Source organism: Pseudophryne corroboree, chromosome 10 (assembly GCF_028390025.1).
Source record: "Pseudophryne corroboree isolate aPseCor3 chromosome 10, aPseCor3.hap2, whole genome shotgun sequence".
NCBI lineage: Eukaryota > Metazoa > Chordata > Amphibia > Anura > Myobatrachidae > Pseudophryne > Pseudophryne corroboree.
Window position 1 is genome coordinate 284,023,444 of NC_086453.1, and position 144,179 is coordinate 284,167,622.

Below are 144,179 nucleotides of genomic sequence, written 5' to 3' on the forward strand. Positions count from 1 at the left end.
AAAGGCAGTGGGTGATAGGGAGAGGGTGACACCAGGGAGAGGATGAGAGCAGTGGGTGACATCAGGGAGAGGGTGACTGAGAAATGCCAGGGAGAGGCAGAGGGTGATGCCATGGAGAGGGTGATAGCGAGAGGGTGACGCCAATGAGTGGGTGATAGCAGAGGGTGATGCCTGGGACCTGGTGACAGGAAAAGTGTGACAGGGAGAAGGTGACAGCAGTGTGTGACGCCAGGGTGAGGGTGATGCCAGGGAGCTGGTGACAGGAAGAGGTGACAGGGAGCTGGTGACAGGAAGAAGGTGACAGGGAGAAAGTGACAGCAGTGAGTGATGCCAGGGTGAGTGTGATGCCAGGGAGCTGGTTACAGGAAGAGGGTGATAGGGAGCTGGTGACAGGAAGAGAGTGACAGCAGTGGGTGACGGCAGGGTGAGGGTGATGCCGGGGGCTGGTGACTGGGAAGGTGACAGCAGTTGGTGCCAGATGTGGGTGACAGAGAGAGGGTGACGCCTGGGAGATGGTGACAGCAGTAGGTGACAGGAAGAGGGTGATGCCAGGGAGAGAGTGACAGCAGTGGGTGACAGTAGAGTGTGATGCCAGGGAGAGAGTGACAGCTGTGGGTGACAGTAGAGGGTGAAAGGGAGAGGGTGATGCCAGGGAAAGAGTGACAGCAGTGGATGACATAGAGGGTGACAGGGAGAGGGTGATACTAGGGAGAGTCCATTCTGCCGGCGTGATCAGTATGAGATCCCGCCGGACAGGATCCCAGCGATCGGAATACCGACACTGGGATCCCGACAGGGGGGCGAGCGCAACGCAGGCCCTTGCGGGCTCACTGCGCTTGCCTCGCTACGCTCGGCACACTAATTTATTCTCCCTCAATGGGTGTCGTGGACACCCACAGAGGGAGAATATGTCGGGATTGTGCTGGTAGGGATCCCGGTGTCGGTATTCTGACCGCTGGGATTCCGTCCGGCGGGATCATGATTGCATCTCCTGCCGGCTGTACAGTATACAACATATGCAGTACAGCCCTGAGCCTTGGGTCCCTTGAATACAGCATGGGCGAGCTCAGTCCATTACAAAGTACCCCCGGCCCCCCTCCCAAATCCCGGCCAGCAGCAGCAGCAGCAACCCAACCCCCCCTTCCCCTCCAGCAGGCCGGGCAGCATTTGCACCCTGGTAGCCATCAGGAGGTATTGCTGATAGCCCTCACACTAATGATGCACAAAGTCCTCACCAGTAAAACATTGCCCTTGCCTGGTTGCAAACTGAAAAGCTGATCATGGTGTAGGGCGGAACATCTCTCATACAATCTGTCCAGAGCTGTAACACTTAATTAGGATTTATTTATTTATTAGGATTTATTAGGACTTAATTAGGATTTATTTATTTTTTCCCCCCCTGTAAATCCCGGCCAGCAGCCGCCGCAAACCGCCCCCCCCCCCCCCCCCCCCGCAACCGATAACTAAGGATTTAGCAAACCTGCTCCATGTGGTGGTTTTTGGCTCAGCCTCATGTGTACAGGGATGCACTGCAGTGTGTCCGAAAGTCAGTGCACCGCAGCGTGTCAGGAAGCCAGAACTTACAGAGGTGAGTGGATCGCCGCCCCTCCTTCCCCGCTGACTGGCCTGCGTTACTGGGGGACAGGCGGGGCAGGGGGTAGTGGGCGGAGGCATATGTAAATAAAAAGAATTAAGAAAAAAATCCTACATGTCGGAGGGTGTCTCCCCCTCCTGAATCTGCCCAATCACATCAGTGTTAGTAACATGGGCGTGCTTTTATACGGGCTCAAAGCAAACCCCTGTCAAAAAGGCACTTCTGGTAAGTGCCGCTTTTGTGTTTTTTTTAATGGGCTTTCACTGCCCAATTCTTGGCTCCGCCTCCCGCTTCCAGTCCTTTAACATAGACAGCGGGAGGTACCGAGAGCGGTGCCTCCGACACACATTTAAAACAGTTTTTATAATGTAAAAATTATTAAAACAATATATAGGCTAAAGAAGATACTTATGACACAGAATATGTGTCATAAGTATCTTCTTAGTATTATAGTAATCATTAATGACAGGGGACTGCACGTTCCTGTTATACACATTGTACCAGGTAGTCCATTAAACATGTTGCACCAGGTAGCCCATTATACACATTGCACCAGGTAGCCCATTATACACATTGTACCAGGTAGCCCCTTTTACACACTGCACCAGGTAGCCCTGGAGAGTGTGAGAGAGACAGAGTGTGAGTGAATGTGTGAGTGTGTGTGTGAGTGTGTGTTTCACTCACCACTATCAGCGCCGGCTCCAGTTTGTCCCTCTGGCTCCATGCTGTGTCGCTGTATTTACTTCTGCCCAGTATGAAGCAAGGTGGAAGTGTGTAGCAACAGTGTTGCGGAAGACTGCCGGGGGTGGGCCAGCGTGGTATGGAGAGTGGGTAGCAGCTGGGGAGGTGCTGCCCAGCATGGTGTGAGGTACAGGAGGCGGCCAGGAGGGGTGCCGGCCAACACGTGTGGATGCGGAGGTAGTGCGGCCGTTGCATTGTGGAGTCGGGTGCCCATGCAGTGCTTCTCCCACCTCCACATCAGCAGCACTAAAGTCTTGGGGGTAAGAGCTGATAGTAGAGGGGAGAGTAGCTCCTCCTCCTGTTCTGGCCGGGATTTACAGACTGGGAGCCGGTGCACTGTCTGGCGGTGGCATACAATGAATCAGTGTGACTCATTGTAATGCCAGCGGTAAGTGGGCCTCTTCACTGAGGCGGCCTGTGGGCTTGGAAATCCGGCCCTGCAATGCCGTTGCTCCAATGTAAGTGGGGGACTGCCTTGCCACCCCCAGCAGGTGCCGCCCGTAAGCACATGCCTAGTGACAAATCCAGCATTGATTACTGTATTTCTAAATTATGTCTTTAAGCTGCAGTGTAGAGTTCTCTGTGATTTATGTTTCCTACACTAGGGGGCGCTGTACTGCAATATTCACACCCTCTGCTGCAGTGTGATTATAAGGAAAATGTACTTTTAAGCCAAGAGTAATTTTCTTCCTACACATACAGTTGTAAAATACCAATGTCACAGTCTTTTATTTCACATACTTCATATGTCTTTATATATTGCTGTATAAGTAATTTATACACCGATCACTTACTGTAATCACTTCAAATCACAAATTATGAAACACTAGGTGCTGTGGGTGAGGGTCCAGAGCAGCCATGGGCGGTTGGGGGGGGGGGGGGAGGTGCCACGGATGGGGCCCAGAGGTACTGCGAGTGGGGTAGGGGTAGGTAATGCTTCTCCTGATTATCCTCCTGGAAACAGCTATGCTGCTGTCCTCCCTTTGGCAGTGGCTCTCCTGGAGACTCGCATAGCAGCCAAGCAGCCAGTCACTGTTGTTAGTGCTGGTGTTCCAACGCGCTGCATTATTAGGAAGAAGATGCACATAATAAACTACAGCTCCCAGCAGCCCTTAGCGCCGGAATTCTTTGGCGTTAAGGGCTGCTGTGAGGTGTAGTTTATTTAGTGCTTCTATTTCCCTGTAATGCTGCGCGTTTGGACACTGGCGCTAACAATAGTGACTGGCTGGCAGAACTGACTGACTGGCTGAATCAATGCAAAAGGTGAGAGTGCTGTGCAGTGTCAGTGACACTGCACACCCACTGCACTGCACAGTACTGTCACCTTTTACATTGATTCAGCATCCAGACATTACCCTCCGCGATATCACCCATTCTATCCATTACATTAGCCATCTCGGGGCTTCCAGTCAGGGCCTCTGGGGATCTGAGCGCGGCTGTGGCGGGGAGGCACTTCTGTGACATCACGCGCAGAGGAGTCTCCGGGGCTCAGAGAGTATGCGGCGTAGGAAGGGCTATGAAAGCCTTCCGCTGCGCTGCTTTCATACACATCTATGCTGGTGGCTGCAGCAGCTTTTGTTCCACCTGCACCGCGGCTAGGGAGTGGGGATTGTTGATGCCGGAGGGGGCAGGCGGACTGGCAGCAGGACATAGGGGGTCATTCCGACCCGTTCGTACGCTGCTATTTTTCGTAACAGTGCGAACGGGTCAATTCTGCGCATGCGTGGCGGCCGCAATGTGCAGGCGCATCGTTGCACAGCGATGGCCGTCGCTGGGCAACAACAAGAAGAACAAAGAAAGCGATCGCTACCGCAATCGCAAGAAGATTGACAGGAAAAAGGCGCTCTGGGGTGTAAACTGACCGTTTTCTGGGAGTGGTGCGGTAAACGCAGGCGTGTCCAGGCGTTTGCAGGTTGAGTGTCTGACGTCAATTCCGGGACCTGACAGGCTGAAGACTTCGCAGCGGGTAAGTAACTCCAGAGCTACTCAGAAACTACACAAAATGTTTTTGCATAGCTCGGCTGCACAAGCGTTCGCAGCCTTGCTATGAAAAAAAAACCTCCCCCATAGGCGGCATCTAGTTGATCGCATGGGCAGCAAAAAGTTGCTATGTGCTATCAACTTGGAATGACCACCATAGGACGCTGCAGTATAAGGATTTTTTGTTTTCCCTATCTACAGCATAGAGACTTGCTGCAGATACAGTGGCATACCCTCCAGCTGTACCTTTTTGGCAGGTACCGTACTTTTGTTTTATGGTCAGAACCGATTTTTGGCTCTCCAAACTTCCATTGGAAGTATAGGAAAGGGGGCATGGCCACGCCACTGTACCTTTGGCCACGCCCCCTATTTGCATTTGTAGCTATTTTTATGTGTAAATTGTTGGAGGGTATGGGGGTCATTCCGAGTTGATCGCTCGCTAGCAGTTTTTAGCAGCCGTGCAAACGCATTGTCGCCGCCCACTGGGGAGTGTATTTTTGCTATGCAGAAGTGCGAACGCTTGTGCAGCAGAGCGCCTGCAAAATCTTGTTGTGCAAAACAAGACCAGCCCTGTAGTTACTCTTTGTGTGCATTGATTCTAACGACGGAGGGACGGCTTTTGACGTCACACACCCGCCCAGTGAACGCCCAGCCACGCCTGCGTTTTTTCTGCCACGCTTGCGTTTTTCTAAGCACTCCCTGAAAACGGTCAGTTGACACCCAGAAACGCCCACTTCATGTCAATCTTCCTGCGTTCGGCCGTGCGACTGGAATGTTCGTTACACTCTGTGCAAACCCACGATGCTCATTGTACCCGTACGACACGCCTGCAGATTGCGGTGCATATGCATGCGCAGAAATGCCGATTTTTAGCCTGATCGCTGCGCTGTGAACAACAGCAACTAGCGATCAACTCGGAATGACCCCCCTTATGTTGCTGCAGGTGCAGTGGGCCTATTTAGGGGTGTGGACCTGAAGCTGCAGCTCCATCAGAATCAGAATCAGCTTTATTGGCCAGGTGCACTCACGTACACTAGGAATTCTTTGTGGTACAATGCATCGCCAAGCAGCAACATGAAGGGGGAATACATAGCATACGAAGGGGGAAGAACATAGCATACATTACACACATTACACGTATGAGTTGATACTGCACATTGCAACTGTACAATAGACTCAACATATTAGACATATTATACACGTAGGACTAAACACAAAGGCTGCTTGGCAGAGCAGCACCGAGGCAGCCATCCGCGGCGCCAACTAGAACTCAAACAATGCACATAATACAGAAGATTTAAGTATTACATCAAAAGATAAACCACACAGACAATAAAGACAGAAAGCATAATGCACGGTTAGTGTAAGCATTTTGGGTAATAACCTCCAGGGGTTGTGTATTCCACCCTCACAAGGTACCAGGTGCGGCAGCCATCTTAGGCGCTCTGCGTAGGATTACCCAGGGTGGAATAGTCCACCCCATCAGCCCCATTGTTAATCCTACTCTGTGAACATACAGCAGCCAAAGGGCTGAACCTCCCATTGGATGTAACCTGTGTGGGAGGGCGTTTCTCACCCAATCAGCTGTGGACTGGGTGTGATAGACCTGATGCTAAGCCAATGAGATCTCCTAGCCACACCCAGCGTTATCCACACAGTCACAGAGTGACAGATCTGGGCTATTATATAGGAGATAATACAAAACGCTGCTGCCTGGATTCTGCTGTCAATGTGGAAGACCCATTCAGGTAATTAGGAAAAACTCATAAAATGTGACTTTAGCCATTTTACCTATTAAATGTGAAACCTGTAAATAGATTTGTTTGGAAAGTGAGAGGGACACAATTTATATCTGATATACTGCAGTATATATAAATGAGGAGAGCAAATCGTAGTTAAACTGTTTATTAAGAAAACATATATAACATCACATTAGCAAGATATTTGTTCCAGACAGGAGTATAAAAATATACAAAGACCCTGATGTATGTAACAGTCCCATAATGGTATCAGGAGGAGATGGCCCCAGTATCCGAGTCTCCCATCCCTTGGCTGCTCTGGGTCACTGAGGGGACGTCTTGTCCTTCTCCTGGGGTCTGGGTCACAGTGATGGGAACAGGTCTCCCTTCTGCAGCTGGCAGTGCCAGACGAGGAGCCTGGAAGTGGAGCTGCCCATCCTTGGAGAGAGAGCACAGCACGGCCTCAGGTATCACATCCTCTGGGAGCTCAGCTTCTCTCCTCCACTCTCTGTACTCATGGAAGTAGCCATCGGTCTCACTATCCTGTTTCTTGTCCCGTTTCCCTGTCACAATCAGTCTCCGTCCTTCTGTTGTCACTGTCAGCTCCTCAGGAGAAAAGGGCCTCACGTCCAGGGTGAGCTCAAAGTTTCCCTTCCCCTCTTTGCCTGTCCTGGGAGAGGTGATCTCAGTGCCTGCAGAGTGTGTGCTCTGAGCTGCTCTTCTCATGTCCATGTCCTGAGTCAGGAGCTGACAAGCCTGGCTGACACGCTGCGCTCTCCTCTCCATCTCCTTCCTCAGGCTCAGCATGTCATCTTCCAGCTGGCTATAGATGAGGCGTGTAGCTGGCCAGAGGGTGAGTGCAGGCTCTCTGCAGGGACACAAGTGGTTGTGCGAGGACTGGAGGAGGCTGAGAGGAAACATCTTCTGCTGATTTTCCTGGAGCTTCTGGTCACAGATCAGCTGGAGATAATCTGCCTGTGTCTCAGTGTCGGCTTTCTTGCTGCTCAGTGCTGCAGCCAGTCCCAGCTCCGGCTCCTTTATACTCACTCCCCCAAGTACTGGTCTCTTCCTGATGCTTCCATGTGTGCTCTGTATATGGTGTGAGGGGAGGGGCCTGTGTGTGCACACTGAATAATACATGAGGAGGCGGGAGAGGAGGTGCTAGTAACTTCTGGCATGTACTGGGGAGGTGACATCACAGGGGGCGGGGCCAGGTGTCTGCTGGAGATTACTAGAGGGTTCTCAGCTGTGATTATTATTGCACAAGCTTAGTCACTGTAGAAAATAACTCCAGCAGTGTTACTATATAGTATACTATTGTAGACTATTCATCTTAATGTCAATATTTCTGAATTTAATCTTTTTCTGTGTATGTTTAAAATGTTTGACTGGTTTACTTTAGGAAAATACATATAAATTATATTTGAATGTTTTGCATTTGACAAAAAGCCATCAACAACTATACAAGACGGTTGATCAGGATTTCATAAGCACATAATGTATTTTTAATAGTTGGAATGATAAAAATTACTAAAATATTTTTACATTTACAGATTACTTATTTCTATCAATGACCACACAGCCGTCTACCGGTAGTATACTTCTTTATAATATGGTATATTCATGTAGGATATACCCAGGGCCATAACTAGGGGTGTGCTAGCAGTGCCAATGTACGGGCCATAAGGGGGATGCAGTCAATTTACCTACAATCAAAATCTCAATGGTCAAAATACTGACAATTATTGACCGACGGTCAAAATCCCAACAAGGTCAAAATACCGACAAGGTTCAAATTCCGACACCTAAAATGTTGACAGGTCAAAAAGTTGACATGAGTTTTTAATTGAATCGACTTGTTCATACTTTACCATCCCAGTGGACCTGGAGGGGGAATATAATAGTGTGCCGAGCGCAGCGAGCCATGCGAGTGACGCGGTGCAATTATACGGCGTCCATAAACATTTTAAAAAGTTGTTATGACTTTTTGACCTGTTGATATTTTGAATGTTGGTATTTTGACATTGTCGGGATTTTGACCCATGGTCAATTGTTGTCGGTATTTTGACTGTCGGGATTTTGATTGTAGGTATTTCATACCAAACGCGCATAAGGTCCTAGAGGTGCCACCATTGCTGCCTCACAGCACCTGCATGTGGCTTGCAGAGTGACTACAGTGGCACCTTGCAGCCAGAAGTGCTGCTGTAGAGCCACCCGGAGCATGCAAGGGACAATCCTGGCAGACACCCTGCAGCCTGTGGAGTTACCTGGAGCATCCTTAGGTCTCTCCAGGCTGAGTTCTACTATCAGAGCTGGCAGACCTGCCCACTAGGTGTGACATCATCATGTCACAGGTATAGGGAGCGGGACGGCACAGGGTGCACTGCTGCCCTGTTGCTGCCCCGAATATCCCTTCATCAAAATTGTTATTTGAAAAGAATCAACACAGAACTAAATTGTGCAAATGGCGGCTGTCACCTAATAATGATGTCACCTTCTCCTAGCCCTCATTCCCAAATCCCAGCACTTCCTAACACTCTTCTATGCTCCCAGCACCTTCATCCCTTATCTGCACCCCACCTTTACTTTAAATCCTCTTTTTTGTGGACTCATGACGCCACCCTACATACATGAATGCAGGGCTTAAAGTGGTCCTGGAGAGGTGGTGGAACTCATTTACCCCACCACCTACCCCACCCAATCCTCACATTAAGCGGAGCCAGGGCCAGTGCTAGTGCTTTCAGAACCCCCTGCAAACTAAAAATTAGTAGTGCCCTACTTCCCATACTTTATAAAGGGACATTGGTATCACTAAGAAGCAGCATGGTCACAGTACCCCCCAATTCAAATTACTTGTCTTCAAGATACACAGAGCCTGCTCCTCTTCATGGCTCCTCTTCACTTCAGCAGCAGTGACAGACTCAGTATGACATCACATACGCCGTACCGGAAAAGGAAGCCACTAGGACCTGAGGAGAGGATGAATGCTGTCCAACAGACACAGTGTGTGTGAGTACCAGGAGAAGAGGGCTGTGTAAATATAGTAACATAGGAACACAGTTAATGAGGTTGAAAAGAGGCAAAAAGCCCATCGGGTTCAACCTGTATTCTGTATTAAGCAGTGCACATTATAATGCACCAGCTGAAATAATGGTTTCGTACCTACTGACACCTATATTTCATATCACTCCCATATACATAATGTCAATATATTAAATGCTACAGCCTTGAATACTTTTTTCAGCTATAAAACTGTCCAATTAATTTTTAAGTGCATTTACAGAGTCCGCCATTAGTATCTTCTCCAGCAGGGAGGGAGTTCCAAATCCTTATTGCCCTTACGGTGAAGAACCCTTTCCTACGTTTTGTAGGGAATGGAGGAGGACCATTGAGCCACCAGGACCTGAGGAAGGGGTAGGTGGCTGCAGTTCATCAGTAATACTAGCGCTACCTGTATCATCTATTGATGTAGGCGATGGGGCAGATTTTTCTGTTGGAATTACTGTGCAAGTCAATGGAGGTGGTGGAACTAGTTCCCCCTACCATTACAGGTGGTGGAACTCAGTTCCACCTCGTTCCCCCCACTTTAACCCCTGCATGAATGTACTCGCTGCATCCCACCTCTTCCTCCCAAACATCCTCTGACATGGCGCTGCTGCTCCTCCCTGCAGCACCATCACCTGACTCTTTCCTACAATTACACATCAGCTGGATCAGTACAAAGTCAAATGTTCAGCTCAGTTCAGGGTCACATCGCCCAGTGCCATAGCTGGTGACTGTCAGGACCGGATTAACAATGGAGCGGATGGAGCTGCAGCTCCAGGACCCCCATCATAATAGGCTTACACAGGATCTGCTGTGTACTGCTGGAGACAGGAAACATGTATTTCCAGCCTGCCAGCAGCCCCCTAAGGACCTGCCCATTCACACCGCATTCCCCCCCCACTAGCCGCGACTCACACCGCATCTTCCACCAGCTGCCACTCACACTGCATCTCCCACCCCCTGCCAGACGGTCAGAGGTGGCGCAGGGTTCCAGTGTCGGGAATAATACTGTTATAAATGGTGGCAGTTTCCTGGTGCGGCGGCGCCTCCTCTGCAGTGCGATGTCATGCTGTCTAACGTTACACAAGTGCCAGCGGGCGGCCAGCGGGATTTGTGACAGGACTATGATGCTGCTGTCTGCTGCTGCTTATCAGAAACGACCACCCGGCTTCTGCTGCTGCTGCTGATCGGGGATGCGGTCCATGTCCTGTAGCTTCAGACTATTAGTGCAGTGCCTCTGAAAAAGTTATGAGTGCAACTGCCACTGACTAAAGACTATGAAGTTTATAATTCTTCATTTGTGATATATGTATATCTGTGCTGTATATATATATATATATATATATATATATACTCAGAAGCAAGTACGGGCGGCACTCAGAAGACTTGTAACGAATCCTTTATTGAAGACAGTTCATCCAACAATTGTTTTGGGCGTCAGCCCGTCGTCAGGGATGTACCTCACATCAAACATATACAGGATATATACACACATATACCCTTCCCCATTGTCAATGTCCGCAACTCACCTCACCTGTGACGAAGCCTCCAGCTCAATCTACCACACAGACCGTGGTTATCCATTACTGGAGACCACTCGGTGCAGCGGGTGACGTCATCTAAAAGCGCCCACAGGGAGACAACGGCACAGCCCATGTGACAATTACCTAGGAAACCAAAATAACACACCACATAAACAAACATTATACAGACATAGTTATACATATAAAATCGATATTACATCCAAAACAATACATTACATACACATAATTACAGGTCAAATATAAAAAACACATGGGAATATATCAATATCTATCCCAAATATCTTGCTTACTGTGTAACCATTATAGCCCCCACAATACATCAGTCTTGTGGACTGGAAATCTATTGCGGTTATCAAAAAGCACAAATAATCAGTGGAGTTGACTACAACAAACAATGTAATCCACTTTGCTCATTTAGTGCCCTATGTGCTAGAGATGAGCGGGTTCGGTTTCTCTGAATCCGAACCCGCCAGAACTTCATGTTTTTTTTCACGGGTCCGAGCGACTCGGATCTTCCCGCCTTGCTCGGTTAACCCGAGCGCGCCCGAACGTCATCATGACGCTGTCGGATTCTCGCGAGGCTCGGATTCTATCGCGAGACTCGGATTCTATATAAGGAGCCGCGCGTCGCCGCCATTTTCACACGTGCATTGAGATTGATAGGGAGAGGACGTGGCTGGCGTCCTCTCCGTTTAGAATAGATTAGAGAGACACTTGATTTACTAATTTTGGGGAGCATTAGGAGTACTCAGTACAGTGCAGAGTTTTGCTGATAGTGACCACACCAGTTTTATTTATAATCCGTTCTCTGCCTGAAAAAAGCGATACACAGCACACAGTGACTCAGTCACATACCATATCTGTGTGCACTGCTCAGGCTCAGGCCAGTGTGCTGCATCATCTATTATCTATATATAATATTATATATATCTGTCTGACTGCTCAGCTCACACAGCTTATAATTGTGGGGGAGACTGGGGAGCACTACTGCAGTGCCAGTTATAGGTTATAGCAGGAGCCAGGAGTACATAATATATTATATAGTGAGTGACCACCAGACACACAGTGCAGTTTATTTAATATATCCGTTCTCTGCCTGAAAAAAGCGATACACACAGTGACTCAGTCAGTCACATACCATATCTGTGTGCACTGCTCAGGCTCAGGCCAGTGTGCTGCATCATCTATATATATTATATATCTGTCTGACTGCTCAGCTCACACAGCTTATAATTGTGGGGGAGACTGGGGAGCACTACTGCAGTGCCAGTTATAGGTTATAGCAGGAGCCAGGAGTACATAATATTATATTAAAATTAAACAGTGCACACTTTTGCTGCAGGAGTGCCACTGCCAGTGTGACTAGTGACCAGTGACCTGACCACCAGTATATATAATATTAGTAGTATACTATCTCTTTATCAACCAGTCTATATTAGCAGCAGACACAGTACAGTGCGGTAGTTCACGGCTGTGGCTACCTCTGTGTCGGCACTCGGCAGCCCGTCCATAATTGTATATACCACCTAACCGTGGGTTTTTTTTCTTTCTTTATACATACATACTAGTTACGAGTATACTATCTCTTTATCAACCAGTCTATATTAGCAGCAGACACAGTACAGTGCGGAAGTTCACGGCTGTGGCTACCTCTGTGTCGGCACTCGGCAGCCCGTCCATAATTGTATATACCACCTAACCGTGGTTTTTTTTTCTTTCTTTATACATACATACTAGTTACGAGTATACTATCTCTTTATCAACCAGTCTATATATTAGCAGCAGACACAGTACAGTGCGGTAGTTCACGGCTGTGGCTACCTCTGTGTCGGCACTCGGCAGCCCGTCCATAATTGTATATACCACCTAACCGTGGTTTTTTTTTCTTTCTTTATACATACATACTAGTTACGAGTATACTATCTCTTTATCAACCAGTCTATATATTAGCAGCAGACACAGTACAGTGCGGTAGTTCACGGCTGTGGCTACCTCTGTGTCGGCACTCGGCAGCCCGTCCATAATTGTATATACCACCTAACCGTGGTTTTTTTTTCTTTCTTTATACATACATACTAGTTACGAGTATACTATCTCTTTATCAACCAGTCTATATATTAGCAGCAGACACAGTACAGTGCGGTAGTTCACGGCTGTGGCTACCTCTGTGTCGGCACTCGGCAGCCCGTCCATAATTGTATATACCACCTAACCGTGGTTTTTTTTTCTTTCTTTATACATACATACTAGTTACGAGTATACTATCTCTTTATCAACCAGTCTATATATTAGCAGCAGACACAGTACAGTGCGGTAGTTCACGGCTGTGGCTACCTCTGTGTCGGCACTCGGCAGCCCGTCCATAATTGTATATACCACCTAACCGTGGTTTTTTTTTCTTTCTTTATACATACATACTAGTTACGAGTATACTATCTCTTTATCAACCAGTCTATATATTAGCAGCAGACACAGTACAGTGCGGTAGTTCACGGCTGTGGCTACCTCTGTGTCGGCACTCGGCAGCCCGTCCATAATTGTATATACCACCTAACCGTGGTTTTTTTTTCTTTCTTTATACATACATACTAGTTACGAGTATACTATCTCTTTATCAACCAGTCTATATATTAGCAGCAGACACAGTACAGTGCGGTAGTTCACGGCTGTGGCTACCTCTGTGTCGGCACTCGGCAGCCCGTCCATAATTGTATATACCACCTAACCGTGGTTTTTTTTTCTTTCTTTATACATACATACTAGTTACGAGTATACTATCTCTTTATCAACCAGTCTATATATTAGCAGCAGACACAGTACAGTGCGGTAGTTCACGGCTGTGGCTACCTCTGTGTCGGCACTCGGCAGCCCGTCCATAATTGTATATACCACCTAACCGTGGTTTTTTTTTCTTTCTTTATACATACATACTAGTTACGAGTATACTATCTCTTTATCAACCAGTCTATATATTAGCAGCAGACACAGTACAGTGCGGTAGTTCACGGCTGTGGCTACCTCTGTGTCGGCACTCGGCAGCCCGTCCATAATTGTATACTAGTATCCAATCCATCCATCTCCATTGTTTACCTGAGGTGCCTTTTAGTTGTGCCTATTAAAATATGGAGAACAAAAATGTTGAGGTTCCAAAATTAGGGAAAGATCAAGATCCACTTCCACCTCGTGCTGAAGCTGCTGCCACTAGTCATGGCCGAGACGATGAAATGCCAGCAACGTCGTCTGCCAAGGCCGATGCCCAATGTCATAGTACAGAGCATGTCAAATCCAAAACACAAAATATCAGTAAAAAAAGGACTCCAAAACCTAAAATAAAATTGTCGGAGGAGAAGCGTAAACTTGCCAATATGCCATTTACCACACGGAGTGGCAAGGAACGGCTGAGGCCCTGGCCTATGTTCATGGCTAGTGGTTCAGCTTCACATGAGGATGGAAGCACTCAGCCTCTCGCTAGAAAAATGAAAAGACTCAAGCTGGCAAATGCAGCACAGCAAAGAACTGTGCATTCTTCGAAATCCCAAATCCACAAGGAGAGTCCAATTGTGTCGGTTGCGAAGCCAGACCTTCCCAACACTGGACGTGAAGAGCATGCGCCTTCCACCATTTGCACGCCCCCTGCAAGTGCTGGAAGGAGCACCCGCAGTCCAGTCCCTGATAGTCAGATTGAAGATGTCAGTGTTGAAGTACACCAGGATGAGGAGGATATGGGTGTTGCTGGCGCTGGGGAGGAAATTGACCAGGAGGATTCTGATGGTGAGGTGGTTTGTTTAAGTCAGGCACCCGGGGAGACACCTGTTGTCCGTGGGAGGAATATGGCCGTTGACATGCCAGGTGAAAATACCAAAAAAATCAGCTCTTCGGTGTGGAGGTATTTCACCAGAAATGCGGACAACAGGTGTCAAGCCGTGTGTTCCCTTTGTCAAGCTGTAATAAGTAGGGGTAAGGACGTTAACCACCTCGGAACATCCTCCCTTATACGTCACCTGCAGCGCATTCATAATAAGTCAGTGACAAGTTCAAAAACTTTGGGTGACAGCGGAAGCAGTCCACTGACCAGTAAATCCCTTCCTCTTGTAACCAAGCTCACGCAAACCACCCCACCAACTCCCTCAGTGTCAATTTCCTCCTTCCCCAGGAATGCCAATAGTCCTGCAGGCCATGTCACTGGCAATTCTGACGAGTCCTCTCCTGCCTGGGATTCCTCCGATGCATCCTTGCGTGTAACGCCTACTGCTGCTGGCGCTGCTGTTGTTGCCGCTGGGAGTCGATGGTCATCCCAGAGGGGAAGTCGTAAGCCCACTTGTACTACTTCCAGTAAGCAATTGACTGTTCAACAGTCCTTTGCGAGGAAGATGAAATATCACAGCAGTCATCCTACTGCAAAGCGGATAACTGAGTCCTTGACAACTATGTTGGTGTTAGACGTGCGTCCGGTATCCGCCGTTAGTTCACAGGGAACTAGACAATTTATTGAGGCAGTGTGCCCCCGTTACCAAATACCATCTAGGTTCCACTTCTCTAGGCAGGCGATACAGAGAATGTACACGGACGTCAGAAAAAGACTCACCAGTGTCCTAAAAAATGCAGTTGTACCCAATGTCCACTTAACCACGGACATGTGGACAAGTGGAGCAGGGCAGGGTCAGGACTATATGACTGTGACAGCCCACTGGGTAGATGTATGGACTCCCGCCGCAAGAACAGCAGCGGCGGCACCAGTAGCAGCATCTCGCAAACGCCAACTCTTTCCTAGGCAGGCTACGCTTTGTATCACCGCTTTCCAGAATACGCACACAGCTGAAAACCTCTTACGGCAACTGAGGAAGATCATTGCGGAATGGCTTACCCCAATTGGACTCTCCTGTGGATTTGTGGCATCGGACAACGCCAGCAATATTGTGTGTGCATTAAATATGGGCAAATTCCAGCACGTCCCATGTTTTGCACATACCTTGAATTTGGTGGTGCAGAATTTTTTTAAAAACGACAGGGGCGTGCAAGAGATGCTGTCGGTGGCCAGAAAAATTGCGGGACACTTTCGGCGTACAGGCACCACGTACAGAAGACTGGAGCACCACCAAAAACTACTGAACCTGCCCTGCCATCATCTGAAGCAAGAAGTGGTAACGAGGTGGAATTCAACCCTCTATATGCTTCAGAGGTTGGAGGAGCAGCAAAAGGCCATTCAAGCCTATACAATTGAGCACGATATAGTAGGTGGAATGCACCTGTCTCAAGTGCAGTGGAGAATGATTTCAACGTTGTGCAAGGTTCTGATGCCCTTTGAACTTGCCACACGTGAAGTCAGTTCAGACACTGCCAGCCTGAGTCAGGTCATTCCCCTCATCAGGCTTTTGCAGAAGAAGCTGGAGGCATTGAAGAAGGAGCTAAAAGGGAGCGATTCCGCTAGGCATGTGGGACTTGTGGATGCAGCCCTTAATTCGCTTAACAAGGATTCACGGGTGGTCAATCTGTTGAAATCAGAGCACTACATTTTGGCCACCGTGCTCGATCCTAGATTTAAAGCCTACCTTGGATCTCTCTTTCCGGCAGACACAGGTCTGCTGGGGTTGCAAGACCTGCTGGTGACAAAATTGTCAAGTCAAGCGGAACGCGACCTGTCAACATCTCCTCCTTCACATTCTCCCGCAACTGGGGGTGCGAGGAAAAGGCTCAGAATTCCGAGCCCACCCGCTGGCGGTGATGCAGGGCAGTCTGGAGCGACTGCTGATGCTGACATCTGGTCCGGACTGAAGGACCTGACAACGATTACGGACATGTCGTCTACTGTCACTGCATATGATTCTCTCAACATTGATAGAATGGTGGAGGATTATATGAGTGACCGCATCCAAGTAGGCACGTCACACAGTCCGTACTTATACTGGCAGGAAAAAGAGGCAATTTGGAGGCCCTTGCACAAACTGGCTTTATTCTACCTAAGTTGCCCTCCCACAAGTGTGTACTCCGAAAGAGTGTTTAGTGCCGCCGCTCACCTTGTCAGCAATCGGCGTACGAGGTTACATCCAGAAAATGTGGAGAAGATGATGTTCATTAAAATGAATTATAATCAATTCCTCCGCGGAGACATTGACCAGCAGCAATTGCCTCCACAAAGTACACAGGGAGCTGAGATGGTGGATTCCAGTGGGGACGAATTGATAATCTGTGAGGAGGGGGATGTACACGGTGATATATCGGAGGGTGAAGATGAGGTGGACATCTTGCCTCTGTAGAGCCAGTTTGTGCAAGGAGAGATTAATTGCTTCTTTTTTGGGGGGGGTCCAAACCAACCCGTCATATCAGTCACAGTCGTGTGGCAGACCCTGTCACTGAAATGATGGGTTGGTTAAAGTGTGCATGTCCTGTTTTGTTTATACAACATAAGGGTGGGTGGGAGGGCCCAAGGACAATTCCATCTTGCACCTCTTTTTTCTTTTCTTTTTCTTTGCATCATGTGCTGATTGGGGAGGGTTTTTTGGAAGGGACATCCTGCGTGACACTGCAGTGCCACTCCTAGATGGGCCCGGTGTTTGTGTCGGCCACTAGGGTCGCTAATCTTACTCACACAGTCAGCTACCTCATTGCGCCTCTTTTTTTCTTTGCGTCATGTGCTGTTTGGGGAGGGTTTTTTGGAAGGGACATCCTGCGTGACACTGCAGTGCCACTCCTAGATGGGCCCGGTGTTTGTGTCGGCCACTAGGGTCGCTAATCTTACTCACACAGCTACCTCATTGCGCCTCTTTTTTTCTTTGCGTCATGTGCTGTTTGGGGAGGGTTTTTTGGAAGGGACATCCTGCGTGACACTGCAGTGCCACTCCTAGATGGGCCCGGTGTTTGTGTCGGCCACTAGGGTCGCTTATCTTACTCACACAGCGACCTCGGTGCAAATTTTAGGACTAAAAATAATATTGTGAGGTGTGAGGTATTCAGAATAGACTGAAAATGAGTGTAAATTATGGTTTTTGAGGTTAATAATACTTTGGGATCAAAATGACCCCCAAATTCTATGATTTAAGCTGTTTTTTAGTGTTTTTTGAAAAAAACACCCGAATCCAAAACACACCCGAATCCGACAAAAAAAATTCGGTGAGGTTTTGCCAAAACGCGTTCGAACCCAAAACACGGCCGCGGAACCGAACCCAAAACCAAAACACAAAACCCGAAAAATTTCAGGCGCTCATCTCTACTATGTGCCAGCTTATCTAATTTGAATATCCAGCGACATTACAACTGGAGCAATCTCTTTCCCCGATTCCGACCACGAATGGAAGCCGGGACATGATCAATAAGTTTGCTTCTGATGCTGGCAATACTATGTGACCTCTGTGCACAGTGGCGTGCCATCGTCTGGTCACTTGTACCAGATTCCAAGGCCGCTCTGATAGCCGACCTATGGTTAGCCATTCTTTCTTTAAACTGACATTATGTCTTGCCCACATAGTGAAGACCACATGGGCAAGACAGAACGTAAAAACAAAATGCGAGGTACATGTCAACGGAAAATTAATGGTAAATTTCTTTCCAGACCTGGGGTGACTAATTGGTGTCACCAACCAACATGGATCTACATGTGACGCACCCAATGCATCGAAAACATCCATGCCTTCTGGAAAGAAAGTGCTGAACTGGTTTAGGTTTAGTCAATTCTGTGACGTCCAATTTCATAAGCATATCCTTTACATTTTTACCCCTAGAGTATGCTGGCATAATTCTTGTATTAAATAAACCAGGGAGAACTTTATCTGAATTAATAATGGGCCAAATTTTCTTAATTTCTTTATTAGTTGTAATACTACTACTGGTGTATTTATTTACCCAGGGAATCCTTACTTGCGAATCCACAACCGTAGTTTTAGTTCTCAATAGAGTATCTCTGGGAATCTGGCTCACTTTAGATTTAGTAGCAGCTGGTAATTTCCTATCATAGCCCCTCTCACTAAATTTAGATAGGAATACTGTCCTTAAATTTGACAGTTTCCATCCGCTTCCTTTGAGGCATGGTCTCCCCTACTCTCAGATGCTCAGGGTAATACGCATAACCAGTGACCCTCAACAGGTTGATCGGGCATTGGATAGCATGGTGTCTAAATTTAGTGCCGCGTTTTGTCTCATAAGACTTCTTCATACACACACACACCAATCTCTAATATCTATCTATCTATCTATCTATCTATCTATCTATCTGATATACTGTATATATATATATATATATATATATATATATTAGAGATGAGCGGGTTCGGTTCGTCAAGATCCGAACCCCCCCGAACTTCACCCATTTTACACGGTTCCGAGGCAGCCTTGGATCTTCCCGCCTTGCTCGGTTTTCCCGAACGCGCCCGAACGTCATCATCCCGCTGTCAGGTTCTCGCGAGATTCGTATTCTATATAAAGAGACGCGCGTCGCCGCCATTTTCACTCGTGCATTGGAGATTGAACGGAGAGGACGTGGCTACGTTCTCTCCCTGAAAAGCTCCATATCTGTGCTCACTGTGCTGCAAATATCTGTGCTCAGTGTGCTGCAAATATCTGTGCTCAGTGTGCTTTATTGTGGGGACTGGGGACCACCAGTATATAATTATACTTATAGTAGTAGAGTACAGTAGGCCATTGCTGTATCTTGCAGCTCTGTGTCACTGCAAGCATCCATTCCATATCTGTGCAGCATTTTTGTGAGCAGTATATATATATAGTATTACAGTGCAGCATTTTGGTGACCCAACAGTATATAGTTGTGTACAGTAGGCCATTGCTGTATCTTGCAGCTCTGTGTCACTGCAAGTATCCATTCCATATCTGTGCTGCATTTTTGTGAGCAGTATATAAAGTATTACAGTGCAGCATTTTGGTGACCCAACAGTATATAGTTGTGTACAGTAGGCCATTGCTGTATCTTGCAGCTCTGTGTCACTGCAAGTATCCATTCCATATCTGTGCAGCATTTTTGTGAGCGGTATATATATATATATATATATATATATATATATAGTATTACAACAGCAGGATGCTGGCCGCAGTCACACTCTGCAGCCGGATGGCGGCAGGAGCTGGAGACCTGGGTGCAGGCTTGGATCAAGACGTCGGCCACAGTCACAGCAGTAGGATGCCGGCCGAAGTCACATTCAGGACGGGCGGAGGAGCTGGAGATCCAGGTGCAGGCAGAGAGCAGGACGCCGGCAGCACTCACAGCAGCAGGACGCGGACTGGACAGGGGGGGACTTCAGCGCAGTCTAGCAACAGGACTGCACCATCTCCCCCCGTACTGCAGGGGCCGCCGCCGCGGAGATTGGAGCATCCCATTTTCCCCTTCAGTGTGCTGCACTATCAATGAAAAAAAAAATCTTCTTCTAAACGACAGGGGGGGCACGTGCCTTGGTGCCCCCCCCTGGATCCGCCACTGATAATGGCTAAAGTGACCATTTCCTGGTGATTAGTGCATGCACACTAGGAATGTCCCCTGGAATAAGGCATGGTTGCCATGTTCCTGGAGACCTGTACATGCGCAGTGGACTCTAGCACAATGTGAGATTCTACTGCACCTCTAGAGAGGAGTGGGCCTATGTGCAGGCTCCAATCTGACCCCCTCCTCTATTTAATCACCTCTGCTCTAAGCGCAGGGCCACCTGTGCTCCTTTCCCCTCTGCTGGCCATTCACTTTCCAGAGATACTTTCATTAAATGGGCTTGACACTTTGGCGGTGATTCAAATGTTTTTTTGGGGCACCAAAAGTAATGGGCACCCATCAGAGCAATTCATTTGTTGGTCTGATTGGGCGCCTATTGCTTTATACGTGCCCAAATAGACAGGGTTTAACCACATGTAGCTGCTATTCCCGTCTAATGTCCTGGTTTGGGCGCCCAATCTTCTGTTTTGGAGCCTAATCCACAGGCTTTGCACACATTTCTTCTAGCACCTCAGGAGGCTGTGAGAAGTAATGTCTTCCCCATGGCTGAAAGACATCTAAACTGAGCAACAAGTGAATTGCTCCGCTTGTATTGTAGCAGAAGCTGGTGTTTGATCCATTTCTAGTGTCATCACATGATCATCTGTGACTCTACTAATTAACAATCAGCCTTTATTTCACTGGGGCTGGTTCAATCTGTCCCTGTCTGCTATAGGTGATGTCTTGGCTATAATAAGGGGTGTGTGATCAGTACTGCTGCCCAGGGAACAGAGCTGACAGGGGAGCATGGTTGTTACCCTGAAGGCACTGCACCACTGCCTTACCTTGCAGGGTACCTGGAGGAGCAGCCTGTTAAAAGCAAAGTCAGCAGCCACATTCCTGTTCCCACTGGTGCATGTGGTGTGAGATCATGACGGGACGGCGCAGTGGTGTCAGGTATGGGCACACAGTCACCAGCTATGGCACTGGGCGATGTGACCCTGATCTGAGCTGAACATTTGACTTTGTACTGATCCAGCTGATGTGTAATAGTAGGAAAGAGTCAGGTGATGGTGCTGCAGGGAGGAGCAGCAGCGCCATGTCAGATACCAAGTATCTATATGCAGAATACGGGCTAATATGAGAAGGGTATGCCTGTTTAAAAACTTCTGTTAAGACTGCTCTGTTGCCGTGCATAGCAGTGTCCATAAGTGTGTGTCACCATGGAAACAGATCATCAAAGCAATGGAGGACGGGAGTGACACGCACCAAGGTATGCGCGAACACAACCCGGAGTATCCCCATAGCAACGGCAGGCGGAAGTGACGTTCCGTCAATACACGCGGCGGAAGCAGTCACGGCTGAGGGCGGAAGAACTCACTGGTGTAATGACCAGAGATGTTTCCTCCCAGAGACGGAAGCATAGGGAATGCTGGGTACACGTGGAGACACGTTGCCACGGCAACCCGCATTTTAGATAGGACGTTTTAATTGTTTCAATTTCCTGTTTGTCACCTTAAATAAGGTTATCTTGTGAGCACTCTTGTTCCTTGACAAAGACCCGCTAAAGGGGAGAAACGCGTTGGAAGAGTATTCACAGGCATATCCTTCATGTATTTCCCATTCCATTACTTGATGCAATAACATCAGGCAGTAAATTGCTGTGAGTGGCCACCGGCATTATCTGTTTAGAACAGCATCTTGTACAGTCTGGGATAATTATGTATGGATTTTGTCTTTTTTAAAATAAAACCTTTTATTATATATACCATTCTGCTCATCATTGAGGAGATTTTGAAGCACATAAAGAAACCTTGATACGAGGGTTCCCACTTGTGGAGAAGTGAGTATGGTACGATATACTTGAATTACCATCATATGAAAGATACCTTTATGAGTGGATTAACATCACATTTATTGTGAGTGGGGTACGCATTGGATCCCTGCTTTTTGTTGGTTGGCATCTGAATAGAGAGTTTCTGACATACTACACCATGATATTGTATTGTTTTTCTTTGCATATCATCATGAGCCATTTTTGAAGACATTTATCACTTCTTGGGAGAATATTTCCAGAGGATCACTAGATGGGATTCTGCTACCCACTGGACTGTTTTGACAATTTGGACATTAAGTATCGCAATACATTTTCCTTTTTTTGTTAGATGTGAAACGGCACTGAGCGCTTTTTTCCTGTGTTTTTCTCTACATATATTTGCATACAGGGGTTTAGTGGCCCTTTTCACCACAGGTAGCTGCATAGGTGTTTTGCGCCTTGGGTAATTCATCACTCTATTTTCTGTATTCGCCATGTCAGAGGATGTTTGGGAGGAAGAGGTGGGATGCAGCGAGTACATTCATGTATGTAGGGTGGCGTCATGAGTCCACAAAAAAGAGAATTGAAAGTAAAGGAGGGGTGCAGATAAGGGATGAAGGTGCTGGGAGCATAGAAGGGTGTTAGGAAGTGCTGGGATATGGGAATGACGGCTAGTAGAAGGTGACACCATTATTAGGTGACAGCCGCCATTTGCACAATTTAGTTCTGTGTTCATTTTTTTTAAATAACAATTTTGATGAAGGGATATTCGGGGCAGCAACAGGGCAGCAGTGCACCCTGTGCCATCCCGCTCCCTATACCTGTGACATGATGATGTCACACCTAGCGAGTAGGGCTGCTAGCTCTGATAGTAGAACTCAGCCTGGAGGGACCTAAGGATGCTCCAGGTAACTCCACAGGCTGCAGGGTGTCTGCCAGGATTGTCCCTTGCATGCTCCGGGTGGCTCTACAGTAGCCCTTCTGGCTGCAAGGTGCCACTGTAGTCACTCTGCAAGCCACATGCAGGTGCTGTGAGGCAGCAATGGTGGCACCTCTAGGACCTTATGCGCGTTTGGTATGAAATACCTACAATCAAAATCCCGACGGTCAAAATACCGACAACAATTGACCGACGGTCAAAATCCCGACAAGCTCAAAATACCAACATTTAAAATACAGACAAGGTCAAAATACCGACATTCAAAATGTCAACAGGTCAAGAAGTCGACACAACTTTTTAAAATGTTTTTGTATGTCGACACAGGTCGACATGGACACCGTATAATTGTATTTCGTCACTCGCATGGCTCGCTGCGCTCGGCACACTATTATATTCCCCCTCCAGGTCCACTGGGATGGTAAAGTATGAACAAGTCGATTTCAATGAAAAACTAATGTCAACTTTTTGACCTGTCAACATTTTAGATGTCGGAATTTGGACCTTGTCGGTATTTTGACCTTGGAGGTCATTCCGAGTTGTTCGCTCGCAAGGCGATTTTAGCAGTATTGCACACGCTAAGCCGCCGCCTACTGGGAGTGAATCTTAGCATCTTAAAATTGCGAACGAAGTAATCGCAATATTGCGATTACACACCTCGTAGCAGTTTCTGAGTAGCTTCAGACTTACTCGGCATCTGCGATCAGTTCAGTGCTTGTCGTTCCTGGTTTGACGTCACAAACACTCCCAGCGTTCGCCCAGACACTCCCCCGTTTCTCCGGCCACTCCTGCGTTTTTTCCGGAAACGGTAGCGTTTTTTCCCACACGCCCATAAAACGGCCTGTTTCCGCCCAGTAACACCCATTTCCTGTCAATCACATTACGATCGCCAGACCGATGAAAAAGCCGTGAGTAAAATTACTAAGTGCATAGCAAATTTACTTGGCGCAGTCGCAGTGCGGACATTGCGCATGCGCATTAAGCGGAAAATCGCTGCGATGCGAAGATTTTTACCGAGCGAACAACTCGGAATGAGGGCCCTTGTTGGGATTTTGACCGTTGGTCAATAATTGTCAGTATTTTGACCATTGAGATTTTGATTGTAGGTAAATTGGCTGCATCCCCCTTATGGCCCGTACATTGGCACTGCTAGCACACCCCTAGTTATGGCCCTGGGTATATCCTATATACCGCATACCCTCCAACATTTTACACTTAAAACCGGTACAAATAAGGAAAGGGGGCGTGGCCGCGGGTAAAGGGGGCGTGGCCACGTCCCCTTTCCTATACTTTCAATGGAGATGCAGTAAATCAAAAATCGGTACAAAGCCCTTTTTGGCCGGTACAGACCTTAAAAAAACGGTACTGTACCGGCCAAAAAGGTACAGTTGGAGGGTATGTATACCGTACTATAAAGAAGTATACTACCGGTAGAGGGCTGTGTGGTCATTGATAGAAATAAGTAATCTGTAAATGTAAAAATATTTTTGCAATTTTTATAATTTCAATTATTAAAAATACATTATATGCTTATGAAATCCTGATCAACCGTCTTATATAGTTACTGATGGCTTTTTGTCAAATGCAAAACATTCAAATATAATTTACATGTATTTTCCTAAAGTAAACCAGTCAAACATTTTAAACATACACAGAAAAAGATTAAATTCAGAAATATTGACATTAAGATGAATAGTCTACAATAGTATACTATATAGTAACACTGCTGGAGTCATTTTCTACAGTGACTAAGCTTGTGCAATAATAATCACAGCTGAGAACGCTCTAGTAATCTCCAGCAGACACCTGGCCCCGCCCCCTGTGATGTCACCTCCCCAGTACATGCCAGAAGTTACTAGCACCTCCTCTCCCGCCTCCTCATGTATTATGCAGTGTGTACACACAGGCCCCTCCCCTCACACCATATACAGAGCACACATGGAAGCATCAGGAAGAGACCAGCACTTGGGGGAGTGAGGATAAAAGAGCCGGAGCTGGGACTGGCTGCAGCACTGAGCAGCAAGAAAGCCGACACTGAGACACAGGCAGATTATCTCCAGCTGATCTGTGACCAGAAGCTCCAGGAAAATCAGCGGAAGATGTTTCCTCTGAGCCTCCTCCAGTCCTCGCACAGCCCTCTGTGTCTCTGCAGTGAGCCTGCACTCACCCTCTGGCCAGCTACATGTCTCATCTATAACTATCTGGATGATGACATGCTGAGCCTGAGGAAGGAGATGGAGAGGAGAGCGCAGCGTGTCAGCCAGGCTTGTCAGCTCCTGGCTCAGGACATGGACATGAGAAGAAGAGCAGCTCAGAGCACACACTCTGCAGGCACTGAGATCACCTCTCCCAGGACAGGCAAAGAGGGGAAGGGAAACTTTGAGCTCACCCTGGACGTGAGGCCCTTTTCTCCTGAGGAGCTGACAGTAACAACAGAAGGACGGAGACTGATTGTGACAGGGAAACGGGACAAGAAACAGGATAGTGAGACCGATGGCTACTTCCATGAGTACAGAGAGTGGAGGAGAGAAGCTGAGCTCCCAGAGGATGTGATACCTGAGGCCGTGCTGTGCTCTCTCTCCAAGGATCGGCAGCTCCACTTCCAGGCTCCTCGTCTGGCACTGCCAGCTGCAGAAGGAAGACCTGTTCCCATCACTGTGACCCAGACCCCAGGAGAAGGACAAGACGTCCCCTCAGTGACCCAGAGCAGCCAAGGGATGGGAGACTCGGATACTGGGGCCATCTCCTCCTGATACCATTATGGGACTGTTACATACATCAGGGTCATTGTATATTTTTATACTCCTGTCTGGAACAATTATCTTGCTAATGTGATGTTATATATGTTTTCTTAATAAACAGTTTAACTATAATTTGCTCTCCTCATTTATATATACTGCAGTATATCAGATATAAATTGTGTCCCTCTCACTTTCCAAACAAATCTATTTACAGGTATCACATTTAATAGGTAAAATGGCTAAAGTCACATTTCCTTAATTACCTTAATGGGTCTGGCACACTGACAGCAGAATCCAGGCAGCAGCATTGAGTATTCTGTTCCATAATTTGTTATTAGAAGTGATTACAGCAAGTGATTAGTGTATAAATTACTTATACAGCAAATACATAAAGACATATAAAGTATGTGAAATAAAAGATCGTGTACACACAGTACAATGTGCTGTAAAGGGCCGACATTGGCTATTCAACGTGGCTGGAGGCCGGCCCCACCAATACAGTCAATGTTGGGCTGCCTGCACAGTCTATTTTTCCTTGCGATGCCGATCCTTCAGCACCACGCATCAGCATCACAAGGACTATACACATGGGGGGTCATTCCGAGTTGTTCGCTCGTTATTTTTTTCTCGCAACGGAGCGATTAGTCGCTAATGCGCATGCGCAATGTCCGCAGTGCGACTGCGCCAAATAAATTTGCTATGCAGTTAGGTATTTTACTCACGGCATTACAAGGTTTTTTACTTCGTTCTGGTGATCGTAATGTGATTGACAGGAAGTGGGTGTTTCTGGGCGGAAACTGGCCGTTTTATGGGTGTGTGTGAAAAAACGCTGCCGTTTCTGGGAAAAACGCGGGAGTGGCTGGAGAAACGGAGGAGTGTCTGGGCGAACGCTGGGTGTGTTTGTGACGTCAAACCAGGAACGAAACTGACTGAACTGATCGCAGTTGCCGGGTAAGTGTGGAGCTACTCAGAAACTGCTAAGAAGTGTCTTCGCAATTCTGCTAATCTTTCGTTCGCAATTTTGATAAGCTAAGATTCACTCCCAGTAGGCGGCGGCTTAGCGTGTGCAAAGCTGCTAAAAGCAGCTTGCGAGCGAACAACTCGGAATGACCCCCATGGTGCGATATGCACTGTATTTTCTTACAATTTTGACTAGTCAAAATCGTAAGAAAAATCTTACTGTGTGTACACACCTTGAGTTATACATACAGTAATGGGACTTTTATAATTGAAATTGATTAACGTTAGACATCAGTGGTTTAGTTACATATACAACAATTTATAAAATTATTTCAAGTATTCCAAATAAAATGACCACCATGACATTTGTATTAGACAACCTAAGAGGAAAGGAAGAGGTTAATGTCATGACAAGAAAGCACTTACCTTCCCTACCTGCCCTCTGGCACCACAGGGATTGTGTATTACTGTGGGGAAAATGTAACTCAGGGCAATACTGTATTTCAGAGGAACAGACAACATTTTACTTATACTATTAAATGGAGTTTGTTCAAATCAATGTATAATCTGAAGATAGGCCTGTAAAGGTGACGCAATATAGAACGTAATAGGTTGCTAGTGTTTGGCGGCATAAATTATTCTCCATAAGTCTATAGTATTTAGGACCACATGAAACATACAGTATGTTACTAATTAATACTCAATTAGGGATGGCCATTGGTGAAACCCTATACTCAATTAAGGCCCCCCCAAAAGGATAAATATATTGATAGACCATAATCATTGAACGATTGTATTGGTGGTAATGTTTAAAAAGAAACCCATGTATTTAGAAAATACCATATATTTAATTAGGGCCATATTAATGATGAAGACCAATTATATTACATACCTCCGGAACTACAAGTGCCAAGATAAATGTGCTTATCTCATTTATTCATTATTCTGGACCCAAATAATATAATGATATAATTTTCCACGTAATTTAAAATGTTTTTAAATATCATTGCCCTAATAATAAATTCATGAAGTAATGAAGTTCCATCATTATAGTAATTACTAGTAACTGGTCCCGGCATTTCCTGGGTCACGTCGGATGCCCTCGCTCTACCCCTCCCTGCCCAGCTAACCGTCATTGGTCAATGGGCAAATGTATTCTGTATGTATAGTGCACACTGTAGAGTGAGCTGATGTGTTGGCTGGAGCCTATGGGGTGTATTCAAAAAGTGTCAGAAGCTGCCGTCTTGTCAGAAAGACGGCAGCTTCCGACAGATTTAGGTCGGAAGGCGTTCCGACCTATTCAATGTCGGGTCGTGGATTGTCAGATATGCCGTGGATCCACGTGATCCACGTGTTCCGCGGCCAAATCCGACAGGTTTTGGCCCCGGTTCCGACAATGTCAATCTCACTTCTTTAAAAGTCGGAATGACATTGTCGGAACCGGGGAGATGAGACGGGGGAGCGGGTACACGTCATGATGGCGAGCATGTGACAGGGACCGAAGCGGGGATGGGTGAGCAGTGGAGTGGCCGGGGGAGGGGAGGAAACAGCAGCAGCAGCATGGCATGTGATGGGGACCGGAGCGGGGATGTGTGAGTAGAGGAGCGGCCGGGGAGGAAGGAAACAGCAGCAGCACGTCATGTGACGGGGACCGGAGCGGGGACAGGTGAGTAAAGGACCCTTCCGCAGGACGTCTGTCTCCCCAGCGTCTGCCTCCCCAGCCTCCCCGCCAGACGTCTGCCTCCCCAGCATCTGCCTCCCCAGGTACTAGTTGTGAGAGGTGTTGGGAGCGGCCAAATCTCACACTCGGATTTGACCTTTCATTGAATACTGACCTGTCGGATGCTTTCCGTCGGAAAGGATTCAACAGGTATTGAATACACCCCTATGTATTATACAGGTATAAATGACATCACTGTGGGGTAACATGGTTATAGAGGCTGACTCTGCTGTGTAACAGATGCAATATATTATACCTGATGTTACTCATGTGGGGTAATCTATTCCAGGCCTCATTGCCTCATTGCCTTTATTCCTAGAAATGTGCCTTCTCACATATCATAGTATGTACTATCGCAGTGCTTTTTTACACATATACCTTCAAACGTTACTCAAAATTCCTAGTTCCTTTTAATTTTTAGTTGTTTTTTTTTGCAATTGCAAAAATTCAACTTCACTTCAGTTCATTAAGGTAAATATAATCCAATGTGAATGTCAGATATAGAAAGATTCAGAAGTAAAATGAATTGTACTATATGGAGCCAGCTGCTACCTATAACAGTCCCCACTCCTCCTTTGATAGTCTAGGTCAGAGGTTCTCAAACTTGGTCCTCAGGACCCCACACAGTGCATGTTTTGCAGGTAACCCAGCAGGTGCACAGGTGTATTAATTACTCACTGACACATTTTAAAAGGTCCACAGGTGGAGCTAATTATTTCACTTGCGATTCTGTGAGGAGACCTGCTAAACATGCACTGTGTGGGGTCCTGAGGACCGACTTTGAGAACCTGTGGTCTAGGTGACTTCAGCTGTCCGGCGCTGACATATAGGTAAGGTAAGCCATATACATGCTAAGAAAGGCAATGTTGCACATATGTAACTGGTCCTAAAGTGAGATGCTGAGTCAATCAATTTTCAGTAAAGATTCAGGACACAATACCTGTATATTATCTGGTGAAATGTAAGCGCAGTATGGCTGATTATACAAACTGTGTTATCACTCTAAGCCACGGGCATATCTATAATGGGTGCAAGTTGAGCAGTGCACAGGGGCCCCTCACACCGCACACCCACCACCAATATAATTATACTTACCACTCAGTCGGGCCTGGCTGCAGAAATCATGGGGATAATGGCTAAAGTGACCATTTCCTGGTGATTAGTGCATGCACATTAGGAATGTCCCCTGGAATAAGGCATGGTTGCCATGTTCCTGGAGACCTGTACATGCGCAGTGGACTCTAGCACAATGTGAGATTCTACTGCACCTCTAGAGAGGAGTGGGCCTATGTGCAGGCTCCAATCTGACCCCCTCCTCTATTTAATCACCTCTGCTCTAAGCGCAGGGCCACCTTTGCTCCTTTCCCCTCTGCTGGCCATTCACTTTCCAGAGATACTTTCATTAAATGGGCTTGACACTTTGGCGGTGATTCAAATGTTTTTTTGGGGCACCAAAAGTAATGGGCACCCATCAGAGAAATTCATTTGTTGGTCTGATTGGGCGCCTATTGCTTTATACGTGCCCAAATAGACAGGGTTTAACCACATGTAGCTGCTATTCACGTCTAATGTCCTGGTTAGGGCGCCCAATCTTCTGTTTTGGAGCCTAATCCACGGGCTTTGCACACATTTCTTCTAGCACCTCAGGAGGCTGTGAGAAGTAATGTCTTCCCCATGGCTGAAAGACATCTAAACTGAGCAACAAGTGAATTGCTCCGCTTGTATTGTAGCAGAAGCTGGTGTTTGATGCATTTCTAGTGTCATCACATGATCATCTGTGACTCTACTAATTAACAATCAGCCTTTATTTCACTGGGGCTGGTTCAATCTGTCCCTGTCTGCTATAGGTGATGTCTTGGCTGTAATAAGGCGTGGGTGATCAGTACTGCTGCCCAGGGAACAAAGCTGACAGGGGAGCATGGTTGTTACCCTGAAGGCACTGCACCACTGCCTTACCTTGCAGGGTACCTGGAGGAGCAGCCTGTTAAAAGCAAAGCCAGCAGCCACATTCCTGTTCCCACTGGTGCATGTGGTGTGAGATCATGATGGGACGGGGCAGTGGTGTCAGGTATGGGCACACAGTCACCAGCTATGGCATTGGGCGATGTGACCCTGATCTGAGATGAACATTTGACTTTGTACTGATCCAGCTGATGTGTAATTGTAGGAAAGAGTCAGGCAGTGGTGTAAGTGGGCGGGTACGGGTGGGTACGGCGTACCCGTAAGAATTTAGCCGTGGGTACGCCGTACCCACACTGACGGGCCGCCGCTCCTCTTCCTTCCCTCCCTCCCTCCCCTGCTCCACGCCGCACCCGCCGTCCCCGCCGCACCGCACACGCCGTCCACGCCGCACCGCCGCTGATGTGAGGGAAGGAGAGCACAGCCTGCGCCTCTCCTTCCCCTCAGTCTCCAGTGGGTGTCTCAGTTTACTTAAGCGCCGATCCGTGAGCCAATCAGAGCTCGAACCCGCGAGCTCTGATTGGCTCACGGATCGGCGCTGAATTAAACTGAGACACCCGCCGGAGACTGAGGGGAACAAGAGGAGCAGGCTGCGCTCTCCTTCCCTCACATGACAGGCAGGACGGCGACGGCAGCGGCAGCGGTGAGTAGGGGAGGGGGGCATGTTATACCTGGCACTGGGGGGGGCATGTTATACCTGGCACTGGGGGGGCATGTATACCTGGCACTGGGGGCATAGCTGGCACAGGGGGGCATATATACCTGGCACTGGGGGATATCTGGCACAGGGGGGCAAGTTATACCTGGCACTGGGGGATATCTGGCACAGGGGGGCATGTTATACCTGGCACTGGGGGATCTCTGGCACTGGGGGGGCATGTTATACCTGGCACTGGGGGATCTCTGGCACTGGGGGGGCATGTTATACCTGGCACTGGGGGATCTCTGGCACTGGGGAGGCATGTTATATCTGGCACTGGGGGATATCTGGCACTGGGGGCATATCTGGCACAGGGGGGTATATATATACCTGGCACTGGGGGATATCTGGCACAGGGGGGCATGTATACCTGGCACTGGGGGATATCTGGCACAGGGGGGCATGTTATACCTGGCACTGGGGGATATCTGGCACTGGGGGGGCATGTATATCTGGCACTGGGGGATATCTGGCACTGGGGGCATATCTGGCACAGGGGGGCATATATACCTGGCACTGGGGGATATCTGGCACAGGGGGGCATGTATACCTGGCACAGGGGGATATCTGGCACTGGGGGCATATCTGGCACTGTAGGGGCATTTCTGTATCTGGCACGGGGGGCAATGTATATCTGACACAGTGGGGGCATTTGTGTATCTGGCACTGTGGGGCAATGTGTATCTGACACTGTGAGGCAATGTATGGCACTCTGGGGGCATTTCTGTATCTGTCACTGTGGGGCAATGTGTATCTGGCACGGTGGGGCAATGTGTATCTGGCACTCTGGGGACATTTGTGTATCTGGCACTGTGGGGCAATGTGTATCTGGCACTGTGGGGCAATGTGTATCTGGCACTGTGAGGCAATGTGTATCTGACACTCTGGGGACATTTGTGTATCTGGCACTCTGGGGACATTTGTGTATCTGGCACTGTGGGGCAATGTGTATCTGGCACTGTGGGGCAATGTGTATCTGGCACTGTGGGGCAATGTATATCTGGCACTGTGGGGCAACGTGTATCTGACACTATTGGGTCATACGTGTATCTGCCCCTTCCCCATATGTGTATCACGCCCCCATTTTCATTGGCCACGCCCCATGTGGCATTTGACCACACCCATTTTTTTGCACGCGCGCCTTCGGCGCGCGCACACAGTACCCGTAAGACATTTTTTCTACTTGCACCACTGGAGTCAGGTGATGGTGCTGCAGGGAGGAGCAGCAGCGCCATGTCAGAGGATGTTTGGGAGGAAGAGGTGGGATGCAGCGAGTACATTCATGTATGTAGGGTGGCGTCATGAGTCCACAAAAAAGAGAATTGAAAGTAAAGGAGGGGTGCAGATAAGGGATGAAGGTGCTGGGAGCATAGATGGGTGTTAGGAAGTGCTGGGATATGGGAATGACGGCTAGGAGAAGGTGACATCATTATTAGGTGACAGCCGCCATTTGCACAATTTAGTTTTGTGTTCATTTTTTTCAAATAACAATTTTGATGAAGGGATATTCAGCGCAGCAACAGGGCAGCAGTGCACCCTGTGCCATCTCGCTCCCTATACCTGTGACATCATGATGTCACACCTAGCGGGCAGGTCTGCCAGCTCTGATAGTAGAACTCAGCCTGGAGAGACCTAAGGATGCTCCAGGTAACTCCACAGGCTGCAGGGTGTCTGCCAGGATTGTCCCTTGGATGCTCCGGGTGGCTCTACGGTAGCACTTCTGGCTGCAAGGTGCCACTGTAGTCACTCTGCAAGCCACATGCAGGTGCTGTGAGGCAGCAATGGTGGCACCTCTAGGATCTTATGCGCGTTTGGTATGAAATACCTACAATCAAAATCCCGACGGTCAAAATACCGACAACAATTGACCGACGGTCAAAATCCCGACAAGCTCAAAATACCAACATTTAAAATACAGACATGGTCAAAATACCGACATTCAAAATGTCAACAGGTCAAGAAGTCGACACAACTTTTTAAAATGTTTTTTTTGTATGTCGACACAGGTCGACATGGACGCCGTATAATTGCACCGCGTCACTCGCATGGCTCGCTGCGCTCGGCACACTATTATATTCCCCCTCCAGGTCCACTGGGATGGTAAAGTATGAACAAGTCGATTTCAATGAAAAATTCATGGCAACTTTTTGACCTGTCAATATTTTAGATGTCGGAATTTGGACCTTGTTGGGATTTTGACCTTGTTGGGATTTTGACCGTTGGTCAATAATTGTCAGTATTTTGACCATTGAGATTTTGATTGTAGGTAAATTGACTGCATCCCCCTTATGGCCCGTACATTGGCACTGCTAGCACACCCCTAGTTATGGCCCTGGGTATATCCTATATACCGTACTATAAAGAAGTATACTACCGGTAGAGGGCTGTGTGGTCATTGATAGAAATAAGTAATCTGTAAATGTAAAAATATTTTAGCAATTTTTATCATTTCAATTATTAAAAATACATTCTGTGCTTATGAAATCCTGATCACCCGTCTTGTATAGTTGTTGATGGCTTTTTGTCAAATGCAAAACATTCAAATATAATTTACATGTATTTTCCTAAAGTAAACCAGTCAAACATTTTAAACATACACAGAAAAAGATTAAATTCAGAAATATTGACATTAAGATGAATAGTCTACAATAGTATACTATATAGTAACACTGCTGGAGTCTTTTTCTACAGTGACTAAGCTTGTGCAATAATAATAACAGCTGAGAACGCTCTAGTAATCTCCAGCAGACACCTGGCCCCGCCCCCTGTGATGTCACCTCCCCAGTACATGCCAGAAGTTACTAGTACCTCCTCTCCCACCTCCTCATGTATTATGCAGTGTGTACACACAGGCCCCTCCCCTCACACCATATACAGAGCACACATGGAAGCATCAGGAAGAGACCAGTACTTGGGGGAGTGAGTATAAAGGAGCCGGAGCTGGGACTGGCTGCAGCACTGAGCAGCAAGAAAGCAGACACTGAGACACAGGCAGATTATCTCCAGCTGATCTGTGACCAGAAGCTCCAGGAAAATCAGCAGAAGATGTTTCCTCTCAGCCTCCTCCAGTCCTCGCACAGCCCCCTGTGTCCCTGCAGTGAGCCTGCACTCACCCTCTGGCCAGCTACATGCCTCATCTATAGCCAGCTGGAAGATGACATGCTGAGCCTGAGGAAGGAGATGGAGAGGAGAGCGCAGCGTGTCAGCCAGGCTTGTCAGCTCCTGGCTCAGGACATGGACATGAGAAGAAGAGCAGCTCAGAGCACACACTCTGCAGGCACTGAGATCACCTCTCCCAGGACAGGCAAAGAGGGGAAGGGAAACTTTGAGCTCACCCTGGACGTGAGGCCCTTTTCTCCTGAGGAGCTGACAGTAACAACAGAAGGACGGAGACTGATTGTGACAGGGAAACGGGACAAGAAACAGGATAGTGAGACCGATGGCTACTTCCATGAGTACAGAGAGTGGAGGAGAGAAGCTGAGCTCCCAGAGGATGTGATACCTGAGGCCGTGCTGTGCTCCCTCTCCAAGGATGGGCAGCTCCACTTCCAGGCTCCTCGTCTGGCACTGCCAGCTGCAGAAGGGAGACCTGTTCCCATCACTGTGACCCAGACCCCAGGAAAAGGACAAGCCGTCCCCCCAGTGACCCAGAGCAGCCAAGGGATGGGAGACTCGGATACTGGGGCCATCTCCTCCTGATACCATTATGGGACTGTTACATACATCAGGGTCATTGTATATTTTTATAGTCCTGTCTGGAACAAATATCTTGCTAATGTGATGTTATATATGTTTTCTTAATAAAATAAATAAAGTTTAACTATAATTTGCTCTCCTCATTTATATATACTACAGTATAACAGATAGAAATTTTGTCCCTCTCACTCTCCAAACAAACCTATTTACAGGTATCACATTTAATAGGTAAAATGGCTAAAGTCACATTTTCTTAATTACCTTAATGGGTCTGGCACACTGACAGCAGAATCCAGGCAGCAGCGTTGTGTATTCTGTTCCATAATTTGTTATTAGAAGTGATTACAGCAAGTGATTAGTGTATAAATTACTTATACAGCAAATATATAAAGACATATAAAGTATGTGAAATAAAAGATCAGTGACATTGGTATTGTACAACTGTATGGGTAGGAAGAAAATTACTCTCCGCTTAAAAGTACATTTTACTTATGGACACATGGGGCAATATTTACTAATATTCGTGTTTGAGTCGGTTTGTGTAGTGTTTAAACTCATTTTTATGCAACCTTTTGAATCCATATACGCAAAGTTACGAAACAGTCGACTTTATGGTTGTCGTGTTTTCCGATGTCGATGCCAGTCATTTTTTTTGGCACATTTACGGCCGTCATTGTCGTTTGCGTACGTGTTTTTGTTGTATTTGCTGTTTTTTTTCCTAAGTTAAACGTGGCAGGGTTTTTTTTTTCCCGCGGCCGCATTTTCACTTTCAGTTTCGATTTTCATCCCCGTCCGTGATTGGTTGTGTTTTCAGATGGTAGGAGTGTCTGTGCGCAACCATATAAATACGCCCCAAACCGTCCGCACCTCGTGGGTTTAGTTATTGGTGAGGAGGAGGGAGGTTGTGCTGTGGAGGTAGGTGAATTTGTGGTTTGGTGAGGAGTGTTGGTAGCGATTTCTGAGTGTGGTAATGTGTTTGGAAGTCGTCTTGTCATTCTTGTTGTCTTGTATTTTGTGGTTTTGTCTCATTTTTAGTCCAAGTTATTTTTCTTTATAGTCCCTTGTCAGTGTGTGTGTGTGTGTGTGTGTGTGTGTGTGTGTGTGTGTGTGTGAGTTGTGTAGTGGTAGTGGAGGAGTGTGTTGTTTGTCTTTTTTTTTTTCCTTTGTTAACTGTTTAGAAACACAATTATGTGTGACTCAGAGGGGGAGGAGATTGGTCAGGTGGAGGAGGTGAGTGTTAGTGAGGTTAGTGAGGTGGAGGAGGTGGGTGAGGTTGCTGCAGCAGCCTCAAGTGATAGTGACAATCAGAGTGCTCCGCAGCCACGCACCACTACTAAGACTGGGCGGAATGTAAAGTTTAGTTTTGCTGAAAATGTGGCATTGGTGCGTGAGCTTATGAAGTATCAGAGGCAGCTATTTGGCCCTGAGTCCGCCAAGGTGCCAACACGGAGGAAGACGGTGTTGTGGGCGAAAGTTGTTGCTGCTGTCAATAGTGAGGGGGTGGTCAAGCGGACGGAGGACACGTGCCGCAAACGGTACTATGACATAAAGCGACGTGTCAAGTCCAAAATGGCCAAAGGAGGCCAAGTCGGCTCGGAAAACCGGTGGTGGGCAGCCCTATATTGCAAGTTATCTGGAGTATGAGGAGTCAATGCGGAGTGTAATCCCTCCAGAAGTTGTCTCTGCAACCCATGTCCGGGATTCAGATAGGCCCAGGAAGAATGGTGAGCATGTGTATTTGCATTTACATTCTATGTTTTTTTTTTTGTTTTTTTAAATGTGTATCATGTGACGTTGCATATTACTCCCATCTTCAAGTGTGTGTCAGCAAATACATTGTTTTGGTTAATGTTTTAGACAAAAGCCAATGTAACATCTTACTTTATTGTATGTCGTGTTTTTCTGTCAGATATTTTGCATGTGTAGTTTGGACTTGGTGTGTCTCTGAATTGTCCTGCAATAATGTTTTCCTTTTGGCCGTTTTTTCATTTTAAATTGTGACTATGTTTTATATTTAAGTGATCCATGTGCAATGTTTTAAAAACAGTGGTTGTCATGTTAGAGGCTGGAGTACTGGAAAGTGGTTTGGAAACCACTTACATGTGTAATGTCATTTTTAGATAATGTTAATTATTTAATTAAAAAAACAATATTTTTTTTTTTTTTTGCTTGTATTTGTACCGTGACACCACACTGCAGTGTAATTTTTATATAAATTGCTGCATTTTGTTTTTGCTCATATAGTGGTAATGTGTCTTTGGAGTGCCACATCACAGAGCAATTTATGTATTGCATCTGTAATATTTTTCCTTTCAATACAAAATGAAGTTGTGTGTGTTTTTATTTTATTTTTTCTTGAACTTGTGGCCTATGTCAGTGTCCTGTACATGTTTTCCTGTGTTGATGTTGCCATAGTGCATATGTGTTTTGGTCAATGTTTTTTATTTTTTTATTTCTGGTCCTTATGTTTGTTTTAAATAAAAACCAAGCATTTCTAAAAGAATAAATGTTTTTAAGCATAATGGGTGGATGTATACACAATAGCATGATTTTTTTTTTTTTTTTTTATACAGTGTTAGAAAAAACCAGTACTACTCGTCGGCCAGTAACTCCTATCACATCTGATGATGATGACGCTGCGGAAGCAGGTAAAGTGTCCATTGTAGTATAGGGTATGCTTGTAAAGGAATGGCCATAACAAAATTGCACTTTCATTAAAAGGTCCATCAAAAGAAGTATGGAGCAGCATAAGTGGCACTTCTGTAAAACATCACCACAAAAAACATGTGGCCGAAAAGAAAGCAAGGTCGTATGTCTCGGCACAAACACAGCAGGCTACCCCGCCACAAAGATTATCGTCCGTATGTTCTGTACCCCCTCTCCAAATTTTGGACACACCTCCAAGATGTCATCCACACTCCCCTCATCTTGATTGTGAGTATCAAACTGAAAAAAATGTGTAAAATGTCAGAACATAATCAAAATCTTTCATAACCGCATTAAGTCAAAACACATCAAAAACTAAAATACTTACCGCAGTAAGTAAAAGCTGAAATGGAATCCAAGCTAAATGGCCTTGTCCACATCCAGTAAAGATATGTATGTCCACTTGAGCCATACAGTATGACATTGTGTGTAAGATGCTGCAACAAAAAAGCATGTTGGTTTGTTTGTAAAAAGTAAGGTTGTGTTTCCAAATTTCACATGTGTGCTTGAGGTAACATTGCAAAATACATATAAAAACATTACTATGTTTGTTTGTTTGAACAAAGCTATAAGGTAACACATTATGTATTCCAATGTGTTTTTATGGTGGAGTATGTGTGAGCTACAATAAAACTAAAGTGTTTGCTTTCACAATTAAGTAACCAGACACATTTGCCTCAAACAGGCATATGTATGTATTTAAGCTATGAGTGATGATGTTGCTAGCCAGAATAGTTGAATGCAACAGTGAATGACATGTGTTCCATGTGTAGTGATTTGTTTACATTTCACAAACATATGGATAGCTAACGGAGATTTGTTTAACATTTCAGCTTCGAGTCCTGGGAACAGCATCCCTCCGCAACAACAGCAACACAGTGACATGGAGGAGACAAACATCTTAGAAATGCAGCCATTAATGCAAGGAATGAGCCCCCCAGCACCTGTGAGTACACCACCACAGCAAAGCACACCACCACCACAACACAGCCCAACAACACCAGGAACACAAGGCCCTGATCAAGTGTTTTGGATTATTTGGGCTAGACAGCAGGCCACTAATGAAGATTGCCTGCGTAAGCAGACCTAAATGTTTGCAAGCCTACCATCTCACCTCAGAAGAATATCAAGAAATCTGAGTAGACAAAATGAACAAACAACCAGAATAGGCAATACCATGGAACTCATGCGTACAGACATTACACAGGTCATGGGCAACTTACAGCGCATAATGGAAGAACAGCACAGACAACAGCAAAGTTATATGAGCATTTTTCAAAACAATCAAAAGATTAATGAAAGTTTATTCTGAATAGTAGACAATCAAAATGCTGCTACACGTGAACTCAATGCCACCCTCACTAACCTGAATGAAACACTCAGATGCATGCACCAACAGCAAACAAGCAGCAGTTCTGGTACGACTACTCCAAATATCACGCCAGTCTCATCACCACCAAGATGCTCCACCAGAGCACGACAACATGACCGTGCTAAAGGCAAAGGGCAGGACAAGCAGCCACCCAAAAAAACGTGAAAAAAATACAAGTTAGACAGTTGTGATAAGTAACTCAACATAGTTAGCAAGTGTATTTTTTGCTAAAAAAAATAACACTTAGCTCCTTGACACTTTTTTCTACATCATTAATTATAAGTGGTACAAACAAAAACATAAAATGTGTACGCACATTTATTCTTTACCATTTTTTTTTCGGTATTGGAGGAGGGAAATGTTGATGGAGCCACACATACATGTTAGCAGGAAGTAAACTGACCACTTGATTTTTTTTCTAATCATTACTCTTTCTAGATTCCAATCATTCTCTTTTCCTGCAGACAATCCAAATTACAATGTTATTGATACATATCTTAGCTTTCTTATCTATACAACATTACAAGAAGAATACAATTGAGTTGCGTAAAAAGCTTGTAATATGTTGGCTTTGTTTTGTTTGAAAAACATTGTCAAAATGAATGTCAGTATTGTTGGGACATGTTTGTGTGTGTTAAAAATTAGTAAGAATGTTTTTACACATGATGCTGAAACAAACAAATATGTACTTTTACAACAAAAAACAAAAAATGTGTATAATAATGTATGTGTGGCAAACTGTGTATTTACTTACACATCATCAAGTTTACAGCATCAAACATTAGGAAATAAATTATTCCTGATTACAGTAAGTTTGTGTGTCTTAAATATGATGGTGCATCACACATAGGGACACATGTATTCCTCAAGGCTAACATATTATATGTTGAGTGTTTTTTGGGAACACAGGTTCTCAAACTCGGCCCTCAGGAACCCACACAGTACATGTTTTGCAGGTCTCCTCACAGAATCACAAGTGACATAATTAGCTCCACCTGTGAACTTTTTAACATATGTCTGTGAGTAATTCATACACCTGTGCTTCTACTGGGTTACGTGAAAAACATGCACTGTGTGTGGTCCTGAGGGCCGAGTTTGTGAACCTGTGCATTAGGACGTTACACACAATGATAAAGTGAAATACTAAATGGATGATGTGGGCTTGTAAGAAATTAGCACTGCAAGTTTACGATCACTTATCCAGACTTAATGCATGGCACTCATAATCTGTTGTTTTGAGAATAAAAATACACACAATACACATGCGACATTTGTTTTTCATATAGCGAGGGTATGTTTGTATGTGTCAAGCAGACAGACACATTCTGAGTAATGGTTTTTGGGAAAAAAGGCAAAACATCTATTTATGATTACACAACAAATGAAATAAGCAAACCAAGCTTACCTTAGAAATAGCGATTGATGATCTCTTGCCTAACCTGCCTCCCTACATCAGCACTCCAAGTATCACCAGATGTCTCTAATTCCTCTGCTTGCTGGCTGCTTTCTTCCTCCTCCTCCTCCTCAACATGTGGCAGATGTTGTTGCAAACACATGTTATGAAGAAAGCAGCAGCCGTACACAATTTGAGTCACCTTGGAGGGACTATACAACAAAAGGCCACCAGACTTATCCAGACATCGAAACCTAGATTTCAGCACACCAAAACATCTTCCTATCACATTCCGTGTGAATTTATGTGCATGATTGTAATTATGTTCAGCAGGGGTATCAGGTCGGGACAATGGAGTTAGAAGCCAAGAAAAACAGCCATATCCTCCATCACCTAAAAGACAGATATAGTAACGTGATTCATGTTAAGATACAGCAACACATAAGTAACACACTGTGGGGCAGATGTATTAACCTGTAGAAGGCATAAGGAAGTGAAAAACCAGTGATATGTGCAAGGTAATAAAGGCAGCAGACAATCTGTTCCTAAATGTTCATTTACATATTGGAGCTGATTGGCTGGTGCCTTTATCACCTTGCACAGATCACTGGTTTCTCACTTCCTTATGCCTTCTACAGGTTAATACATCTGCCCCTGTATTTGGACAAAGTATACGCAGGCCTACACATATGAAATTACATACCCAGCAGCCATCCATCTGGCATTTGTCTGTCCTCAAACTTATCAAAGAGGGATGACTGACTGAGGATGAAGGAGTCATGGCAGCCCCCAGGGTAACCAGCAACAACACTCATTATTTTGAGATTTGCATCACAAACCACCTACACATTTGTGGAGTGTTCGAAATGGCAGTTTGTATATATGGGCTGCCTGCCCCTAGGTGGTCTCAGCTGAATGTGTGTGCAATCTATGGCTCCAAGCACATTGGGCATGCCAGCCAGCTCATAGAAATCTACCCTGACGGCATGCCACTGAGACTCCTGGGTAGGGAAGCAGATTGAGGCCTCGATGTGGGGCTGCAAAACAGCCAACACCTGTGTGTATATTTTAAAGAACAATAAACATGAGATTTTAGGACAGAACTGGCCACCGAGAAATTAAAACAAACACAAAACAGAAGAGGTAGTTAGGTATACATCACCTGTGTTAAGATTCTGGAAAATGAGGGCTGTGAGATTCCTATGACATCCCCAGACACAGCCTGAAAGCTGCCAGTAGCCATAAAGTGCAACACAGCCAGGAGTTTGTGCAGGCCTGAGACAGAGCGAGAGCGTGCTGTCTCAGGGTCTAGGCCCAGTTTGACAAGGTCATACAGACGGAAAATGTTGTTACGATTTAGACGGAACATCTGTATGACCTTATCATTGGACAATGCGTTCAAGTTTAAACGCCCCCTAAAAAAACGAGGCCTGCGCAGCCTCCGCGGAACCTGTACAACCTGCTGACCATGTTCAGTTTCTTGGCCCTGGTTACTTACAGGCTGATGTCTGAGTCTGAGGAATCCCACAGCACACAAAAGATCACTGGCCCACAGTCCTGCTGCCATTTCTGAGTGTAGGTGTATTGAAATGGGCCTAACATCCTTTTATAGGCATCCTAATTCAGGTGTGAGTGATTTTTTATTTGCAACACATGTAAACACGACTGAAAAAAGCAGGTCTATTTTTTTGCCGCTTTTTTTAACGAATCGCAAAAGAATACGACCGCATTTGAGCACTCAGAGACTAACACCCAAATACGAATGAATAGTGAATTCCCGTATTCTATGTAATAACAGCCGCATTTGACCGATGGTCTATTCATTTGTATTTGTGAACGTTGTCATTCAAACCATTACAAATAGTCCAAACACTGCCGAGATTTGTGCTTAGTGAATTCCCGGATTGGGACTTAGAAAAAAAAACACAAATCGGACAAACTCGGATTCTTAGTAAATACTGCCCATGGTAGCAGAGGGCGTGAATATATCAGTACATCGCCCCCTAGTGTAGGAAACAAAATCACAGCACACTCTGTTAAGGCGTGTACACACAGTACAATGTGCTGTAAAGGGCCGACATTGGCTATTTAACGTGGCTGGAGCCCGGCCCCACCAATATAGTCAATGTTGGGCTGCCTGCACAGTCTATTTTTCCTTGCGATGCCGATCCTGCGGCACCACGCATCAGCATCACAAGGACTATACACACGGTGCGATATGCACTATATTTTCTTACAAATTTGACTAGATAAAATCGTAAGAAAAATCGCACCGTGTGTACACACCTTGAGTTATACAAACAGTAATTGGACTTTTATAATTGAAAATGATTAACGTTAGACATCAGTGGTTTAGTTACATATACAACAATTTATAAAATTATTTCAAGTATTCCAAATAAAATGACCACCATGACATTTGTATTAGACAACCTAAGAGGAAAGGAAGAGGTTAATGTCATGACAAGAAAGCACTTACCTTCCCTACCTGCCCTCTGGCACCACAAGGATTGTGTATTACTGTGGGGAAAATGTAACTCAGGGCAATACTGTATTTCAGAGGAACAGACAACATTTTACTTATACTATTAAATGAAGGTTGTTCAAATCCGTGTATAATCTGAAGATAGGCCTGTAAAGGTGATGCAATATAGAACGTATTAGGTTGCTAGTGTTTGGCGGCATAAATTATTCTCCATAAGTCTATAGTATTTAGGACCACATGAAACATACAGTATTGTCACTAATTAATACTCAATTAGGGATGGCCATTGGTGAAACCCTATACTCAATTAAGGCCAAAAGGATAAATATATTGATAGACCATAATCATTGAACGATTGTATTGGTGGTAATGTTTAAAAAGAAACTCATGTATTTAGAAAATACCATATATTTAATTAGGGCCATATTAATGATGAAGACCAATTATATTACATACCTCTGGAACTACAAGTGCCAAGATAAATGTGCTTATCTCATTCATTCATTATTCTGGACCCAAATAATATAATGATATAATTTTCCACGTAATTTAAAATGTTTTTAAATATCATTGCCCTAATAATAAATTCATGAAGTTCCATCATTATAGTAATTATTAGTAGCTGGTCCCGGCATTTCCTGGGTCACGTCGGATGCCCTCGCTCTACCCCTTCCTGCCCAGCTAACCGTCATTGGTCAATGGGCAAATGTATTCTGTATGTATAGTGCACACTGTAGAGTGAGCTGATGTGTTGGCTGGAACCTATAGGGTGTATTCAAAAAGTGTCAGAAGCTGTAGTCTTGTCAGAAAGACGGCAGCTTCCGACAGATTTAGGTCGGAAGGCGTTCCGACCAATTCAATGTCGGGTCGTGGATTGTCGGATATGCCGTGGATCCACGTGTTCCGCGGCCAAATCCGACAGGTTTTGGCCCCGGTTCCGACAATGTCAATCTCACTTCTTTAAAAGTCGGAATGACATTGTCGGAACCGGGGAGATGAGACAGGGGAGCGGGTACACGTCATGATGGCGAGCATGTGACAGGGACCGAAGCGGGGATGGGTGAGCACTGGAGTGGCCGGGTGAGGGGAGGAAACAGCAGCAGCAGCATGGCATGTGATGGGGACCGGAGCGGGGATGGGTGAGTAGAGGAGCGGCCGGGTGAGGAAAGGAAACAGCAGCAGCACGTCATGTGACGGGGACCGGAGTGGGGACAGGTGAGTAAAGGACCCTTCCGCAGGACGTCTGTCTCCCCAGCGTCTGCCTCCCCAGCCTCCCCGCCAGACGTCTGCCTCCCCAGCATCTGCCTCCCCAGGTACTAGTTGTGAGAGGTGTTGGTAGCGGCCAAATCTCACACTCGGATATGACCTTTCATTGAATACTGACCTGTCGGATCCTTTCCGTCGGAAAGGATTCAACAGGTATTGAGTACACCCCTATGTATTATACAGGTATAAATGACATCACTGTGGGGTAACATGGTTATAGAGGCTGACTCTGCTGTGTAACAGATGCACTATATTATACCTGATGTTATTCATGTGGGGTAATCTATTCCAGGCCTCATTGCCTTTATTCCTAGAAATGTGCCTTCTCACATATCATAGTATGTACTATCGCAGTGCTTTTTTACACATATACCTTCAAACGTTACTCAAAATTCCTAGTTCCTTTTAATTTTTATTTTTTTTGCAATTGTAAAAATTCAACTTCACTTCAGTTCATTAAGGTAAATATAATCCAATGTGAATGTCAGATATAGAAAGATTCAGAAGTAAAATGAATTGTACTATATGGAGCCAGCTGCTACCTATAACAGTCCCCACTCCTCCTTTGATAGTCTAGGTGACTTCAGCTGTCCGGCGCTGACATATAGGTAAGGTAAGCCATATACATGCTAAGAAAGGCAATGTTGCACATATGTAACTGGTCCTAAAGGGAGATGCTGAGTCAGTCTATTTTCAGTGAAGATTCAGGACACAATACCTGTATATTATCTGGTGAAATGTAAGCGCAGTATGGCCTGATTATACAGACTGTGTTATCACTCTAAGTCACGGGCATAGCACAATGTGAGATTCTACTGCACCTCTAGAGCGGAGTGGGCCTATGTGCAGGCTCCAATCTGACCCCCTCCTCTATTTAATCACCTCTGCTCTAAGCGCAGGACCATCTGTGCTCCTTTTACCTCTGCTGGCCATTCACTTTCCAGAGATACTTTCATTAAATGGGCTTGACACTTTGGCGGTGATTCAAATGTTGTTTTGGGGCACCAAAAGTAATGGGCACCCATCAGAGAAATTCATTTGTTGGTCTGATTGGGGGCCTATTGCTTTATACGTGCCCAAATAGACAGGGTTTAACCACATGTAGCTGCTATTCCCGTCTAATGTCCTGGTTAGGGCGCCCAATCTTCTGTTTTGGAGCCTAATCCACGGGCTTTGCACACATTTCTTCTAGCACCTCTGGAGGCTGTGAGAAGTAATGTCTTCCCCATGGCTGAAAGACATCTAAACTGAGCAACAAGTGAATTGCTCCGCTTGTATTGTAGGAGAAGCTGGTGTTTGATCCATTTCTAGTGTCATCACATGATCATCTGTGACTCTACTAATTAACAATCAGCCTTTATTTCACTGGGGCTGGTTCAATCTGTCCCTGTCTGCTATAGGTGATGGCTGTAATAAGGGGTGTGTGATCAGTACAGAACAAAGCTGACAGGGGAGCATGGTTGTTACCCTGAAGGCACTGCACCACTGCCTTACCTTGCAGGGTACCTGGAGGAGCAGCCTGTTAAAAGCAAAGTCAGCAGCCACATTCCTGTTCCCACTGGTGCATGTGGTATGAGATCATGATGGGACTGCCCCAGTGGTGTCATGTATGGGCACACAGACACCAGCTATGGCACTGGGCGATGTGACCCTGATCTGAGATGAACATTTGACTTTGTACTGATCCAGCTGATGTGTAATTGTAGGAAAGAGTCAGGTGATGGTGCTGCAGGGAGGAGCAGCAGCGCCATGTCAGAGGATGGTTGGGAGGAAGAGGTGGGATGCAGCGAGTACATTCATGTATGTAGGGTGGCGTCATGAGTCCACAAAAAAGAGAATTTAAAGTAAAGGAGGGGTGCAGATAAGGGATGAAGGTGCTGGGAGCATAGAAGGGTGTTAGGAAGTGCTGGGATATGGGAATGAGGGCTAGGGGAAGGTGACACCATTATTAGGTGACAGCCGCCATTTGCACAATTTAGTTCTGTGTTCATTTTTTTCAAATAACAATTTCGATGAAGAGATATTCGGGGCAGCAACAGGGCAGCAGTGCACCCTGTGCCGTCCCGCTCCCTATACCTGTGACATGATGATGTCACACCTAGCGAGTAGGGCTGCCAGCTCTGATAGTAGAACTCAGCCTGGAGAGACCTAAGGATGCTCCAGGTAACTCCACAGGCTGCAGGGTGTCTGCCAGGATTGTCCCTTGGATGCTCCGGGTGGCTCTACAGCAGCACTTCTGGCTGCAAGGTGCCACTGTAGTCACTCTGCAAGCCACATGCAGGTGCTGTGAGGCAGCAATGGTGGCACCTCTAGGATCTTATGCGCGTTTGGTATGAAATACCTACAATCAAAATCCCGACGGTCAAAATCCCGACAACAATTGACCGACGGTCAAAATCCCGACAAGCTCAAAATACCAACATTTAAAATACAGACAAGGTCAAAATACCGACATTCAAAATGTCAACAGGTCAAGAAGTCGACACAACTTTTTAAAATGTTTTTTTTTTGTATGTCGACACAAGTCGACATGGACACCGTATAATTGTACCGCGTCACTCCCATGGCTCGCTGCGCTCGGCACACTATTATATTCCCCCTCCAGGTCCACTGGGATGGTAAAATATGAACAAGTCGATTTCAATGAAAAACTAATGTCAACTTTTTGACCTGTCAACATTTTAGATGTCGGAATTTGGACCTTGTCGGTATTTTGACTTTGTTGGGATTCTGACCGTTGGTCAATAATTGTCAGTATTTTGACCATTGAGATTTTGATTGTAGGTAAATTGACTGCATCCCCCTTATGGCCCGTACATTGGCACTGCTAGCACACCCCTAGTTATGGCCCTGGGTATATCCTACATGAATATACCGTACTATAAAGAAGTATACTACCGGTAAAGGGCTGTGTGGTCATTGATAGAAATAAGTAATCTGTAAATGTAAAAATATTTTAGCAATTTTTATCATTCCAATTATTAAAAATACATTATGTGCTTATGAAATCCTGATCACCCATCTTATATAGTTACAGGTGGCTTTTTGTCAAATGCAAAACATTAAAATATAATTTATATGTATTTTCATAAAGTAAACCAGTCAAACATTTTAAACAGAAAAAGATTAAATTCAGAAATATTGACATTAAGATGAATAGTCTACAATAGTATACTATATAGTAACACTGCTGGAGTCATTTTCTACAGTGACTAAGCTTGTGCAATAATAATCACAGCTGAGAACGCTATAGTAATCTCCAGCAGACACCTGGCCCCGCCCCCTGTGATGTCACCTCCCCAGTACATGCCAGAAGTTACTAGTACCTCCTCTCCCGCCTCCTCATGTATTATGCAGTGTGTACACACAGGCCCCTCCCCTCACACCATATACAGAGTGCACATGGAAGCATCAGGAAGAGACCAGCACTTGGGGGAGTGAGTATAAAGGAGCCGGAGCTGGGACTGGCTGCAGCACTGAGCAGCAAGAAAGCCGACACTGAGACACAGGCAGATTATCTCCAGCTGATCTGTGACCAGAAGCTCCAGGAAAATCAGCAGAAGATGTTTCCTCTCAGCCTCCTCCAGACCTCGCACAGCCCTCTGTGTCCCTGCAGTGAGCCTGCACTCACCCTCTGGCCAGCTACATGCCTCATCTATAGCCAGCTGGAAGATGACATGCTGAGGCTGAGGAAGGAGATGGAGAGGAGAGTGCAGCGTGTCAGCCAGGCTTGTCAGCTCCTGGCTCAGGACATGGACATGAGAAGAAGAGCAGCTCAGAGCACACACTCTGCAGGCACTGAGATCACCTCTCCCAGGACAGGCAAAGAGGGGAAGGGAAACTTTGAGCTCACCCTGGACGTGAGGCCCTTTTCTCCTGAGGAGCTGACAGTGACAACAGAAGGACGGAGACTGATTGTGACAGGGAAACGGGACAAGAAACAGGATAGTGAGACCGATGGCTACTTCCATGAGTACAGAGAGTGGAGGAGAGAAGCTGAGCTCACAGAGGATGTGATACCTGAGGCCGTGCTGTGCTCTCTCTCCAAGGATGGGCATCTCCACTTCCAGGCTCCTCGTCTGGCACTGCCAGCTGGGATTAGGTGAAAACCGGACCGGACCAAATTCCGGAATGCCGGACCGGATCAGCTCCCTGCAGCGACCTCTGCCGCTGGGGAGCTGTGAAAGCGCGTCCCCGTCCGGGGGGCGGGTCCGCGGACGGGCTGTCAGTGGGGAGGGAGAAATCCCTGCCGGCTCCCGCACGAAGCTGCTGCACTGCTAGGAGGCTGTCAGCCCTGCACAGTGGCGCTGTCTGTGCGCTGCTGTCACACAGGGGAACCGCTGTGCAGGGCTGACAGCCTCCCACCTACCCCGCTGGTACTACACTCGGGCAGAGGGATGGAGGGGGGAGAACGGACATAGCTGCTGGTACTGCAGCTCATCCATTTCACACAGTGGCTGCATAGGGAGGTTTTTTTTTTTTCTTTTTTAGAGCAGTATAAATATATAAATAAATAAATAATAATAAATGACCACTTGCCCATTGTTTTTGTTGGGAGGGTAGGGGGTGTAACCACGCCGCCTTTATAAAAAAATATAATTAAAACTAATATTTATGAGCAGCGCCACATGCAGTGGTGCCAAGAGGCGGGTAATCAGGTATTAATTACCCTGTCCCAGGCTGCTGGAGGGGCCCGACAGGGGATTCTAAAACTAATATTTATGAGCAGCGCCACATGCAGTGGTGCCAAGAGGCGGGTAATCAGGTATTAATTACCCTGTCCCAGGCTGCTGGAGGGGCCCGACAGGGGAGTCCACATCCCCCTTCCCAAATATACTTACGCTTGGCGGTACTGGGCAGCGTCCTGTAGTGCACATGCGTCATGTTCCCAGATGTTACTGGGCAGATGGCGCCGTCGGCCGAAGAGGAGGGACCTGCTTCCGATTAAGCAACCTGGCCCCTTTGCATAAATTGCACACAATTAATACTTTAATTAATCATATCTTTCAGAGGTGTAGATACGCACCCAATTTAGGCCACACCGCATTACATTACTGGGGCCCAGCATGGCTTTCCACGCCCCTGTGGGGTGGGGCGCCGTTATATCCATTCCGGTTGGTAGAATTGGGTACAGAACACCCAGACAAACTTATATGCTATTGGTGCCGAAATAGGACATCCTTAGATATCAGTACCAGGTCCCGGAATGGGGGGCAGACCATCTTAGATACCTGTTCCGGGTTCCGGAACAGGATGCATACCACCTTAAATAGCTGTTTCATGTGCCGGAATTGTGTGCAGGACACCCAGACAACCTTAGATAGCCTTTCAGGGAGCCAGAATAGGGCGCAGACCACCTTAGATACCTGTTCCGGGTGCCGGAACAGGGCTCAAACCATCTTAGACAACCGGTCCGGATGCCGGAACAGGAGGCAGACCACCTTAGATAGCTGTTTCAGGTACCGGAATGGTGTGCGAGACACCCAGACAAACTTATATAGCTGTTCAGGGTGCCGGAATAGGGCGCAGAACACCTTAGATACCTGTTCTGGGTGCCGGAACAGGGCTCAAACCATCTTAGACAACCGGTCCGAGTGCCAGAACAGGATGCAGACCATCTTAGATAGCGGTTTCATGTGCCGGAATGGTGTACAGAACACCCAGACAACCTTAGATACCTGTTCAGGGTGCCGGAATAGGGCGCAGACCACCTTAGATACCTGTTCCGGGCACCCGGAACAGGGCTCAAACCATCTTAGACAACCGGTCCGGGTGCCGGAACAGGATGCAGACCATCTTATATAGCGGTTTCATGTGCCGGAATGGTGTACAGAACACCCAGACAACCTTAGATACCTGTTCCGGGTGCCGGAAAAGGGCGCAGACCACCTTAGATACCTGTTCCGGGTGCCGAAACAGGGCTCAAACCATCTTAGACAACCGGTCCGGGTGCCGGAACAGTATGCAGACCATCTTAGATAGCGGTTTCAGGTGCCGGAATGGTGTACAGAACACCCAGACAACCTTAGACAGCTGTTCAGGGTACCTTGAAAGGCCGCAGACCACCTTAGATACCTGTTCCGGGTGCCAAAACAGGGCTCAAACCATCTTAGACAACCGGTCCGGGTGCCGGAACAGTATGCAGACCATCTTAGATAGCGGTTTCAGGTGCCGGAATGGTGTACAGAACACCCAGACAACCTTAGACAGCTGTTCAGGGTGCCTTGAAAGGCCGCAGACCACCTTAGATACCTGTTCCGGGTGCCAAAACAGGGCTCAAACCATCTTAGACAACCGGTCCGGGTGCCGGAACAGGATGTAGACCATCTTAGATAGCGGTTTCATGTGCCGGAATGGTGTACAGAACACCCAGACAACCTTAGATAGCTGTTCAGGGTGCCGGAATAGGGCGCAGACCACCTTAGATACCTGTTCCGGGCACCCGGAACAGGGCTCAAACCATCTTAGACAACCGGTCCGGGTGCCGGAACAGGATGCAAACCATCTTATATAGCGGTTTCATGTGCCGGAATGGTGTACAGAACACCCAGACAACCTTAGATACCTATTCCGGGTGCCGGAAAAGGGCGCAGACCACCTTAGATACCTGTTCCGGGTGCCGAAACAGGGCTCAAACCATCTTAGACAACCGGTCCGGGTGCCGGAACAGTATGCAGACCATCTTAGATAGCGGTTTCAGGTGCCGGAATGGTGTGCAGGACACCCAGACAACCGTAGATAGCTGTTCCGGGTGCCGGAATAGGGCGCAGAACACCTTAGATACCTGTTCTGGGTGCCGAAACAGGGCTCAAACCATCTTAGACAACCGGTCCGGGTGCCGGAACAGGATGCAGACCATCTTAGATAGCGGTTTCATGTGCCGGAATGGTGTACAGAACACCCAGACAACCTTAGATACCTGTTCCGGGTGCCGGAAAAGGGCGCAGACCACCTTAGATACCTGTTCCGGGTGCCGAAACAGGGCTCAAACCATCTTAGACAACCGGTCCGGGTGCCGGAACAGTATGCAGACCATCTTAGATAGCGGTTTCAGGTGCCGGAATGGTGTACAGAACACCCAGACAACCTTAGACAGCTGTTCAGGGTGCCTTGAAAGGCCGCAGACCACCTTAGATACCTGTTCCGGGTGCCGGAACAGGGCTCAAACCATCTTAGACAACCGGTCCAGGTGCCGGAACAGGATGCAGACCATCTTATATAGCGGTTTCAGGTGCAGGACACCCAGACAACCGTAGATAGCTGTTCCGGGTGCCGGAAAAGGGCGCAGACCACCTTAGATACCTGTTCTGGGTGCCGAAACAGGGCTCAAACCATCTTAGACAACCGGTCCGGGTGCCGGAACAGGATGCAGACCATCTTAGATAGCGGTTTCATGTGCCGGAATGGTGTGCAGGACACCCAGACAACCTTAGATACCTGTTCCGGGTGCCAGAAAAGGGCGCAGACCACCTTAGATACCTGTTCCGGGTGCCGAAACAGGGCTCAAACCATCTTAGACAACCGGTCCGGGTGCCGGAACAGTAGGCGGACCATTTTAGATAGCTGTTTCATGTGCCGGAATGGTGTGCAGGACACCAAGACAACCTTAGATAGCTGTTCCGGTTGCCGGAATAGGGCGCAGACCACCTTAGATACCTGTTCTGGGTGCCGGAACAGGGCTCAAACCATCTTAGACAACCGGTCCGGGTGCCGGAACAAGATGCAGACCATCTTAGATAGCGGTTTCATGTGCCGGAATGGTGTACAGAACACCCAGACAACCTTAGATACCTGTTCAGGATGCCGGAATAGGGCGCAGACCACCTTAGATACCTGTTCCGGGTGCCAAAACAGGGCTCAAACCATCTTAGACAACCGGTCCGGGTGCCGGAACAGTAGGCGGACCATTTTAGATAGCTGTTTCATGTGCCGGAATGGTGTGCAGGACACCAAGACAACCTTAGATAGCTGTTCCGGTTGCCGGAATAGGGCACAGACCACCTTAGATACCTGTTCCGGTTGCCGGAACAGGGCTCAAACCATCTTAGACAACCGGTCCGGGTGCCGGAACAGTAGGCGGACCATTTTAGATAGCTGTTTCATGTGCCGGAATGGTGTGCAGGACACCAAGACAACCTTAGATAGCTGTTCCGGTTGCCGGAATAGGGCGCAGACCACCTTAGATACCTGTTCTGGGTGCCGGAACAGGGCTCAAACCATCTTAGACAACCGGTCCGGGTGCCGGAACAGGATGCAGACCATCTTAGATAGCGGTTCCATGTGCCGGAATGGTGTACAGAACACCCAGACAACCTTAGATACCTGTTCCGGGTGCCGGAAAAGGGCGCAGACCACCTTAGATACCTGTTCCGGGTGCCGAAACAGGGCTCAAACCATCTTAGACAACCGGTCCGGGTGCCGGAACAGTATGCAGACCATCTTAGATAGTGGTTTCAGGTGCCGGAATGGTGTACAGAACACCCAGACAACCTTAGATACCTGTTTAGGATGCCGGAATAGGGCGCAGACCACCTTAGATACCTGTTCCGGGTGCCAAAACAGGGCTCAAACCATCTTAGACAACCGGTCCGGGTGCCGGAACAGTAGGCGGACCATTTTAGATAGCTGTTTCATGTGCCGGAATGGTGTGCAGGACACCAAGACAACCTTAGATAGCTGTTCCAGTTGACGGAATAGGGCGCAGACCACCTTAGATACCTGTTCTGAGTGCCGAAACAGGGCTCAAACCATCTTAGACAACCGGTCCGGGTGCCGGAACAGTAGGCGGACCATTTTAGATAGCTGTTTCATGTGCCGGAATGGTGTGCAGGACACCAAGACAACCTTAGATAGCTGTTCTGGTTGCCGGAATAGGGCGCAGATCACCTTAGATACCTGTTCTGGGTGCCGGAACAGGGCTCAAACCATCTTAGACAACCGGTCCGGGTGCCGGAACAGGATGCAGACCATCTTAGATAGCGGTTTCAGGTGCCGGAATGGTGTGCAGGACACCCAGACAACCTTAGATAGCTGTTCAGGGTGCCTTAAAAGGCCGCAGACCACCTTACATACCTGTTCCGGGTGCCGGAACAGGGCTCAAACCATCTTAGACAACCGGTCCGGGTGCCGGAACAGGATGCAGACCATCTTAGATAGCGGTTTCATGTGCCGGAATGGTGTGCAGGACACCAAGACAACCTTAGATAGCTGTTCCGGTTGCCGGAATAGGGCGCAGACCACCTTAGATACCTGTTCTGGGTGCCGGAACAGGGCTCAAACCATCTTAGACAACCGGTCCGGGTGCCGGAACAAGATGCAGACCATCTTAGATAGCGGTTTCATGTGCCGGAATGGTGTACAGAACACCCAGACAACCTTAGATACCTGTTCAGGATGCCGGAATAGGGCGCAGACCACCTTAGATACCTGTTCCGGGTGCCAAAACAGGGCTCAAACCATCTTAGACAACCGGTCCGGGTGCCGGAACAGTAGGCGGACCATTTTAGATAGCTGTTTCATGTGCCGGAATGGTGTGCAGGACACCAAGACAACCTTAGATAGCTGTTCCGGTTGCCGGAATAGGGCACAGACCACCTTAGATACCTGTTCTGGTTGCCGGAACAGGGCTCAAACCATCTTAGACAACCGGTCCGGGTGCTGGAACAGTAGGCGGACCATTTTAGATAGCTGTTTCATGTGCCGGAATGGTGTGCAGGACACCAAGACAACCTTAGATAGCTGTTCCGGTTGCCGGAATAGGGCGCAGACCACCTTAGATACCTGTTCTGGGTGCCGGAACAGGTCTCAAACCATCTTAGACAACCGGTCCGGGTGCCGGAACAGGATGCAGACCATCTTAGATAGCGGTTTCATGTGCCGGAATGGTGTGCAGAACACCCAGACAACCTTAGATAGCTGTTCCGGTTGCCGGAATAGGGCGCAGACCACCTTAGATACCTGTTCCGGGTGCCGGAATAGGGCTCATAGATGGAATAGGATGCAAACCACCTTAGATACCCATTTCTGGTTCCTGGAACGGGGCGCAGTCCACCTTAGATAGCAGTTCTGGTTGCCGGAATGGGCTGCAGACCACCTTACATAGTCGTTCTTGGTGCTGGAAGGAGGTGCATAACACCAGGACTACCTTACACAGCCAGAACGGGTGCTGGAACGGGCTGCAGACCACCTTTGATAGCCACTCCGGGTGCCTGAACAGGCAGCAGACCACCATAGATTGTCGTCCCGGAAGGGGGTGAAGAACACAGTCAGAAGGGGTGTTGGAATGGTCAGGAGATTACTGTAGATAGCCAATCCAGGTGCTGGAATGGGCCGCATACTACCATAGATAGGCATTCCTGGTGACAGAGCAGGCACAGACCACCATAGACAGCCATTCCGGGTGCCGGAATGGGGTGCAGACCACATTATATAGCCGTGTCGGTTACCGGAACGGGGTGCAGAACACCTAGACCACATTACGCAAAAAATCTGGGTGCCGGAACCAAGAGCAGATCACTCTAGATAGCCATTCCGGGTGCCGAAACAGGGTGCAGTCCACCTTAGATAGCCGTACCGGGTACCACAACAGGGTGCAGAACACCCAGACCACATTACGCAACCATTCCATGTGCCGTAATGGGCAGCAGATCAACGTAGATAGCCATTCCGTGTGCCGGAATTTGGCGCAGGCCCCCTTAGATGGTCATTCCGGGTGCAGGAAAGAGGTGTTGAAAACCCAGACCACATTACACAGCCATTGTGGTTGACGGACCAGGCAGCAGATCACCGTAGATAGCATTCCGGGTGCCGGAATGGGGCACAGTCCACCTTAGATAGCCGTTCCGAGTGCCAAAATGGGGCGCAGTCCACCTTAGATAGCCGTACCGGGTACCAGAATGGGGTGCAGAACACCCAGACCACATTAAACAGCCATTCCCGGTGCGGGATCAGGCAGCAGATCACCGTCGATAGCCATTCCGGGTGCCGGACCAGGCAGCAGATCACCGTAGATAGCCATTCCGGGTGCCAGAACGGGGCGCAGTCCACCTTAGATAGCTGTTCCGGGTTCCGGAAAAGGGCTCAAACCATCATAGACAACCGTTCCGGGTGCCGGAACGGGGTGTAGAATATCCAGACCACATTACACAGCCATTCCGGGTGCCAGAACAGGAAGCAGATCACTGTAGATAGCCATTCCGTGTGTCAGAATAGGGCGCAGGCCACCTTAGATAGCCGTTCCAGGTGCCGGAATGGTCCACAGGCCACCTTACATAGCCGCTCCGGGTGCTGGAAGGAGGTGCAAAACACAGAGACCACATTACACAGCCATTCAGGGTGCCGGTTCAGGCAGCAGATCACCATAGCTAGCCATTCCAGGTACCGGAATAGGGCGCAGGCCACCTTAGATAGCTGTGCCGGGTGCCAGAATAGGATGTAGATCCCCTTAGATACCCATTCTGGGTTCCGAAACGGGCAGCAGACCACCTTAGATACCCATTCTGGGTACCATGCTGGTGTGCAAAACACAGAGACATCTTTAGATAGCCGTGCTGGGTTTCAGAATTGAATGCAGACCACCTTAGATAATCATTCTGTGTATCGGAATGGGGTGCAGAAACACCCATACATCCTTAGATAGTCAGCACCCCCACAGCCGCGTTCCCGCCGCCGCCAGGCAACCAGGCATTGGCATGCTGCAGTGACTGCATCATTCTGTACAATCCAGTGGCGTAAGTTCGCCCCAGTCGCCCGGAGGCATGATAAATGTTGGTGCCCCCCCTACATATCGCCGGCATAACGACAGCGTGGTGAGCGCAAATGAGCCCCTTGCGGGCTCGCTACGCGCGCCACGCTATTTATTCTCCCTCCAGGGGGGGTCGTGGACCCCCACGAGGGAGAAAAACTGTCGGTATGCCGGCTGTCGGGATTCCGGCGACGGTATACTGTGCGCCGGGATCCCGACAGTTGGCAACTGAAGACCACCTATAATGCCCCTGTACAGTGCCACATACATATAAAAATGTCAAAAAATGGGTGCCTCCACACTGCCAGAAACATATGTCCCCACAGTGCCAGATACATATATGCCTCACAGTGCCAGATACACATGACCCCCAGTGCCAGATATACTTGTCCCCACAGTGCCAGATATGCCCCCAATGCCAGTGTCCCAAAAGTGCCAGCTATGCCCCTAGTGCCAGATATATATGTCCCCAAAGTGCCAGCTATGCCCCCAATGCAGTGTCCCCACAGTGCCAGATATACGTCTCCACATAGTGCCAGCTCTGCACCCAGTGTCAGATATACGTGTCCCCCCAGTGCCAGCTATGCTCCTGTGCCAGATATGCCTCCGGTGCCAGCTATGCCCCTAGTACCAGATATATATGTCCCCAAAGTGCCAGCTATGCCCCCAATGCAGTGTCCCCACAGTGCCATATATGCCCCCCAGTGCCAGATATACATGTCCCCACACAGTGCCAGCTCTGCCCCAGTGCCAGATATATATGTCCCCACAGTGCAAGCTATGCCCCTAATGCCAGTGTCCCCACAGTGCCAGATATGCCCCAGTGCCAGATATACATGTCCCCACACAGTGCCAGCTTTGCCCCCAGTGCCAGATATACGTGTCCCCCCAGTGCCAGCTCTGCCCCCAATGTCAGTGTTCCCAGTGTCAGATATGCCCCCCTGTGCCAGATATATATGTCCCCACAGTGCAAGCTATGCCCCTATTGCCAGTGTCCCCACCGTGCCAGATATGACCCCAGTGCCAGATATATATGTCCCCACAGTGCCAGCTATGCCCCCAATGCCAGTGTCCCCACAGTGCCAGATATGATCCCCAGTGCCAAGTATACAGGTCCCCACAGTGCCAGCTATGCCCCCAATGCCAGTGTCCCCACAGTGCCAGATATGACCCCCAGTGCCAGGTATACAGGTCCCCACAGTGTCAGCTATGCCCCCAATGCCAGTGTCCCCACAGTGCCAGATATGACCCCCAGTGCCAGGTATACAGGTCCCCACAGTGCCAGCTATGCCCCCAATGCCAGTGTCCCCACAGTGCCAGATATGACCCCCAGTGCCAGGTATACAGGTCCCCACAGTGCCAGCTATGCCCCCAATGCCAGTGTCCCCACAGTGCCAGATATGACCCCCAGTGCCAGGTATACAGGTCCCCACAGTGCCAGCTATGCCCCCAATGCCAGTGTCCCCACAGTGCCAGATATGACCCCCAGTGCCAGGTATACAGGTCCCCACAGTGCCAGCAATGCCCCCAGTGCCACATATAGATGACCCTCCCCCCCATCCCTTGTGCTGCTCACCGCGCTGCTGCTGCTGTCTGTGAGGGGAGGGGATCGCAGCGTGCGCCTCTCCTGCCCCTCACTCTCCGGCGGCTGTGTCCCTCTTCAATTATGCACCGGTCCATGAGCCAATCAAAGCTCGTGGACCGGCAGCCTTAGCTGCCGGTCCGCGAGCTCTGATTGGCTCACGAACCGGCGCTGAATTGAAGCGCGCCGCCGCCGGAGAGTGAGGGGCAGGGGAGGCGCACGCTGCGATCCCCTCCCCTCACAGACAGCAGCAGCAGCGCGGTGAGCGGCACTGGGGACAGTGGAGGAGATGCGCCCCCTTGAGGCCAGGAGCCCGGCGGCAGCCGACTCCACTGCCTCCCAGAGTTCCGCCCCTGGTACAATCTACGCTCTGCCCCTCCCCGAATCCCAATGTCCGCAGTAGGAGAAGAACACAGCGTGGGTGACAGGCCCATAGCCAGGTGGAAGCAGCTGCTCTGGAGGCTGAAGTAAGTATAACACACACACACACAAACCAGGGCTGTCTTAACAGCAGTGTAGGCCTCTGAGCACAGCAGTGCACTGGGGCCCCTATCCATCCTGCAGCAGTAGGGGTGGGGGATTGCTATCAGCGGGTGCTTTGATGTCCCATGGGCGGTAGGGGGTGTTCTATGGGCCCGATTCAGGTTGGATCGCAATATGCGATCAAACAGCAAAAATTACTAAAAAGATTTGGGCGCATGCGCAGGGTACGTCCTGTGCATGCGCTCGAATTTTCTGTGGGTGCCCGCAGAAATGAGACCGCCTCTGCCTGTCAATCAGGCAGAGGTGTTTGCAGGGCAGGGGGGGGGGGGGTAACGCTCCTTTTCCAAAGCAGGGATGGAGCATTGCGGGGGCGTGGCTTAGAAATGGGAGCGTGCCAGCGTGAACCGCTGGGGCGTGATCGGGGCTGCTGCGTTACAAGAGCCTGCCCTAACCAATATGATGCCCTAGGCAAGATTTTGGCTGGTGCACCCTAGCACCACCGCTAGTTCCGCCTCTGATCCTGCAACCCTTTCCCAGCACCATCACCCCTTACCCATAGCAGTCCTCATTTTGGTGCTCCTACCCACTATATTTTAAATAGGAACAGTTTGCACATTCGGCGCACAGCCCAAAGAGGGGTGTGTTCTTTCTGGGAAGGGGCATGACCACACAATAGTCCTCCCAATTCAAATTATGTCACACAGTACTGCAACTTCATTCACATTATATCATGCGATAGAGGGCCTAATTTAGATATGTTCGCTCGCAGGCTATTTTTTGCAGTGCTGCGAACAGATAGACTCTGTGTATTTTAGCTTTGCAAGTGTGCAAACGCGTGTGCAGACGCCCTGTACCAAAACAGCTTGTGCAGTTTCTGAGTAGCTCTGACCTTACTCAGCCGCTGCGATCACTTCAGCCTATTCAAGCCCGGAATGGATGTCAGACACCCACCCTGCAAACACTTTGACACGCCTGCGTTTTTCCAAACACTCCCAGAAAACGGTCAGTTGACACCCAGAAACGCCTCCTTCCTGTCAGTCTCCTTGCGAACGCCCGTGCAAATGGAATCGACACTAGAACCTGTGCAAAACATCGATGCTGTTTGTACCCGTACAGCGCACCTGTGCATTGCTGTGCATATACGCATGCACAGTAGTTACCTGTTCGCAGCGCAGCGAAAATTGCTAGACAGCGAAGAGATCTGAATTAGGCCCATTGTCTCTAATTCACGATACATCACACAGTAGTACCACTTACATTACTCCTCACAGTAGTGCCCCTTATTCACATTACACCACACCATATTGCTCTTTATTCACATTAGACCACACAGTAGTGTCACTTTATATACGTTACTCCTTACAGTAGTGCCCCTTATCCACATTACACCACACTGAATTGCTCCTTATTTTCATTATACCACACCATATTGCTCTTTATTCACATTAGACCATATGCCGCTTTCTACATGTTATGCCACACAATAGAGCACCTTATACACATATTGCCACACATTAGTAATGCCTTTATACACATTATATAACACAGTAATACCCCTTACACATAATGTGCCTAACATATTATGCCAAACTTTATTAATGCCCTTATACACATAATGTCCCTTAAACATTTGCCTCACATTATTAATGCCCTTATACACATAAGTACACACATTGGGGGCTATTCAATTGTTTGAAAAGTCATTTGGGTGTCTGTTTTTTCCTATCTAATAGACAGGAATAAACAGACAACCAACTGACTTTTCAAACATTTGAATTCCCCCATAATGTCCCTTACGCCACACATTATTAGTACCCTTATACACATAATGACAAACATAATGTCCCTTACACATATGCCACACATTATTAATGCCTTTATACACATATAATTAAACACATAACATTCCTTACACTTATACCGCACATTTTTAATGCATTTATACACATGACACACATAATGTCCCTTACACATATGCTGAACACTACTGCACAACCGACCCACCTGCACACAGCACTCACAAGGTTGCTAACACTGTGACCTCTGCCTCTGCTTGGATACAGGTGTGTCCTCCTATATCTTGCCTCAGTACGCGATGCAGCAGGAGATGCCTGGTGTGAGTCAGCTGCCAACTCAGGGCCAGCTCTGCTAACGTCGGATGCCTTGTTTTGATGAAAATGCATATTATTTGCATTACTATGTGGCTAGGATGCACAAGCAGCTTCTGCTGATTAAAATGATATGCTGCATGCCTATAGTCTGTGTGCGACTGTGGCTGTATCTGCATATGAAATGCTACGTTACACTGATTTCCAGGAATACACTGTAATGTAGCATATTGTATGCAGATACAGCTGCAGTCACACACAGAATATAGGCATGATGCATATCATTTTAATCAGCAGAAGCTGCTTGTGCCCCTAGGCATACCAAATGCCCTATGCATTTGTCTAGTTTGCCTATACCTAGGGCCGGCTCTGTGCCTTACGTCACACGCAGCCGCCATGATCAAAGAGACGGAGGCTGGACCGCTGCAGGCGCAGCCAGGCTGCACCGGCAGGAGTCTTTCTTAATTTTAGCGATCAAGCAGAAATTGTGGTGCGATCGCAATTTTTGCTTGATAAAGGGGTGGGGGGTGGAACCTGAACCAGGCCCTATGTTCTGCTCAGCATGCAGGACCTGGAGCAATGATTTCTGCTAATTACTCTTCTACTGCACAGAAGGGGCGGGGACATTGTGCTGAATGAAGGGGCCCTGGTACATGACTTCCAGGGTGGTAGGGTGTGTTTAATATGTAGCGGATGGGTGGATAGTGGAGTGGGCATAATATTCATCATTTTCTGGTGGGAGGGGAGCTTGCTTAACTGCAGATATCTCAAGTTCCTGGAAATAGAATTCTTAGCTTTGAATGGGATAAAAAAAACTAGAGATTCTCCCCCTTCAGGAGGTGCTGGGTACCTGGGCATCAGAGTTCAGGAGCCAGAGCAATCCACCAATGAATATATACAAATATATTATAATATATATTAGGCGTGTGGAGCTGGAGCCAGCTGTTAGAAGGCTGATATCTCTTGGTCTGGGCATAGTAGAGACAAGCTGCCAGTGTCCACCACATGGGGGGAAAGCCACAGCTTTTCGGGTACACCATCAGAAAAACTCAAAGTCAGACAGAGCCCGAGATATCTGGCTGGGAAAAGCAATGAATAAGCTTGGATGGGGACCACAGCTTTGAAGTCAGATCTCTCTGTTTCCCCAGGGCAGATTCTAAAAAATCTGGTACCCCTGGAAAGAGGGGACCATCAGCTATCAGACTAGGGCCCTTATACACCTGGTGCAATGTGTAAAAGGAAAGTGGGCTCTATCTGGTGCAATGTGTAAAAGGGGGCTCTAACTGGTGCAATGTGTAAAAGGAATGGGGGCTCTTCCTGGTGCAGTGTGTAAAAGGGAGCTCTACTTGGTACAGTGTGTAAGAGGGCTCTACCTGTCATTGTATAAGGGAACTGTACCTGGCATAATGTGTAAAAGGGGCTCTACCTGGTGTAGAGTATATGAAGGCTCTCCCTGGTACAATGTGTATAAGTGGGATGACTGTGTGGCGTAATTTGAATAATGGAGACTACTGTGCGGCATTATATGAATTTGTATTATTTTGAGACCATGCCACTTCCCCCTGAAGCCATGCCCCTATATTTTTACAGCGCACCTTTGTGGGGGGCACCAATTTTATTTCTGGCACCAAAATGTATAGTTGTGATTCTGGGATCCAGTATGATATGCCAGCATTCAGAATACCCATGCTGGCATCCCGATTTCTCTTACGTCCTAGAGGATGCTGGGGTCCAATTTAGTTCCATGGGGTATAGATGGGTCCACTAGGAGCCACTGGCACTTTAAGAGTTTAATAGTGTGGGCTGGCCCCTCCCTCTATGCCCCTCATACCAGACGCAGTTTAGAAAATGTGCCTGGAGGAGCCGGTCACAGCTAGGGTAGCTCCTAGGAGATTTCTTAGTTTGTGGGACTTAGTTTCTGCTTCGTGGGACTTAAGGGGGGAGTAGGAACCAACTTAATAGAGAGTTAATGGTTCTCTATCTGCGCTGACAGGACACTGAGCTCCTGAAGGTGATGATCACAAGCCCATGAGGCAACTGCTCACTCCCACAGCACGGCCGCCACCCCCTAACAAAGCCAGAAGATAGAAGAGTGGTGAGTATGGTGCCAGCATCACGGTTAGTGGGTCGCCGGCGGGTATGGTGGCACAAGGGTTGGAGCACAGCTCTGAGGGGCTGTGCTCCGGTATGGCTCAGCAACATCTCTGCATGTAGATGCTGGAGGGGAGTCCCCAGTCAGCAGGTTAACCCTACACTGGTCATAGCATTTACAGGGGCTAATCCCACTGTTAACATATAAAATCCTGAAGCCAGTTTAAATAATAAGTGCGGGAAGCCACGCACCAGGTCAGGGCGCGGGGCTTCCCCTCAGAGTGGATCCAGCATTCAACAGCGCCATTTTCTCCCTGCAGATTACACAGAACACTGACAGGGAGCGCTGCCCTCCACATAACTCCAATGCCTCACGGTACCAGGGTGGAGTGTGATAACAGTACTAACTGTTCTATTAACTAACTGTTCTGTTCTGTGTGCCAAGTGGGCTTGGCACACAGCGCAGTTGCCCTGAGGGCGCATGGCCAGCGGCATGTAATGAGTCAAATTGACTCATTACATGCCTCTGAAGTCTGCGCCGTGGCCGCGCTGTGGAGGACAGCTACAGCACCGGGCAGCAGAGAAGGAGGAGGAGGGAGGGGGAGCAGGGAGCCGCAGCAGCGCTATTTCATTGGTAGTAAGCGCCGCTGCAGCACCCCACTCTCCTTCCGTATTGGCTGCCCGGCGTTGCTGTGGATGCTGGGATGCGGTTCCTCCATCCCAGCATCCACAGCAGCGCCGGGCAGCCAATACGGAAGGAGAGGGGGATGCTGCAGCGGCGCTTACTACCAATGAAATAGCGCTGCTGCGGCTCCCTGCTCCCCCTCCCTCCTCCTCCTTCTCACCTGCCTGCACCGAGGAAGCTGCACGAGGAGCCTGTCAGCGGGGAGATGGTAAGTATCTCTCTCTCTCTCTTTTAGGAGGACACCGTCTGCCATAATGTGTAAAAAGGGGACTGGCTGCCGCAATGTGTAAAAAGGGGGACTGGCTGCCGCAATGTGTATAAAGGGGGACACCGTCTGCCGTAATGTGTAAAAACGGGGACGCTGTCTGCTGTAATGTGTAAAATGGGGACGCTGTCTACCGTAATGTTAAAAAAGGGGACGCTGTGTGCTGTAATGTGTAAAAAAGGGGACGCTGTCTGCCGCAATGTGTAAAAAGGGGGACTGGCTGCCGCAATGTGTTAAAAGGGAGACTGTATGCTGTAATGTGTAAAAAGGGGGATGCTGTCTGCTGTAATGTATAAAAGGGGCTCTACCAGGTGTAGTGGCGCTACTGTGCAGCGTAATTTGAATAATGTAGACTACTGTGCACCGTAGTATGAATTGCTATTATTTTGTGGCCACGCCCCTTCCCCATGAAGCTATGCCCCTATAATTTTTTTGCGCCCATACAACGCGCACTGCCCCTATCTTACATGGGGGGGGGGGGGGCGCCACTGTTGTTTCTTGCACACACCGCTAAAATGCCTAGTTACGGCACTGCCGGATGGTTTGGTAAGGCCAATGTTGAACCTAAAGTCATTGAACCCATACTTACAAGTGATCAAGTTCAAGATGGAGTCTCTGAGAGTGGTGGTCTCAGGTCTGGAGGAGGGGGAATTCCTGGTATCCCTGGATATCAAGGATGCGAACCTTCACATTCCGATCTGGCCGCCTCACCAGGACTATCTAAGGTTTGCGATACAGGACTGTCACTACCAGTTCCAGGCCCTGCCATTCGTCCTCTCCACAGCACCGAGGGTGTTCACAAAGGTCATTGCAGAGATGCTCCTCCTCCTCCGCAAGCAGGGAGTAAAAATTATTCCATACCTGGACGATCTACTGATAAAGGCATCTTCCAGGGAAAGGCTGTTGCAGAGTATTGTTCTCTCAATTCAACTACTCCTGGATCATGGGTGGATCCTAAATCTTCCAAAGTCACATTTAGAACCAACAAGGAGACTACCCTTCCTGGGGATGATCCTTGACACGGAGGTGCAGAGGGTGTTTCTACCAGTAGAGAAAGCGTTGGTGATCCAATCAATGGTCTGGGATGTCTTGAAGCCAGCCTGGGTGTCGGTTAATCAGTGCATTCACCTTCTGTGAAAGGTGGTAGCCTCCTACGAGGCTCTACAGTATGGCAGATTCAATGCACAGTCCTTCCAGCTGGATCTCCTGGACAAGTGGTTGGGATCGCATCTTCACATGCACCAGCGGATACGCCTATAGCCGAAAGCCAGAATTTCACTCCTCTGGTGGCTCCAAACTTCTCACCTGCTCGAGGGCCGCAGATTCGGGATTCAGAACTGGATCCTTCTAACCACGGATGCAAGTCGCAGAGGTTGGGGAGTAGTCACTCAGGTGGAAAACTTCCAAGGAAAGTGGTCCAGTCAGAAATCTCTCCTTCCAATAAATGTTCTGGAACTAAGGGCCATTTACAATGGCCTTCTACAAGTGGCATATCTTCTGCAAGCTCAAGCCATTCAGGTTCAGTCGGACAATGTCACAGCGGTGTCCTACATAAACAGGCAGGGCGGATCGAAGAGCAGAGCTGCAATGTTAGAGATAACAAAAATCCTCATCTGGGCAGAAAGACACGCGGTGGCGTTGTCGGCGATCTTCATTCCAGGAGTGGACAACTGGGAGGCAGACTCCCCCAGCAAACGCGATCTCCATTCAGGAGAATGGGGAATCCACCCAGAGGTGTTCGCAGAGGTAACAAGCCAATGGGGCATACCTCAAGTATACATGATGGCCTCTCGCCTCAACAAGAAGCTTTGGAGGTACTGTTACAGGTCACGCGACCCACAAGCAGTGGCGGTGGATGTTCTGGTAACTCTGTGGGTGTTCCAGTCGGTGTATGTGTTCCCTCCACTTCCACTCATCCCAAGGATTCTCAAACTAATAAAAAGAACAAGAGTTCAGGTGATCCTCATTGCTCCGGACTGGCTAAGAAGGGCTTGGTACGCGGATCTTCTGGAATTACTACTGGAAGATCCGAGACGTCTTCCTCTTCACGAGGACCTTCTTCAACAGGGGACGTTCGCTTATCAACACTTACAACGACTATGTTTGATGGCATGGAGGGGTATTCCGAACAATGTTATTCCCACCCTGATACAGGCTAGGAATGGAGTAACGTCTAAACATTACCATCGACTTTGGAAAAAGTACGTGTCTTGGTGTGAATTCAAGAAGTTTCCTATGGTGGAGTTTCAACTTGAGTAGATAAAGACAACCTTTCTGTCAAACTTGACAGGTGGTAACACCCCTTTCTCCTAGGCTCCACCTCCTTTAATATTAAATGATAGTGTTTTATATCGCTTTAATATAAAATTTTATATTAAATTTTATATAAATTTATAGTGTTCCATATTAAACCGTATTAAAAATTGTCGCGTAACACCAGTCACAGAGTGTCAAGCAACACCAGTCGCAGAATGTCACGCAACGCAGCGCGTCAAATCAGGCGGATGAAAGATGCATATTACACAGTGTTAAAACCAGGTAGTTTTAGCGGCATTGATAAATATTATGGGTCGGTTAAAAATAAATTTAAAAGATCCGACGTAAGAAAGTGGTTACAAGAACAAGACGCATACACGCTGCACAAGCCAGCAAGAAAAAACTATAAAAGGAACATGATTTGTGTATCGGGTATAAACCAACAGTGGCAATGCGATTTGGTCTCGCTGATAGATTTGTCAAAATACAACGATGGCGTTAAATACATATTAACAATCATCGATATATTCAGTAAGAGGGTGTGGGGTGAAAGTCTGACCGCTAAGAATGCAGCAACGGTCGCTAATGCTTTTGAAAAAATATTCCAGCGCGGTGATGTGCCGATGAAGCTACAAACCGATAATGGTAAAGAGTTTCTAAACAGAAACCTAAAAAAGGTGTTAGAAAAATACGGTATAAATCATTTCACGACCAATAACAATGTGAAAGCGGCTGTTATAGAGCGCTTCAATAGGACTTTAAAAACACGCATGTGGCGCTATTTCACGGCAAAGAATACCTACAGATATATAGACGTTTTACAAGACTTCATACGCAGCTATAATAACACATACCATAGAACGATTAAGTGCGCTCCAAACGATGTGAATGACTCTAACGCATTGAGTGTCTTCAAAACGACCTACGGTGATTACTTTAGAAGTAAGAAAGCCCCAGTATGTTTAGGAATCGGTGACCACGTCCGTATTTCTAAATATAAGGACATATTTCAGAAAGGTTACGAACAGAGCTTTTCTGAGGAGATTTTTGTTGTACATAGTGTGAACACTAAAGGGATTAAACCGCTTTATAAGTTGGCAGATCTGTATGGTGAAGTTATAACAGGTAGTTTTTACCCCGAAGAGCTTCAAAGCATACCAAAAAACTATAACAGAGTTTACAAAGTGGAAAAGATTTTAAAAAATAAGACGGTCAGAGGCCGTAAATACGCGTTAGTCAAATGGCGCGGGTACCCCGCAAAATTTAACAGTTGGGTCGCAGCATCGGTGATAAAAGACATATAAAGATCATCAGTATCTAAACAAGGCGAGCGATGGATGACAAGTCGTTCTACATAACCTTACCCAGCAACGCGTCGGCTGTTACCTTCCCGCAAAATAAGATTTCTAACTATACGACAAAGTTGGCTAAACCGATAGACTTAAATGGCGAATGGGAAGTGGCACTTACTGAGATACAATACCCGCATACGTGGAATACATTGGATTTACAAGATTGTAGACTGCAATTATCATGGGATGGAACGGCGGACCAGCCGGTGGCGAGAGTCGCGAGTTTGTGCATTAAACCCGTTTTTTATGAAACAATCGAGGCGTTACTGAACGTAATCAACGCTGAAATTGTACAACTGAAACTGGACGTTGGATTAAGACTAACGTATGATCCATTTGCACGCGTTGTAACATGTGACAGTAAACTGTTTTATCAAATCCACGCCGGTTCTAAGCTGACATGGATACTGGGTTTACAGCCTAAAACTAATATTTCTAAACCATGCGCCGACATCAAAGGAGGCCAATATACGATGTACGTGTACACAGACATTATCGAACACCAACGGGTCGGGGATAGTTATGTACCGCTACTTTGCACTGTTGAAATGAAGGGTTATAACAATGAGGTTGTCACAATACGATACGAGAAACCCGATTACGTACCATTGTGCAAAACACATTTTGACACGATAGCCATAGAGATAAAGAACGACCAAAATGTGTTTTGCACAATGGTACGTAATCGGGTTTCTCGTATCGTATTGTGACAACCTCATTGTTATAACCCTTCATTTCAACAGTGCGAAGTAGCGGTACATAACTATCCCCGACCCGTTGGTGTTCGATAATGTCTGTGTACACGTACATCGTATATTGGCCTCCTTTGATGTCGGCGCATGGTTTAGAAATATTAGTTTTAGGCTGTAAACCCAGTATCCATGTCAGCTTAGAACCGGCGTGGATTTGATACAACAGTTTACTGTCACATGTTACAACGCGTGCAAGACGTTAGTCTTAATCCAACGTCCAGTTTCAGTTGTACAATTTCAGCGTTGATTACGTTCAGTAACGCCTCGATTGTTTCATAAAAACCGGGTTTAATGCACAAACTCGCGACTCTCGCCACCGGCTGGTCCGCCGTTCCATCCCATGATAATTGCAGTCTACAATCTTGTAAATCCAATGTATTCCACGTATGCGGGTATTGTATCTCAGTAAGTGCCACTTCCCATTCGCCATTTAAGTCTATCGGTTTAGCCAACTTTGTCGTACAGTTAGAAATCTTATTTTGCGGGAAGGTAACAGCCGACGCGTTGCTGGGTAAGGTTATGTAGAACGACTTGTCATCCATCGCTCGCCTTGTTTAGATACTGATGATCTTTATATGTCTTTTATCACCGATGCTGCGACCCAACTGTTAAATTTTGCGGGGTACCCGCGCCATTTGACTAACGCGTATTTACGGCCTCTGACCGTCTTATTTTTTAAAATCTTTTCCACTTTGTAAACTCTGTTATAGTTTTTTGGTATGCTTTGAAGCTCTTCGGGGTAAAAACTACCTGTTATAACTTCACCATACAGATCTGCCAACTTATAAAGCGGTTTAATCCCTTTAGTGTTCACACTATGTACAACAAAAATCTCCTCAGAAAAGCTCTGTTCGTAACCTTTCTGAAATATGTCCTTATATTTAGAAATACGGACGTGGTCACCGATTCCTAAACAAACTGGGGCTTTCTTACTTCTAAAGTAATCACCGCAGGTCGTTTTGAAGACACTCAATGCGCTAGAGTCATTCACATCGTTTGGTGCGCACTTAATCGTTCTATGGTATGTGTTATTATAGCTGCGTATGAAGTCTTGTAAAACGTCTATATATCTGTAGGTATTCTTTGCCGTGAAATAGCGCCACATGCGTGTTTTTAAAGTCCTATTGAAGCGCTCTATAACAGCCGCTTTCACATCGTTATTGGTCGTGAAATGATTTATACCGTATTTTTCTAACACCTTTTTTAGGTTTCTGTTTAGAAACTCTTTACCATTATCGGTTTGTAGCTTCATCGGCACATCACCGCGCTGGAATATTTTTTCAAAAGCATTAGCGACCGTTGCTGCATTCTTAGCGGTCAGACTTTCACCCCACACCCTCTTACTGAATATATCGATGATTGTTAATATGTATTTAACGCCATCGTTGTATTTTGACAAATCTATCAGCGAGACCAAATCTCATTGCCACTGTTGGTTTATACCCGATACACAAATCATGTTCCTTTTATAGTTTTTTCTTGCTGGCTTGTGCAGCGTGTATGCGTCTTGTTCTTGTAACCACTTTCTTACGTCGGATCTTTTAAATTTATTTTTAACCGACCCATAATATTTATCAATGCCGCTAAAACTACCTGGTTTTAACACTGTGTAATATGCATCTTTCATCCGCCTGATTTGACGCGCTGCGTTGCGTGACATTCTGCGACTGGTGTTGCGTGACACTCTGTGACTGGTGTTACGCGACAATTTTTAATACGGTTTAATATCGAACACTATAAATTTATATAAAATTTAATATAAAATGTTATATTAAAGCGATATAAAACACTATCATTTAATATTAAAGGGGGTGGAGCCTAGGAGAAAGGGGTGTTACCACCTGTCAAGTTTGACAGAAAGGTTGTCTTTATCTACTAACTTGGACAGTTTCTCCTCTTCCTGCAAGCAGGTGTGGATATGGGTCTGCGTTTGGGATCCATAAAAGTCCAGATTTCGGCCTTATCCGTTTTCTTCCAGAAACAACTGGCTTCCCTACCTGAGATTCAGACATTCTTGAAAGGGGTTCTGCACATCCAGCCTCCCTTTGTGCCTCCTACGGCACCCTGGGATCTTAACGTGGTGTTGCAGTTCCTGGATTGGTTCAAACCTTTAAAGGAGGATGAGGTCAAGTTTCTCACATGGAAGGTTGTCACCCTGTTGGCCTTAATTTCAGCTAGGCGTGTGTCGGAATTGGGGGCTTTGTCTTGTAAAAGACCCTACTTAATCTTCCATGAATATAGAGCTGAACTCATGACACATCAGCAGTTCCTTCCAAAAGTTGTGTCAGATTTTCATATCAACCAACCTATTGTGGTGCCAGTTGCTACTGGCTCCTCAAATCCATCAAAGTCATTAGATGTTGTAAGGGCTCTGAAGATCTATGTGAAGAGGACTGCTCGTCACAGAAAGTCGGACTCTCTGTTTGTCCTGTATGATCCCAAGAAAATTGTGTGTCCTGCTTCTAAGCAGACGATCTCTCGCTGGATCAGGTTCACTATCCAGCATGCATATTCTTCGGCAGGATTGCAGTATCCAAAATCCTTTCAGGCACACTCTACTCGTAAGGTGGGTTCTCCCAGGGTGGCTGCCTGGGGTGTCTCGGCTTTTCAACTTTGCCAAGTGGCTACTTGGTCAGGGTCGAACACGTTTGCTAAGTTCTACAAGTTCGATACTTTGGCATCTGAGGACCTACAGTTTGGTCAATCTGTTCTGCAGGAGCCTCCGCGCTCTCCCTCCCGTTCTGTGAGCTTTGGTACATCCCCATGGTACTAATGTGGACCCCAGCATCCTCTAGGACGTAAAAGAAAATAGGATTTTAATCGCCTACTGGTAAATCCTTTTCTCGTAGTCCGTAGAGGATGCTGGGCGCCCGCCCAGTGCTTCGTTATCCTGCAGTAGCTATTTGTTTCAGTACTGTTTTGTTCTTGGTTAAGTACTGTGTTGTTACTTGGTTAAGTAATGTTGTTCAGATGTTGCTGAGTTTTCAAGCTCCAATATAGACAGTGGGCGCTAGTATACTGACTGTTAGACACCTATAAAAACACTTTAATAGTGACTGCAGCTTCACAATTTGGGGTGCTGAACCTCAAATAAAAATGGATATACAAACAAAAAAACAATAGGAAGCGCTGTCACCAAAAGTATCAAATTTAATAAAAGTTGTTTTTACATTATTCATAATAACTCACACAATATTATAAAACCAACTCTCCTGGTAGTTTTAAACCATTCTACTGACTCAATGCTACAGATACAATGTTACTTTAGATTTTATACAGTAACTTTTTAGTGTCCACGCTAGGAGGCTCTCTTTGATACACTGTATCAATATTGAATTGATCTTTAGTAAGATCCTCAGAGAAGTCTCTAAAATATGCAGGCTCCACGCGTGGGCTAATTAAATGAATGAGCTCACTAATGCCCTTGATTTTTATAACAATTGTAGGATGCACATTTTAGATGATTTGTGATCAATTATGCCACAGTGTTCTGTTCAGTTATACAATGAATTAAAGCATGCTACTCTTGTCACAGCTCGCCTGACTGTGTGGCCCGGAATTTAAGAGACTTTGCTAGGGTGATATTGATACAGTGTATCAAAGAGAGCCTCCTAGCGTGGACACTAAAAAGTTACTGTATAAAATCTAAAGTAACATTGTATCTGTAGCACTGAGTCAGCAGAATGGTTTAAAACTCCCAGGAGAGTTGGTTTTATAATATTGTGTGTGTTATTGTGAATAATGTAAAAACAACTTTTATTAAATTTGATACTTTTGGTGACAGCGCTTCCTATTGTTTTTTTTTTTTTTTTTTTGAGTTTTCAAGTTGGTTAGCTTGGTTTGCCTTGTATGTGTGAGCTGCTGTGAATCTCGCCACTATCTGTGTAATTCCTTCTCTCGAAGTTGTCCGTCTCCTCGGGCACAGTTTCTATACGGAGTCTGGTAGGAGGGGCATAGAGGGAGGGGCCAGCCCACACTATTAAACTCTTAAAGTGCCAGTGGCTCCCAAAGGACCCGTCTATACCCCATGGTACTAAATGGAACCCCAGCATCCTCTAGGACAGGCCTGGCCAACCTGTGGCTCTCCAGCTGTTGTAAAACTACAAGTCCCATCATGCCTTGCCAAAGTTTTGCTATTAGGGAATGCTAAAACTGTGGCAGGTTATGCTGGGATGTTTAGTTTCACAACATCTGGAGAGCCACAGGTTAGCCAGGCCTGCTCTAGGACGTAAGAGAAATAGGCTTAATAACCGTATACAATGTCAAAGTGCAGCAAAGAAGGCAAGTAAGGTGCTAGCGTGCATAAAACGGGGCATTGAGACAAGGGACGAGGATGTAATCCTGCCGCTGTACAAATCATTGTTACGTCCGCACCTGGAATATTGTGTTCAGTTTTGGGCACCACATTATAAAAAAGATATCTGTGAACTCGAAAGGGTTTAAAGGCGTGCTACTAAATTGATTAAAAGGCTAGAGGGACTGGATTACGAGGAAAGGCTTACTAGGTTGAATATGTATACACTGGAAAAGAGGCATCTAAGAGGAGACATTATTAATATCTTCAAATATGTAAAGGGAAATTACAAAGAGTTATCAGAGGAATTGCTTATTAAAAAAAAAACTTTGTATAGGACACGAGGTCACTCGCTGAGGATAGAGGAGAGAAAATTCCGTACGCAGCGGAGGAAAGGGTTCTTCACTGTTACGGCAATAAGGATTTGGAATTCCCTGTCAGGGAGGTGGTAATGGCGGAATCTGTAAATGCAGTAAATTTCTGACTGAAAAAGATATCCAAGGTTATAGAATTTAAAATATCAACTTTGATAATCTGGGATTAACATGATTTATAGTTGTTAACTAGACATAAAACATTACTTCAGCAGGGACATTATAATGAACTCGGCTTAATACAGAATACAGGTTGAAGCCGATGGGCATCTTTCAACCTCATTAACTATGCTATGTTACAGTCCCTTTATACATTGCCAGGTAGAGCCCTCTTACACACTGCACCAAGTACAGCTCCCTTTTACACACTGCGCCAGGAAGAGCCCCCATTACTGTTACACATTGCACCAGGTAGAGCCCCCTTTTACACTTTGCACCAGATAGAGCCCCCTTTCCTTTTGCACATTGCACCAGGTGTATAAGGGAGCTAGGCTGATAGCTGATGGTCCCCTCTTTCCAGGGGGTAACAGATTTTTAAAATTGGCCCTGGGGAAACTGAGATATCTGACTTCAAAGCAGTGGTCTCCATCCAAGCTTATTAATTGATTCTCCTAGCCAGATATCTCAGGTTCTGTTTGACTTTGAGTTTTTCTGACAGTGTACCCCAAAAGATGGGATTCTCCCCTTTTGGTTGACTCTGGCAGCTTGTCTCTACCATACCCAGATCCAGAGATATCAGCCTTCCAGCGGCAGGCTCCAGCTCCACATGCCTAATATATATTATAATATATTTGTATATTGTCGTTGGTGGATTGCTCTGGCTCCTGAACTCTGATCCCCATGTCCCCAGCACCTCCTGAAGGAGGAAGGGGGGGGGGGGGGGGGGGGGGGGATGGCTACTTTTTAAAATCTCATTCAAAGCTAAAAAAAAAAATCTATTTCCAGGAACTTGAGATATCTGCAGTCAAGCAAGCTGCCCTCCCAGCAGAAATTACTGCTCCAGGTCCTACATGCAGAGTGGAATATAGGGCCTGGTTCAGGTTCCACCACCCCCCTTTTCCAAGCAGAAATTGCGATCACACCGCAGGGGGCCTGCCTCCATCTTTTTGATTGCGGTGGCTGGGTGTGATGTCACGCAGCCGCCCCGATCATGCCCCTGTCATGTCCACCCCATTCATGCTGGCATGCCCCCCAATTCCAAGCCACGCCCCCGCAAAGCTAAGTCTCTGCCTTGGAAAAGGAGCGTTGCCCCACGAACACTTCATTTGCATTTTCTGCGGGCGCACACAGAAAATGCGGGCGCAGGACAGGCCCTGTGCATGCACTGCATCCTTTTAGTAATTTTTGCGTTTGGATTGCGTATTGCGATCCGTCCTGAAACACCCCCTACCACCCACGGGACACCAAAGCTGCCGCTGATAGCACCCCTTCCATTAGAGGATGGGTAGGGGCCCCAGTGCATTGCTGTGCCCAGGGGCCTACACTGCTAAGACAGCCCTGGTGTGTGTGTGTGTGTGTGTGTGTGTGTGTGTGTGTGTGTGTGTGTGTGTGTGTGTGTGTGTGTCTGTGTGTGTTATACTTACTTCAGCCTCCAGAGCAGCTGCTTCCACCTGGCTGCCAATTTGTCAACCGCGCTATGTTCTTCTCCTACTGCGGACATTGGGAATTGGGAGGGGCGGAGCGTAGGTGGTACAGGATGCTGCAGTCACTGCAGCGTGCCAATGCAGGCTGCCTGTCACTGTGTGAGCAGGAGCCGGTATAGTACAGCACTGGCGGGGCAGCAACGGAAGCACAGCTGTGGGGGTGCTGACTATCTAAGGATGTATGGGTGTTTTTGCACCCCGTTTCAACACCCAGAACGATTATCTAAGGTGGTCTGCGTCCAATTCTGGCACCCAACAAGGCTATCTAAAGATGTCTCTGTGTTCTGCACACTAGCACGGTACCCAGAATGGGTATCCAAGGTGGTCTGCTGCCCGTTTCGGAACCCAGAATGGGTATCTAAGGTGGTCTACATCCTATTCCGGCACCCGGAACAGCTATCTAAGGTGGCCTGCACCCTATTCCGGTACCCGGAATGGCTATCTAAGGGTGTCTGGGTGTTCTGCACACCATTTCGGCACATGAAACAGCAATCTAATGTGGTCTGCATCCTGTTCTGGCACCCGACACCCGACACACTTGTCTATGATGGTTTGAGCCCTGTTCTGGCATCCGGAACAGGTATCTATGGTGGTCTGCCCCCTATTCTGGCACCCTAAACAGCTATCTAAGGTTGTCTGGGTGCCCTGCACACCATTTCGGCACATGAAACAGCAATCTAATGTGGTCTGTATCCTGTTCCGGCACCCGGACCGGTTGTATAAGCTGGTCGGCACCATGTTCCGGCACCTGGAACAGGAATCTATGGTGGTCTGCCCCCTATTCTGGCACCCTGAACAGCTATCTAAGGTTGTCTGGGTGTCCTGCACACCATTCCGGCACATGAAACAGCTATCTAAAATGGTCTGCCTCCTGTTCCGGCACCCGGACCGGTTGTCTAAGATGGTTTGAGCCCTGTTCCGGCACCCAGAACAGGTATCTAAGGTGGTCTGTGCCCTATTCCGGCAACCGGAACAGCTATCTAAGGTTGTCTTGGTGTCCTGCACACCATTCCGGCACATGAAACAGCTATCTAAAATGGTCCGCCTACTGTTCCGGCACCCGGACCGGTTGTCTAAGATGGTTTGAGCCCTGTTCCGGCACCCGGAACGGGTATCTGAGGTGTTCAGCGCCCTATTCCGGCACCCTGAACAGCTATCTAAGGTTGTCTGGGTGTTCTGTACACCATTCCGGCACATGAAACCGCTATCTAAGATGGTCTGCATCCTGTTCTAGCACCCGGACCGGTTGTCTAAGATGGTTTGAGCCCTGTTCCGGCACCCATAACAGGTATCTATGGTGGTCTGCGCCCTATTCCGGCAACCGGAACAGCTATCTAAGGTTGTCTTGGTGTCCTGCACACCATTCCGGCACATGAAACAGCTATCTAAAATGGTCCGCCTACTGTTCCGGCACCCGGACCGGTTGTCTAAGATGGTTTGAGCCATGTTTCAGCACCCGGAACAGGTATCTAAGGTGGTCTGCGCCCTTTTCTGGCACCCGGAACAGGTATCTAAGGTTGTCTGGGTGTTCTGTACACCATTCCGGCATATGAAACCCCTATCCAAGATGGTCTGCATCCTGTTCCGGCACCCGGACCGGTTGTCTAAGATGGTTTGAGCCCTGTTCCGGCACCCAGAACAGGTATCTAAGGTGGTCTGCGCCCTTTTCCGGCACCCTGAACAGCTATCTAAGGTTGTCTGGGTGTCCTGCACACCATTCCGGCACATGAAACAGCTATCTAAAATGGTCCGCCTACTGTTCCGGCACCCGGACCGGTTGTCTAAGATGGTTTGAGCCCTGTTCCGGCACCTGGAACAGGTATCTAAGGTGGTCTGCGGCCTTTTAAGGCACCCTGAACAGCTATCTAAGGTTGTCTGGGTGTTCTGTACACCATTCCGGCACATGAAACCGCTATCTAAGATGGTCTGCATCCTGTTCCGGCACCCGGACCGGTTGTCTAAGATGGTTTGAGCCCTGTTTTGGCACCCGGAACAGGTATCTAAGGTGGTCTGCGGCCTTTCAAGGCACCCTGAACAGCTGTCTAAGGTTGTCTGGGTGTTCTGTACACCATTCCGGCACCTGAAACCGCTATCTAAGATGGTCTGCATCCTGTTCCGGCACCCGGACCGGTTGTCTAAGATGGTTTGAGCCCTGTTCCGGCACCCGGAACAGGTATCTAAGGTGGTCTGTGGCCTTTTAAGGCACCCTGTACAGCTATCTAAGGTTGTCTGGGTGTCCTGCACACCATTCTGGCACATGAAACAGCTATCTAAAATGGTCTGCCTCCTGTTCCGGCACCCGGACCGGTTGTCTAAGATGGTTTGAGCCCTGTTCCGGCACCCAGAACAGGTATCTAAGGTGGTCTGTGCCCTATTCCGGCAACCGGAACAGCTATCTAAGGTTGTCTTGGTGTCCTGCACACCATTCCGGCACATGAAACAGCTATCTAAAATGGTCCGCCTACTGTTCCGGCACCCGGACCGGTTGTCTAAGATGGTTTGAGCCCTGTTCCGGCACCCGGAACAGGTATCTAAGGTGGTCTGCGCCCTATTCCGGCAACCGGAACAGCTATCTAAGGTTGTCTTGGTGTCCTGCACACCATTCCGGCACATGAAACAGCTATCTAAAATGGTCCGCCTACTGTTCCGGCACCCGGACCGGTTGTCTAAGATCGTTTGAGCCCTGTTCCGGCACCCGGAACAGGTATCTAAGGTGGTCTGCGGCCTTTTAAGGCACCCTGAACAGCTATCTAAGGTTGTCTGGGTGTTCTGTACACCATTCCGGCACATGAAACCGCTATCTAAGATGGTCTGCATCCTGTTCCGGCACCCGGACCGGTTGTCTAAGATGGTTTGAGCCCTGTTTTGGCACCCGGAACAGGTATCTAAGGTGGTCTGCGGCCTTTCAAGGCACCCTGAACAGCTGTCTAAGGTTGTCTGGGTGTTCTGTACACCATTCCGGCACCTGAAACCGCTATCTAAGATGGTCTGCATCCTGTTCCGGCACCCGGACCGGTTGTCTAAGATGGTTTGAGCCCTGTTCCGGCACCCAGAACAGGTATCTAAGGTGGTCTGCGCCCTATTCCGGCAACCGGAACAGCTATCTAAGGTTGTCTTGGTGTACTGCACACCATTCCGGCACATGAAACAGCTATCTAAAATGGTCCGCCTACTGTTCCGGCACCCGGACCGGTTGTCTAAGATGGTTTGAGCCCTGTTCCGGCACCCAGAACAGGTATCTAAGGTGGTCTGCGCCCTATTCCGGCAACTGGAACAGCTATCTAAGGTTGTCTTGGTGTCCTGCACACCATTCCGGCACATGAAACAGCTATCTAAAATGGTCTGCATCCTGTTCCGGCACCCGGACCGGTTGTCTAAGATGGTTTGAGCCCTGTTCCGGCACCCGGAACAGGTATCTAAGGTGTTCTGCGCCCTATTCCGGCACCCTGAACAGCTATCTAAGGTTGTCTGGGTGTTCTGTACACCATTCCGGCACATGAAACCGCTATCTAAGATGGTCTGCATCCTGTTCCGGCACCCGGACCGGTTGTCTAAGATGGTTTGAGCCCTGTTCCGGCACCCGGAACAGGTATCTAAGGTGGTTTGCGGCCTTTTAAGGCACCCTGAACAGCTATTTAAGTTGTCTGGGTGTTCTGTACACCATTCCGGCACATGAAACCGCTATCTAAGATGGTCTGCATCCTGTTCCGGCACCCGGACCGGTTGTCTAAGATGGTTTGAGCCCTGTTCCGGCACCCGGAACAGGTATCTAAGGTGGTCTGCGGCCTTTTAAGGCACCCTGAACAGCTATTTAAGTTGTCTGGGTGTTCTGTACACCATTCCGGCACCTGAAACCGCTATCTAAGATGGTCTGCATACTGTACCTGCATCCGGACCGGTTGTCTAAGATGGTTTGAGCCCTGTTCCGGCACCCGGAACAGGTATCTAAGGTGTTCTGCTGCCTTTTAAGGCACCCTGAACAGCTATCTAAGGTTGTCTGGGTGTCCTGCACACCATTCCGGCACATGAAACAGCTATCTAAAATGGTCTGCCTCCTGTTCCGGCACCCGGACCAGTTGTCTAAGATGGTTTGAGCCCTTTTTCCGGCACCCGGAACGGCTATCTAAGGTGGACTGTGCCCCGTTCCGGCACCCGGAATGCTATCTACGGTGATCTGCTGCCTGGTCCGGCACCCGGAATGGCTGTGTAATGTGGTCTGGATGTCCTGCACCCCGTTCCGGTACACAAAATACCTATCTAATGTGGTCGGCGTTCCGTTCCGGCACCTGAATCGGCTATCTAAGGTGGACTGTGCCCCGTTCCGGTACCCGGAATGCTATCTACGGTGATCTGCTGCCTGGTCCGGCACCCGGAATGGCTGTGTAATGTGGTCTGGGTTTTCTGCACCTCCTTCCTGCACACGGAACTGCTATCTAAGGTGGCATGCTACCCATTCCGGCACCTGGTACGGGTATCTAAGGTGGTCTGTCTGCCCTATTCTGGCAACCGGAAAGTGCTCCCACTTTTCTGGATTTTTTAATAGTCCCGTCATCTCCGGTCCTTTTTTTGGTTACAGTGCCAACCCCTGTACCTCTGCCACGGACCCCTTGCCTCTATCTCTCAAAATCTTGCAGCCTTCTGTCTTCTCCCGTCTCTTTTGTCAGGCAGCATTGTGTCTTCATTATAGCAGATGCACGACGCTGCCGGGAACCAGGAATTGGCGCTGCTTTATCAGTGCTTATTTCTGCAGGGGCAACGGCAATACACCACTGGCTACTATGTGGGACATACGAGGGGACAATGTGGCCGGTGCTCAGCTCCGAACATGTAAGCAAGCCCGCCAACTGACTCCTCCGACACATACCCCGCTTGCCCCACCCTTATTACGCCCCTAATTGTTGTAGGCTGTGGGAGCTATTCAGAGTGGGTCGCAGAATTTTTTCACACACAGCAAAATCTTACATGCTGGGGGCCGCCCAGGATAGGGCAAGGCCGCCCAGCATGAGTGGCGCCAAACTGCGATGTGCTCACAATATAATTGTGAATGCATCGATTAGAGGCCGACCCCTGCTTGTGCGAGTTGGCTGTGTAGACCGGGGCACCGCAACCATTTTTCCATAAGCAGGAAATGCAGGCGACATCATAGACCTGCCCCCAAAATGTCCATGACACGTCTGCGTTTCCCGATGTCGTCTCCCGCAATGCCGCGTCGCCACCAATCACCTAACGATCGCGTTCTTCTGAGAGAAGGGTCGCGCACGCGCATTATGTCTGTTGTGCATGCGCAGACCCTATGGACGTGGCCCAGTGATCAGTCATAGCGGCCCGGGAGGGAGGAAGATGGGGCACAGCAGGAACCACATCCTGGCGACCCCCTGTGCTATAATGGAAGCAACTAACAAAACTATTTTTCCTTTCTCTAACGTCCTAAGTGGATGCTGGGGACTCCGTCAGGACCATGGGGTTTAGCGGCTCCGCAGGAGACAGGGCACAATAATAAAAGCTTTAGGATCAGGTGGTGTGCACTGGCTCCTCCCCCTATGACCCTCCTCCAAGCCTCAGTTAGATTTTTGTGCCCGGCCGAGAAGGGTGCAATCTAGGTGGCTCTCCTGAGCTGCTTAGAATAAAAGTTTAAGTTAGGTTTTTTATTTTCAGTGAGTCCTGCTGGCAACAGGCTCACTGCTACGAGGGACTTAGGGGAGAGAAGTAAACTCACCTGCGTGCAGGATGGATTTGCTTCTTAGGCTACTGGACACCATTAGCTCCAGAGGGAGTCGGAACACAGGTCTCACCCTGGGGTTCGTCCCGGAGCCGTGCCGCCGACCCCCCTTGCAGATGCCGAAGTTGAAGAGGTCCAGAGGTCCAGAAACAGGCGGCAGAAGACTTTCAGTCTTCATAAGGTAGCGCACAGCACTGCAGCTGTGCGCCATTGTTGTCAGCACACTTCATACCAGCGGTCACTGAGGGTGCAGGGCGCTGGGGGGGGCGCCCTGGGCAGCAATGTATTATACCTTTTTTATGGCTAAAATACATCACATATAGCCCTTGAGGCTATATGGATGTATTTAACCCCTGCCAGATCTCACAAACTCCGGGAGAAGAGCCCACCGTTTTAGGGGGCGGGGCCTATTCCCCTCAGCACACGGCGCCATTTTCCTGCTCAGCTCTGCTGTGAGGAAGGCTCCCAGGCTCTCCCCTGCACTGCACTACAGAAACAGGGTTAAAACAGAGAGGGGGGGCACTTATTTGGCGATATGATTACATATGTGAAAATGCTATAAGGGAAAACACTTGTATAAGGGGTTGTCCCTGTATAATTATAGCGTTTTTGGTGTGTGCTGGAAAACTCTCCCTCTGTCTCCCCAAAGGGCTAGTGGGGTCCTGTCCTCTATCAGAGCATTCCCTGTGTGTGTGCTGTGTGTCGGTACGTGTGTGTCGACATGTAGAAGGACGATGTTGGTGAGGAGGCGGAGCAAATTGCCTGTATTGGTGATGTCACTCTCTAGGGAGTCGACACCGGAATGGATGGCTTATTTAGGAATTACGTGATAATGTCAACACGATGCAAGGTCGGTTGACGACATGAGACGGCCGGCAAACAAATTAGTACCTGTCCAGGCGTCTCAGACACCGTCAGGGGATTGTAAAAACGCCCATTTACCTCAGTTGGTCGACACAGACACAGACACGGACACTGACTTCAGTGTCGACGGTGAAGAAACAAACGTATTTTCCTTTAGGGCCACACGTTACATGTTAAGGGCAATGAAGGAGGTGTTACATATTTCTGATACTACAAGTACCACAAATAAGGGTATTATGTAGGGTGGGAATAATCTACTTGTAGTTTTTCCTGAATCAGATAAATTAAAGGGTACGTGGGTTTCCTCCGATAGAAAATTATTGGAGGTATACCTTTTCCCGCCAGAAGTGAGGGCGAGTTGGGAAACACACCTTAGGGTGGATAAGGCGCTCACACGCTTATAAAAACAAGTGGCGTTACCGTCTCCAGATACGGCCGCCCTCAAGGAGCCAGCTGATAGGAAGCTGAAAAATATCCTAAAAAGTATATACACACATACTGGTGTTATACTACGACCAGCAATCGCCTCAGCCTGGATGTGCAGCGCTGGGGGGGCTTGGTCGGATTTCCTGACTGAAAATATTGATACCCTTGACAGGAACAATATTTTATTGACTATAGAGCATTTTAAGGATGCATTTCTATATATGCGAGATGCGCAGAGGGATATTTGCATTCTGACATCAAGAGTAGATGTGATGTCCATATCTGCCAGACGATGTTTATAGACATGACAGTGGTCAGGTGATGCAAATTCCAGATGGCACATGGAAGTATTGCCGTATAAAGGGGCGGTCCATCGGACCTGGTGGCCATGGCAACAGCTGGAAAATCCACTTTTGTTACCCCAAGTCACATCTCAGCAGAAAAGGACACAGTCTTTTCAGTCTCAGTCCTTTCGTACTCATAAAGGCAGGCGGGCAAAAGGCCAGTCATATCTGCCCAGGGTTAGAGGAAAGGGAAGAAGACTGCAGCAGGCAGCCCATTCCCAGGAACAGAAGTCCTCCACAGCTTCTGCCAAGTCCGCAGCATGACGCTGGGGCCATACAAGCGGACTCAGGTGCGGTGGGGGGTCATCTCAAGAGTTTCAGCACGCAGTGGGCTCACTCGCAAGTGGACTCCTGGATCCTACACGTAGTATCCCAGGTGTACATTGGAAATTCGAGACGTCTTCCCCTCACAAGTTCCTGAAGTCTGCTTTACCAACGTCTCCCTCCGACAGGGAGGCAGTATTGGGAAAAAAATTCACAGGCTGTATTCCCAGCAGGTGATAATCAAAGTACCCCTCCTACAACAAGGGAAGGGGTATTATTCCACACTATATTGTGGTACTGAAGCCAAACGGCTCGGTGAGATCTAAAAGATTTGAACAATTACATACAAGGGTTCAAATCAAGATGGAGTCACTCAGAGCAGTGATAGCGAACCAGGACGATATGGTGTCACTGGATATCAGGGACGCTTACCTACATGTCCAAATTTTGCCCTTCTCACCAAGGGTATCTCAGGTTCGTGGTACAGAACTGTCACTATCAGTTCAGACGCTGCCGTTTGGATTGTCCACGGCACCCCGGGTCTTTACCATGGTAATGGCCGAAATGATGATTCTTCCTAAAAGAAATATGGACGCTTTCCTGATAAGGGCAAGGTCCAGAGAACAGTTGGCGGTCGGAGTAGCACTATCTCAAGTAGTTCTACGACAGCACGAGTGGATTCTAAATATTCCAAAATCGCAGCTTTTTCCGACGACACGTCTAATGTTCCTAGGAATGATTCTGGACACAGTCCAGAAAAGGATGTTTTCTCCCGGAGAAGAAGACCAGGGAGTTATCCGAACTAGTCAGGAACCTCCTAAAATCAGGAAAAGTATCAGTGCATCATTGCACAAGGGTCCTGTGAAAAATGGTGGTTTCTTACAAAGCGATCCCATTCGGTAGATTTCACGCAAGAACCTTTCAGTGGAATCTGCTGGGAAAATGGTCCGGATCGCATCTTCAGATGCATCAGCGGATAACCCTGTCTCCAAGGACAAGGGTGTTTTCTTCTGCGGTGGCTGCAGAGTGCTCATCTATGAAAGGGCCGCAGATTCGACATTCAGGACTGGGTCCTGGTGACCACGGATGCCAGCCTGAGTGGCTGGGGAGCAGTCACACAAGGAAAAAATTTCCAGGGAGTGTGATCTAGTCTGGAGACTTCTCTCCACATAAATATACTGGAGCTAAGGGCAATTTACAAGGCTCTAAGCTTAGCAAGACCTCTGCTTCAAGGTCAGCCGGTATTGATCCAGTGGGACAACATCATGGCAGTCGCCCACTAAAACAGGGCGGCACATGAAGCAGGAGGGAAATGGCAGAAACTGCAAGGATTCTTCGCTGGGCGAAAAATCATGTGATAACACTCTCAGCAGTGTTAATTCCGGGAGTGGAAAACTGGGAAGCAGACTTCCTCAGCAGGCATAACCTCCACCCGGGAGAGTGGGGACTTCAGCGGGAAGTCTTCCACATGATTGTAAACCGTTGGGAAAAACCAAAGGTGGACATGATGGCGTCCCGCCTGAACAAAAAACTAGACAGATATTGCGCCAGGTCAAGGGACCCTCAGGCAATAGCGGTGGACGCTCTGGTAACACTGTGGGTGTACCAGTCAGGGTATGTGTTCCCTCCTATGCATCTCATACCAAAAGTACTGAGAATCATAAGAAGGAGATGAGTAAGAACGATACTCGTGGTTCCGGATGGGTCAAGAAGGACTTGGTACCCGGAACTTCAAGAGATGCTCACGGAAGAACCGTGGCCTCTACCTTTAAGAGAGGACCTGCTCCAGCAGGGGCCTTGTCTTTTCCAAGACTTACCGCGGCTGCGTTTGACGGCATGGCAGTTGAACGCCGGATCCTGAAAGGGCATTCCAGATGAAGTCATCCCTACCCTGGTCGAAGCCAGGAAGGATGTAACCGCAAAACATTTTCACTGCATTTGGCGAAAATATGTTGCGTGGTGTGAGGCCAAGAAGGTCCCTACAGAGGAATTCCAACTGGGTCGTTTCCTACATTTCCTGAAAACAGGACTGTCTATGGGCCTAAAATTAGGGTCCATTAAGGTTCAAATTTCGACCCTGTCGAATATCTTCCAGAAAGAACTGGCTTCAGTGCCTGAAGTTCAGACGTTTGTAAAAGGGGTACTGCATATACAGCCTCCTTTTGTGCCCCCAGTGGCACCTTGGGATCTCAATGTTGTTTTGAGTTTCCTAAAGTCACATTGGTTTGATCCACTCACCACTGTGGAATTAAAATATTTCACATGGAAGGTGAAGATTCTATTAGCCCTGGCTTCAGCCAGGCGTGTGTCAGAATGGGCGGCTTTATCATATAAAAGCCCTTACTTAATTTTTCATTCTGACAGGGCAGAATTGAGGACTCGTCCTCAATTTCTCCTTAAGGTGTTTTCTGTTTTTCACATGAACCAACCTATTGTGGTACCTGCGGCTACTAGGGACTTGGAGGACTCCAAGTTACTTGACGTTGTCAGGGCCCTGAAAATATATGTTTCCAGGACGACTGGAGTCAGAAAATCTGACTCGCTGTTTAGCCTGTATGCACCCAACAAGATGGGTGTTCCTGCTTCTAAGCAGACGATTGCTCGCTGGATTTGTAGTACAATTCAGCTTGCACATTCTGTGGCAGGCTTGCCACAGCCAAAATCAGTAAAAGCCCATTCCACAAGGAAGTGGGCTCATCTTGGGCGGCTGCCCGAGGGGTCTCGGCTTTACAACTTTGCCGAGCTGCTACTTGGTCAGGGGCACACCCTGACTGAGGAGGACCTGGAGTTCTCTCATTCGGTGCTGCAGAGTCATCCGCACTCTCCCGCCCGTTTGGGAGCTTTGGTATAATCCCCATGGTCCTGACGGAGTCCCCAGCATCCACTTAGGACGTTAGAGAAAATAAGAATTTACTTACTGATAATTCTATTTCTCGTAGTCCGTAGTGGATGCTGGGCGCCCATCCCAAGTGCGGATTGTCTGCAATACTTGTACATAGTTATTGTTACAAAAATCGGGTTATTCTTGTTGTGAGCCATCTTTTCAGAGGCTCCTTCGTTGTTATCATACTGTTAACTGGGTTCAGATCACAGGTTGAGAAAAGATGAAAAAATTCCTGCGCACTAGAAAGGGTATATAGAACACTTTTCTTTAGGGTGTTAAAAATCTTTTAAAAAACCTGTATAATGAGTTAAAGAAATATATAGGTGAACTTATTTCCTTGTCCACAAGAAATATTCACATTAAAAAATATACCCCATGTGTCGTTGTCTTCACAAAGGGATATATACCATACGTCTCATTTCTTGCAATAAAACAATAGGGGAAAGTCTCGTGATGTGAAAAATATATGTATAAAATACAATCAAAGTCCGAAAAACAGTCTGTTGTTTATCTGGTATCCTCCTTGTTGTAGCAAGTCGTTCCCACCATATATGACTCCTTATCTGGCTCCTCAGTATAGGTGCATGAAAAACAAATAATAATGAATCATGGTGCAGACTTCTATACAAATTTATTCAAAGACACAATTTTTTACAGTTAAAATGCGTCCCAGAAAGGACCTTCCAGGAAGGCACAGTAAAAAGCAAATAAGGGTATTTGTTGAGCTCCCCCTTATAGAGCTGTACCTTCACCAGGTCCTATGCAGCAAGAACACCAACGCGTTTCAACCGGGCAGGTCTTTTTCAACCTGCCCGGTTGAAACGCGTTGGTGTTCTTGCTGCATAGGACCTGGTGAAGGTACAGCTCTATAAGGGGGAGCTCAACAAATACCCTTATTTGCTTTTTACTGTGCCTTCCTGGAAGGTCCTTTCTGGTACGCATTTTAACTGTAAAAAATTGTGTCTTTGAATAAATTTGTATAGAAGTCTGCACCATGATTCCTTATTATTTGTTTTTCATGCACCTATACTGAGGAGCCAGATAAGGAGTCATATATGGTGGGAACGACTTGCTACAACAAGGAGAATACCAGATAAACAACAGACTGTTTTTCGGACTTTGATTGTATTTTATACATATATTTTTCACATCACGAGACTTTCCCCTATTGTTTTATTGCAAGAAATGAGACGTATGGTATATATCCCTTTGTGAAGACAACGACACATGGGGTATATTTTTTAATGTGAATATTTCTTGTGGACAAGGAAATAAGTTCACCTATATATTTCTTTAACTCATTATACAGGTTTTTTAAAAGATTTTTAACACCCTAAAGAAAAGTGTTCTATATACCCTTTCTAGTGCGCAGGAATTTTTTCATCTTTTCTCTTTATGTTACTTTGTGATTAGTGGAGTCACTTAAAAATTCCAGCAGCCAGTTTACAAGCAAGGATCGCAGGTGGTACCGTTGCCTTCTCAGATCACAGGTTGTACGGTGTGATTGGTGTGGCTGGTATGAGTCTTACCCGGGATTCAATATCCTTCCTTATTATGCACGCTCGTCCGGGCACAGTATCCTAACTGAGGCTTGGAGGAGGGTCATAGGGGGAGGAGCCAGTGCACACCACCTGATCCTAAAGCTTTTATTATTGTGCCCTGTCTCCTGCGGAGCCGCTAAACCCCATGGTCCTGACGGAGTCCCTAGCATCCACTACGGACTACGAGAAATAGAATTATCAGTAAGTAAATTCTTATTTTCTAAACTAAATGGGGGGGGGGGGGGGGCGACATGTACCTGTGTGCCCTCCCCCCCTTCAATGGGTAAGGGGTAATTCATAACTTAGCATATATCATACAGTATTTCAGACTGTACATGCCCCCCCCCCCTCCATATGCAGCAAGTGGCTATATATATATATATATATATATATATATGTGTATATATATATATATATATATATATATATATATATATATGTATATGTGTATGCATATATATGTATATATATATATGTATATATATATAAATAAATAAGTAATGATCTGTATGCAGAACAGCACAAGTATCTGCTGCTCCCCCCTCCCTCCCTATGTCCGGGCAGAGCAGCTGCAGCGGGGTCTGGAGACTGTAATCTCTCCCCGCACACAGCAGCGCACGGACCCGTTCGCCCGTCCTCTGTGTGTGCAGGGCAAAGTCACCCGGGAGCAGCAGCCGCAGCTTCTTGAAAGGAGCCGGCTCTAAGCTCTCGCTCCCCGTCTCCCCGCTGACAGCCTGTCAGTCACGCCCCCCGGACGGACGCGCGCACACAAAACTCCTCAGCGGCAGGGGTCGCTGCAGGGAGCGGGTCTCGTCCGGCGTTCCGGAATTTGGTCCGGTCCGGCTTTCACCGATACCCCTGCCAGCTGCAGAAGGGAGACCTGTTCCCATCACTGTGACCCAGACCCCAGGAGAAGGAAAAGATGTCCCCTCAGTGACCCAGAGCAGCCAAGGGATGGGAGACTCGGATACTGGGGCCATCTCCTCCTGATACCATTATGGGACTGTTACATACATCAGGGTCATTGTATATTTTTATAGTCCTGTCTGGAACAACTATCTTGCTAATGTGATGTTATATATGTTTTCTTAATAAACAGTTTAACTATAATTTGCTCTCCTCATTTATATATACTGCAGTATAACAGATAGAAATTGTGTCCCTCTCACTTTCCAAACAAATCTATTTACAGGTATCACATTTAATAGGCAAAATGGCTAAAGTCACATTGCCTTAATTACCTTAATGGGTCTGGCACACTTACAGCAGAATCCAGGCAGCAGCGTTGTGTATTCTGTTCCATAATTTGTTATTAGAAGTGATTACAGCAAGTGATTAGTGTATAAATTACTTATACAGCAAATATATAAAGATATATAAAGTATCTGAAATAAAAGATCAGTGACATTGGTATTGTACAACTGTATGGGTAGGAAGAAAATTACTCTCAGCTTAAAAGTACATTTTACTTATGGACACATTGTAGCAGAGGGCGTGAATATATCAGTACATCGCCCCCTAGTGTAGGAAACAAAATCACAGCACACTCTGTTAAGGCGTGTACGGTATCCGTTCACATGGTCGACCATGTTATGGTCGACAGTCATTAGGTCGACCACTATTCGTCGACATTGACATGGTCGACATGGACACTTGGTCGACACATGAAAATGGTCGACACATGAAAGGTCGACACATGAAAAGGTCGACATGAGTTTTTTTAACTTTTTTTTCTTTTGGGGAACTTTTCCATACTTTACGATCCACATGGACTACGATTGGAACGGTAAAGTGTGCCGAGCAAAGCGGTAGCGGAGAGAAGGCACCGTGCCCGAAGCATGGCGAGCGAAGCGAGCCATGTGAGGGGACGCGGTGCACTAATTGGGGTTCCCAGTCACTTTACGCAAAAAACGACACCAAAAAAAGTTAAAAAACATGTCGACCTTTTCATATGTCGACTTTTCATGTGTCGACCATTTTCATGTGTCGACCATGTGTCCATGTCGACCATGTCAATGTCGACCAATAGTGGTCGACCTAATGACTGTCGACCATAACATGGTCGACCATTCATACCGGAACCGGCGTGTACACACAGTGCAATGTGCTGTAAAGGGCCGACATTGGCTATTCAACGTGGCTGGAGCCCGGCCCCACCAATATAGTCAATGTTGGGCTGCCTGCACAGTCTATTTTTCCTTGCGATGCCGATCCTGCGGCACCATGCATCAGCATCACAAGGACTATACACACGGTGCGATATGCACTATATTTTCTTACAAATTTGACTAGTCAAAATCGTAAGAAAAATTGCACCGTGTGTACACACCTTGAGTTATAATACAGTAATTGGACTTTTATAATTGAAAATGATTAACGTTAGACATCAGTGGTTTAGTTACATATACAACAATTTATAAAATTATTTCAAGTATTCCAAATAAAATGACCACCATGACATTTGTATTAGACAACCTAAGAGGAAAGGAAGAGGTTAATGTCATGACAAGAAAGCACTTACCTTCCCTACCTGCCCTCTGGCACCACAGGGATTGTGTATTACTGTGGGGAAAATGTAACTCAGGGCAATACTGTATTTCAGAGGAACAGACAACATTTTACTTATACTATTAAATGGAGGTTGTTCAAATCAATGTATAATCTGAAGATAGGCCTGTAAAGGTGACGCAATATAGAACGTAATAGGTTGCTAGTGTTTGGCGGCATAAATTATTCTCCTTAAGTCTATAGTATTTAGGACCACATGAAACATACAGTATGTTACTAATTAATACTCAATTAGGGATGGCCATTGGTGAAACCCTATACTCAATTAAGCCCCCCCCAAAAGGATAAATATATTGATAGACCATAATCATTGAACGATTGTATTGGTGGTAATGTTTAAAAAGAAACCCATGTATTTAGAAAATACCATATATTTAATTAGGGCCATATTAATGATGAAGACCAATTATATTACATACCTCTGGAACTACAAGTGCCAAGATAAATGTGCTTATCTCATTCATTCATTATTCTGGACCCAAATAATATAATGATATAATTTTCCACATAATTTAAAATGTTTTTAAATATCATTGCCCTAATAATAAATTCATGAAGTAATGAAGTTCCATTATTATAGTAATTACTAGTAGCTGGTCCCGGCATTTCCTGGGTCACGTCGGATGCCCTCGCTCTACCCCTCCCTGCCCAGCTAACCGTCATTGGTCAATGGGCAAATGTATTCTGTATGTATAGTGCACACTGTAGAGTGAGCTGATGTGTTGGCTGGAGCCTATGGGGTGTATTCAAAAAGTGTCAGAAGCTGCCGTCTTGTCAGAAAGACGGCAGCTTCCGACAGATTTAGGTCGGAAGGCGTTCCGACCTATTCAATGTCGGGTCGTGGATTGTCGGATATGCCGTGGATCCACGTGTTCCGCGGCCAAATCCGACAGGTTTTGGCCCCGGTTCCGACAATGTCAATCTCACTTCTTTAAAAGTCGGAATGACATTGTCGGAACCGTGGAGATGAGACAGGGGAGCGGGTACACGTCATGATGGCGAGCATGTGACAGGGACCGAAGCGGGGATGGGTGAGCAGTGGAGTGGCCGGGTGAGGGGAGGAAACAGCAGCAGCAGCATGGCATGTGATGGGGACCGGAGCGGGGATGGGTGAGTAGAGGAGCGGCTGGGTGAGGAAAGGAAACAGCAGCAGCATGTCATGTGACGGGGACCGGAGCGGGGACAGGTGAGTAAAGGACCCTTCCGCAGGACGTCTGTCTCCCCAGCGTCTGCCTCCCCAGCCTCCCCGCCAGACGTCTGCCTTCCCAGCATCTGCCTCCCCAGGTACTAGTTGTGAGAGGTGTTGGGAGCTCACACTTGGATTTGACCTTTCATTGAATACTGACCTGTCGGATCCTTTCCGTTGGAAAGGATTCAACAGGTATTGAATACACCCCTATGTATTAAACAGGTAAAAATGACATCACTGTGGGGTAACATGGTTATAGAGGCTGACTCTGCTGTGTAACAGATGCACTATATTATACCTGATGTTATTCATGTGGGGTAATCTATTCCAGGCCTCATTGCCTCATTGCCTTTATTCCTAGAAATGTGCCTTCTTCTCACATATCATAGTATGTACTATCGCAGTGCTTTTTTACACATATACCTTCAAACGTTACTCAAAATTCCTAGTTCCTTTTAATTTTTAGTTTGTTTGTTTTTTGCAATTGTAAAAATTCAACTTCACTTCAGTTCATTAAGGTAAATATAATCCAATGTGAATGTCAGATATAGAAAGATTCAGAAGTAAAATGAATTGTACTATATGGAGCCAGCTGCTACCTATAACAGTCCCCACTCCTCCTTTGATAGTCTAGGTGACTTCAGCTGTCCGGCGCTGACATATAGGTAAGGTAAGCCATATACATGCTAAGAAAGGCAATGTTGCACATATGTAACTGGTCCTAAAGGGAGATGCTGAGTCAGTCAATTTTCAGTGAAGATTCAGGACACAATACCTGTATATTATCTGGTGAAATGTAAGCGCAGTATGGCTGATTATACAGACTGTGTTATCACTCTAAGCCACGGGCATATCTATAATGGGTGCAAGTTGAGCAGTGCACAGGGGCCCCTCACACCGCACACCCACCACCAATATAATTATACTTACCACTCAGTCCGACCTGGCTGCAGAGCTGCAGAAATCATGGGGATAATAGCTAAAGTGACCATTTCCTGGTGATTAGTGCATGCACATTAGGCATGTCCCCTGGAATAAGGCATGGTTGCCATGTTCCTGGAGACCTGTACATGCGCAGTGGACTCTAGCACAATGTGAGATTCTTCTGCACCTCTAGAGCGGAGTGGGCCTATGTGCAGGCTCCAATCTGACCCCCTCCTCTATTTAATCACCTCTGCTCTAAGCGCAGGGCCACCTGTGCTCCTTTCCCCTCTGCTGGCCATTCACTTTCCAGAGATACTTTCATTAAATGGGCTTGACACTTTGGCGGTGATTCAAATGTTTTTTTGGGGCACCCATCAGAGCAATTCATTTGTTGGTCTGATTGGGCGCCTATTGCTTTATACGTGCCCAAATAGACAGGGTTTAACCACATATAATTGCTAATCCCATCTAATGTCCTAGTTAGGGCGCCCAATCTTCTGTTTTGGAGCCTAATCCACGGGTGTGTGATCAGTACAGAACAGAGCTGACAGGGGAGCATGGTTGTTACCCTGAAGGCACTGCACCACTGCCTTACCTTGCAGGGTACCTGGAGGAGCAGCCTGTTAAAAGCAAAGTCAGCTAGCGAGCGAACAACTCGGAATGAGGGCCATAGTGCCACCTACACATTTGCTGCACATTATTAGTGCCCCTATACACATAATGACACACATACAGTAGTACCTTGTTACACATATGCCGCACATTATTAATGCCCTTATACACATAATGACACACATAGTGCCCTATACACATATGTTGCACATTATTAATGGATTTTTACATGACACACATAATGCTCCTTACACATATTCCGAACACTACTGCACAACCAACCCACTCACATGCACATAGCACTCACACTGCCACTAACACTGTGACCTCTGCCTCTGCTTGGATACAGATGTGTCCTCATAAATCTTGCCTCAATGCTAACGTCGGGCACTTTTTTATGAAAATGCATCTTATTTGCATTGCTATGTGGCTAAGATGCACAAGCACATTCTACTGATTAAAATTATATGCAGCATGCCTATATATTGTGTGAGACTGTGGCTGTATCTGCATAAGAAATACTACACACAGAATATAGGCATACCGCATATCATTTTAATCAGCAGAAGCTGCTGATGCCCTTAGGCATATCAAATGCCCTAGGCAATTGCCTATCTTGCCTATGCCTATGGCCGGCTCTGGTCTCTGCGCTGTAGATAGGGAAAACAAAAAATCCTTTTACTGCAGTGTCCTATGGTGGTCATTCCAAGTTAATTGCATGCAGCAACTTTTTACTGCCCGTGCGATCAACTAGACGCTGCCTATGGGGGAGGGTTTTTGCATAGCAAGGCTGCGAACGCTTGTGCATCCGAGCTATGCAAAAACATTTTGTGCAGTTTCTGAGTAGCTCTGGAGTTACTTACCCGCTGCGAAGTCTTCAGCCTATCAGGTCTCGGAATTGACGTCAGATACCTGACCTGCAAACGCCTGGACACGCCTGCGTTTGCCGCACCACTCCCAGAAAACAGTCAGTTTACACCCCAGAATGCCTTCCTCCTGTCAATCTTCTTGCAATTGCGGCAGCAATCGCTTTCTTCGTTCTTCTTGTCGTTGCCCAGTGACGGCCGTCGCTGTGCAACGACGCGCCTGCACATTGCGGCCGCCACGCATGTGCAGAATCGACCCATTTGCACTGCTACGAAAAACTGCAGCGTGCGAACGGGTCAGAATGACCCCCTATGTCCTGCTGCCAGTCCGCCTGCCCCCTCCGGCATCAACAATCCCCACTCCCTAGCCGCGGCGCAGGTGGAACAAAAGCTGCTGCGGCCACCAGCATAGATGTGCATGAAAGCAGCGCAGCGGAAGGCTTTCATAGCCCTCCCTGCGCAGCATACTCTCTGAGCCCCGGAGACTCCTCTGCGCGTGATGTCACAGAAGTGACTCCCCACCACAGCCGTGCCCAGAGGCCCTGACTGGAAGCCCCGAGATGGCTAATTTAATGGATAGAATGGGTGATATCGCGGAGGGTAATGTCTGGATGCTGAATCAATGTAAAAGGTGACAGTGCTGTGCAGTGCAGTGGGTGTGCAGTGTCACTGACACTGCACAGCACTCTCACCTTTTACATTGATTCAGCCAGTCAGTCTGTTCTGCCATCCAGTCACTATTGTTAGCGCCGGTGTCCAAACGCGCCGCATTACAGGGAAGTAGAAGCACAAAATAAACTACACCTCACAGCAGCCCTTAACGCAGTGGCGTAACTAGAAATTTCTCTGACGTCCTAGTGGATGCTGGGGACTCCGTAAGGACCATGGGGAATAGACGGCTCCGCAGGAGACTGGGCACATCTAAGAAAGATTTAGGACTATCTGGTGTGCACTGGCTCCTCCCCCTATGACCCTCCTCCAAGCCTCAGTTAGATTTCTGTGCCCGGCTGAGCTGGATGCACACTAGGGGCTCTCCTGAGCTCCTAGAAGAAAGTATAGTTTAGGTTTTTTATTTTCAGTGAGACCTGCTGGCAACAGGCTCACTGCAACGAGGGACTAAGGGGAGAAGAAGCGAACCTACCTAAGTGGTGGTAGCTTGGGCTTCTTAGGCTACTGGACACCATTAGCTCCAGAGGGATCGAACACAGGACCCGACCTCGTCGTCCGTTCCCGGAGCCGCGCCGCCGTCCCCCTTACAGAGCCAGAAACAAGAAGGTGGTCCGGAAAATCGGCGGCTGAAGACTTCTGTCTTCTCCAAGGTAGCGCACAGCACTGCAGCTGTGCGCCATTGCTCCTCATGCACACCACACACTGCGGTCACTGATGGGTGCAGGGCGCTGGGGGGGGGGCGCCCTGAGCAGCAATAATAACACCTTGGCTGGCAAAACTAACACCATATATAGCCCCAGAGGCTATATAGGTGTATATTAACCCCTGCCAGAAATGATAAAATAGCGGGAGAAAGCCTGCCAAAAAAGGGGCGGAGCTAACTCCCTCAGCACACTGGCGCCATTATTCCCTCACAGCTTCGCTGGAAGGAAGCTCCCTGGCTCTCCCCTGCAGTCCTGCACTACAGAAAGGGTAAAAGAGAGGGGGGGCACAATTTAGGCGCAGTATATATATATTATAGGCAGCTATAGGGGAAAACACTCTGTATAGTGATATCCCTGTGTTATATAGCGCCCTGGTGTGTGCTGGCATACTCTCCCTCTGTCTCCCCAAAGGGCTTTGTGGGGTCCTGTCCTCTGTAAGAGCATTCCCTGTGTGTCTGCTGTGTGTCGGTACTGCTGTGTCGACATGTATGATGAGGATAATGATGTGGAGGCGGAGCAAATGCCTGTGAATGTGATGTCACCCCCTGCGGGGTCGACACCAGTGTGGATGGACTTATGGAAGGAATTACGTGACAGTGTCAGCTCCTTACATAAAAGGTTTGACGACATAGGACAGCCGGCTACTCAGCTTGTGCCTGTCCAAGCGTCTCAAATGTCATCAGGGGCTATAAAACGCCCGCTACCTCAGATGACAGATACAGATGTCGACACGGATACCGACTCCAGTGTCGACGATGATGAGACGAGTGTACCCTCCAATAGATCCACCCGTTATATGATTGAGGCTATGAAAAATGTTTTACACATTTCTGATGATACCCCAGGTACCACAAAAAAAGGGTATTATGTTTGGTGAGAAAAAACTACCAGTAGTTTTTCCTGCATCTGACGAATTAAGTGAGGTGTGTGAGGAAGCGTGGACTTCCCCAGATAAGAAATTGATCATTTCTAAACGGTTAATGGCTGCGTACCCTTTCCCGCCAGAGGATAGGTCACGCTGGGAAACACCCCCTAGGGTAGATAAAGCATTGACACGCTTATCAAAGAAGGTGGCACTACCGTCTCCGGATACGGCCGCCCTAAAAGAACCTGCTGATAGAAAGCTGGAAAGTACCCTAAAAGCTATATACACACACACTGGCATTATATTGAGACCCGCTATTGCATCAGCTTGGATGTGCAGTGCTGCTGCTGCGTGGTCAGACTCCCTGTCGGAAAACATTGATACCATGGATAGGGACAATATTTTGCTAACGATTGACCATATAAAAGACGCGGTCTTATACATGCGTGATGCACAGAGGGATATTTGCCGGCTGGCATCAAAAATAAGCGCTATGTCCATTGCCGCCAGACGGGGGTTATGGACTAGGCAATGGTCAGGTGATGCCGACTCCAAGCGGCACATGGAAGTTTTACCCTATAAAGGGGCGGAACTTTTTGGGGAAGGTCTTTCAGACCTCGTTTCCACAGCTACTGCTGGGAAATCGACTTTTTTGCCACAGGCTACCCCACAGCAAAAGAAAGCACCGTATTATCAGGTACAGTCCTTTCGGCCCCAGAAAAATAAGCGGGCTAGAGGCTCATCCTTTCTGCCGAGGGGCAGAGGAAGGGGGAAAAAGCTGCAGCACACAGCTAGTTCCCAGGAGCAGAAGTCCTCCCCTGCGTCCGGTAAGTCCACAGCATGACGCTGGGGCTGCTCAGGCGGAATCGGGAACGGTGGGGGCACGTCTCAGGTTTTTCAGCACACAGTGGGCTCTCTCACAAGTGGATCCCTGGGTCCTTCAAGTAGTATCTCAGGGGTACAGGCTGGAATTCGAGACGTCTCCCCCCCGCCGTTTCCTAAAATCTGCCTTGCCGGCAACTCCCTCTGCCAGGGAGGCAGTGTTGGTGGCTATTCAAAAACTGTATTCACAGAAAGTGATCGTCAAGGTACCCCTCCTTCAGCAAGGAAAGGGTTACTACTCCACAATGTTTGTGGTACCGAAACCGGACGGTTCGGTGAGACCCATCTTAAATTTAAAAACCTTGAACACTTATATCAAAAGGTTCAAGTTCAAGATGGAATCGCTCAGGGCGGTTATTGCGAGCCTGGAGGAGGGGGATTACATGGTATCCCTGGACATCAAGGATGCGTACCTGCATGTCCCCATTTACCCTCCGCACCAGGAATACCTCAGATTTGTGGTACAGGACTGTCACTATCAGTTCCAGACGCTGCCGTTCGGGTTATCCACGGCACCGAGGGTCTTTACCAAGGTAATGGCCGAAATGATGATACTCCTTCGCAAGAAGGGAGTTTTAATTATCCCGTACTTGGACGATCTCCTGATAAAGGCGAGGTCCAAAGAACAGTTGATAGTGGGGGTGGCACTTTCTCAGGAAGTGCTACAACAGCACGGCTGGATTCTAAACATTCCAAAGTCACAGCTGGTCCCGACGACACGTCTTCTGTTCCTGGGAATGATTCTGGACACAGACCAGAAAAGAGGAATTGTCATCTCTGGTCAGAGACATTCTAAAACCAGGAAAAGTGTCGGTACATCAATGCACACGAGTCCTGGGAAAAATGGTAGCTTCGTACGAAGCAATTCCATTCGGAAGGTTCCACGCAAGGACGTTCCAGTGGGACCTGTTGGACAAATGGTCCGGGTCCCATCTTCAGATGCAACAGCGGATAACCCTATCGGCCAGAACCAGGGTGTCGCTGCTGTGGTGGCTGCAGAGGGCTCATCTACTAGAGGGCCGCAGATTCGGAATACAGGACTGGGTCGTGGTGACCACGGATGCCAGCCTTCGGGGCTGGGGGGCAGTCACAAAGGGAAGAAATTTCCAAGGACTGTGGTCAAATCAGGAGATTTCTCTTCACATAAATATCCTGGAGCTAAGGGCCATTTACAATGCCCTAAGCCAGGCAAGACCCCTGCTTCAAAACCAGCCGGTACTGATCCAGTCAGACAACATCACGGCGGTCGCCCATGTAAACAGACAGGGCGGCACGAGAAGCAGGATGGCGATGGCAGAAGCCACAAGGATTCTCAGATGGGCAGAGAATCATGTGTTAGCACTGACGGCAGTGTTCATTCCGGGAGTGGACAACTGGGAAGCAGACTTCCTCAGCAGGCACGACCTCCACCCGGGAGAATGGGGACTTCATCCAGAAGTCTTCCAAATGCTGGTCAACCGGTGGGAAAAACCACAGGTAGACATGATGGCGTCCCGCCTCAACAAGAAGTTGAAAAGATATTGCGCCCGGTCAAGAGACCCTCAGGCGATAGCGGTGGACGCTCTAGTGACACCATGGGTGTACCAGTCGGTTTATGTGTTTCCTCCTCTACCTCTCATACCCAAGGTACTGAGAATAATAAGAAGGCGAGGAGTAAAAACCATACTCGTGGTTCCGGATTGGCCAAGAAGAGCTTGGTACCCGGAACTTCAAGAGATGCTTACAGAGGACCCTTGGCCTCTGCCGCTCAGACAAGACCTGCTGCAGCAGGGACCCTGTCTGTTCCAAGACTTACCGCGGCTGCGTTTGACGGCATGGCGGTTGAACACCGGATCCTTAAGGAAAAGGGTATTCCGGAGGAAGTCATCCCTACCCTGATCAAAGCCAGGAAGGATGTCACCGCAAGACATTATCACCGCATTTGGCGAAAATATGTTGCTTGGTGTGAGGCCATGAAGGCCCCGACGGAGGAATTTCAACTGGGTCGATTCCTGCACTTCCTGCAAGCAGGGGTGACGTTGGGCCTCAAATTGGGGTCCATAAAGGTTCAGATTTCGGCTCTGTCGATTTTCTTCCAAAAAGAACTGGCTTCACTGCCCGAAGTTCAGACTTTTGTCAAAGGAGTACTGCATATTCAGCCTCCTTTTGTGCCCCCAGTGGCACCTTGGGATCTCAATGTGGTTTTGGCATTCCTGAAATCACATTGGTTCGAACCACTTAAGACTGTGGATTTAAAATATCTCACGTGGAAAGTGGTCATGCTGTTGGCCTTGGCGTCGGCCAGGCGGGTTTCAGAATTGGCGGCTTTGTCTTGTAAAAGCCCTTATCTGATTTTCCATATGGATAGGGCAGAATTGAGGACTCGTCCTCAGTTTCTCCCAAAGGTGGTCTCAGCTTTTCACTTGAACCAACCTATTGTGGTGCCTGCGGCTACTAGGGACTTGGAGGATTCCAAGTTGCTGGACGTAGTCAGGGCCCTAAAAATTTATATTTCCAGGACGGCTGGAGTCAGAAAGACTGACTCGCTGTTTATCCTGTATGCACCCACCAAGCTGGGTGCTCCTGCTTCTAAGCAGTCTATTGCGCGCTGGATTTGTAGCACTATTCAGCTGGCGCATTCTGCGGTAGGCTTACCGCAGCCTAAATCTGTAAAAGCCCATTCCACACGGAAGGTGGGCTCATCTTGGGCGGCTGCCCGAGGGGTCTCGGCTTTACAACTTTGCCGAGCAGCTACTTGGTCGGGGGCAAACACGTTTGCAAAATTCTACAAATTTGATACCCTGGCTGAGGAGGACCTGGAATTCTCTCATTCGGTGCTGCAGAGTCATCCGCACTCTCCCGCCCGTTTGGGAGCTTTGGTATAATCCCCATGGTCCTTACGGAGTCCCCAGCATCCACTAGGACGTCAGAGAAAATAAGATTTTACTCACCGGTAAATCTATTTCTCGTAGTCCGTAGTGGATGCTGGGCGCCCATCCCAAGTGCGGATTGTCTGCAATACCTGTACATAGTTATTGTTACAAAAAGCGGGTTTTGTTGTGAGCCATCTCTTCAGAGGCTCCATTTTGTTATCATACTGTTAACCGGGGTTCCTATCACGTGTTATATGGTGTGATTGGTGTGGCTGGTATGAGTCTTACCCGGGATTCAAAAATCCTTCCTTATTGTGTCAGCTCTTCCGGGCACAGTTCCTAACTGAGGCTTGGAGGAGGGTCATAGGGGGAGGAGCCAGTGCACACCAGATAGTCCTAAATCTTTCTTAGATGTGCCCAGTCTCCTGCGGAGCCGTCTATTCCCCATGGTCCTTACGGAGTCCCCAGCATCCACTACGGACTACGAGAAATAGATTTACCGGTGAGTAAAATCTTATTTTTTCTCCCCCAAGCCAAAAAATCCTTCGGCGCCCCCCCCCCCCCCCCCCATACCCCCCATAATTGGCACTAGTAAAGGGACAAATATGCGCGCGCCGCCAAAAAGGGGGCGTGGCTTCGTTGAAATGGGCGTGGCTTCATGTAAAGGGGCGTGGCATTGCAGGAAAAGACTACCTTATACCCCAGTTTTGCACCTGCACGCCCAGACGCTAGCCACCACAGGAAAGAAAAATAATCCTGATTCATGCCCCTTACATTATTTGTCATTTTTTCTCCTTATAGTAATGCCCAGTATACATTATTCCACATACTGCAATGGCCTTAGCCATTATGCCACACACAATAATGCACATGACACAATATGCACACACTGTAATGCCCCCGACACATTATGCCACACACCGTAATGCCTGTGACACATTATGACAGGAATCGCAATGCCCGTTATACATTATGCTACACACTGCAATGCCCCTGATACATTATAGCACATACAATGTCTGTGACACAGTATGACACACACCACAATGATCCTGAGACATTATACCACATACCACAATGCCCGTGATATAGTATACAACACACCGTAATGCCTGACACATTATGACACACACCGCAATGTCCGTGATACATTATGCCACACACCGTAATGCCCATTACACATTAAGTTCTACAGTAAGGCTTCTAATTACTTTTAAATTACCTGCTCGTTGCCAGGGGTTTCATGCTCTTGGTTCCATGCACGGTGCCAGGGGTTTTCATGCTCAGGGTGTCATGCTCGTTGCCAGAGGTTTCATGCACTGGGTGTCATGCTCGTTGCCAGCGGTTTTATACTCTTGGTTCCATGCACGGTGCCAGGGGTTTTCATGCTCAGGGTGTCATGCTCGTTGCCAGGGGTTCCATGCACTGGGTGTCATGCTCGTTGCCAGGGGTTTCATGCACTGGGTGTCATGCTTGTTGCCGGGGGTTTCATGCACTGGGTGTCATGCTCGTTGCTAGGGGGTAGTGCTTGTTGCTAGGGCCATGCTCCCAGTGCCACATATGCCCCCAGTGCCAGATATTCCCCCACAGTGCCAGGTGTATGCCCCCAGTGCCAGATATTCCCCCACAGTGCCAGGTACATGCCCCCAGTGCCACATATACCCCCCCCCCCCCCAGTGCCACATATGCCCCCTTAGTGCCTGCTCCCCCCAGTGCCAAATATTCCCCCACAGTGCCACATATGCCCCCTCAGTGCCTGCTCCCCCCAGTGCCAGATATTCCCCCACAGTGCCAGGTATATGCCCCCAGTGCCAGATATTCCCCCCACAGTGCCACATATGCCCCCTCAGTGCCTGCTCCCCCCAGTGCCAAATATTCCCCCACAGTGCCAGGTATATGCCCCCAGTGCCAGATCTTCCCCCACAGTGCCAGGTATATGCCCCCAGTGCCAGATATATGCCCCCAGTGCCAGGTATATGCCCCCACAGTGCCACATATGCCCCCTCAGTGCCTGCTCCCCCCAGTGCCAAATATTCCCCCACAGTGCCAGGTATATGCCCCCAGTGCCAGGTACATGCCCCCAGTGCCAGGTATATGCCCCCAGTGCCAGATCTTCCCCCACAGTGCCAGGTATATGCCCCCAGTGCCACATATTCCCCCACAGTGCCAGGTATATGACCCCAGTGCCAGATCTTCCCCCACAGTGCCTGCTCCCACCCCCTGCTCCTTTGTGTTGGAGGGACACGGAGCGCATAGCGCGCCTCTCCTGTGTCCCTCCTGGCTCTCCTGCCGGTCTAATAAAGGAAGTGCCGGTTCGTGAGCCAATCAGAGCTCACGAACGGCACTTCCTTTATTAGACAGGCCGGGGGAGAGCCAGGGGCGGACACAGGAGAGGCGCGCTATGTGCGCTCCGTGTCCCTCCTTACAGCAGCGGAGGGAAGGAGACCGCAGATTGACATGCGGACGCTCGTCCGCATGTCAATCTGTGCAAAGTCAGTGGCGCCCCCGCAGCCCCTCGCCCCCAAGCCACCGCGAGGACTGCGGGGGCAGTAGTTACGCCACTGCCTTAACACCAAAGCATTACGGCGCTAAGGGCTGCTGGGAGCTGTAGTTTATTGAGTGCATCTTCTTCCCTGTAATGCGGCGCGTTGGGACACCGGAACTAACAATAGTGACTGGCTGCTTGGCTGCTAAGCGAGTCTCCGGGAGAGCCACTGCCAAAGGGAGGACAGCAGTTTAGCTGCTGCCAGGAGGAGAATCAGGAGAAGCATTACCTCCCCCACTCGCAGTACCTCCGGGCCCCATCCGTGGCACCGCCACACACCCCTCCCCCCCTCCACCACCCATGGATGCTCTGGACCCTCACCCACAGCACCCCTCCCCCACCCCTCCTTCACCCGCTGTACCCTCACACCTGCGGTGGCACCCCTTACCCACCCACAGCACAACCGCACCAGCCCATCCCCCACCCGCGGCACCCCTGCAACCACCCCTCCCCCACCCGCGGCACCCACGGACACGGTCCCTCATCAGTGTCTCCCCCACACCTGCCACTCCCCCAACCACAGCACCTACTAGGTGATTCATCAGGCCCTGCATGCGCTTTTACACCATTGCAAGGGGCTACGACCCCTTAACCATTGCAGGCTCTTTGTCCGTGCAATATTTAACCACTCACACAATTATGATTGGAGGTAATACTCCATATAATACAAATATTGCACGCCACAAGGTCGTGCAAGGGTTAAGGGGTGTAGACCCTTACGACGGTGTGAAGACCGCCCGTAGGGCGCAATGAATCACCTAGTGTTTCAGTATTTGTGATTAGAAGTGATTACAGTAAGTGATCAGTGTATAAATTACCTATACAGCAATATATAAAGACATATAAAGTATGTGAAATAAAAGACTGTGACATTGGTATTGTACAACTGTATGGGTAGGAAGAAAATTACTCTCAGCTTAAAAGTAAATTTTCCTTATAAAAACACTGCAGCAGAGGGCATGAATATTACAGTACAGTGCCCCCTAGTGTAGGAAATATAAATCACAGAGCACTCTACACTGCAACTTAAAGACATAATTTAGAAACACAGTAATCAATGCTGGATTTGTCTCTAGGCAAGTGCCTACGGGCGGCACCTGCTGAGGGTGTCAAGGCAGTCCCCCCCTTGCATTGGAGCAACGGCATTGCAGGGCCGGATTTCCAAGCCCACAGGCCGCCGCAGTGAAGAAGCCCACTAACCGCTGGCATTACAATGAGTCACACTGACTCATTGTATGCCACCGCCAGACAGTGTATCGGCTCCCAGTCTGTAAATCCCGGCCAGAACTGGAGGAGGAGCCGCTCTCCCCTCTACTATCAGCTCTTACCCCCAAGACTTTAGTGCTGCTGATGAGGAGGTGGGAGAAGCACTGCATGGGCCCCCGCACCACAATGTAACGCCCGTACCACCTCCGCATCCACACGTGTTGGCCGCCACCCCTCCTGGCCGCCTCCTGTACCTCACACCGTGCTGGGCAGCACCCCCCTAGCTGCTACCCACTCTCCATACCTCGCTGGCCCACCCCCGGCAGTCTCCCGCACCACTGTTGCTACACACTTCCACCTTGCTTCACATTGGGCAGAAGTAAAGACAGAGACACAGCATGGAGCCAGAGGGACAAACTGGAGCCAGCGCTGATGGTGGTGAGTGAAACACACACTCACACACACACTCACACATTCACTCTCTCTCACACTCTCTCCAGGGCTACCTGGTGCAGTGTGTAAAAGGGGCTACCTGGTGCAATGTGTATAATGGGCTACCTGGTGCAATGTGTATAATGGGCTACCTGGTGCAATGTGTATAATAGGCTACCTGGTAAAATGTGTAAAATGGGCTACCTGGTACAATGTGTATAATGGGCTACCTGGTGCAACGTGTTTAATGGACTACCTGGTGTAATGTATATAACAGGGACGTGCAGCCTTTATATTGTTTTAATAATTATTACATTATAAAAACTGTTTTAAATGTGTGTCGGAGGCACCGCTCTCTGTACCTCCCGCTGTCTATGTTAAAGGACCGTAAGCGGGAGGCGGAGCCAAGAATTAAGCCGTGAAAGCCCATTAAAAAAACCAGCAAAAGCGGCACTTACCAGAAGTGCCTCTTTGACAGGGGTGTGCTTTCAGCATAGGCGTGCGCAGCACATTTCATTAGGGGGTGCACCATCGGAGGGGTGTGTCTAGCACCACCTTTTGGGCATGTCTAGCACCATCTATTAACGGTCAATGCAATATAAAATATCCACCCTTGTACCAATCTTAATAAAGCAGATACATTGTCAGATGTTGTTGTGTGCACCAAACAAACACCCCTGAAGGCACTCACTGCAATTACACTGCTCCTCCTCAGCCTGGTCTGGCTCTTCCTCTCTTTCCCCTGCAAGCTGCAGCAGCTTACTTACAAGTCAGTCACTCACTGACACTGACAGTCGCAGACTAGTTAATGCTGCTGCTGGAAAAACGAGAGATGTGTCAATGCTGCTGCCGACCGCCTGCCAGTATTGAATTTGTCTTCCTAAGAGGAACACTGGCTGCATGCTGCTCCTCATCAGTGGCTGGCGTTGGCATAGCGTAGAAGGAGAGAGGTGGGCGTGTGGCGGATGTGATGGGTGGGCGTGCGAGCAGCATGACGTAATCACATCACATCACGCTGTTTTTGTATATGGAAGTGGAGGCAGGAGTTTGAAAGCCAGTGGCAGTGGCACCCTTGATTAACCCAGGCGTCCGGTCAGTAATGCAGTCCTGACAGGGTGCAGCGCAGAGGGGACAGTAACCAGCCTGTTCGGCGATCGCTGCATCAGGCATGTGAGATAGGGGTGCCGGACATTAGGTGGTGCCAGTGCGCACCAGGCACCCCCCCCCCCCCCCCCCCCCTGCGCACACCTATGGCTTTCAGCCCGTATGAAAGCACGCCCCTGTCACTAACACTGATGTGATTGGGCAGATTCAGGAGGGGGGGGATACACCCTCCGATATGTAGGATTTTTTTTCTTAATTATTTTTATTTACATATGTATGAGAGATGTTCCGCACTACACCATGATCAGCTTTACAGTTTGCAACCAGGCAAGGGCAATGTTTTACTGGTGAGGACTTTGTGCATCATTAGTGTGAGGGGCTAGCAGCAATACCTCCTGATGGCTACCAGGGTGCAAATGCTGCCCGGCCTGCTGGGGGGAAAGGGGGGGTTGGGTTGCTGCTGCTGCTGGCCGGGATTTGGGAGGGGGGCCGGGGGTACTTTGTAATGGACTGAGCTCACCCATGCTGTATTCAAGGGACCCAAGGCTCAGGGCTGTACTGCATATGTTGTATGCTGTACTGCCGGCAGGAGATGTGGTTAAGATCCCGCAGGATGGAATCCCGGCAGTCGGAATACCGACACCGGGATCCCTACCGGCACAATCCCAACATATTCTCCCTCTGTGGGTGTCCATGACACCCATAGAGGGAGAATAAATTAGTGTGCCGATCGTAGCGAGGCACCGTGCCCGCCGCGAGGCACCGTGCCCGCCGCGAGGCGAGCGCAGCGAGCCTGCAAGGGGCTGCATTGCGCTCGCCCCCCTGTCGGGATTGTGCCAGTCGGGATCCCAGTGTCGGTATTCCGATCGCCGGGATCCTGTCCGGCGGGATCTCGTACTGTTCCCGCCGGCAGAATTGGCTCTCTATAGTATCACCCTCTCCCTGGCACCCTCTACTGTCACCCACTGCTGTCACTCTTTCCCTGGCATCACCCTCTCCCTGTCACCCTCTACTGTCACCCACAGCTGTCACTCTTTCCCTGGCATCACCCTCTACTGTCACCTACTGCTGTCACTCTCTCCCTGGCATCACCCTCTTCCTGTCACCATCTCCCTGGCGTCACCCTCACTCTGTCACCAATATCTGGCACCGACTGCTGTCACCTTCCCTGTCACCAGCCCCCGGCATCACCCTCACCCTGCCGTCACCCACTGCTGTCACCTTCTTCCTGTCACCAGCTCCCTGTCACTTTCTTCCTGTCACCAGCTCCCTGGCATCACACTCACCCTGGCGTCACTCACTGCTGTCACTTTCTCCCTGCCACCTTCTTCCTGTCACCAGCTCCCTGGCATCACACTCACCCTGGCGTCACTCACTGCTGTCAATATCATTGTGCCTAGGGGCATCCTGACTCCTAAATACGTCTCTGACAGTAATTGGACATTTATAAATGATAATTATTAAAGTTAGACATCAGTGGTTTAGATACATATACAACAATTTATAAAATTAATTCAAGTATTTCAAATAAAATGACCAATATGGCCTTTGTATTAGACAACCTAAGAGGAAAGGAAGAGGTTAATGTCATAACAGAAATGTACTTTCCTTCCCTACTTGCCCTCTGGCACCACAGGGATTGAGTGGGAAATGTAACTCTATTTCAGAGACACAGAAATATATATTTTTTAATTTATACTATTAAAAGAAAGTTGTTCAAATAAATGTATAATCTGAAGACAGACCTGTAAAGGTGACACAATATAGAAAAGCTTCAAAGATCAGATTGTACTAGGTTGCTAGTGTTTGGCAAGTTATAATTCTCCATAAGTCTCCGGAACTGCCCACGGCGTTTGGTCTCAAATTCACCTCATTTATAATACCCAGCAAGTTGGAGATTAACTGACAAACTCTCAAATATTAGTGATTTGTGTCAGGTCTGTAAAGACAAAGGCTAGATGCATCATCGCTCGGAAAGTGATAAAATGCAGAGAGGAAAAGCATGAGCCAATCACCTCCTGTCATTTTTCAAACACAGCCTGTGACATGTCAGTTAGGAGCTGATTGGCTGGTACTTTTTCTCTCTCCATTTTATCACTCTTCAAGCGATGATGCATCTAGCCCAAACTCTCCAGAAAATGGCTCTGGCCAGAGGGATCACTAAAGCTACATGCATTCTGAGCTACCTGCAGAAAATGATAAAGGGCCACGGTGCCTGGTGTGCACAGGCACCCTCTAATGTCCGGCACCTCACACACACCACGCCTGCAATGATCGGGAGCCCAGCCTGCTGCAGTGCCAGTGCTCCTCATTGCAGTCTGTCACTGTGACTCCTCCCCACTGCACCTACTGCATAGTGCATACCTCCCAACATGACCCTCTCCAGAGCCGGCCCTAACCAATATGATGCCCTAGGCAAGATTTTGGCTGGTGCCCCCTAGGGGATCAGTACTAAATGCCGCCGGTCGAAATACCGACGCCGGAATCCCGACCACACAATCCCGACAGGGGTGGCGAGCGGAACGCAGCCCCTTGCGGGCTCGCTTCGCTCGCCACGCTCGGCACACTATTATATTCTCCCTCTATGGGTGTCGTGGACACCCACGGAGGGAGAATATGTCGGGATTGTGGCGGTCAGGATTGTGGCGGTCAGGATTGTGGCGGTCGGGATTGTGGCGGTCGGGATTCCGGCGTCTGTATTTCAACCGCCGGGATTCCGGCCGGCGGCATCTTGACCGCCTACCCCCCCCCTAGCACCACCACTGGTTCCGCCTCTGACCTTGCACCTCTTTCCCAGCACCATCACCCCTCACCCATAGCAGTCCTTATTTTGGGGTTTGTAGCCCCTATATTTTAAATAGGAACAGTTCGCACATTTGGCGCACAGCCCAAAAAGGAGTGTGTTTTTGCTGGCAAGGGGCATGGCCACACAATAGTGTAACCCCAATTCCAATTATGCCACACAGTACTGCAACTTTATTCACATTTGATCATGCAATAGTGTCCATAATTCATATTACATCCCACAGTAGTATCACTTTACCTTATAAACGTTACTCCTCACAGTAGAGCCCATTGTTCAGATTACATCACACCCTGTTGCTTTTTATTCACATTAGATGACACAGTAGTGCCCTTTCTATACGCAATGCCACATAGTAGAGCACCTTATACACATAATTCCACACATAAGTAATGCATTTATACACATAATTCCACACAGTAATGCCCCTTACACATATGAGACACATTATTAATGTCCTTATAAACATAATGCGCCTTACACATTATGACAACCTTTATTAATGCCCTTTTACACATAATGTCCCTTACACATATGCCGCACATTATTAATGCCTTGATACACATAATGACATGCATAGTGCCCCCTACACATTTGCTGCACATTATTAGTGCCCCTATACACATAATGACACACATACAGTAGTACCCTGTTACACATATGCTGCACATTATTAATGCCCTTATACACATAATGACACACAGTGCCCCTTACACATATGTTGCACATTATTAATGCATTTTTATATAACACACATAATGCTCCTTACACATATTCCGAACACTACTGCACAACCAACCCACTCACATGCACACAGCACTCACACTGCCTCTAACAATGTGACCTCTGTCTCTGCTTGGATACAGATGTGTCCTCATAAATCTTGCCTCAATGCTAACGTCGGGCACCTTTTTTTAATGAAAATATATCTTATTTGCATTGGTATGTGGCTAGGATGCACAAGCAGCTTCTGCTGAGTAAAATGATATACAGCATGCCTATATTCTGTGTGAGACTGTGGCTGTATCTGCATACGAAATGCTACAGACAGAATATAGGCATGCCACATATAATTTTAATCAGCAGTAGCTGCTGATGCCCTAGGCAATTGCCTAGTTTGCCTATGCCTATGGCCGGCTCTGACCCTCTCCAGGAGGGACAGAATGCTCTGTTCCTGGACTTCCCTCTTAATGTATGATTGCCATCACCAGTGTTGAACTAGTTGTTTGATAAGAAAGGTGTTTCAGCACAGGCAGAGCCGGCCCTAGCCAATTTAATGCCCTACCTAGGCATAATTTTGTCTAGTGCCCCCTAGCACCGCCGCTAGTTCTGCATCTGACCCAGCAACATTCAGGCAGTGGGGCCAACCAGGGAGTTACCCTGTGGGCCAGTTCAACCCTGTATAATGCCACACAGTAATGCCCATAATACACATAATTCCACACAGTAATGCATCTTACACATATGCCCCACATTAGTAATGCCCATAATACACATAATGCCACACAGTAATGCCCCATACACATATGCCCCACATTAGTAATGCCCATAATACACATATTTCCACACAATAATGTACCTTACACATATGCCCCACATTAGTAATGCCCATAATACACATAATGCCACACAGTAATGCACCTTACACATATGCCCCACATTAGTAATGCCCATAATACACATAATTCCACACAGTAATGCTCCTTACACATATGCCCCACATTAGTAATGCTAGTAGCTTTTTTTTTAATAAAACTTATGACTGCGTTTTGTGTTTTACATGTATTTTCCTAAAGTAATCCAGTCAAACATTTTAAACATACACAGAAAAAGATTAAATTCAGAAATATTGACATTAAGATGAATAGTCTACAATAGTATACTATATAGTAACACTGCTGGAGTCATTTTCTACAGTGACTAAGCTTGTGCAATAATGATCACAGCTGAGAACGCTATAGTAATCTCCAGCAGACACCTGGCCCCGCCCCCTGTGATGTCACCTCCCCAGTACATGCCAGAAGTTACTAGTACCTCCTCTACCACCTCCTCATGTATTATGCAGTGTGTACACACAGGCCCCTCCCTCACACTATATGCAGCGCACACATGGAAGTATCAGGAAGAGACCAGTACTTGGGGGAGTGAGTATAAAGGAGCCAGTGTGGGACTGGCTCATAGTTGCCAATTCAGCTTATAACAAGCGGAATTGGGCTTGTTTTTTCTTCTGGTTGCTTATTTTTTTGGGTGGTTGCTTGTTGCTTGTTTTTGGGCTTATAATTTTTTTTGCTGCTTGTTTTTGGGCTTCTTTTGTTTTTAGGTATCACTGACACCGACTTTCAGAGATAATTAGTCATTCATCCATATAACACAGATCCTCACACAGACATACTGTAGGTGAGACGTTGTGGATGAATAGAGCCTTAAAGAAATGATGATGAGTCATTCATTATGTCTATTGTTGCCGACTGCCGGTTGTGTGTATTCAGTAGGGCTAATTTGTTTTTAACAATGACAACAACAAAGACACTGACCAGACACACAACAGTGAAGCAATTTAGGACCACTTTATGTGGTATTCTTTATGTCAGATATGGTTTAAGACGCTTGGGTATTTGTTGCAAGGATTTTAGCTTCAGCGCTTCAACTCAGGAATGTATAACATGGAAGCTTCTATAGACGATGGAGACAGCTCAGATGAATTTGCTTATATCCATTTTACATAAAACCTTTGTAATTCAGTGTGCTATGTACTTTACCTCACAGTATGCCATCTGCAATGCACTTTACTTCACACAGTGTGCCATGCACTTTACCTCACACAGTGGGGGTCATTCCGAGTTCGCTCGCTAGCTGCTTTTAGCAGCATTGCACACGCTATGCCGCCGCCCTCTGGGAGTGTATCTCCGCTTAGCAGAATTGCGAACGAAAGATTAGCAGAATTGCGAATAAATAATTCTTAGCAGTTTCTGATTAGCTCGAGACTTACTCCTACACTGCGATCAGCTCAGCCCGTTTCGTTCCTGGTTTGACGTCACAAACACGCCCTGCGTTCGGCCAGCCACTCCCCCGTTTCTCCAGACACTCCTGCGTTTTATCCTGGCACGCCTGCGTTTTTCTGCACACTCCCAGAAAACGGTAAATTTCCGCCCAGAAACACCCACTTCCTGTCAATCACACTCCGATCACATTTCAACGATGAAAATTCTTCGTTCGGACGTGAGTAAATCTACTAAGTTTTGTGCTAAATTTACTTAGCGCATGCGCACTGCGTACCATGCGCATGTGCATTTTTGCCTTAATCGTTCCGTTGCGAAAATCGGCAACGAGCGAACAACTCGGAATGACCCCCAGTGTGCTATCTGCAATACACTATACTTCACACAGTGTGCCATGCACTTTACCTCACATAGTATGCCATCTGCAATACACTATACTTCACACAGTGTGCCATGCACTTTACCTCACATAGTATGCCATCTGCAATGCACTTTACCTCTCAGTAATTCCTTTGTTATTTATTGAATTGAGTTACTATTTAATATTTATATATGCATTTATTATTTTGAATTGTCTTAATAATCTTTTGTTTTTGTTACCTTGATTTGGCCTCTTTATTTATTTAATAGAAGTACAAAGTTGGATGTTGTAAGATTATTTGTTTTATCTTTCCATAGAATAAATATTTCACAGTGAATACAAATGACCACAGATACAGTATATACAGTTGGCAATTTTCACTTGAGATTTTTCTTTAGAGGAAACATGAAAGTATAGTATCTTAAATTCACAACTCTAACTATAATATTTATAAAAATGCCAGTATTCTTTAAAAGCCAGTTTTGTGCTGATAAATATCATTGTAAAGACCTTAAAGGCAGATTATATAAATAATTATATGTATTTTAATAAGACAAACAATAATGTTTGTTTTTATATATAAAAAAAAAAACTTGAGTTGGGCTTTTTTTGGGGCTTTTTAGTATTGGTTTGGGCTTGTTTTGGGCTTATTTTTCAGTCATCGGTTGCTTGTTTTTCATTTCAGAGTTGGCAACACTGGACTGGCTGCAGCACTGAGCAGCAAGAAAGCCGACACTGAGACACAGGCAGATTGTCTCCAGCTGATCTGTGACCAGAAGCTCCAGGGAAATCAGCGGAAGATGTTTCCTCTCAGCCTCCTCCAGTCCTCGCACAGCCCTCTGTGTCCCTGCAGTGAGCCTGCGCTCACCCTCTGGCCAGCTACACGCCTCATCTATAACCAGCTGGAAGATGACATGCTGAGCCTGAGGAAGGAGATGGAGAGGAGAGTGCAGCGTGTCAGCCAGGCTTGTCAGCTCCTGGCTCAGGACATGGACATGAGAAGAGCAGCTCAGAGCACACACTCTGCAGGCACTGAGATCACCTCTCCCAGGACAGGCAAAGAGGGGAAGGGAAACTTTGAGCTCACCCTGGACGTGAGTCCCTTTTCTCCTGAGGAGCTGACAGTGACAACAGAAGGAAGGAGACTGATTGTGACGGGAAAACGGGACAAGAAACAGGATAGTGAGACCGATGGCTACTTCCATGAGTACAGAGAGTGGAGGAGAGAAGCTGAGCTCCCAGAGGATGTGATACCTGAGGCCGTGCTGTGCTCCCTCTCCAAGGATCATGGGCAGCTCCACTTCCAGGCTCCTCGTCTGGCACTGCCAGCTGCAGAAGGGAGACCTGTTCCCATCACTGTGACCCAGACCCCAGGAGAAGGACAAGACGTCCCCCCAGTGACCCAGAGCAGCCAAGGGATGGGAGACTCGGATACTGGGGCCATCTCCTCCTGATACCATTATGGGACTGTTACATACATCAGGGTCATTGTATATTTTTATACTCCTGTCTGGAACAATTATCTTGCTAATGTGATGTTATATATGTTTCTTAATAAACAGTTTAACTACAATTTGCTCTCCTCATTTATATATAGAGATGAGCGCCTGAAATTTTTCGGGTTTTGTGTTTTGGTTTTGGGTTCGGTTCCGCGGCCGTGTTTTGGGTTCGAACGCGTTTTGGCAAAACCTCACCGAATTTTTTTTGTCGGATTCGGGTGTGTTTTGGATTCGGGTGTTTTTTTCAAAAAACACTAAAAAACAGCTTAAATCATAGAATTTGGGGGTCATTTTGATCCCAAAGTATTATTAACCTCAAAAACCATAATTTACACTCATTTTCAGTCTATTCTGAATACCTCACACCTCACAATATTATTTTTAGTCCTAAAATTTGCACCGAGGTCGCTGTGTGAGTAAGATAAGCGACCCTAGTGGCCGACACAAACACCGGGCCCATCTAGGAGTGGCACTGCAGTGTCACGCAGGATGTCCCTTCCAAAAAACCCTCCCCAAACAGCACATGACGCAAAGAAAAAAAGAGGCGCAATGAGGTAGCTGACTGTGTGAGTAAGATTAGCGACCCTAGTGGCCGACACAAACACCGGGCCCATCTAGGAGTGGCACTGCAGTGTCACGCAGGATGTCCCTTCCAAAAAACCCTCCCCAATCAGCACATGATGCAAAGAAAAAGAAAAGAAAAAAGAGGTGCAAGATGGAATTGTCCTTGGGCCCTCCCACCCACCCTTATGTTGTATAAACAAAACAGGACATGCACACTTTAACCAACCCATCATTTCAGTGACAGGGTCTGCCACACGACTGTGACTGATATGACGGGTTGGTTTGGACCCCCCCAAAAAAAGAAGCAATTAATCTCTCCTTGCACAAACTGGCTCTACAGAGGCAAGATGTCCACCTCATCTTCACCCTCCGATATATCACCGTGTACATCCCCCTCCTCACAGATTATCAATTCGTCCCCACTGGAATCCACCATCTCAGCTCCCTGTGTACTTTGTGGAGGCAATTGCTGCTGGTCAATGTCTCCGCGGAGGAATTGATTATAATTCATTTTAATGAACATCATCTTCTCCACATTTTCTGGATGTAACCTCGTACGCCGATTGCTGACAAGGTGAGCGGCGGCACTAAACACTCTTTCGGAGTACACACTTGTGGGAGGGCAACTTAGGTAGAATAAAGCCAGTTTGTGCAAGGGCCTCCAAATTGCCTCTTTTTCCTGCCAGTATAAGTACGGACTGTGTGACGTGCCTACTTGGATGCGGTCACTCATATAATCCTCCACCATTCTATCAATGTTGAGAGAATCATATGCAGTGACAGTAGACGACATGTCCGTAATCGTTGTCAGGTCCTTCAGTCCGGACCAGATGTCGGCATCAGCAGTCGCTCCAGACTGCCCTGCATCACCGCCAGCGGGTGGGCTCGGAATTCTGAGCCTTTTCCTCGCACCCCCAGTTGCGGGAGAATGTGAAGGAGGAGATGTTGACAGGTCGCGTTCCGCTTGACTTGACAATTTTGTCACCAGCAGGTCTTTCAACCCCAGCAGACCTGTGTCTGCCGGAAAGAGAGATCCAAGGTAGGCTTTAAATCTAGGATCGAGCACGGTGGCCAAAATGTAGTGCTCTGATTTCAACAGATTGACCACCCGTGAATCCTTGTTAAGCGAATTAAGGGCTGCATCCACAAGTCCCACATGCCTAGCGGAATCGCTCCCTTTTAGCTCCTTCTTCAATGCCTCCAGCTTCTTCTGCAAAAGCCTGATGAGGGGAATGACCTGACTCAGGCTGGCAGTGTCTGAACTGACTTCACGTGTGGCAAGTTCAAAGGGCATCAGAACCTTGCACAACATTGAAATCATTCTCCACTGCACTTGAGACAGGTGCATTCCACCTACTATATCGTGCTCAATTGTATAGGCTTGAATGGCCTTTTGCTGCTCCTCCAACCTCTGAAGCATATAGAGGGTTGAATTCCACCTCGTTACCACTTCTTGCTTCAGATGATGGCAGGGCAGGTTCAGTAGTTTTTGGTGGTGCTCCAGTCTTCTGTACGTGGTGCCTGTACGCCGAAAGTGTCCCGCAATTTTTCTGGCCACCGACAGCATCTCTTGCACGCCCCTGTCGTTTTTTAAAAAATTCTGCACCACCAAATTCAAGGTATGTGCAAAACATGGGACGTGCTGGAATTTGCCCATATTTAATGCACACACAATATTGCTGGCGTTGTCCGATGCCACAAATCCACAGGAGAGTCCAATTGGGGTAAGCCATTCCGCGATGATCTTCCTCAGTTGCCGTAAGAGGTTTTCAGCTGTGTGCGTATTCTGGAAAGCGGTGATACAAAGCGTAGCCTGCCTAGGAAAGAGTTGGCGTTTGCGAGATGCTGCTACTGGTGCCGCCGCTGCTGTTCTTGCGGCGGGAGTCCATACATCTACCCAGTGGGCTGTCACAGTCATATAGTCCTGACCCTGCCCTGCTCCACTTGTCCACATGTCCGTGGTTAAGTGGACATTGGGTACAACTGCATTTTTTAGGACACTGGTGAGTCTTTTTCTGACGTCCGTGTACATTCTCGGTATCGCCTGCCTAGAGAAGTGGAACCTAGATGGTATTTGGTAACGGGGGCACACTGCCTCAATAAATTGTCTAGTTCCCTGTGAACTAACGGCGGATACCGGACGCACGTCTAACACCAACATAGTTGTCAAGGACTCAGTTATCCGCTTTGCAGTAGGATGACTGCTGTGATATTTCATCTTCCTCGCAAAGGACTGTTGAACAGTCAATTGCTTACTGGAAGTAGTACAAGTGGGCTTACGACTTCCCCTCTGGGATGACCATCGACTCCCAGCGGCAACAACAGCAGCGCCAGCAGCAGTAGGCGTTACACGCAAGGATGCATCGGAGGAATCCCAGGCAGGAGAGGACTCGTCAGAATTGCCAGTGACATGGCCTACAGGACTATTGGCATTCCTGGGGAAGGAGGAAATTGACACTGAGGGAGTTGGTGGGGTGGTTTGCGTGAGCTTGGTTACAAGAGGAAGGGATTTACTGGTCAGTGGACTGCTTCCGCTGTCACCCAAAGTTTTTGAACTTGTCACTGACTTATTATGAATGCGCTGCAGGTGACGTATAAGGGAGGATGTTCCGAGGTGGTTAACGTCCTTATTCCTACTTATTACAGCTTGACAAAGGGAACACACGGCTTGACACCTGTTGTCCGCATTTCTGGTGAAATACCTCCACACCGAAGAGCTGATTTTTTGGGTATTTTCACCTGGCATGTCAACGGCCATATTCCTCCCACGGACAACAGGTGTCTCCCCGGGTGCCTGACTTAAACAAACCACCTCACCATCAGAATCCTCCTGGTCAATTTCCTCCCCAGCGCCAGCAACACCCATATCCTCCTCATCCTGGTGTACTTCAACACTGACATCTTCAATCTGACTATCAGGAACTGGACTGCGGGTGCTCCTTCCAGCACTTGCAGGGGGCGTGCAAATGGTGGAAGGCGCATGCTCTTCACGTCCAGTGTTGGGAAGGTCAGGCATCGCAACCGACACAATTGGACTCTCCTTGTGGATTTGGGATTTCGAAGAATGCACAGTTCTTTGCTGTGCTGCTTTTGCCAGCTTGAGTCTTTTCATTTTTCTAGCGAGAGGCTGAGTGCTTCCATCCTCATGTGAAGCTGAACCACTAGCCATGAACATAGGCCAGGGCCTCAGCCGTTCCTTGCCACTCCGTGTGGTAAATGGCATATTGGCAAGTTTACGCTTCTCCTCCGACAATTTTATTTTAGGTTTTGGAGTCCTTTTTTTACTGATATTTGGTGTTTTGGATTTGACATGCTCTGTACTATGACATTGGGCATCGGCCTTGGCAGACGACGTTGCTGGCATTTCATCGTCTCGGCCATGACTAGTGGCAGCAGCTTCAGCACGAGGTGGAAGTGGATCTTGATCTTTCCCTAATTTTGGAACCTCAACATTTTTGTTCTCCATATTTTAATAGGCACAACTAAAAGGCACCTCAGGTAAACAATGGAGATGGATGGATTGGATACTAGTATACAATTATGGACGGGCTGCCGAGTGCCGACACAGAGGTAGCCACAGCCGTGAACTACCGCACTGTACTGTGTCTGCTGCTAATATATAGACTGGTTGATAAAGAGATAGTATACTCGTAACTAGTATGTATGTATAAAGAAAGAAAAAAAAACCACGGTTAGGTGGTATATACAATTATGGATGGGCTGCCGAGTGCCGACACAGAGGTAGCCACAGCCGTGAACTACCGCACTGTACTGTGTCTGCTGCTAATATATAGACTGGTTGATAAAGAGATAGTATACTCGTAACTAGTATGTATGTATAAAGAAAGAAAAAAAAACCACGGTTAGGTGGTATATACAATTATGGACGGGCTGCCGAGTGCCGACACAGAGGTAGCCACAGCCGTGAACTACCGCACTGTACTGTGTCTGCTGCTAATATAGACTGGTTGATAAAGAGATAGTATACTCGTAACTAGTATGTATGTATAAAGAAAGAAAAAAAAACCACGGTTAGGTGGTATATACAATTATGGACGGGCTGCCGAGTGCCGACACAGAGGTAGCCACAGCCGTGAACTACCGCACTGTACTGTGTCTGCTGCTAATATATAGACTGGTTGATAAAGAGATAGTATACTCGTAACTAGTATGTATGTATAAAGAAAGACAAAAAAACCACGGTTAGGTGGTATATACAATTATGGACGGGCTGCCGAGTGCCGACACAGAGGTAGCCACAGCCGTGAACTACCGCACTGTACTGTGTCTGCTGCTAATATAGACTGGTTGATAAAGAGATAGTATACTCGTAACTAGTATGTATGTATAAAGAAAGAAAAAAAAACCACGGTTAGGTGGTATATACAATTATGGACGGGCTGCCGAGTGCCGACACAGAGGTAGCCACAGCCGTGAACTACCGCACTGTACTGTGTCTGCTGCTAATATATAGACTGGTTGATAAAGAGATAGTATACTCGTAACTAGTATGTATGTATAAAGAAAGAAAAAAAAACCACGGTTAGGTGGTATATACAATTATGGACGGGCTGCCGAGTGCCGACACAGAGGTAGCCACAGCCGTGAACTACCGCACTGTACTGTGTCTGCTGCTAATATATAGACTGGTTGATAAAGAGATAGTATACTCGTAACTAGTATGTATGTATAAAGAAAGAAAAAAAAACCACGGTTAGGTGGTATATACAATTATGGACGGGCTGCCGAGTGCCGACACAGAGGTAGCCACAGCCGTGAACTACCGCACTGTACTGTGTCTGCTGCTAATATAGACTGGTTGATAAAGAGATAGTATACTCGTAACTAGTATGTATGTATAAAGAAAGAAAAAAAAAACACGGTTAGGTGGTATATACAATTATGGACGGGCTGCCGAGTGCCGACACAGAGGTAGCCACAGCCGTGAACTACCGCACTGTACTGTGTCTGCTGCTAATATAGACTGGTTGATAAAGAGATAGTATACTACTAATATTATATATACTGGTGGTCAGGTCACTAGTCACACTGGCAGTGGCACTCCTGCAGCAAAAGTGTGCACTGTTTAATTTTAATATAATATTATGTACTCCTGGCTCCTGCTATAACCTATAACTGGCACTGCAGTAGTGCTCCCCAGTCTCCCCCACAATTATAAGCTGTGTGAGCTGAGCAGTCAGACAGATATATAATATATATAGATGATGCAGCACACTGGCCTGAGCCTGAGCAGTGCACACAGATATGGTATGTGACTGACTGAGTCACTGTGTGTATCGCTTTTTTCAGGCAGAGAACGGATATATTAAATAAACTGCACTGTGTGTCTGGTGGTCACTCACTATATAATATATTATGTACTCCTGGCTCCTGCTATAACCTATAACTGGCACTGCAGTAGTGCTCCCCAGTCTCCCCCACAATTATAAGCTGTGTGAGCTGAGCAGTCAGACAGATATATATAATATTATATATAGATAATAGATGATGCAGCACACTGGCCTGAGCCTGAGCAGTGCACACAGATATGGTATGTGACTGAGTCACTGTGTGCTGTGTATCGCTTTTTTCAGGCAGAGAACGGATTATAAATAAAACTGGTGGTCACTATCAGCAAAACTCTGCACTGTACTGAGTACTCCTAATGCTCCCCAAAATTAGTAAATCAAGTGTCTCTCTAATCTATTCTAAACGGAGAGGACGCCAGCCACGTCCTCTCCCTATCAATCTCAATGCACGTGTGAAAATGGCGGCGACGCGCGGCTCCTTATATAGAATCCGAGTCTCGCGATAGAATCCGAGCCTCGCGAGAATCCGACAGCGTCATGATGACGTTCGGGCGCGCTCGGGTTAACCGAGCAAGGCGGGAAGATCCGAGTCGCTCGGACCCGTGAAAAAAAACATGAAGTTCTGGCGGGTTCGGATTCAGAGAAACCGAACCCGCTCATCTCTATTTATATATACTGCAGTATAACAGATAGAAATTGTGTCCCTCTCACTTTCCAAACAAATCTATTTACAGGTTTCACATTTAATAGGTAAAATGGCTAAATATTTTATGAGCTTTTTCGAATTACCTGAATGGGTCTTCCACATTGACAGCAGAATCCAGGCAGCAGCGTTTTGTATTATGTTTCATAATTTGTGATTAGAAGTGATTAGAGTAAGTGATTAGTGTATAAATTACTTATACAGCAATATATAAAATATATAAAGACATTTGAAGGGGTGGACTTCACTTTGACGTCGGTCGGGCTCCCAGCGACCGGCATACCAGCGCTGGAATTCCGACCGCCGGCATACCGACAGTTTTTCTCTCTCTTGGGGGTCCACGACTCCCTTGGAGGGAGAATAGATAGCGTGGCTTGCGTAGCGAGCCCGCAAGGGTCTCATTTGCGCTCGCCAAGCTGTCGGTATGCCGGCGCCGGTATGCTGGTCGCCGGGAGCGCGACTGCCGGCATAACATACTACACCCATATGAAGTGTGTGAAATAAAAGACTGTGACATTGGTATTGTACAACAATATGGGTAGGAAGAAAATTACTCTCAGCTTAAAAGTAAATTTTCCTTATAGACACATTGCAGCAGAGGGCGTGAATATTGCAGTACAGCGCCCCCTAGTGTAGGAAACATAAATCACAGAGCACTCTACACTGCAGCTTAAAGACATAATTTAGAAATACAGTAATTAATGCCGGATATGTCACTAGGCATGTGCTTACGGGCGGCAACTGCTGGGGGTGGCAAGGCAGTCCCCCCCTTGCATTGGAGCAACGGCATTGCAGGGCCGGATTTCCAAGCCCACAGGCCGCCGCAGTGAAGAGACCCACTAACCGCTGGCATTACAATGAGTCACACTGACTCATTGTATGCCACCGCCAGACAGTGTATCGGCTCCCAGTCTGTAAATCCCGGCCAGAACAGGAGGAGGAGCCGCTCTCCCCTCTACTATCAGCTCTTACCCCCAAGACTTTAGTGCTGCTGATGAGGAGGTGGGAGAGGCACTGCATGGGCACCCGACTCCGCAATGCAACGGCCGCACCACCTCCACATCCACACGTGTTGGCCGGCACCCCTCCTAGCCGCCTCCTGTACCTCACACCGTGCTGGGCAGCACCTCTCTAGCTGCTACCCACTCTCCATACCACGCTGGCCCACCCCTGGCAGTCTTCCGCACCACTTTTGCTACACACTTCCGCCCTGCTTCACGCTGGGCAGTAGTAAAGACAGAGACACAGCATGGAGCCAGAGGGCAAACTGGAGCCGGTGCTGATGGTGGTGAGTGAAACACACACTCACACACACACTCACACATTCATTCTCTCTCACACTCTCTCCAGAGCTGCCTGGTGCAGTGTGTAAAAGGGGCTAACTAGTGCCTGGTGCAATGTGTATAATGGGCTACCTGGTACAATGTGTAAAATGGGCTACCTGGTGCAATGTGTATAATGGGCTACCTGGTGTAATGTGTATAATGGGTTATTTGGTGCAACATGTATAATGGGCTACCTGGTGCAATGTGTATAATCGGCTAGCTACCTGGTGCAACGTGTTAAATGGGCTACCTGGTGCAATGTATATAATGGGCTACCTGGTGGTGGGGCTAAGGGCAGACAGACAGGTGCGACAGGCACCGAGCACCCGAGCAAAGGTACAGCTGGTGAGTTAAGCCCTGTAAACAGACGGGGGGTGGGGCTTTAGATGTTCAGCGGCCGATATCATTGTGTTTGCAGGCGGGGGAGGGGGGGCAATATCATTGTACCTAGGGGCATCCTGACCCCTAAAACCGGCTCTGACAGTAATTGGACAGTTATAATTGATAATTATTAAAGTTAGACATCAGTGGTTTAGATACATATACAACAATTTATAAAATTATTTAAAGTATTTCAAATAAAATAACCAATATGGCATTTGTATTAGACAACGTAAGAGGAAAGGAAGAGGTTAATGTCATAACAGAAATGTACTTTCCTTCCCTACATGCCCTCTGGCACCACAGGGATTGAATGGGGGAAATGTAACTCTATTTCAGAGACACAGAAATATATATTTTTTAATTTATACTATTAAAAGAAAGTTGTTCAAATAAATGTATAATCTGAAGATAGACCTGTAAAGGTGACACAATATAGAAAAGCTTAAAAGATCAGATTGTAATAGATTGCTAGTGTTTGGCAAGTTATAATTCTCCATAAGTCTCCGGAACTGTCCACGGCGTTTGGTCCCAAATTCACCTCATTTATAATACCCAGCAAGTTGGAGATTCACTGACAAACTCTCAAATATTAGTGATTTGTGTCAGGTCTGTAAAGACTCCAGAAAATGTCTCTGGCCAGAGGGATCACTAAAGCTACATGCATTCTGAGCTACCTGCAGAAAATTATAAAGTGCCACATAAAACATACAGTATGCATAGGCATGCGCTTGGGGGGTGCCTGGTGTACACAGGCACCCCCTAATGTCCGGCACCCCCCACACACCATGCCTGCAATGATCGGGAGCCCAGCCTGATGCAGTGCCAGTGCTGCTCACTGCAGTCTGTCACTGTGACTCCTCCCCGCTGCGCCTACTGCATACCTCCCAACGTGACCTTTCCCAGGAGGGACAGAATGCTCTGTTCCTGGACTTCCCTCTTAATGTATGATTGCCATCACCTGTGTTGAACTAGTTGTTTGATAAGACAGGTGATTCAGCACAGGCAGAGCCGGCCCTAGCCAATTTTATGCCCTAGGCATAATTTTGTGTGGTGCCCCCTAGCACCGCCGCTAGTTCTGCATCTGACCCAGCAACATTCAGGCAGTGGGGCCCACCAGGGAGTTACCCTGTTGGCCAGTTCAACCCTGCATAATGCCACACAGTAATGCCCATAATACACATAATTCCACACAGTAATGCACCTTACACATATGCCCCACATTAGTAATGCCCATAATACACATAATTCCACACAGTAATGCACCTGACACATATGCCCCACATTAGTAATGCTAGTAGCTTTTTTTTTATAAAACTTATGACTGCTTTTTGTGTTTTACATGTATTTTCCTAAAGTAAACCAGTCAAACATTTTAAACATAAGAAAAAGATTAAATTCAGAAATATTGACATTAAGATGAATAGTCTACAATAGTATACTATATAGTAACACTGCTGGAGTCATTTTCTACAGTGACTAAGCTTGTGCAATAATAATCACAGCTGAGAACGCTATAGTAATCTCCAGCAGACACCTGGCCCCGCCCCCTGTGATGTCGCCTCCCCAGTACATGCCAGAAGTTACTAGCACCTCCTCTCCCACCTCCTCATGTATTATGCAGTGTGTACACACAGGCCCCTCCCCTCACACCATATACAGAGCACACATGGAAGCATCAGGAAGAGACCAGCACTTGGGGGAGTGAGTATAAAAGAGCCGGAGCTGGGACTGGCTGCAGCAAGAAAGCCGACACTGAGACACAGGCAGATTGTCTCCAGCTGATCTGTGACCAGAAGCTCCAGGAAAATCAGCAGAAGATGTTTCCTCTCAGCCTCCTCCAGTCCTCGCACAGCCCTCTGTGTCCCTGCAGTGAGCCTGCACTCACCCTCTGGCCAGCTACACGCCTCATCTATAGCCAGCTGGAAGATGACATGCTGAGCCTGAGGAAGGAGATGGAGAGGAGAGCGCAGCGTGTCACCCAGGCTTGTCAGCTCCTGGCTCAGGACATGGACATGAGAAGAAGAGCAGCTCAGAGCACACACTCTGCAGGCACTGAGATCACCTCTCCCAGGACAGGCAAAGAGGGGAAGGGAAACTTTGAGCTCACCCTGGGCGTGAGGCCCTTTTCTCCTGAGGAGCTGACAGTGACAATGGAAGGAAGGAGACTGATTGTGGCGGGAAAACGGGACAAGAAACAGGATAGTGAGACCGATGGCTACTTCCATGAGTACAGAGAGTGGAGGAGAGAAGCTGAGCTCCCAGAGGATGTGATACCTGAGGCCGTGCTGTGCTCCCTCTCCAAGGATGGGCAGCTCCACTTCCAGGCTCCTCGTCTGGCACTGCCAGCTGCAGAAGAAAGACCCGTTCCCATTACATTGACCCAGACCCCAGGAGAAGTACAAGGTGTACCCTCAGTGACCCCGGGCAGCCAAGGGATGGTAGACACGGAGACTCGGGCCATCTCCTCCTGATACCATTATGGAACTGTTACAGACATCAGGGTCATTGTATATTTTTATATTGTTCTTTTTAAAAAAAATTCTTGTTAATGATGATATATGGTTTCATAATAAACAGTTTTACTACATTTTGCTCTCCTCATTTATATATACTGCAGTAAAGCAGATACAAATACTTTTAATTTTCCAAACCAAAACTATTTACAGTTTTAACAGTTAATGGAGAAAAATGCTTAAATAACATTTTATGAGTTTTCTACACAATAAGTTTTCAAACTCGACCCTCATTTTTCAGGTCTCCTCGCAGACTCAGAAGTTAAGTATTTAGCTCTATCTGTGGATATTTAAAAAAAAAACCTGTCAGTAAATGATGAGTACACCTGTGTACTTGCTAGGTGACCTGGAAAATGTGAACTGTTTGTAGTTTTGCAGACAGAGCTGGAGAACCACTGTACTACACTGACAGCAGAATCCAGGCAGCAGTGTTGTGTATTATGTAATATGTTTTGTTTCAAAATTTGTAAATAAAATGATTTCAGTAATTGATCAGTGGTTTCATCACATATAGAGAAATACAGTATATAAAGACATTTATAGTATATCAAGAAAACAATACACCCACCTTAGTTATGTACAACTTTAGAGGAAAAAGAAAAATGCTGATACACACTCTAAGCACTAACACTGATAGCAAAAATAATTTGATAAACTCTTTCAATTAACATGGAGTATAAGTGAAGCCCATCCACCAACTAATACTGGCACATTTTATACATTTATCCAAATCTTACCTTTAAATGGAGCCCATTTTAAGATGTAGTCAACAATGTAGGAACCTGTGCAAATTAAAACACCTGAGGGTAGATGGGAGTTAACAGTGGGTCAATGTGCATGGAGGACTTCTAAAAAACAAGCCTTCCCTGCACATTAGCCCTCTGTGAATTGTTCCTGCAGGTCTGCCAATACCGCAATGTGAAGTTCTTAGCATACATTTGGCCAAATATGTGGGCCCATCCACCAACGTCCAGGCAGGGCTGGATTAAGCCTTGGGGGGCTAAGGGTACTTAAGACAGGGGGCACAGGGAAAGGGGGTGTATATTAGATTGTGCATACCTCCCAACATGACCCAAATGCCCTCTACCTGGACTCCCCTCTTAATATACAATTGGCGTCACCTGTGTTGAACTATTTAATTGATAAGAAAGGTACTGTATTTCAACAGAGGCTATTGCAATCATAAAACAAGAGGGAAATCCAGGGATCCCTGGGTCACTTACAGCTCTCTCTATCCTCCTACCTCTTCTCTGATCAGGAAGCTCTGTTGGTATCTCATGAAACCTGATGTTCCTGTGCCTCTGACGGTACTGCATACTGCCCTGCTCACATTCTAGCTGCCTGTTTCTGCTGCTGAACAAGATGGAGAGCTAGTAATATTAGTGTGCTCTGGCTGGGGGGGGGGGGCTGACAGATGGGGGCCCAAGGAACAGTATGCCCTGCGCCCCTTCCTTAATCTGACTATGCATTAAGGTAAACTTCATTAGAAGGGTCCTAACATCTCTAGTAGTACAGGTTGAGTATCCCTTATCCAAAATGCTTGGGACCGGAAGAATTTTGGATATCGGATTTTTCCGTATTTTGGAATAATTGCATACCGTAATGAGATATCATGGCGATGGGACCTAAGTCTAATCACAGAATGCATTTATGTTTCACATACACCTTATACACACAGCCTGAAGGTCATTTTAGCCAATATTTTTAATAACTTTGTGCATTAAACAAAGTGTGTGTACATTCACACAATTCATTTATGTTTCATATACACCTTGTACACACAGCCTGAAGGTCATTTAATACAATATTTTTTAATGACTTTGTGTATTAAACAAAGTTTGTGGACATTGAGCTTCAGAAAACAAAGGTTTCACTATCTCACTCTCACGAAAAAAGTTCCGTAATTCGGAATATTCCGTATTTCGGAATATTTGGATATAGGATACTCAACCTGTACCACATTATATAAATTTATCCAGGTCTTACCTTTATAGTCAGCAATGTAGGAACCTGTGCATAAATAAAACACCTGAGGGTATTAAAATTACCTGAGGGTAATGTACAACTTTATAGAGAAGGTAGAAATTAATCAGAATGTTAAAATGCATTTTCCTTGTAAAAGGCACTTTTGGGAAACCTGCAGGCAAAGTACCTGAATACGTCAGTATATCGTCCTCCCAGTGTACACAATATAAATCACATAGCAAATATTACTATGAAGTCATTGAATCTATTTCCTGTAAATTACCGCTATAATAATGTTTCAAATGCTAATTTGGAGCTAGGTTGAATAGAAGGAGGAGGATATTTAAATAGTTTTACTCTATCATTATAAGCCACAGAATTAATTGTTTTAAAATCAATAATAACATTATGAGACTATTGTATACCTCGGGGTCATGTTACATTTTTATTCTCAAGGTTGTAAATAACAATTGATTTCTAATGTTAAACTCTTTGTTTTGTAAATAAAAGTTTTGTTTTTTTTATACTGTGGAAGTACAGACACTGGATTATATTCCTCTAATGTGTAAAAACTTTTGATAAGTTCAAGACTTTGTGGAAAAGGGGTACAATAACTTTCCCCTAATGTGTCATCTACACTGCCAGCAAATGTTAGCTAGCAAAGGTGTGTATAATTTAGTTTCAACATTTTTGATTGAAGATAAACTTTAGTGGTATAATAAGAAGAAGAAAGAGAAGAAGAATGAGAAAGATGAGGATAAAAAGAAGAAGGAGAAAGAGGAGGAGAAAGAGAAGAAGAAGAGAAAGAGGAGGAGAAAGACAAGAAAGAGAAAGAGAATAAGAAGGAGAAAGAGAAGAAGAGAAAGAGGAGGAGAAAGAGAAGAAGGAGAAAGAGAAGAAAAGAAAGAGGAGGGGAAAGAGAAGAAGAAGAGAAAGAGCAGGAGAAAGAGGAGAAGAAGAAGAGAAAGAGGAGCAGAAAGAGAAGTAGGAGAAAGAGAAGAAGAGAAGGGGAAAGAGAAGAAGAGAAAGAGGAGCAGAAAGAGAAGAAGAAAAAGAAACGAAGAAGGAGACAGAGAAGGAGAAAGAGAAGAAGGAGAAGTAGGAATAGAAGGAGGAGGAAGAGGAGGAGGATGATTTTCATTTGTATTTTATTTTTATAGCATTACTCTAATATATATATATATATATATATATATATCCTCCACAATCAGGCGGCACTCAGAGGCTGAATAAATGGTGAAAACATCCAGTGATTTATTTCAACGTTTCGGGGGTCAAGCCCCCATCTTCAGGAAAACACACTACAACAGTGACAATACATGTGACAACCTTTAAATAACTCACCCCTCCAAGAAACGCCAGCCTCCAGGGCGAAGGCGCCGGCCGCGGCTCTGGGTCCCAAACTTCCGGCGCCGGCTCCCTCTCATCACAGGAAGTCGCCCTGCAGGAAGCCACGTCACCACGCAGCCCGGCGGCGCCCCGCAGCGGCTATTGGCAAGACAACAATTTACACGTCACTATGGTAACCGTAAACAAAAACAAAACGTCACCCTGAGAAACAACGGGATCCCGCCTGCGGACATCCCTGGTGCAATTTAAGACAAATGTATAATAAAACACCCCCTGCAGGGCGACTTCCTGTGACGAGAGGGAGCCGGCGCCGGAAGTTTGGGACCCGGAGCCGCGGGCGGCGCCTTCGCCCCGGAGGCTGGTGTTTCTTGGAGGGGTGAGTTATTTAAAGGTTGTCACATGTATTGTCACTGTTGTAGTGTGTTTTCCTGAAGACGGGGGCTTGACCCCCGAAACGTTGAAATAAAGCACTGGACGTTTTCACCATTTATTCAGCCTCCGAGTGCCGCCTAATTGTGGAGGATATAGAAGGCTACCCATTCCCTGAGGAGGGCACCGGAGCCAGTACCCAGTGGGAGAGGAGAGTGCCGGACCAGTACGAGGAGTATATATATATATATATATATATATATATAGACAAACAATAGACCGGCACTCACATGGATGACATGCTGCGGTGCCCTCATAGAGACCATGCTGGGCTCACAATACTGGATCAAAGGGTGGTGGCACTCAGCAGACGATTTAGTATAGCATACAAGGTCCCTTATTCCAAACATTTTCAGGGATCAAGCCCTGTTGTCAGGGACAGCAATACAAACAATGGACAAGCTTACAACATATAAATATATATATATATATATATATATATATACCTTCAACAATGACTTGATTAGATACCATGTAAACATTAACATCACAAAAATACAAGATAAAAAAACATTGCAATATAAAAAATAACAAGCATTATTACACAAATATTTACCAGTATAAGACTGTTATATTAAAAACATAGAGACAAGTGGGATGAAGCAAGAATACACTGTATCACATAAAGGTGTATAAATTGATAAACTCATGGTAATCACCATGGTAATATTAAATTGCAACTGGGCATTAACCACCACACTACCAAATAGATTTAAACACTTAGTACCATCATGGCCAGCATGATGTGACACAGTGTATTCTTGCTTCATCCCACTTGTCTCATGTTTTTTAATATAACAGTATTATATTGGTAAATATTTGTGTAATAATGCTTGTTATTTTTTATATTGCAATTTTTTTTATCTTGTATTTTTGTGATGTTAATGTTTACATGGTATCTTAGCAACCATTCACCCCAGCCTTTGGCAGCAGCACTCTGATTATCTGAACTGGGGGTCACAATAATGGGACCTGGGGACAATTCTATTGGGCAAATATTGAACAATCTCAGTGGAGAGATATCTCTCTAGAAGCAAAGGTATCAGAGCCCCTTCAAAATGTCAGTATGGGGCCCACTGGTTTTAGTTATGCCCCTGATTACCCACTGGTTTTAGTTATGCCCCTGATTACCCAGCACACATACGCGCCACACACATATGCGTCCTCTCAATGAAATAACTCTCACTCACCCATCAATACCAACTATACCCACCCAACAGTACCTCTTAATTACTAATGCTCAAAGATACCATTCCATAAACAAAATATCCCTTAGTCACCACCTCTCTCTGATTCCATACACACACTACCACTCTCTGACCTCATACCTCACCCACTGTAACCCCTCTATCCCTGTTGACAGACTCTCTATCACTTCTTGACCCAATGCCTCTCCTATAGGAAAGCCCCTCACTCACCACTACTCCCTACACATTGCCTCACCATACTTGCATGTCTGTGTGTTTTGTCTCCATGTCATGACAAGATTGAGCCCACGCTATGATTCCCCTTCCCACATTGGATATATATAATATAATACACACACATTTATAGACCGCTGCACGAAAATGGATATGGACACAAATCCTCTTTATACCACATTCATGCACTTAAATTGAGAGCTCGTTGTTATTCAGTTACAATACTCTTTATTAGATAACACAATTCAATACACTGCCATACCCAGGATTCAGACCTATAACCCTACTAATTGAGCTATTTGGTCCTGCATAAAAACTATTAACACTGTATGAAGTTTCTGATACTTTGTAAAAAAAAATGATCAGCATTGCAGTTGAGCATATCTATGTAGTGTGCAGCCACACATCCAATCCCTTACAGCCACACACTACATACAGTAGATCTGCTCAGCTGCAATGCTGATCATTTTTCACAAAGTACAAGGTAAGCTTTAAATAGCTAGATTTCTTTAACTTAGAATTAACTACCTTTCTATTCAAGGGCAGATAGCTCAATGAATAGATTGTCTGACTGCAAGGCCACAGGCAATGGGTTTGAATCCCAGGTATGTCACAATTTTGAAATGTATTTTATATATATATATATATATATATATATATATATATATATATTACAGTTAAGATATATATATATATATATATATATATTTTAACTGTAAACTGTGCTGTTTATTTGTACATGTTCTGGAATAAAAGAAACCAGATTGTGTCCCACTCAGTGCCATAGCAGAGCGCTGAGGCACTCTCTGCCAGAACCATCACATGGCAGAGAGCACATGGCATTATGATGTCACAGACCATGCAACAGTGGAGTACTGCAGCAAGGAGACTGGTGCTTAGCATTTAGTACTGACGCAAGCCACACTGTAATCATACCCCTTTCTGCCTTTTATGTATCGGGTTCCTCTCAAGGCATACAACATGACAGAAAAAGGGGTCATTGGAGCATCAACTGTCCCACAGCCTTGCACAACCCTTGTTTTGGTCCTGGTTCTGTCAATGAAAACTATAGTGAAAAAGGAATAAAATAACAGTCTTTGCAAGTTACGTCAAATTACCTTAATGGGTCTTATACACTGACAGCAGAATTAAGTTTGCAGTGTTGTGTGTTATGTTAGCAAGGGTAATTTATGAATTTTGTGGGCTTTTGTGCTAGAGCCATGCCAGACAAGGGCCACAGATATCCATCTTAAAAGCCAGCGCAACGGTGGGTGCAGTGAGGGCACAGAAGTCAATGGGATGCCGTGTGGGGCCCCCTCCCCTCCTTACTTATGGACCAATGTGTACTACACATCCTGCCCCCATGATGGATAAACCATTGATCCACAATAATTTGCCAGTTTTACCTCACACAGTTACTCTTCACATATTGCCAACAATAAGATTTGTTTTCAAAGCTGACTCTGGGCCTAATTCAGACGTGGACGAAGGTGCAATCGCTGCTGCAGCTTATATGGAAACATATAAGTATGGTAATGCAGCAGGATGTATGGTAATGCAGCAGGAGGCATCTGGTATAAGTAGACACTTCCTGCATGCATTAGTGATCCATGCTGAAGCCTAGTACACAGCATCAGATCACCGGCAACACCATCTGCCATTTGTGTGGCCCATGGGGTTGAGAAAGCCGGCCGCAGCAGTTTCTTCTGACGGAGACCCTGGCCTCATCACTCCCCCAAAATAGAGGTGACATGACTCCATTTTGAGGAAACAGCAGCTGCTGCAGCTCCTTCCCCACCCCCAAATGGCAGCAGGCTTTCAATCACTGCAGCCCTAGTGCGTCCAGCGACACATGACCCGTACTGCACATGTGCAGTACAGGTAAGATGCAAAGTACCAAACATCAGTACGGCCCATCTTGTGGCTTCTGGCTGGCTGCTCAGGGTCCTGACAGGAGGTGGAGCCTGTCCGGACCCTGATCAGCCAGCTCAGCGCACTGCACCCCACGACACTTACTGGTGATCCCTCAACATATAGCGGGGCATTTGCACACTGTTCTTGCACTTAATATAATTTCTCTGACGTCCTAGTGGATGCTGGGAACTCCGTAAGGACCATGGGGAATAGCGGCTCCGCAGGAGACTGGGCACATCTAAAGAAAGCTTTAGGATCACCTGGTGTGCACTGGCTCCTCCCCCTATGACCCTCCTCCAAGCCCCAGTTAGATTTCTGTGCCCGACGAGAAGGGTGCACACTAGGGGCTCTCCTGAGCTCTTTGTGAAAGTTTTAGTTTAGGTTTATTATTTTCAGTGAGACCTGCTGGCAATAGGCTCACTGCATCGAGGGACTAAGGGGAGAAGAAGCGAACTCACCTGCGTGCAGAGTGGATTGGGCTTCTTAGGCTACTGGACATTAGCTCCAGAGGGACGATCACAGGTTCAGCCTGGATGGGTCACCGGAGCCGCGCCGCCGTCCCCCTTACAGAGCCAGAAGAGCGAAGAGGTCCGGAAAAATCGGCGGCAGAAGACGATCCTGTCTTCAGATAAGGTAGCGCACAGCACCGCAGCTGTGCGCCATTGCTCTCAGCACACTTCACACTCCGGTCACTGAGGGTGCAGGGCGCTGGGGGGGGCAGCGCCCTGAGACGCAATAAATCGATAAAAAAACTAGAGATGAGCGCCGGAAATTTTTCGGGTTTTGTGTTTTGGTTTTGGGTTCGGTTCCGCGGCCGTGTTTTGGGTTCGACCGCGTTTTGGCAAAACCTCACCGAATTTTTTTTGTCGGATTCGGGTGTGTTTTGGATTCGGGTGTTTTTTTCAAAAAACCCTAAAAAACAGCTTAAATCATAGAATTTGGGGGTAATTTTGATCCCAAAGTATTATTAACCTCAAAAAACATAATTTACACTCATTTTCAGCCTATTCTGAACACATCACACCTCACAATATTATTTTTAGTCCTAAAATTTGCACCGAGGTCGCTGTGTGAGTAAGATAAGCGACCCTAGTGGCCGACACAAACACCGGGCCCATCTAGGAGTGGCACTGCAGTGTCACGCAGGATGTCCCTTCCAAAAAACCCTCCCCAAACAGCACATGACGCAAAGAAAAAAAGAGGCGCAATGAGGTAGCTGTGTGAGTAAGATTAGCGACCCTAGTGGCCGACACAAACACCGGGCCCATCTAGGAGTGGCACTGCAGTGTCACGCAGGATGTCCCTTCCAAAAAACCCTCCCCAAACAGCACATGACGCAAAGAAAAAAAGAGGCGCAATGAGGTAGCTGACTGTGTGAGAAAGATAAGCGACCCTAGTGGCCGACACAAACACCGGGCCCATCTAGGAGTGGCACTGCAGTGTCACGCAGGATGTCCCTTCCAAAAAACCCTCCCCAAACAGCACATGACGCAAAGAAAAAAAGAGGCGCAATGAGGTAGCTGACTGTGTGAGAAAGATAAGCGACCCTAGTGGCCGACACAAACACCGGGCCCATCTAGGAGTGGCACTGCAGTGTCACGCAGGATGTCCCTTCCAAAAAACCCTCCCCAAACAGCACATGACGCAAAGAAAAAAAGAGGCGCAATGAGGTAGCTGACTGTGTGAGAAAGATAAGCGACCCTAGTGGCCGACACAAACACCGGGCCCATCTAGGAGTGGCACTGCAGTGTCACGCAGGATGTCCCTTCCAAAAAACCCTCCCCAAACAGCACATGACGCAAAGAAAAAAAGAGGCGCAATGAGGTAGCTGTGTGAGAAAGATAAGCGACCCTAGTGGCCGACACAAACACCGGGCCCATCTAGGAGTGGCACTGCAGTGTCACGCAGGATGGCCCTTCCAAAAAACCCTCCCCAAACAGCACATGACGCAAAGAAAAAAAGAGGCGCAATGAGGTAGCTGACTGTGTGAGTAAGATTAGCGACCCTAGTGGCCGACACAAACACCGGGCACATCTAGGAGTGGCACTGCAGTGTCACGCAGGATGTCCCTTCCAAAAAACCCTCCCCAAACAGCACATGACGCAAAGAAAAAAAGAGGCGCAATGAGGTAGCTGTGTGAGTAAGATTAGCGACCCTAGTGGCCGACACAAACACCGGGCCCATCTAGGAGTGGCACTGCAGTGTCACGCAGGATGTCCCTTCCAAAAAACCCTCCCCAATCAGCACATGATGCAAAGAAAAAGAAAAGAAAAAAGAGGTGCAAGATGGAATTATCCTTGGGCCCTCCCACCCACCCTTATGTTGTATAAACAAAACAGGACATGCACACTTTAACCAACCCATCATTTCAGTGACAGGGTCTGCCACACGACTGTGACTGATATGACGGGTTGGTTTGGACCCCCCCCAAAAAAGAAGCAATTAATCTCTCCTTGCACAAACTGGCTCTACAGAGGCAAGATGTCCACCTCATCTTCACCCTCCGATATATCACCGTGTACATCCCCCTCCTCACAGATTATCAATTCGTCCCCACTGGAATCCACCATCTCAGCTCCCTGTGTACTTTGTGGAGGCAATTGCTGCTGGTCAATGTCTCCGCGGAGGAATTGATTATAATTCATTTTAATGAACATCATCTTCTCCACATTTTCTGGATGTAACCTCGTACGCCGATTGCTGACAAGGTGAGCGGCGGCACTAAACACTCTTTCGGAGTACACACTTGTGGGAGGGCAACTTAGGTAGAATAAAGCCAGTTTGTGCAAGGGCCTCCAAATTGCCTCTTTTTCCTGCCAGTATAAGTACGGACTGTGTGACGTGCCTACTTGGATGCGGTCACTCATATAATCCTCCACCATTCTATCAATGTTGAGAGAATCATATGCAGTGACAGTAGACGACATGTCCGTAATCGTTGTCAGGTCCTTCAGTCCGGACCAGATGTCAGCATCAGCAGTCGCTCCAGACTGCCCTGCATCACCGCCAGCGGGTGGGCTCGGAATTCTGAGCCTTTTCCTCGCACCCCCAGTTGCGGGAGAATGTGAAGGAGGAGATGTTGACAGGTCGCGTTCCGCTTGACTTGACAATTTTGTCACCAGCAGGTCTTTCAACCCCAGCAGACCTGTGTCTGCCGGAAAGAGAGATCCAAGGTAGGCTTTAAATCTAGGATCGAGCACGGTGGCCAAAATGTAGTGCTCTGATTTCAACAGATTGACCACCCGTGAATCCTTGTTAAGCGAATTAAGGGCTGCATCCACAAGTCCCACATGCCTAGCGGAATCGCTCCGTGTTAGCTCCTCCTTCAATGCCTCCAGCTTCTTCTGCAAAAGCCTGATGAGGGGAATGACCTGACTCAGGCTGGCAGTGTCTGAACTGACTTCACGTGTGGCAAGTTCAAAGGGCATCAGAACCTTGCACAACGTTGAAATCATTCTCCACTGCACTTGAGACAGGTGCATTCCATCTCCTATATCGTGCTCAATTGTATAGGCTTGAATGGCCTTTTGCTGCTCCTCCAACCTCTGAAGCATATAGAGGGTTGAATTCCACCTCGTTACCACTTCTTGCTTCAGATGATGGCAGGGCAGGTTCAGTAGTTTTTGGTGGTGCTCCAGTCTTCTGTACGTGGTGCCTGTACGCCGAAAGTGTCCCGCAATTTTTCTGGCCACCGACAGCATCTCTTGCACGCCCCTGTCGTTTTTTAAAAAATTCTGCACCACCAAATTCAAGGTATGTGCAAAACATGGGACGTGCTGGAATTTGCCCATATTTAATGCACACACAATATTGCTGGCGTTGTCCGATGCCACAAATCCACAGGAGAGTCCAATTGGGGTAAGCCATTCCGCGATGATCTTCCTCAGTTGCCGTAAGAGGTTTTCAGCTGTGTGCGTATTCTGGAAAGCGGTGATACAAAGCGTAGCCTGCCTAGGAAAGAGTTGGCGTTTGCGAGATGCTGCTACTGGTGCCGCCGCTGCTGTTCTTGCGGCGGGAGTCCATACATCTACCCAGTGGGCTGTCACAGTCATATAGTCCTGACCCTGCCCTGCTCCACTTGTCCACATGTCCGTGGTTAAGTGGACATTGGGTACAACTGCATTTTTTAGGACACTGGTGAGTCTTTTTCTGACGTCCGTGTACATTCTCGGTATCGCCTGCCTAGAGAAGTGGAACCTAGATGGTATTTGGTAACGGGGGCACACTGCCTCAATAAATTGTCTAGTTCCCTGTGAACTAACGGCGGATACCGGACGCACGTCTAACACCAACATAGTTGTCAAGGACTCAGTTATCCGCTTTGCAGTAGGATGACTGCTGTGATATTTCATCTTCCTCGCAAAGGACTGTTGAACAGTCAATTGCTTACTGGAAGTAGTACAAGTGGGCTTACGACTTCCCCTCTGGGATGACCATCGACTCCCAGCGGCAACAACAGCAGCGCCAGCAGCAGTAGGCGTTACACGCAAGGATGCATCGGAGGAATCCCAGGCAGGAGAGGACTCGTCAGACTTGCCAGTGACATGGCCTGCAGGACTATTGGCATTCCTGGGGAAGGAGGAAATTGACACTGAGGGAGTTGGTGGGGTGGTTTGCGTGAGCTTGGTTACAAGAGGAAGGGATTTACTGGTCAGTGGACTGCTTCCGCTGTCACCCAAAGTTTTTGAACTTGTCACTGACTTATTATGAATGCGCTGCAGGTGACGTATAAGGGAGGATGTTCCGAGGTGGTTAACGTCCTTACCCCTACTTATTACAGCTTGACAAAGGGAACACACGGCTTGACACCTGTTGTCCGCATTTCTGGTGAAATACCTCCACACCGAAGAGCTGATTTTTTTGGTATTTTCACCTGGCATGTCAACGGCCATATTCCTCCCACGGACAACAGGTGTCTCCCCGGGTGCCTGACTTAAACAAACCACCTCACCATCAGAATCCTCCTGGTCAATTTCCTCCCCAGCGCCAGCAACACCCATATCCTCCTCATCCTGGTGTACTTCAACACTGACATCTTCAATCTGACTATCAGGAACTGGACTGCGGGTGCTCCTTCCAGCACTTGCAGGGGGCATGCAAATAGTGGAAGGCGCATGCTCTTCACGTCCAGTGTTGGGAAGGTCAGGCATCGCAAACGACACAATTGGACTCTCCTTGTGGATTTGGGATTTCAAAGAACGCACAGTTCTTTGCGGTGCTTTTGCCAGCTTGAGTCTTTTCAGTTTTCTAGCGAGAGGCTGAGTGCTTCCATCCTCATGTGAAGCTGAACCACTAGCCATGAACATAGGCCAGGGCCTCAGCCGTTCCTTGCCACTCCGTGTGGTAAATGGCATATTGGCAAGTTTACGCTTCTCCTCCGACAATTTTATTTTAGGTTTTGGAGTCCTTTTTTTTCTGATATTTGGTGTTTTGGATTTGACATGCTCTGTACTATGACATTGGGCATCGGCCTTGGCAGACGACGTTGCTGGCATTTCATCGTCTCGGCCATGACTAGTGGCAGCAGCTTCAGCACGAGGTGGAAGTGGATCTTGATCTTTCCCTAATTTTGGAACCTCAACTTTTTTGTTCTCCATATTTTATAGGCAGAACTAAAAGGCACCTCAGGTAAACAATGGAGATGGATGGATTGGATACTAGTATACAATTATGGACGGACTGCCACGGTTAGGTGGTATAAAAAAACCACGGTTAGGTGGTATATATTATAATAATAATACAATTATGGATGGACGGACTGCCTGCCGACTGCCGACACAGAGGTAGCCACAGCCGTGAACTACCGCACTGTACACTGGTTGATAAAGAGATAGTAGTATACTCGTAACAACTAGTATGACACTATGACGACGGTATAAAGAATGAAAAAAAAACCACGGTTAGGTGGTATATATTATAATAATAATACAATTATGGATGGACGGACTGCCTGCCGACTGCCGACACAGAGGTAGCCACAGCCGTGAACTACCGCACTGTACACTGGTTGATAAAGAGATAGTAGTATACTCGTAACAACTAGTATGACACTATGACGACGGTATAAAGAATGAAAAAAAAACCACGGTTAGGTGGTATATATTATAATAATAATACAATTATGGATGGACGGACTGCCTGCCGACTGCCGACACAGAGGTAGCCACAGCCGTGAACTACCGCACTGTACACTGGTTGATAAAGAGATAGTAGTATACTCGTAACAACTAGTATGACACTATGACGACGGTATAAAGAATGAAAAAAAAACCACGGTTAGGTGGTATATATTATAATAATAATACAATTATGGATGGACGGACTGCCTGCCGACTGCCGACACAGAGGTAGCCACAGCCGTGAACTACCGCACTGTACACTGGTTGATAAAGAGATAGTAGTATACTCGTAACAACTAGTATGACACTATGACGACGGTATAAAGAATGAAAAAAAAACCACGGTTAGGTGGTATATATTATAATAATAATACAATTATGGATGGACGGACTGCCTGCCGACTGCCGACACAGAGGTAGCCACAGCCGTGAACTACCGCACTGTACACTGGTTGATAAAGAGATAGTAGTATACTCGTAACAACTAGTATGACACTATGACGACGGTATAAAGAAAGAAAAAAAAATACCACAGTTAGGTGGAATATATTATAATAATAATACAATTATGGATGGACGGACTGCCTGCCGACTGCCGACACAGAGGTAGCCACAGCCGTGAACTACCGCACTGTACACTGGTTGATAAAGAGATAGTAGTATACTCGTAACAACTAGTATGACACTATGACGACGGTATAAAGAATGAAAAAAAAAAACACGGTTAGGTGGTATATATTATAATAATAATACAATTATGGATGGACGGACTGCCTGCCGACTGCCGACACAGAGGTAGCCACAGCCGTGAACTACCGCACTGTACACTGGTTGATAAAGAGATAGTAGTATACTCGTAACAACTAGTATGACACTATGACGACGGTATAAAGAATGAAAAAAAAACCACGGTTAGGTGGTATATATTATAATAATAATACAATTATGGATGGACGGACTGCCTGCCGACTGCCGACACAGAGGTAGCCACAGCCGTGAACTACCGCACTGTACACTGGTTGATAAAGAGATAGTAGTATACTCGTAACAACTAGTATGACACTATGACGACGGTATAAAGAATGAAAAAAAAACCACGGTTAGGTGGTATATATTATAATAATAATACAATTATGGATGGACGGACTGCCTGCCGACTGCCGACACAGAGGTAGCCACAGCCGTGAACTACCGCACTGTACACTGGTTGATAAAGAGATAGTAGTATACTCGTAACAACTAGTATGACACTATGACGGTATAAAGAATGAAAAAAAAACCACGGTTAGGTGGTATATATTATAATAATAATACAATTATGGATGGACGGACTGCCTGCCGACTGCCGACACAGAGGTAGCCACAGCCGTGAACTACCGCACTGTACACTGGTTGATAAAGAGATAGTAGTATACTCGTAACAACTAGTATGACACTATGACGACGGTATAAAGAAAGAAAAAAAAATACCACGGTTAGGTGGTATATATTGTAATACAATTATGGATGGACGGACTGCCTGCCGAGTTCCGACTGCCGACACAGAGGTAGCCACAGCCGTGAACTACCGCACTGTACTGTGTCTGCTGCTAATATAGACTGGTTGATAAAGAGATAGTATACAATACATACAACAATATACTACTATACTGGTGGTCAGGCACTGGTCACCACTAGTCACACTGGCAGTGGCACTCCTGCAGCAAAAGTGTGCACTGTTTAATTTTAAATTAATATAATATTATGTACTCCTGGGGGCTCCTGCTATAACAACCTGCAGTGCTCCCCAGTCTCCCCCACAATTATTATAAGCTTTGCCTTTTATACATTGATGTGCAGCACACTGGGCTGAGCTGAGTGCACACAGACTGAGTCACACTGTGTGACTGGCTGCTGCTGTGTATCGTTTTTTTTCAGGCAGAGAACGGATATAGCAGAGAACGGATATATTATATTAAAATAAATAAAAGTTAACTAACAACAACTGCACTGGTCACTGTGGTAAACTCTGTCTGACTCTGCACAATCTCTCTCTCTCTTCTAATCTAATTTCTAATGGAGAGGACGCCAGCCACGTCCTCTCCCTATCAATCTCAATGCACGTGTGAAAATGGCGGCGACGCGCGGCTCCTTATATAGAATCCGAGAATCCGACAGCGTCATGATGACGTTCGGGCGCGCTCGGGTTAACCGAGCAAGGCGGGAGGATCCGAGTCTGCTCGGACCCGTGAAAAAAACATGAAGTTCGTGCGGGTTCGGTTTCAGAGAAACCGAACCCGCTCATCTCTAAAAAAAACCTTATATGGCTAAAATAAATGCATCACATATAACTCCTGGGCTATATGGATGCATTTAACCCCTGCCAAAACATACAGAAAAAGGATAAGGACGCCGAGAAAGGGGCGGAGCCTATCTCCTCAGCACACTGGCGCCATTTTCCCTCACAGCTCAGTTGGAGGGAAGCTCCCTGGCTCTCCCCTGCAGTCACTACACTACAGAAAGGGGTTAAAAAAGAGAGGGGGGCACAAATTAGGCGCAGTATATAACAATACAGCAGCTATAAAGGGAAAAACACTTATATAAGGTTATCCCTGTATATATATAGCGCTCTGGTGTGTGCTGGCAAACTCTCCCTCTGTCTCCCCAAAGGGCTAGTGGGGTCCTGTCCTCTATCAGAGCATTCCCTGTGTGTGTGCTGTGTGTCGGTACGTTAGTGTCGACATGTATGAGGAGAAAAATGATGAGGAGACGGAGTAGAGTGTCTGAAATTGTGTTGTCACCCCCTAGGGGGTCGACACCTGAGTGGATGTACTGTTGAAATTGCGTGACAGTGTCAGCTTTGTATAAAAGACAGTGGTTGACATGAGACAGCCGGCTACTCAGCTTGTGCATGTCCAGACGTCTCATACAGGGGCCCTAAAGCGCCCGTTACCTCAGATACAGACGCCGACAAGGGTACTGACTCCTGTGTCGACGGTGAAGAGACAACCGTGATTTCCAATAGGGCCACACATTGCATGATTGAGGCAATGGAAAAAGTTTACACTTTTCTGATAATATGAATACCACCATAAAAAAGGGGTATTATGTTTGGTGAGGAAAAACTTCCTGTAGTTTTCCTGAATCTGAGAAATAAAATGAGGTGTGTGATGATGCGTGGGTTTCCCCCCGATAACAATTGATAATTTCTAAAAAGTTATTGGCAGTATACCTTTTCCCGCCAGAGGTTAGGGTGCGTTGGGAAACACCCCCTAGGGTGGATAAAGCGCTCACACGCTTGTAAAAACAAGGGCTCTACCCTCTCCTGAGATGGCCGCCCTTAAGGATCCTGCTGATAGAAAGCAGGAGCGTATCCTAAAATGTATTTACACACATACTGGTGTTATACTGCGACCAGCAATCGCCTCAGCCTGGATGTGCAGTGCTGGGTTGGCGTGGTCGGATTCCCTGACTGGAAATATGATATCCTAGATAAGGACAGTATATTATTGCCTATAGAGCAATTAAAAGATGCATTTCTATATATGCATGATGCACAGCGGAATATTTGCCGACTGGCATCAAGTATAAGTGCGTTGTCCAATTATTCCAGTAAAGTGGTCAGGTGATGCGGATTCCAAACGGCATTTGGAAGTATTGCCTTAAAAGAGGGGATGTACCCCAGGTCGCCTCTCAAAATAAGACGCCGTATTATCAGGCGCAGTCCTGGTTAGCAAGCGGACAAAAGGGTTCCTCTTTTCTGCTCGTGACAGAGGGAGAGGAAAATGGCTGCAGAGATCAGCCAGTTCCAAGGAACAGAAACCCTTTTCCGCCTCTGCCAAGCCCTCAGTATGACGCTAGGGCTTTACAAATTCAAGCACGGTGGGGTCCCGTTCTCAATGAATTTCAGTGCGCAGTGGGCTCACTCGCAAGTAGACCCCTGGATCCTTCAGGTAATATTTCAGGGGTACAAATTGGAATTCGAGACGTATTCCCCTCGCCGTTTCCAAAAGTCTGTTTTACCGACGTCTCCCGCTGACAGGGAGGCAGTTTTGGAAGCCATTCACAAGCTGTATTCCCAGCAGGTGATAATCAAGGTACCCCTCCTGCAACAGGGAACGGGGTATTATTCCACACTATTGTGGTACCGAAGCCAGACGGCTCGGTGAGACCGATTTTAAAATCTAAAATCTTTGAACACTTGCATACAGAGGTTCAAATTCAAAATTGAGTCACTCAGAGCAGTGATTGCAAACCTGGAAGAAGGGGACTACATGATGTCTCGGGACATCAAGGAGGCTTACCTTCATGTCAAAATTTACCCTTCTCACCAAGGGTATTTCAGGTTATGGTACAGAACTGTATCAGTTCGGACGCTGCCGTAGGGATGGTCCACGGCACCCCGGGTCTTTACTGAAGTAATGCCCGAAATGATGATATTCCTTCGAAGGAAGGGAATTTTAGTTATCCTTTACTTGGACGATTCCCTGATAAGGGTAAGATCCAGGGAACAGTTGGAGATCGGTGTAGCACTATATCAGGTAGTGTTGCGGCAGCACGATTGGATTTTCAATATTCCAAAAATCGCAGCTGGTTCCGACGACTTGTCTTCTGTTCCTAGGGATGATTCTGGACATAGTCCAGAAAGAAGGTGCTTCTCCCGGAGGAGAAAGCCAGGGAGTTATCCGAGCTAGTCAGGAACCTCCTAAAACCGAACCAAGTCTCAGTGCATCAATGCACAAGGGTTCTGGGTAAAAATGGTGGCTTCCTACGAAGCAATCCCATTCGGCAGATTCCACGCACAGTGGAACCTTCTGGACAAATGGTCCGGGTCGCATCTTCAGATGCTTCAGCGGATAACCCTGTCACCAGGGACAAGGGTATCCCTCCTGTGGTGGTTGCAGAGTGCTCATCTTCTAGAGGGCCGCAGATTCGGCATTCGGGACTGGGTCCTGGTGGCCACGGATGCCAGCCTGCGAGGCTGGGGAGCAGTCACACAGGGAAGGAATTTCCAGGGCTTATGGTCAAGCCTGGAGACATCTCTTCATAAAAACATTCTGGAACTAAGGGCCATTTACAATGCCCTAAGTCAAGCGAAACCCCTGCTTCAGGGTCAGGCGGTATTGATCCAATCGGACAACATCACGTCAGTCGCCCACGTAAACAGACAGGGCGGCACGAGAAGCAGGAGGGCAATGGCAGAAGCTGCAAGGATTTTCGCTGGGCGGAAAATCATGTGATAGCACTGTCAGCAGTGTTCATTCCGGGAGTGGACAACTGGGAAGCAGACTTCCTCAGCAGACACGACCTTCACCCGGGAGAGTGGGGACTTCACCCAGAAGTCTTCCACCTGATTGTAAACCGTTGGGAAAAACAAAAGGTGGACATAATGGCGTTCCGTCTAAACAAAAAAAACTAGACAGATATTGCGCCAGGTCAAGGGACCCTCAGGCAATAGCGGGGGACGCTCTGGTAACACCGTGGGTGTACCAGTCAGTGTATGGGTTCCCTCCTCTGCCCCTCATACCAAAAGTACTGAGAATCATAAGAAGGAGAGGAGTAAGAACTATACTCGTGGTTCCGGATTGGCCAAGAAGGACTTGGTATCCGGAACTTCAAGAGATGCTCACGGACGAACCGTGGCCTCTACCTCTAAGAAAGGACCTGCTCCAGCAAGGGCCTTGTCTGTTCCAAGACTTACCGCGGCTGCGTTTGACGGCATGGCGGTTGAACGCCGGATCCTGAAGATCCCTACCCTGGTCAAGGCCAGGAAAGACGTAACCGCAAAACATTATCACCGCATTTGGCGAAAATATGTTGCGTGGGGTGAGGCCAAGAAGGCCCCTACAGAGGAATTTCAACTGGGTCGTTTCCTCCATTTCCTGCAAACAGGACTGTCTATGGGCCTAAAATTAGGGTCCATTAAGGTTCAAATTTCGGCCCTGTCGATTTTCTTCCAAAAAGAACTGGCTTCAGTGCCTGAAGTTCAGACATTTGTAAAAGGGGTACTGCATATACAGTCTCCTTTTGTGCCTCCAGTGGCACCTTGGGGATCTCAATGTTGTGTTGAGTTTTCCTAAAGTCACATTGGTTTGAACCACTCACCACTGTGGACTTAAAATATCTCACATGGAAGTGACGAGTTAGCCCTGGTTTCAGCCAGGCGGGTGTCAGAATTGGCGGCTTTATCATATAAAAGCCCTTACTTAATAGTTCATTCTGAAAGGACAGAATTGAGGACTCGTCCTCAAATTTTCTACCTAAGGTGGTTTCTGCATTTCACATGAACCAACCTATTGTGGTACCTGCGGCTACTAAGGACTTGGAGGATTCCAAGTTGCTTGACGTGGTCAGGACCCTGAAAATACATGTTTCCAGGACGGCTGGAGTCAGAAAATCTGACTCGCTGTTTATCCTGTATGCACCCAACAAACTGGGTGCTTCTGCTTCTAAGCAGACGATTGCTCGTTGGATTTGTAGTACAATTCAGCTTGCACATTCTGTGGCAGGCCTGCCACAGCCAAAAGTCTTAAAATGCCCACTCCACAAGGAAGGTGGGCTCATCTTGGGCAGCTGCCCGAGGGGTCTCGGCTTTACAACTTTGCCGAGCAGTTACTTGGTCAGGAGCAAATACGTTTGTAAAATTCTACAAATTTGATATCTTGACTGAGGAGGACCTGGAGTTCTCTCATTCGGTGCTGCAGAGTCATCCGCACTCTCCCGCCCGTTTGGGAGCTTTGGTATAATCCCCATGGTCCTTACGGAGTTCCCAGCATCCACTAGGACGTCAGAGAAAATAAGAATTTACTTACCGATAATTCTATTTCTCGTAGTCCGTAGTGGATGCTGGGCGCCCATCCCAAGTGCGGATTGTCTGCAATACTGGTACATAATTATTGTTACCAAAAAATTCGGGTTATTGTTGTAGTGAGCCATCTTTTCTAGAGGCTCCTCTATTATCATGCTGTTAACTGGGTTCAGATCACAAGTTGTACAGTGTGATTGGTGTGGCTGGTATGAGTCTTACCCGGGATTCAAAATCCTTCCTTATTGTGTACGCTCGTCCGGGCACAGTATCCTAACTGAGGCTAGGAGGAGGGTCATAGGGGGAGGAGCCAGTGCACACCAGGTGATCCTAAAGCTTTCTTTAGATGTGCCCAGTCTCCTGCGGAGCCGCTATTCCCCATGGTCCTTACGGAGTTCCCAGCATCCACTACGGACTACGAGAAATAGAATTATCGGTAAGTAAATTCTTATTAAAATAAGAATTTTCCTAAATGCCAGGGGGTGCCCCATTACCAAGTGCCCCATTACCCATGTGTAACTTTGCCTCCTTCCCCCCCCCCCTCCCTTCCCTTTACCCATGTGTGGCTATGTCTTAGCCAATTAACATGTTAGTTAGATGATTCAGAGTCTGTGTAGCCTGGAGGTTGTAAAAACCAAATCAAAATCGGTTCAGTAGTTCTCGAGTTTATCGTGAACATACATATAATCAAACATTTTTATTAATAGTATAGATGTTAGTTTAACACAAGAAATAATCAGATCTGTTACCTCACATGCTAAATAATTATTTCCCAAAGGACGTAATGCAAAATAGTTTGGGAACCACATTTATATGGTTAGTTGTAGTAGAGGATGAGGTCTGCAGGCACGGCAAACGAGGATATGCAGTAATCAAATCCCCAATGTGACCTGCCAGGATTAATGTGCTGTGTTTTCTGTTCATGATCATTGCTCTCAGATAATCCTTACTTTATATCCATCTGCTCCATATCGTACAGGTCCCACGTCACCAATAGAAGAATAAGTTAGGGATCAGCTGTTCAATTCAGCAATTTGCTCTACTGTTCATATTGCTATAGGAGGTGCCGTTTCTAGCGGCGGATGAGCCGTGCGACTGCATGGGGCTCCCGCAGAAGCACTTTTCCGGGGTACTGACTGCTCCCCCCTCCTCCCTGTCATAGTAATCCGCTCAGGGGGCGGAGTTTGACGGAATGATGCGTTGAACACGTCATCTTACGAAACTTAGCCCCCCGAGCGGAGAACTATGACAGGGAGGAGGGCGAGCAGGGGAGCAGCTGGCGGGCTGGCAGGGGCTGTACGCACCCCTGAGCACTGACAACAAGCGCTACACATTCCTGGCAACTAGCATTACACACCCCTGAGCCCTGACAAATAGCATTACCCCTGGCAACGAGCATTACACACCCCTGGCAACGAGCATTACACACAAGCAGGTAATTTAAAAGTAATTAGAAACTTTACTGTAGGGCATAATGAATCCCGGGCATTGAGGTGTGTGGCATAATATGGTGCATGGGGCATTACTGTGTGATTTATTTTTTTCTCTATGGTGGCCGAGGACTGTTGGTGCAAGGTCAAAAACTGGGGTGTAAAGTAGTCTTTTCCTTGAAGGCCACGACCATTTTAGTGAGACCACCCCCATTTGAGCAAGGCGACGCCCCCTCGCCATGAGCGCAATTTTTTGGTTTCTTATATCTATGGGGGTGAGCATTTATTAATGTCGATGGGGAGGGCGTATTTTTAAATCTCACACTGGGAACCAAATTGTCTAGAATCAGCCCTGGCTAAAGGAGCTGAGCTGAAATTTGCTGCACCCATTCCATATGCATATGGCATATGTAGTAGCAAGCAAGCTTCCAGAACAAAGATATTTCCAGGCTCTGCTCAGGTGAGACATTAATCTTCTACCTCTACATATAACTACACCTTACATATAGGGTGGGAGTGCAGGCTAGCTATGCAGTATACACATAGGGGGCAGTATACACATAGGGGTTAATGGGCAGTATACACATAGGGGTTATTCAGCGATGAACGCAGATTGCTGCATACGCAGCCAGATCTGCATTCATCTCTGCACATGCTGGGGACCGCCCAGCACAGGGCAAGACCGCCCAGCATGTATGAGGCCGCCCCCCAGTGCATCCGCAATTAGATTGCGGAGGCATCGGATCAAAGGTTGATCCCTGGTAGAGTAGTCTAGCTGCGCTGTCAGGCTGTCAGTGGGCATTTTTTTTATCAGAGCAGCTGTGTGTGATGTCACGCAGCCACCCCAAATACGCTGCCGACCAGCCCCCATTTTCCCAGCGCTGCCCCCGCAATGCCATAACTCCGTCCTGAAACACCCGCCGCTGTCAATCACATTGCGGTCTCATTCATCGGGGGTGCGACCGCAATGTGCTTGGCTGCGCAGCCACTGTGCGGCCACAGCGCATGTGCAGTTTGCCGCCGCCGCAAACTGCACTGCGGCCCGCTGTTGTGGCCAGGTCTGAATGACCCCCATAGCCAACAATGGACACATATAGCCAGCCATGGACACAAATACCCAGACATAGACACACATAGCCAGACATAGACACACATAGACAAACATAGCCAGACATGGACACATATAGCCAGACATGGACACACATACCCAGACATAGACACACATAGCCAGACATAGACACACATAGCCAGACATGGACACATATAGCCAGCCATGGACACACATACCCAGACATAGACACACATAGCCAGACATGGACACATATAGCCAGCCATAGACACACATACCCAGACATAGACACACATAGCCAGACATAGACACACATAGCCAGACATGGACACATATAGCCAGCCATGGACACA

General features: G+C 47.4%; 6 protein-coding genes across 9 annotated transcripts; 5 read left to right on the forward strand and 1 right to left on the reverse strand.

The window, feature by feature from the left end:
* Positions 1–6,247: 6,247 nt before the first annotated feature.
* LOC134965538 (heat shock protein 30C-like) lies at positions 6,248–7,100 on the reverse strand. The gene has a single exon (XM_063941920.1). It carries the CDS (start codon positions 6,973–6,975, stop codon positions 6,325–6,327), a length of 651 nt encoding a protein of 216 aa, XP_063797990.1. The 5' UTR covers positions 6,976–7,100; the 3' UTR covers positions 6,248–6,324.
* A 17,618-nt stretch (positions 7,101–24,718) lies between these two features.
* LOC134965539 (heat shock protein 30C-like) lies at positions 24,719–25,672 on the forward strand. The gene has a single exon (XM_063941921.1). It carries the CDS (start codon positions 24,899–24,901, stop codon positions 25,550–25,552), a length of 654 nt encoding a protein of 217 aa, XP_063797991.1. The 5' UTR covers positions 24,719–24,898; the 3' UTR covers positions 25,553–25,672.
* A 3,267-nt stretch (positions 25,673–28,939) lies between these two features.
* On the forward strand, positions 28,940–110,621 carry LOC134966526 (heat shock protein 30C-like). 4 transcript variants are annotated; one of them, XM_063943321.1, is made up of 2 exons: positions 28,940–29,055; positions 109,734–110,621. In XM_063943321.1, exon 2 carries the CDS (start codon positions 109,849–109,851, stop codon positions 110,500–110,502), a length of 654 nt encoding a protein of 217 aa, XP_063799391.1. In that variant the 5' UTR covers positions 28,940–29,055; positions 109,734–109,848; the 3' UTR covers positions 110,503–110,621. The 4 variants fall into 4 exon arrangements, with proteins under 4 accessions (XP_063799391.1, XP_063799390.1, XP_063799393.1 ...); XM_063943320.1 differs by having other exon boundaries at positions 28,940–29,050; XM_063943323.1 differs by lacking the exon at positions 28,940–29,055 and adding an exon at positions 89,853–89,894.
* LOC134965541 (heat shock protein 30C-like) lies at positions 33,757–34,705 on the forward strand. Its single transcript, XM_063941922.1, has one exon. The coding sequence runs from the start codon at positions 33,925–33,927 to the stop codon at positions 34,576–34,578; it is 654 nt and encodes a 217-aa protein (XP_063797992.1). The 5' UTR covers positions 33,757–33,924; the 3' UTR covers positions 34,579–34,705.
* On the forward strand, positions 47,245–47,903 carry LOC134965299 (heat shock protein 30C-like). Its single transcript, XM_063941776.1, has one exon. The coding sequence runs from the start codon at positions 47,361–47,363 to the stop codon at positions 47,901–47,903; it is 543 nt and encodes a 180-aa protein (XP_063797846.1). The 5' UTR covers positions 47,245–47,360.
* Positions 110,622–120,539: 9,918 nt separating the features above from the next.
* On the forward strand, positions 120,540–121,377 carry LOC134965542 (heat shock protein 30C-like). Its single transcript, XM_063941923.1, has one exon. It carries the CDS (start codon positions 120,650–120,652, stop codon positions 121,301–121,303), a length of 654 nt encoding a protein of 217 aa, XP_063797993.1. The 5' UTR covers positions 120,540–120,649; the 3' UTR covers positions 121,304–121,377.
* Positions 121,378–144,179: the final 22,802 nt, after the last annotated feature.

What these genes read in the sequence shown, in the direction of transcription:
- LOC134965538 (XM_063941920.1), bottom strand. Translation starts at nt 6,975, where the DNA reads ATGTTTCCTCTCAGCCTCCTCCAGTCCTCGCACAACCACTTGTGTCCC.
- LOC134965539 (XM_063941921.1), top strand. Translation starts at nt 24,899, where the DNA reads ATGTTTCCTCTGAGCCTCCTCCAGTCCTCGCACAGCCCTCTGTGTCTC.
- LOC134965299 (XM_063941776.1), top strand. Translation starts at nt 47,361, where the DNA reads ATGTTTCCTCTCAGCCTCCTCCAGACCTCGCACAGCCCTCTGTGTCCC.
- LOC134965542 (XM_063941923.1), top strand. Translation starts at nt 120,650, where the DNA reads ATGTTTCCTCTCAGCCTCCTCCAGTCCTCGCACAGCCCTCTGTGTCCC.
- LOC134965541 (XM_063941922.1), top strand. Translation starts at nt 33,925, where the DNA reads ATGTTTCCTCTCAGCCTCCTCCAGTCCTCGCACAGCCCCCTGTGTCCC.
- LOC134966526 (XM_063943321.1), top strand. Translation starts at nt 109,849, where the DNA reads ATGTTTCCTCTCAGCCTCCTCCAGTCCTCGCACAGCCCTCTGTGTCCC.